General features: G+C 36.1%; 2 protein-coding genes across 20 annotated transcripts; one reads left to right on the top strand and one right to left on the bottom strand.

Moving 5' to 3' along the window:
• Window positions 1–23,723: 23,723 nt before the first annotated feature.
• PPIP5K2 (diphosphoinositol pentakisphosphate kinase 2) lies at window positions 23,724–103,060 on the bottom strand. 17 transcript variants are annotated; one of them, XM_064274542.1, is made up of 32 exons: window positions 102,569–103,060; window positions 94,863–95,268; window positions 93,183–93,378; window positions 89,686–89,776; window positions 88,417–88,502; window positions 86,891–87,045; window positions 86,214–86,315; window positions 84,762–84,923; window positions 82,769–82,890; window positions 81,136–81,237; window positions 80,038–80,124; window positions 79,016–79,091; window positions 78,823–78,932; window positions 78,015–78,100; window positions 75,388–75,513; window positions 75,124–75,242; window positions 74,468–74,650; window positions 70,354–70,495; window positions 68,621–68,844; window positions 63,887–64,014; window positions 62,977–63,091; window positions 55,573–55,680; window positions 55,368–55,484; window positions 45,268–45,438; window positions 43,759–43,879; window positions 42,904–43,073; window positions 41,548–41,617; window positions 39,801–39,920; window positions 38,852–38,914; window positions 35,294–35,434; window positions 31,704–31,829; window positions 23,724–26,009 (listed from the first exon to the last, which is right to left on the bottom strand). In XM_064274542.1, exons 2-32 carry the CDS (start codon window positions 94,992–94,994, stop codon window positions 25,897–25,899), a joined length of 3,864 nt encoding a protein of 1,287 aa, XP_064130612.1. In that variant the 5' UTR covers window positions 94,995–95,268; window positions 102,569–103,060; the 3' UTR covers window positions 23,724–25,896. The 17 variants fall into 17 exon arrangements, with proteins under 17 accessions (XP_064130612.1, XP_064130606.1, XP_064130610.1 ...); XM_064274536.1 differs by having other exon boundaries at window positions 23,726–26,009; window positions 75,124–75,245; window positions 102,569–103,059; XM_064274540.1 differs by having other exon boundaries at window positions 23,726–26,009; window positions 75,124–75,245; window positions 94,863–95,196; window positions 102,569–103,059.
• GIN1 (gypsy retrotransposon integrase 1) lies at window positions 102,752–128,830 on the top strand. Of its 3 annotated transcripts, XM_003405001.4 has the most exons (8): window positions 102,752–102,992; window positions 106,433–106,578; window positions 108,374–108,567; window positions 110,080–110,385; window positions 119,780–119,971; window positions 120,063–120,239; window positions 120,792–121,077; window positions 125,771–128,830. In XM_003405001.4, the coding sequence occupies exons 2-8, from the start codon at window positions 106,440–106,442 to the stop codon at window positions 126,043–126,045; spliced, it is 1,569 nt and encodes a 522-aa protein (XP_003405049.1). In that variant the 5' UTR covers window positions 102,752–102,992; window positions 106,433–106,439; the 3' UTR covers window positions 126,046–128,830. The 3 variants fall into 3 exon arrangements, with proteins under 3 accessions (XP_003405049.1, XP_023403718.1, XP_023403722.1); XM_023547950.2 differs by lacking the exon at window positions 120,063–120,239; XM_023547954.2 differs by lacking the exons at window positions 102,752–102,992; window positions 106,433–106,578 and having other exon boundaries at window positions 108,452–108,563.
• The last annotated feature ends 15,349 nt before the right edge of the window (window positions 128,831–144,179 follow it).

Below are 144,179 nucleotides of genomic sequence, written 5' to 3'. Positions count from 1 at the left end.
TCAAAATGGACAATACCAGTTCATTTCAGCTCACTAATGTCTAGGATATCAATGTTTATGTGTTCCTTTTCATTTTTAATGATTTCCAATTTTCCTATATTCATACTTTGTACTGAAAACCCTGGTGGCATACTGGTTAAGAGCTATGGCTGCTAACCAAAAGGTTGGCAGTTCAAATCTACCGGGCACTCCTTGGAAACTCTATGGGGCAGTTCTACTCTGTCCTTTAGGGTTGGTATGAGTAGGAATTGACTCAACAGCAACAGGTTTGGTTTGGTTTTTCGTTTTATACTTCGTACATTCCACTTTCCAATTATTAATGAATGTTTGCAGCTGTTTCTTCTCATTTTGAGTCATGCCACATCAGCAAATGAAGGTCCCTAAAGCTTGACTCCATCCACGTCATTAAGGTCAACTCTACTTTGATGATGTATCCCTTCCCCAGTAGTATTCTGCATGCTTTCCAACATGAGAGGTCACCTTCCAGTACTATATCAGACAATGTTCGGCTGCTATTCGTAAGGTTTCTGCTGGCTAATTTTTTTTCAGAAATAGACTGCTAGATCCTTCTTCCTAGTCTGTATTAGTCTGGAAGCTCAGCTGAAATGTGTCCACCATTGGTGACCCCATTAGTATTTGAATATCTGTGGCATAGCTTCCAGCATCACGGCAACACACAAGCCACCACAGTATGACAAACTGACAAATAGGCAGCAACAGACTATGCTGGTCAAATTCATTGCTTTTACTTCATACCCCATGTCCCAGAAACAGATGGTCTAATAGAAAATAAACAATCTACAAGATCATTTGTACTCAAAGAGTGTAATTCTGTCTTACTTAATACAAAACATATTTTGAATTGGTAAAAAATAGATGGTGCTATTTCTCCTAAATCAAGAACACATGGGTTCTGAAATCAACAGGTAGAAGTGGGACTGGATCTTCTCATTATCAGACCTAATATCCCACAAGAAGGATTTTTGCTTCCTGTCCCTACATACCCCCACATGTCTGTTAGTTTGTCATACTATGGGGGCTTCGGTGTTGCTGTGATTCTGGAAGCTATGTCAACAGTATTCAAATACTGGCAGGGTCACCCATGGTGGACAGGTTTCAGTTTAGCTTCCAGACCAAGACTAGGAAGAAGTATCTAGTGCTCTACTTCTGAAAACAAACGAACAAAAAATTATCTAGTGAAAACCTTATGAATAGCAGTGGAACACTGTCTAATGTAGTGCCCAACAAGGGACCTCCCTCAGATTAGAAGGCCAGCAAAATATGACTGAGGAAGAGCTGCTTCCTCAAAGTAGAGTTGACCTTAATGACATGGTTGGAGTGAAGCTTTGGGGACCTTCATTTGCTGATGTGGCATGACTCAAAATGAAAGAAACAGCTGCAAAAGTCCATTAATAATCAGAACATGGAGTGTAGGAAGTATGAATCTAGGAAAATTAGCAATCATCAAAAATGAAATGAAATTCACAAATATTGATATCCTAGGCATTAGTGAGCTGAAATGGGCTGGTATTGGCCATTTTGAATCAGAAAATCACATGGTCTGTGTGATGGTTAAGATTGTGTGTCAACTTGGCTGGACCATGATTGTCAGTGTTTTGGCAGTCATATAATGTTGTGATCACTTCCCTGTTAAGATTTGATATGTGATTACCCCATGATGGGATCTTCTGTGAGTAGCCAGTCAGTTGAAAGGGAGTTTCCTTGGGCATGTGGCCTGCAACTGAATATAAGTGGTTGCTCTGGCAAGGCTCAGGGACTTTTGCTCATTCTGGGTCCTGCAGCTGGCTCCTGTTTGTCTGACCTCCAGTTCTTGGAACTTGAGCTAGCAGCTTACCTATGGCCTTGCCTGCCAAACTTGGGATTCATTGGTCTTCACAGCCTATGAGCAAGAGCTCTGATCTCCAGCTTGCTGGTCATGGGTTCGTCACCCCCTTCAGCTACATGAATCAGGAGAAGCCTCTATCCTGATCTATGGACTTAGGACATTCCAGCCTTCACAACTACATGAGTCATTTCCTTCAAACAAATCTCTCTCTCTATGTATATATTTATATGCATTACTGGTTTTGCTTTTCTAGAGAACCCAGCCAAAAACAGTCTAATATGCCAGACACAACAAATTGAAGAGGAATGGCATTGCATTCATCATCAAAAAGAACATTTCAAGATCTATCCTGAAGTATGCTGTCAATGATAGGATAATATCCATACGCCTACAAGAAAGACCAGTCAATATGACTATTATTGAAATTTACATAGCAGCCATTAAGGCCAAGAAGAAGAAATTGAAGATTTTTACCAACTTCTGCAGTCTGAAATTTATCAAACATGCAATCAAGGTGCATTGATAATCACTGGTAATTGAAATGAGAAAGTTGGAAACAAATAAGAATTGCTAGTTGGAAAATATGGCCTTGGTGATAGAAATGATGCTGGAGATCACATCACAGACTTTTGTAGGACCAATGATTTCTTCATTGCAAATGCTTTTTTTCAACAACATAAATGGTGGCTATATGCATGGACTTCACCAGATGGAGTACAAAGGAATCAAATTGACTACATCTGTGGGAAGAGATGATGAAAAAGCTCAATATCATCAGTCAGAACAAGGCCAGGGAACAACTGTGAAACAGACCATCCGTTGCTCATATTCAAGTTCAAGTTGAAGAAAATTAGAACAATCCCACCTGAATTTACAGACCATCTCAAGAATAGATTTGACACATTGAACGCTAATAACAAAAGACCAGAGGAGTTGTGAAATGATATCAAGGATGTCATACATGAAGAAAGCAAAAGGTAATTAAAAAAGATAGGAAAGAAAGAAAAGACAAAAATGGATGTCAGAAGAGACTCTGAAAGTTCCTCTTGAACACAAAAAAGCTAAACCAAACAGAAGAAATGATGAAGTAAAAGAGCTAAACTGAAGATTTCAAAGGGCAGCTCAAAAAGACAAAGTAAAGTACTATAATAATATGTGCAAAGATCTGGCATTAGAAAACCAAAAGGAAGAACACAGCATTTCTTAAGCTGAAAGAACTGAATAAAAAATTTAAGCCTGGAGTCACAATACTGAAGGATCCTATGGGCAAAAATTTGAATGGCACAGGAAACATCAAAAGAAGATGGAAGGAATACAGAGAGTCACTGTACCAAAAAGAATTGGTTGACATTCGACCATTTCAGGAGGTATCATACGGTCAAGAACCAGTAGTACTAAAGGAAGAAATACAAGTTGCACTGTACCACTGGTATGAAAACAAGGTTCCAGGAATTGACGGAATACCACTTAAGAAGATTCAACAAATGGATGCAGCACTGGAAGCACTCAACCATCTATGCCCAGAAATTTGGAAGACAGCTACCTGGCCAAAAGATTGAAAGACATCCACATTTATGCCTATTCCCAAGAAAGGTGATCCAACAGAATGTGGAAATTATCCAACAGTATCATTAATATCACAGGTAAGTAAAATTTTGCTGAGAAACATTCAAAAGCAGTTGCAGTAGTACATCAGCAGAGAACTGCCAGAAATTCAAGCTGGATTCAGAAGAGCACGTGGAATGAGGGATATCATTGCTGGTGTGAGATGGATCTTGGATGAAAGCAGAGAACAACAGAAAGATGTTTACCTGTGTTTTATTGACTATGCAAAGGCATTCAACAGTGTGAATGGTAACAAATTATGGATAACATTGCGAATGGGAGCCCGAAAACACTTAATTGTGCTCATGAGAAACCTGTACACAGGATAAGAAGCGTACATTCGAAAAGAACTTGGGGTTATTGCATGGCTTAAAGTCTGGAAAGATGTAAGTCAGGGTTGTATCTTTTCATCATACCTATTCAATCTGTATGCTGAGCAAATAATCTGAGAAGCTGGACTATATGAAGAAGAATTGGACATCAGGAGTGGAGGAATACTCGTTAACAACCTGCGATGTACAGATGACACAAATTTGCTTGCTGAAAGTTAAGAGGACTTGAAGCACTTACTGATGAAGATCAAAGACTATAGCCTTCAGTATGGATTACACCTCAACATAAAGAAAAATCTCTCACGACTGGATCAATAAGTAACAGCGTGATAAATGGAGAAAAGACTGCAGTTGTCAAGGATTTCATTTTACTTGGATCCACAATCACACCCATGGAAGCATCAGTCAAGTAATCAAAAGACACATTGCATTGGGCAAATCTGCTACAAAAGTCCTCATTAAAGTGTTGAAAAGCAGTGATGTCACCTTGAAGACTAAGGTGCACCTGACGCAAGCCATGGTATTTTCAGTTGCCTCATATGCATGTGAAAGCAGGACAATGAATAAGGAAGAATGAAGAATAATTGACGCCTTTGAATTGTGGTGTTGGTGAAGAATATTGAATATACCATGGACTGCCAAAAGAAAGAACAAATCTGTCTTAGAAGTACAACCAGAATGCTCCTTAGAAGCAAGGATAGCAAGACTACGTCTCACATACTTTGGACACATTATCAGGAGGGCTCAGTCCCTGGAGAAGGACATCATGCTTGGTAAAGTACAGGGTCAGCAAAAGAGGAAGACCCTCAATGAGATGGATTGACACAGTAGCTGCAACGATGGACTCAAGCATAACAATGATTGTTAGGATGGAACAGGATTGGGTAGTGTTTCGTTCTGTTGTACACAGCGTTGCTATGAGTCAGAACTGACTTGACAGCACCTAACAACAACAACATGGACTACTGGAAGAACAAACAAATCTGTCTTGCTCCTGAGAAGTGAAGATGGTGAGACTTTTCACATACTTTGTATGAGGTTGTCAGGTGGAACCAGGCTATGGAGAAGGACATTATGCTTGGTAAAGTAGATGGTCAGCGAAAAAGAGGAAGACCCTCAATGAGGTGGATTAACACAGTGACTGAACAATGGGCTCAAACATAGCAATGATGTAAGGATGGCACAGGACCTGGCAGTGCTTTGTTTTGTTGTACGTGGTGTCGCTATGAGTCAGAACCGACCAGAGGGCACCTAATAACAACAGCAATTGATTTATTTTAACCCTTTCATGACTCAATTATTTTTTCCTTTTTATTTTGTTGATACTTTGTGTTTTCAGTAATGGAGGGCATGCTGAATACTGAGTGTCTGAATTTTTGGTAAGTAATACGGTTTTCGTTTTATGCCTCATTCCACATAGAGTTGCTATGAGTTGGAAATGACTCAACAGCACCTAATAACAGCAAAAACAGTGATCATTCAAACACGTCAGTTTGATTTATGTTTCCAGATAATGAACCTCAACCAGCTGAAGACAAAGTAAACATGAAATGGTAGTGGGAAAAGGAAGTTGAAACTATTTACTAAAGCTCTGTCATCAGTTACTTAAACAACACTGGCTATGTCTATATCATCTATGTCTATACCTTAATCTTTAAATACCTCTATATCTCTCCATCTATTATCTATCTATCTAGTATGTAATATTTAACTTTCTCTTTCTCCTCCTTTTCCCTTATTATTTTATATAAGAGCAGTTGGTGGTTAACTTTATAATTTAGTCTTTAGGTTACAAAATATTCATTGGGATTGTGCCTGAATCTCAGGGGCAATTACCATCATATACAAATTGATACTGTGGCTGTTAGCTAGAAACAGATAAAATCACAAATTAGACTTTATCTTTCCTTTTTGGGGGTAGTGAAAGCATCTCTATTTTTATGAAGGATAATTGCACCTTGTTAGGTGAAAGCATAAAGTTATTGTTGTGCATAGATATTCAAATATATAGTGTATATGGATGCTGAGTAGACTTAGGTGTAGACTGGACTAGTTATTAGCTATTGTCCCTCAGCTCCAAACCAACCCTTCTATAGTTTTCTTTGTTATGATGGGCTAGAATTCTGAAAACTACATTTCCCAGACTCTTGCCAACTGGCTGCCTGTTAGGTTATGCCAATGGGGCACACTAAAGGAATATTTCAAAACCAAAACCAAAAAAAAAAAGTGCTAGTTGCTGTTGAGCTGATTCTGACTCATGGTGACCCCAGGGGTACAAAGTAGAACTGTTCCATAAGAGGCTGTGGAGAGATCAGAACACAAAATGATACAACCATTTTGGAAAACAATATGGCACTTCCTTAGAAAGCTAGAAGTAGAAATACCATATGATCCAGCAATCCAACTCCTAGGAATATATCCTAGAGAAATGAGTCGTCACATAAATAGACATATGCATACCCACGTTCATTGCAGCATTGTTCACAAAAGCAAAAAGACGGAAACAATGTAGATGCCCATTAACAGATGAATGGATAAACAAACTGTGGTACATACACACAATGAAGTATTACACAACAAAGAACAACAATGATGAATCTGTGAAACATCTCATAACATGGGTGAATCTGGAGGGCATTATGCTGAGTGAAATAAGTCAATCACAAAAGGACAAATACTGTATGAGACCACTACTGCAAAAACTCATGAAAAGGGTTACATATAAAAAGAAACAATCTTTGATGGCTACAAAGAGGGAGGGGTGGGGATGGAAAAACACTAAAGAGGCAATAGATAAGTGGTAACTTTAGTGAGGGATAAGACATTACACAGTACTGGGGAAGCCAGCACAACTTGTACAAGGCAAGGTCATGGAAGCTCCATAGACACATCCAAACACCCTGAGGGACCAAATCTCTGGGCTGAGGGCTGTGGGGACCATGGCATCAGGGAACATCTAGCTCAACTGGCATAACATAGTTTATAAAGAAAATGTTCTACTTTCTACTTTGGTGAGTAGCATCTGGGGTCTTAAAAGACTGTGAGCAGCCATCTAGCATACTCCACTGGTCTCACTCCTTTGGAAGCAAGGAATAATGAAGAAAACTAAAGATACAAGGGAAAGATTAGTCCAAAGGACTAATGGACCACATCTACCATGGCTTCCATCAGACTGAGTCCAGTACAACTAGATGGTGCCCAGCTACCACCACTGACTGCTCTGACAGGGATCACAATAGAGGGTCCTGGAGAGAGCTGGAGAACCAATGTAGAACAAAATTCTAACTCAAAAAGAAAGACCAGACTTGCTGACCTGACAGACTGGAGAAACCCTGAGAATATGCCCCCGGACACCCTATGGGCTCAGTAATGGAGCCAATCCTGAGGTTCACCCTTCAGCCAAAGATTGGACAGGCCCAAAAAACAAAATGAGACTAAAGGTGCACAACTGCCCTGGGGCAAGGACTAGATGGCTGGAGGGGACAGGAAAGCTGGTAATGAGGAGCCCAAAGTTGAGAACAAAGAGTGTTGACATGTCACGGGGTTGTTAACCAATGTCACAAAACGACATGAGTACTAACTGTTTAATGAGAGACTAGTTTGTTCTATAAACCTCATCTAAAGTAAAACTAAAAAAAACAAAAAAAGGAACTGCTTCATAAGGTTTTCAAGGCTGTGTCCTTTTGGAAGCAGATCACCAGGCCTTTCTTCTGAGGCACTTCTGGCTAGGTTGAACTGTCAGCCTTTCAGTTAGTAGTCAAGCCCTTAACCGTTTGTGCCACATATAGAGGTGAGAAAAAAGAAGGGACTTGATCCTTTTCATTTGCTTGCTGTTTCTGTCAACGTCACCCTAGCAACCTCTCTTTATCTCAGCAGTATCAACCAGTTTGTCTTTTTTTTTTTTTTTTTTAACTCTAATCTAGCACTCTCAAAGCCAGCACTAACCATGTACCATCAAAAATAGCAATGCCAGGCCCCTCTTCAAAGAGCTGGGTCTTCCATGAGTTGAGCTCCTTCCTCTAAGCTCCTGTGGTTCAAGTAACAACCAGGAAGCACAAGCTTCTCAGAGGTTTAGGTCCCAATTCTGGGAAACCTCCTTCTCTAAGCTTCTAGATGCTGATTAACTCCAGCCTCTTCCTTTGTTCCTCCGGCCTCAGCAGTGATCTCTGCGTCCTGAACTTATCTCTATGGTAACTTCAGTGTGCCCTTTTTGACTTTAACCACAATCCCTTAAATTGAATCACTTAGTGCGGTTTGCTCTCCTGACTGACTGATATTCTATCTCAAGGCAGTTCAAGTTTCAACTCAACCAACAACTTCTCCTGCTTCTCTGACACCTAATTATTTTCCAGATTCTCATAGGAGAAATGTTCTGACCCATACACATCTATACAAAAGTTTGCTTCTATGTTACACAATAGTAATGCATGCTTTTTGTAAAAGATTAAAAAAATATAGAGAAGTTTCTCTTGAATTGGATCCTTTTCATCACCCCCAATGTCCTATATTTCCTCAGATGTCAGGGGCCACTTTGCACCTTAATGCCTAAATAATAGTAGTTCATACCTGGTCGTGACTTCAAGAAGTCTATTCTTTTCCAGTCCTCCTCTTTCAGTTATTTCCAGGGCTACTCAGGTAATGCTTACAGGTCACACAAATCCATCCTGGTTATAGACTGCTGGTTTAACCTGACATCTGGCTTCAAACTTCCATCTTGCCTACTTCTGTGCGAAAATCAGCTCTAATGCCATTTCCCCATATGGTGTTGCCTCAAGGCTGAATACAGTTGAGTAGTAGGCATTTGTCATTCTTTCTGGGCATTTTCCTTTATTCAAAGGAATTCTGCAGCTTATGAGACAGAACCTATCTATCTCCATATGAAAAACCCATTGCCATCGAGTTGATTCCAACTCGTAGATACCCTAGAGAATAGAGTAGAACTGCCTCCGCAGGGTTTCCAAGCCTGTAATCTTTATGGAAGCAGACTGCCACATCTTTCTCCCATCGAGCGGCTGGTGGGTTCAAACTGCTGACATTTTGTTTGTAGCTAAGTGCTTAACCCACTGCACCAACAGGGCTCATTATCTCCAAGGAAGCTAAATTAATTTTTCTCACTTTCCTAGCTCTGTTGCAGTCAAGGCTTGGGTACACGACCTAGAATCTGCCAACCAGACACAGTCACTCTAAACATTGAATATAAAGATAGGAATTCAAATTAGGGGCTGAATGGAATCCATTCAAGGAAGTGGAGGTGGTTTTATCCAGTTTCTAGCGGATGTCTCCAGTGTCCGTGGTACTGACAGCACAAAATGCAGTATTTTACTGAATCAGCTCTGTGACATTTTTAGCCTTATTGGTTGCTGCATAAATTCCAAACCTGGTACTCCATTTCCTGGAGATTTGTGGCTACCTAATATCCTCTCGAAACCCTGGTGGCACTCCTTGGAAACTCTATGGGGCAGTTTTACTCTGACCTATAGGGTCGCTATGAGTCGGAATTGACTCAACAGCAATGGTTTTTTTTGTCTTAATATCCTCTTGGAGCCCTGGTGGTGCAGTGGTTAAGTGTTTGGCTGCTAGCCAAAAGGTCTGCAGTTCGAATCCACCAGCTGCTCCTTGGAAACCCTGTGGGGCAGTTCTGTAGGGTTGCTATGAGTTGGAATTAACTCGATGGCAAAGAGTTTGTTTGTTTGTTTGGTTTGAATATCCTCTAATAAATCCTTTTTAACCAGAACTGGTTTTTAGTGCTTGAAACCCTAACACAAGTTGTGTTATTCTATTCTTCTTGAGACTCTGAGATCATTTTAACAAAATTTAACTCAGTGTTTGGAGATAAAGGAGTTTCCACTGTCCATCACATCAGTTCCAACTCATGGAGACCCCATGTGTGTCAGAGTAAAACAGTGCTACACATGGTTTTCAGTGGCTGATTTCTTTTTTAAGTAGCAGGCCTTTCTTCCAAGGCACCTCTGGGTGGAAACAAACCTTCAACATGTTGATGAACAATCAACTATATTAACTATTTGCACCATGAAGGCTCTCCAAAGAGTTACAAAGCAGAAAATGCAAGCAACCTGCAGGGATTCTCTTCTTCTCTTTCTCTTAATTTCATTTCCTGGATCTAACTCAAAATTTCTAAACAGGAGCAGTTTAGGAGAACAATGTAGTAGGAAAGGAGCGCTAGGAGACTTGATGCTTTATTTAACTAGCCAACTGTCTATTTCCACATGTTGTATATTAATGAATCTAGTAAAATATCACTTGCAAAATGTACTATTTAATGTACCAAACCAAGAAGAGAAAAAATAAACTATGACATGCAATGATTTTAATATATGCCCCAACTTCAAGAATGTTAAAATACGAAAAAAAAAAATTCTAGAATTGATGAAATAGCTTGGTGGGTATTTTTACATAAGTTGGCTGCAGATTTAAGAAACTTAGCTTGAATATACAATTGCATGCCACAGTTTTTATATAGACTATAAGTTTATGTACAATAGTGGTGATGGAAATTATGGCTTAGGGAAACAAAACACATGCCTTCACCGCATACCTCCTGTGGCACTGATTATCACCTGAGAATTCTAATACCCATTTAATTATACTTCCTTTGTTGATGACCTGCTTTATTTCTCTTGAAGCTTCATGTTCCTTTTCCTTGGAGTTTAGAAATTCACTAGGAAATTGCATTTTTAATATATTCCTGCCTAGCACATTGAGATGTTTTCGATCTAAAGAAAATTTTCTTCATGTTATTGATGTTTATTTGGTTATTGCATTTCTTATATCCACTCTGTTCTTTGCCTTGGAAATTCCTATGTGGCAAATGGGTCTCTTCTTCCATTTAACTTTTCTCTCATAATTGCTGTCTCTTGCCCTTTTGCTCCATATACTAAGCAGACCGCCACATATTCTCTGTCACCTTACTGCCTCACCTCTGCCTCCATCTTCCGCTCGGAGGCAGCATAAGCTAAGGTGTTCAATCCACTTTTCTCCTCAACCCAAGATTGGTACGTTGTTGTTAAGTGCTGTTGAGTTGGTTCTGACTCACAGCCATCCTATATACAACAGAACGAAACACTGCCCTGTCCTGTGCCATCTTCATAATCGTTGTTATGCTTGAGTCCATTGTTGCAACCACCGTGCCAATCCACCTTGTTGAGCATTTTTCTCTTTTTCGCTGACCCTCTACATTACCAAGAATGATATCCTTCTCCAGGGACTGATCCCTCTTGATAACAAGTCCAAGATATGTGAGACGTAGTCTTACCATCCTTGCTTCTATGGAGCATTCTGATTGTACTTCTTCCAAGACAGATTTATTCGCTCTTTTGGCAGTCCGCAGTATATTCAATATTCTTTGTCAACGCCACAATTCGAAGGCGGCAATTCTTCAGTCTTCCTTATTCATTGTCTAGCTTTCCATACACATATGAGGCAACTGAAAACACCATCACTTGGGTCAGGCACACCTTAGTCTTCAGGGTGACATTTTTGGTTTTTTAACACTTTGAAGAGGGCTTTTGCAGCAGATTTGCCCAATGAAAGGCACCGTTTGATTTCTTAACTGCTGCTCCCATGGGCATTGATTGTGGAATCCAAATAAAATGAAATCCTTGCAGAACTTCAGTCTTTTCTTGGTCAATCATGATGTTGCCTATTGATCAAGTCGTGAGGATTTTTGTTTTCTTTACGTTGAGGTGTAACCTATACTGAAGGCTGTGGTCTTTGATCTTCATCAGTAAGTGTTTCAAGCCCTCTTCACTTTCAGCAAACAAGGTTGTTTGTCATCTGCATAACACAGATGCCTTTGCATAGTCAATAAAACACATGTAAACATCTTTCTGGTATTCTCTGCTTTCAGCCAGGATCCATCTGACATCAGCAAGGATATGTCTGGTTCTACTTCCTCTTCTGAATCTGGCCTGAATTTCTGACAGTTCCCTGTTGATATACTGCTGCAGCCACTTTTGAATGATCTTCAGCAAAATTTTACTTGTGTATGATATTTTTTTTACTTTGTGTATGATATCGTGTATGATTTTTTTTATGATATTAATGATATTGTTTGATAATTTCTGCATCCTGTTGGAACACCTTTCTTAGGAATAGGCATAGATATGGATCTCTTCTAGTCGGTTGGCTAGGTAGCTGTCTTCCAAATTTCTTGGCATAGATGATTAAGCACTTCCAAAGCTGCATCCCTTTGTTGAAACATCTCAATTGGTATTTCATCAGTTCCTGGAGCCTTGTTTTTTGCGAATGCCTTCAGTGCAGATTGGACTTCTTCCATCAGTACCATCAGCTCCCTATCATATGCTACCTCCTGAGACGGTTGAACATTGATCAATTCTTTTTGGTATAATGATTCTGTGTATTCCTTCCATATTTTGATGCTTCCTGTCTTGCTTAATATTTTTCCCGTAGAATCCTACAATACTGCAGCTCAAGGCTTGAATTTTTTCTTCAGCTCTTTCAGCTTGAGAAATGCTGAGTGTGTTCCTGGTATTGGTATAATACTCCGAAAATATTTGCCAGAAGTTGAGAATGGACTATGTAACTCACTAGAACCAGTGCAGCTGAATCTGCCAGCACTAGACTTCAAGGGCAAAGTTAGGTCTGTGCTTAGCTATAGGCACTTTAAGGGTGAAGAAACTGAATAATGCACTATAAAGACTAACAAGTCAGGGTGGCTGCACAGTTTCTCAAGCTGGATTTTCTCATTTCTTTGCTAGTTGGAGCATTAGTATACAAAAAGTATCTTCTAGTATTCAAAACAACAACAAAACCCATGCTTTCCAGGGAAAAGAATCAAGTGAAAAACATCTACTACATATAGACAATTATAATCTCTTGCTCTGATATAAAAGGCTTTTTAAAATTTTATTGAGTTTCAGGTGAAAGTTACAGTGCAAATTAGTTTTTCCTTCAAAAATTTTATACAGAAATTGTTTTGTGGTATTAGTTGCAATCCCTGCAACACATCAGCACTCTCCCCCTTCTCTCTGCCATGGGTTCTCAGCGCCCATTCATTCAGTTTTCCTGTCCCTTCAGGTCTTCTTATCTTACCTTTTGGGGAGATGTTGCCCACTTGGTCTCCTATACGTGATTGAACTAAGAAGCACGTCCTTCACGTGTGTTATTATTATTTTACAGGCCTGTCTAATCTTTGGCTCAAAGGTGGACTTCGGGAGTAGCTTCAGTTGAGTTAGCAGGGTGTACAGAGGCCATAGTCTTGGGGGTTCCTCCATCACCGTCAGTAAGTCTGGTCTTTTTTGTGAATTTTAATTATATTCTACATTTTTCTCCTGCTCTGCCCTGTTTTGATTTTGATCTCTATTTTGATTCCCGTCAGAGTGGTGGTAGTAGCCAGGCACCATCTATTTCATCCGGGCTCAGGCTGTTGGAGGCTGTGGTTCATGAGGTTCGTTAGTACTTTGGACTAATATTTTCCTGTGTCCTTGCTATTCTTCATTCTTCTTTGCTCCGAACATGCTGGGACCAATAGTTGTATCTTAGATGGCTGCTTGTAAGCTTTTATGACCCCAGATGCTACTCACCAGTGGGATGTAAAACATTTTCTTTAGGAACTATGTTATGCCAATTGACCAGTATTGGATGGGTCTAGGAAGCTTGTATAACTTTGCCTTGGTCAAGTTGTGCTGACTTCCCCTATTTTGCATGTTGTCTTTCCCTCCACCAAAGTTAACACTTGTCTACTATCTAGTGATTTTCCCTCCTTCATAACCATCAAAGATTTTTTCTGTGTGTAAACCTTTTCCTGAGTTTTTATAATAGTGGTCTCATACAATATTTGTACTTTTGTGAGTGACTTATTTCATTCAGCATAATGCCCTCCAGAATCATCCATGTTGTGAGAAAGATGTTGTGAGGATTCATCATAGCTCTATAGTTGATGAGTACTTCATTGAGTATAATCCCCAGTGTCGTCGATTCCAACTCATAGTGACCCTATAGGACAGAGTAGATCTACCCCATAGAGTTTCCAAGGAGCGCCTGGAGGATTTGAACTGCCGACCCTTTGGTTAGCAGCCGTAGCACTTAACCACTATGCCATCAGGGTTTCCTCATTGAGTATATGTACCATAATTTGTTTATACATTCATCTGTTGATGAGCACTTAGGTTGGTCTACCATGTTGCTATTGTGAATAAGGCTGCAATGAACATGGGTGTGCATGTGTCTACTCATGTGACAGCTCTTAGTTCTCTAGGATATATTCCTAGGAGTGGGATTGTTGGATTGTGTGGAATTTCTATTTGTAGCTTTTTAAGGAGGCACCATATTGTTTTCCATAGTGGCTGTACCATTTTACATTCCTACCAGCAGTGCATAAGAGTTCCAATCTCTTCAACATTTGTTATTTTCTGTGTTTTTTTTTTTTTTTAATTAATGCCAGTAACGTTGGGGTGAGATGGCATCTCTTGATTTGCATTTCTCTAATGGCTAATGATAGCAAGCACCTCTTCATGTGCCTGCTAGCCACCTGAATATCTTCTCTGGTGAAATGTCTGTTCATATTCTTTGCCCATTTTTTAATTGGATTATTTGTCTTTTTGTTATTGAGGTGTTGAAGTATTCTGTAGATTTTAGAGACTACACCCTTGTCAGATATGTCATAGCCAAAATTTTTTTCCCAGTCCGTAGGTTCTCTTTTTCTTCTTTTAGTGAAGTCTTTTGATGAACCTAAGTGTTTAATTTTTAGGAGTTCCCAGTTATCTCTCTTCTGGTGTTTGTGCATTGTTAGTTAGAGTTTGTACTATATTTATGCCATGCATTAGGGCCCCTAGTATTATCCCTATTTTTTCTTCCATGGCCTTTACCATTTATGTTTTATATTTAAGTCTTTGATTCAGTTTAAGTTAGTTTTTATGTATGGTGTGAGGTATGGATCTTTTTTTTTTAATTGTATTTTAGATGAAAGTTTACCGAACAATCCAGTTTCTCATCAGTTAGTACACACATTGTTTTATGACATTGGTTAACAATCCCACGACGTGTCAATACTCACCCTTCTCAACCTTAGGTTTCCTATTCCGGCTTTCCTGTTCCCTCCTGCCTTCCAGTCCCTGCCCTGGAGCTGGTGCGTCCCTTTAGTCTTGTTTTGTTCCATGGGCCTGTTTAATCTTTGGCTGAAGGGTGAACCTCAGGAGTGACCTCATTACTGAGCTGAAAGGGTGTTGAGGGGGGCATATTCTCAGGGTTTCTCCAGTTTCTGTCAGGTCAGCAAGTCTGGTCTTTCTTCTTGAGTTAGAATTTTGTTCTACATTTTTTTCCAGCTTTGTCCCGGACCCTGTACTGAGGTCCTTGTCAGAGCAGTCAGTGGTGGTAGCCTGGCACCATCTAGTTGTACTGGACTCAGTCTGGTGAAGTCCTTTGGATTAATCTTTCCCTTGTTATCCTTAGCTTTCTTCATTTTTCCTTGCTTCCAAAGGGGTGAGGCCAGTGGAGTATCCTAGATGGCTGCTCACAGGTTTTTTAAGATCCCAGACACGACTCACCAAAGTAGAATGTAGAACATATTCTTTATAAGCTATGTTATGTCAGTTGAGCTAGATATTCCCTGAAATCATGGTCCCCACAGCCATCAGCCCAGCAATCTGGTCCGTCAGGGAGTTTGGATGTGTCTATGGAGTTACCATGGCCTTGCCTTGTACAGGCTGTGCTGGCTTCCCCAGTATTATGTACTGTTTTACCCTTCACCAAAGTTTCCACTTATTTATTGTCTGTTAAGGGTTTTTCCATCCCCATCCCTTCCTCCCTTGTAACCATCAAAAATTGTTTCTGTATGTAAACTTTTCATGAGTTTTTACAGTAGTGCTCTCATACAATATTTCTCCTTTTGTGATTGACTTATTTCACTCACCATAATGCCCTCCAGATTCATCCATGTTATGAGATGCTTCACAGATTCATCAGTTTTATCATTGTGTGATACTCCATTTTGTGTATGTACCACAGTTTGTTTATCCATTCATCCAACATAGGAAAAACTACGTTGTTTCTGCCTTTTTGCTATTGTGAACAATGCTGCAATGAACATGGGTGTGCATATGTTTATTCATGTGACGACTCTTATTTCTCTAGGGTATATTTCTAGGAGTGGGATTTCTGGATCATATGGTATTTCTACATCTAGCTTTCTAAGGAAGTGCCATAACGTTTTCCAAAATGGTTGTATCATTTTGCATTCTCAGAAGCAGTGCATATGAGTTCCGATCTCCCTGCAGCCTCTTCGACATTTGCTATTTCCCGTTTTATTGATTGGTGCCAGTAATGCCAGGTGAGATGGTATCTCATTGTGGTTTTGATTTGCACGTCTCCAATGGCTAGAGATCGTGAGCATTTCCTCATATGTCTGTTGGCTGCTTGAATGTCTTCTTTGGTGAGGTGTCTGTTCATTTCCTTTGCCCATTTTTTAATTGGATTATTTGTCTTTTTGTTGTAGAGGTGTTGGATTTTCTTGTAGATTTTAGAGATTAGACCTTTGTCTGATTTATAATACCCCAAATTTTTTTCCCAGTCTGTAGATTCTCTTTCTACTCTTCTGGTGAGGTCTTTGATGAGCGTAAGTATTTAATTTTTAGAAGATCCCAGTTATCTAGTTTATCCTCTGGAGCTTGTGTGCTGTTGGTTTTGGTTTGTATCCCACTAATGCCATGTATTAGGGCCTCTAGTGTTGATCCTATTTTTTTCTTCTATGAACTTCATGGTTTTTGGCTTTACATTTAGGTCTTTGATCCATTTTGAGTTAGTTTTTGTATATGGTGTGAGGTGTGGGTTGTTTCATTTTTTTGCAGATGGACATTCAGTTTTGCGAGCACCATTTATTAAAAAGACTGTCTTTTCCCCATGTGATGAATTTTGGGCCCTTGTTGAAGATCAGGTGACCATAGGTGGATAGATTTACATCTGCGTTCTCAATTCTGTTCCATTGGTCAGTGTATGTGTCGTTGTACCAGTACCAGGCAGTTCTGACTGCCGTAGATATACAGTAGGTTCTAAGGTCAGGTAGTGGGAGTCCTCCTACTTTATTCATCTTCTTCAATAGTGCTTACTTATCCAAGGCTTCTTTCCTCTCCATATAAAGTTAATGATAAGTTTTTCCAACTCTTTAAAGGATGTTGGTATTTGGATCGGTACTGCATTGTATTTATAAATCACTTTGGGTAGAATTGTCATTTTCACAATGTTGAGTCTACCTATCCATAAGCATGGTATGTTTTTCCATTTATGTAGATCTCTTTTGGTTTCTTGCAGTAGTGTTTTGTAGTTTCTTTGTATAGGTCTTTTACATCTCTGGTTAGATTTATTCCCAAGTATTTTATTTTTTTAGGGGCTATTATAAATGGTATTGTTTTCCTGATTTCCTTTTCATTGTTCTCTTTATTAGTGTATAGGAATCCAACTGCTTTTTGTTTGGCTATCTTGTATCCTGAAATTCTGCTGAATCTATTAATTCCAGTAGTTTTCTCGTGGAGTCTTTTGGATTTTCTATGTATAGTATCATATCATCCGCAAATAGGTACAGTTCAACTTCTTCATTACCAATTTGGTTGCCCTTTATTTCTTTCTCTTGCTTTATTGCTCTAGCTAGGACTTCCAACATAATGTTAGATAGGAATAGTGATAAAGGGCATCCTTGTCTTTTTCCTGTTCTCAAGGGGAATGTTTTCAGCCTCTCTCAATTAAGAATGATGTTGCTCATTGGTTTTGCATATATGCCCTTTATTATGTTGAGAAATTTTCCTTCTGTACTTATTTTATTAAGAGTTTTTATCAGGAATGGGTGTTGGACTTTGCTGAATGCTTTTCTGTGTTGATTGAGATGATCATGTGATTCTTTTCTTTCTTTTTATTTATGTGGTGGATTACGTTGATTTTGTAATGTTGAACCATCCTTGCATACCTGGTATGAATCCCACTTGGTCATGGTGTATTTTTTTTTAAATATAATGGTGTATTGGTTAGAATTTTGTTGAGAATTTTTGCATCTATATTCATGAGAGATTTTGGTCTGTAATTTTCTTTTTTTTTTTTTGTGGTGTCTTTGCCTGGTTTTGGTATCAGGGTTATGCCGGTTCATAGAATGAATTCAGAAGTATCGCTTCCTTTTCTACGTTCTGAAATAGTTTGAGTACTACTGGTGTAAGCTCTTCTCTGAATGTTTGGTAGAATTCTTCAGTAAAGCCATCTGGGCTAGGGCTTTTTTTTTGGTTGGGAGTTTTTTATTTTTTATTCTCAATCTCTTCTCTTGTTATGGGTTTGTTCAGATTTTCAACATCAGTTTGTGTTAGTTTGGGTAGGTGGCGTGTTTCTAGAAATTTGTCCGTTTCTTCTAGGTTTTCAAATCTGTTGGAGTATAGTTTATATAATACTCTGTTATGATCCTTCTTATGTCAGTTGGGTCTGTTGTAATGTCCCCCTTTCATTTCGTATTTGGGTTGTGTTCTCTCCTGTTTTTCTTTTGTCAATTTAGCCAGTGGTCTGTCGATTTTGTTGATCTGTTCAAAGAAACAACTTTTGGTTTTGTTGATTTTATTTTCTTTTCTCTATTTCTGCTCTGATCCTTATTATTTCCTTTCTTCTGGTTGCTGTGGGGTTCTTTTGCTGTTCTCTCTTTGTCCCAGTTGCATAGCTAATGTTTTGATTTCATCCCTTTCTTTTTTAATGTGTCCATCTATTGATAGAAATTGACCTCTGAGGACTGCCCTTGTTGTGTCCCAAAGGTTTTGGTATGGTGTGCTTTCATTTGTGTTTGATTCTAGGAATTTTTTGATTCTGTCTCTGATTTCTTCTATTACCCAGTGGTTTTTAAGCAGGGTGTTATTCCGTTTCCATGTAATTGATTTTTTTTTTTTACTTACTCTTATGTTGTTAATTTCTACTTTGGTGGCATTGTGGTCAGAGAAGATACTTGGTATTATCTCAGTGTTCTGGATTTTGTTGAGGGTTGCTCTGTGACCTAAGATGTGGTCTACTCTGGAGAATATTCCATGTGTGTTGGAAAAGAACGTGTATTTTGTAACCGTTGGGTGGCATGTTCTATATATGTCTATGAGGTCAAGTTGGCTGATTGTGCTCTGTAGCTCTTCTGTATCTTTAAGTTTCTTTCTAGTTCTGTCCTTTACCAAGAGTGGTGTGTTGAAGTCTCCTACTGTAATTGTGGACCTGTCGATTTCTCTTTTCAGTGCTGTTAGAATTTATGTATTTTGGAGCCCTGTCATTGGGCGCATAGATGTTTATTGCAGTTAAGTCTTCATGATGGATTGTCCCTTTAATCATAATATAGTGCCCTTTTTTGTCTTTTACGGTGGCTTTGTTTTAAAGTCTTTATCTGAGATTAGTATTGTCATTCCTGTTTTTTTTTTTTTTTTGGTAGTTACTTGCTTGATACATGTTTTTCCATTGTTTGATTTTTAGTCAATGTACATCTTTGTTTCTAAGGTGTGTCTCTTGTAGACAACATGTTGATGGATTTTTTTTTTTTTAAATCAGTTGTCACTCTGTGTCTCTTTATGGGTGCATTTAGGCCATTTACATTCAGTGCAATTATTGATAGGTGTGAGCTCATTGCTATCATTTTGTAGAGCTTTTTTTGTGGTGCTAAGGTTTTCTTTGTTCCTCTTACTCTCCTCTGCTGAGTTCCTTTTGTTTGTGCATTTCTTTTGTTTTTGTAGATTTTATTTTTATTAAGACTTTGGTTTTCTTCTTTATTTTGATGAATAGGTTTGTTAACTTTCTTTGTGGTTACCTTGAAATTTACCCTTATGTTCCCAGATTTGAACCAGTCTATTATTACTTCATATCACCATGCCTTCCTCTCCAATAAAAAGTTCTATACCTATACCATTTATTCCCTCTTTTATTGTTTTGACGTTATTGTCATTTACAGACTAACCTCTTTGGTTCCCTGTTGCAATTGTTTTGGTTTTCGATAGTCCTTGAGAGTTCATTTCCTAGGTTGGTATCTGGCTGGTACAATCTTGCATCCTAGATTCAGGCTGTGGTCTGATGTTGCTTGTTCTCAGACCAAAGGACTCCCTTTAATAATTCTTGTAGGTTTGATTTTTACATATTCCCTTAATATATGTTTATCTGGAAATGTCCTAATTTCACCATCGTATTTGAACGAAAGTTTTTCAGGATATATTATTCGTGGTTGGGAATGTTTTTCTTTCAAGGTTTTATATATATCATCCCATTGCCTTCTTTCCTGCACGGCTTCTGCTGAATAATCAGAGCTTAGTCTTATTATTTCTCCCACGTGACTTTTTGTTTTTCTTGAGCTGCTCTGAGGATTTTTTTGTCTCTGGTTTCAGCAAGTATGATTATGATATGCCTTGGTGTTTTCTTTGGGGTCTAGCCTATATGGGGTTTGTTGAGCTTTTTGGATGGTCAGCTTTTCATCATTCACTATATTAGGGAAGGTTTCTGTCAGTAGTTCTTCAATGATCCTCTCTATTCTCTCCCTGTTCTGGAACTCCAATCACTAGCAAATTTTTGCTTTTGATTGTATCCCACATAATTCTCAGGGTTTCCTCATTCTTTTTTTTGATTTTTCCTCAGACTTATAACCAAGTGTTTATCTTCAATTTCACCCATCCTGTCTTCCATTGTTTCCAATCTATTTCTCAGCCCTTCGATGACACTGTTCGTTTCTGAAATCTTGGTATCTTTTGGATTTCTAATTGTTTTTGTATGATGTCTACTTGTGAATTTATTTTGGCATTTTGTTCCTGTATTATTTTCCTGAATTCTTCCATTTTTTGGTCTGTTGTATGGCATTTTCCATGAATCTGTCTGCCCTTTCCATAAATTTGGGTTTTTTTGCCCTCATTTTTGTCTGCTTTTTGCTTCAGCTCTTGGATAGCTCTGAATATTAGAGATTTGAATTCCCTGTCAGGTAGTTCTAGTGCCTTTTCTTCTACTGGAAGTCATCTGGTGTTTTATTTTGGACATCTATTGGAACCATCCTCTCCTGTTGGTTTTTTTTTTTGTTTTGTTTTGATATTGTCTGCTGTCTTTGGGACATTCAGTAGTTATTTCCTTTGTTTCTTGATTGTAGATTCGTTTCATCCTGGTTGTTTTATTTGGTTATGTCTGAGCAGGTGGGCTGTGAGTTGTTTGTTTGCTCGTCTGTGGTTGTGTTACTTTTCACCTCCTTGTCCAATAGGCGAGGCCAGTCACTTAGCTATGGTGCAGCAGGGCAGGTCCAGCTGAAGGGGAGAGGCTGGGACAAGTTGTTTGTAGTACATAGTAGGGCTGACAGGACAGGCCAGGAATCAGGGCCAGGCAGGTTCCGGTAGGCTGTGCCTGTGCTGCTTGGATGTGTGATGTTCAGTGCACAGTGAAGGTAGGCAGGAAAGAGGGGAGAGGTTGTGATGTTCGGAGCTAGTATGGGTATGGGAAAGAGGAGAGAGAAAAAAGAGCCAAAAACAATGGAAATCAAAATAACCAAAAAAAGAGTGCAAAAGGAACTTTCCATTGGAGTGGAGAGATAAGAACCCAAGAAATGGAGAAAAGCCAAAAAAAAAAAAAAAAAAGGGAAAAGAAAAAATAGCTAAAAATTTGGGGGGGGGGGAGGAGACAAGCCCCCAGGGGTCCCATCAGCGCAGCTGTGAAGACTAGGAGGTCTCCCAGGTTGCATAGTATAGCCTGGCTAGAAGGGGTATAGATGTTACACAGTACCAGGTATTCAGGAGACAGGAAAAGAAGGTAAGTATAGACAGACGAGAACTAAGAAATGAAGAAAGGCAGAAACGGAAAAATGAGAGAAGGAAAAAAAATGGCCCCAGGGATGCCACTTACGCAGCTGCGCTGATTGGGAGAGTGGCTCTGAGGCCGTGCAGTGCAGCCCGGCTAGAAGGGGCTCCCAGGTATGTAAATAGAAAACAAACAAAACAAAACAGAAAAAGGCAAAGCAAAACAAACCAAAAAAATTAAAAAAAAAGAGCCCCAGGGATCCCACTAGCCTGGTGTCGTGGGCTGGAGAGTGTATCCCCAGTCAAGCAGGGCTTCACAGCCTTTCAAGAAGAAGCAAAGATGGCACATGGAGCCAGGTGTTCAAGAGAAAGAAGGGAGAGGTTATGGGAGGCATGGAAGAAACCAAAAGAGATGGAAAGATGGCATGAGCTCAGAGATCTGGCCACTGTGAACAGGGCAAATCCAAGCCACCCTGGGCAGAAGCAGTTTGCCTCCTGGCCAAGAGGTAGGAAGCAGAGGAGGCCAAAGGGGGTGGGAAAAAATGGTGGGAGTTAGGAAAGCACATATCACTGGTTACTGGGTGTTCTGCCTCCTGCTGGGAACTTCGTGAAGCTGCTTTCCCATACTCCTTGTCTGCAGCTCTGTGATGTGGGTGGGGCAAACGCAAGCAGCACAGACGCTGCACTTCCCAGCTGGCTGAGCCACCGCAGCCAGCCAGGAATCTTGAAGGTAGATCAGCAGGGAGAGGATGTGGGGTGGGAAAGTGTATATCGCTGGTTACTGGGTGCTCTGTCTCCTGCTGGGAGCTCCGTGAATCTGCTTTACTGTACTCCCTGTCAGTCAATCTCTGACAGGAGACCAAGATGGCGAATCTGTGCTGCGTTAGCTGATAAGGAACCTTGGCATGTCTCTCTCCTTGCTCTCAGTCCTCTGTCAGTTTCTTACTCCATTCGGTGTTTGGCCGAGTTCTTTATCTCTTCATTTGACGCTTCGGTTTCTAGGAATAACGTTTTTCTCTGTTTTATAGTTTTTCGGGTCTTTGCTGTGGAGGGATGGCGTGGTGCTTCTGTCTATGGCACCGTGTTGGTCGGAAGTCCTCCTTTTACTTTTTTTACAGACGGACTTGCTGTTTTGTCAGCTCAATTTGTTAAAAAGACTGTCTGTTCCCCTTTAATGGACTTTGTTCCTTTGTTGAAGATCCGCTGACCATAGGTGAATTACTTCTGGGTTCTTGATTCTGTTCCACTGGTCTATGTGTCTGTCGTTGTACCAGTACCAGGATGTTTTTGCTACCATGGCTATATAGTAGGTTCTGAGATCAGGTAGTGTGAGGTCTCCTACTTTGTTCTTTTTCTTCAAATAACACTTTGCTGTATTCAGAGCTTCTTTCCTTTCCATATAAAGTTTATGAGTTTTTCCATCTTGTTAAAGAATGCTGTTGGTATTTGGATTAAGATTGCATTATATCTGTACATCGCTTTGGGTAGGACTGACATTTTCACAATCTTGAGTCTTCCTATCCATAAGCATGATATGTTTTTCCATTTATGTAGGTCTCTTTTGGTTTCTTGCAATAGTATTCTGTAGTTTTCTTTCTATATGTCTTTCATGTCTCTGGTTAGATTTATTCCTAAGTATTTTATTTTTTTTCAGAGGCTATTATAAGTGGTATTGTTTTCCCGATTTCCTCTTTGTTGGTGTATAGGAATCCAACTGACTTTTGTATGTTGATCTTGTATCCTGCTACTCTGCTGAATCTATTAGTTCCAGTAGTTTTCTTGTGGAATCTTTGGGGTTCTCTATGTATAGAATCATATCATCTGTGAATAGGGATATTTTTACTGCTTCCTTTCCAAATTGGATGCCTTTCTTTTTCTTTTCATAGTTAGGATTTCCAGCACAATGTTAAATATGAGTGGTGATAAAAGGCATCCTTGTCTTGTTCCCTTTCTCCAGGGGAATGCTTTCAGCCTCTCTCCATTGAGAATAATATTGGCTGTTGGTTTTGTATAGGTGCCCTTTATTATGTTGAAGAATTTCCCTTCTATTTTTATTTTATTGAGAGTTTTTATCCAGAATGGGTGTTGGGCCTTATCAAATGCCTTTTCTGTACTGAGATGATCATGTGACTCTTTTCTTTTGTTCTATTTATAATCATTACAATGATTGATTTTATAATGTTGAACCATTCTTAAATACCTGGCATGAATCTCACTTGGTTGTGGTACATTATTTTTTTGATATGATGCTGAACTCTGTTGGCGAGAATTTTGTTGAGCATTTTTGCATCTATATTCATGAGAGATATTGGTCTGTAATTTTTATCATGATGTCTTTGCCTGGCTTTGGTTTCAGGTTATGGTAGCTTTATAGAATGAATTTAGGAGTATTTCTTCCTTCTCTATGCACTGAAATAGTTTGAGTAGTACTGGTGAAGACTTTGTTTTTGAAAATAATTCTAAGATTCTTGCAAATAAGACTTTTTAGTCTTCAACACAATGCTATGGAGCTTAGTGAGTGTTGTGAGGTCATAGTCTTGGTAACAATGGAAAAAGTGAGTATATTAAACTTTCTAGTAGCCTGTAGCTAATTGCTGTGCAAAGTAATATGATGCTATGTGTATGGCCAATAATAAATGTGATTTAATGCCTAAGGTAAGTATTGTTTAATATTAAAATTATTTTCCTCATTCTTTCTACTAAAGAGCTGAAAGGAAAGAGGTAATCAAAGAACAGAAATAATAATTCATGATTTAAGTCACTCTGATACAGAAACAAACTGATATTTTAATTCAGCTCCACTTAAAAAATAAAAGTAGTTTCCTCATCCCCACGATAAACACATTTACCACATTTTTACATACAGAAAACTTTGGTACATTCAATTTTTTACAAGACATGTCTCCATATAATACATTTACATTCATTTGAAGTATGATGAAGTATAAGAACATATATAATTATGTACACTTGTGACTTAAATCTGGTACATAAAATAACACGTAATGTGATTATTTTCTAAAAGTCAGTTCAGATGTGACGATTTAAGGTTAGTAGAGTCTCTTCTGAAGAATTACAATTGTATTCATACTAAGAATTCAAAACATTTCTTTTTCTAAATATAAGCTTGAAGCTAAAACCTTAGCAATTTAACATTCTAATGCATGGAATTCTTATCAGGTTGAACTGTTTGGTTTATAATTTAAGTCATCTCAAGTAGTTCATAATTATTTGTGCATCAGAAGAAAAAAGCACCAAGGATAATAAATTTTTTTTTCACATTATAGATGAAATCACAACATACTGATCTCAATATCCCTTCAAAAATCTAATCAGTTGTAAAGAACATTCATTTCAAATGCTCAATCTTAAAGCGTCAGATTCTCAGTGAGACTGATACATTAGACATAAGAACGGAAATGTGTAAAAAACAGATGATATACACAATACCCACTAACTTTACAGAATTCAGATATTCTTCTAACATTGATGATTTCCATTTTTGAACTCAGTTCCTTAGAGCTATAAAGGACTCTAAAGTGTAACATTTATAAATTTTGTCAACTACATCTCTTAAAAAAAAAAAAGCTCAAAAGGTGCTACTCTTGCCAATATGTGAAGCAAACTTTTCCTGATGAATGAAAGCACCTCTTATGGTAAGGAAATATATAAAGAAAATACTTCCTACGAATTAATATATAAATTGATGTGCATAAAGGTGTAATTATCCCAAATGTAAATGTAATATTTTAAATAATACACAATAAAAAAATTCAAGCATAGATTGAAAAAAAATCCCATACATCAGTACTCCAGTTATTAAATATTGCAGCATATATGTTACTTTAACAATTGGGAAAAAGCTTCTAAACGGTCAATGAAATCTCTTTGGAAATGTACTTAAAATAAAAAAAATCCCTAATATGAAATTCTGGCAAATTTCAATTTACGTCAAAGGTTTTTACAGCCAAGATGCAATCCAGAGAAAACAGAGCTGTCTGCAAAGGCCACCACATCAGACCCGTTAGTAAGTAATATCACTGGTGTGACACTGGTACAGGCCAGCAGGCATTTGTTTCTTTTCCTTATCACAGGTCCATGGTAAACATGATATTAAGAACAGTAGCGCTTTATCACCAAAGTTTTGCTACACAAAATGCTAATAAACATTGTTTTAAACGTTTCTAGACATAAGTTCCTTACCTGAATATATACAATGAATCCTCTAGATTTAAAAACATTTTTACAATGAATACAGACATGTGTAAAGAGAACAAAAATTACTTGCTTTAACAGTTTTCAGTCAAGGCTTATTACTTATCTTTTTCTATTTAACATGTGATTTTCATTGGTATAAGAAGTTCTAGCTTCTACTAAGAAGATTTTATTTTTTCTTCCCAGTGTTTTTTTTGTGTTCATGCACTTCTGTTTTGCTAGATATACTTTTTTTCCGAGATGAGGTACTAGTAGCAACTGCACTAGAAGGTCCACTGGTAGCTACACAAAAAAAAGAAAAGAAAAACCACTGCTTAGATTTTCACAAGCAATCTATGTTCGAATAATATTGCTGGGTGACAAAATAATACCTGCTACATTATGATATATATGAAACATGACAGGCATTTAACATATTTAACCTTTACTTTTTAGAATTCAACACCAATACAGAAAAGTAATGTCAATGGGCTGTGTGCACAACACAAATTTCTCTTTTCACTCTATAGTCTTCCTGGGAAACCAATTCATTCCCATGTTTTTAAACTACCTCTTATTGTATGATGACCTTCAAATTTACACTTCTGGCCCAGGCCTTTTTCCTTAGCTCAAACTGTCTACTGGAAACTGCTATACAGATACCGGACAGGAAACATAACCACAACATGTTTAAAACTGAATTCATCATTTTCTCTGCAAACATCTACTTCCTCCTGTATCTTCTATTTCATCACTATCTAAAAAGCTAAGAAGTTGGAAAACTCAAAACCATTCTTGACTTGGGCTCATCCTTCCATATCCACACCAACATTAAGGCCTACTGAATTATCAAAAAGCTATTCTAAGTGGAGTTACATTTCTGGTATGAATGGGTAAGCTCCTATCAAACTCTCATAGGAACAAGTCTAAACTCTAGAAAAAATATGAAAACAACTACCTGAAGACACCAAGGAGTAAACAAAAGCAGGCAGATACCGGAGAAGAATAGTTCCCCTCTCCCCTCACCTTCTTAAAATTTTTTTTTAACAGCTTTTAGCCTGAGGAAAGGCCGAGTTTGTATCATGTTAAATGGCTAAAGTTCCAATATAAAACCCAGTATTACTGGCTTGAGGAGCCCTTGTGGCATGGTGGTTAAGCACTCAGCCACTAACCGAAAGGTCAGTGGTTTGAACCCACAAGAGAAAAAAGTGGCAGTCTGCTTCCGTAAAGATTTACAGCCTTGGAAATCCTGTGGGGCCATTCTACTCTGTCCTATAGGGTTGCTATGAGTCAGAAGCAACTCGATGGCAATAGATTTGGTTTTAACAGGATTACTGGCTTGAAGAATCAGAAGCCAAGGATTGTAGTGACTACGGTTGCTGGGAAGTGAGGCAGGAAATCCCAGAAAGGGACAGTCCCTAATTATATATATAACTTCTGATCAAATTTTTGGTATGAATAGAGCAAGGTCCAGGTAGTCTAAAACCCATTGCCACTGAGCCAATTCTGACTCATGGAGATCCCATGTACTATAGAGCAGGACTGTTCCATAAGGTTTTCTTGGCTGTAATCTTTATGGGAGCAAATTACCAGGTCTTTCTTCTGGGGCACCATTAGGTGGGTTCTAACCGTCAGTCTTTAGGTTAGTCACCCAAACCCGCTGCTGTTGAGTTGATTCCAACTCATAGTGACCCTACAGATAGAGTAGGACTGCCCCATAGGGATTCCAAAGAGCAGCTGTGGATTCGAACTGCTGACCTTTTGGTTAGTAGTCGATTTCTTAACCACTGCACCACTAGAGCTCCAAGTTTAGGTTAGTAGTAGACTGCAAATGGTTTGTGCCACCTAAGAACTTTCCAAGCAGTCCTAAGAGATCTTAGTCTCTACAAGGCTGCAAAGTTTCTACATTTTACATAAAAGTGATAAAAAGTATACTGAAAAGTTAGGAATGTACATTTAGAGTAATCACTAAAACAAAACAAAGAAATATAGCTAAAAAGCCAATAGATAAATCACAACATAATTCTAAAAATGATTGAATTAATAAAAGGTTAAGAAAAAAAAAGACAGAATAATAACCAGAGAGAACAAATAGAAAATATAATACAATAGATAATACAACAGTAAACCTAGCTCAACCGTATTAAAAAATTACATTTAATGTTAATGGACTAAATACTGCAAATGTAACACAAATAAGGCTAAAACAAAACAAAAACCTAAATATATGCTGTCTACAAGAAAATTCACTTTAAATATAAAGACACAGATTGGTTGAAATTAAATGGAAGGGAAAAAGTATACTGTGCATACCGAAAAAAGCATAAGAAAGCTGGATTAGCTATATTCATATTAGATGAAATAAAATTTAAAACAAAGCATTACTAGAGATGAGGAGGGAAATTTCATGATGATAAATGGGTCAATCTTTTAAGAAGACCTAACAATCAAGAATGTATGCACCTAATAAAAAACTTCAAAACACACAAACCAAAAATTGAATTAAAGGGAGAAAAAGCCAATTCCACAGCTGTAAAAAGAAATTAGTGGCACTGGCATTTCATGGCAGAATTCTTGCCTTCATGCAGGAGACCAGGTTCCATTTTCAGTCAATGCATCTCCTACACAGCTACCGCCTGTTTGTCAACGGAGGCTTGTGTGTTGCTATGATACTGAACAGGTTTCAGTGAAACTTGTAGACTAAGACAGACTAGGAAGAAAGGCCTCGTGATCTGCTTCAAAAATCAACCAGTGAAAACCCTGTGGATCACAACAGTCCCAATCTGCAACCAATCATGAGGATGTAGGACCAGGCAGCATTTTGTTCACCATAAGTCAGGGCCGACTCTATAGCAGCTAATGACAACAATAACAAATGGAAACTGCTCTCTAAGTAATTGATAGAACAATCAAACCCCTACCTCCCACGAAAGAAAAAAAAAAAAAAACAACAGTAAAGACACAGATTGATCAACTTTGTCAACCACTTTGACCTAATGGATACTGACAAAACACTACAGGTATGAACTATAGAACAACTATTATTTCCTACTGCACACAGCACATTCAAGATAGACCAAACGTTAAGCTATAAAACATCTCAAATTTAAAAGGATTAAAATCATACTGCATATGTTTTGTAATCATAATGGAATTAAACAGGAAACTGGCAGTAAGCTATCCTAAATATCTGAAAATTAACCACTATGTTTCCAAGTACTTCATGAACCAAAGAAAATAACACAAGGTAAGTTAGGAAAAAAAAAAAAATTTAATTGAATGATACTGAAAATATAACATAAATTTTCTGAGATGCAGCTAAAGAAGCACTTAGAGGGAAATTTATACTTAAGAATGTTGCTATATGAAAAGAAGAAATGTCTAACAGTCAATGATTTAAGAAAGTAGAAAAAGAAAGTAAAAGTAAACCCCAAGTAAGAAGACGGAAGAAAACAATAATGAAATCAATAAAATATAAAACAGAAAAAACTTATTAACAAAAGTCAAAAATTGGTTCTTTGAAAGACCAACAAAAATGGATAAATTTTTAGTGAGAATGGTCAAGAAAAAAGAGAACACAAATTACCAATATCATGAGTTGACAATTTAAAGTAAGCAAATTACTTGAAAAATTAAATTTACCAAAGCTGACACAAGAATGAAGCAGAAAATCTGATTAGCCCTATATTTACTTAAAAAGTAGATTAATTCATTAACAAGAATCTTCCCATTAAGAAAACTCCAGGCCTAGATGGCTTCACTAGTTAATTCTATGAAGCATTTAAGGGAGAACTAAAAACAATCTTACAATCATTCAGAAAAAAGAAGACAGAATATTTTCCAAATCATTTTTTGAGGCCAGCATTACCCTGGTATCAAACTTAAAAAAGATACTACACAAAAAAAGAGAGAACTCAGAAAAATACTCATCATGGATGTGGATGTAAATTTTCTTAAAATCAAACTGAGTTCAACATTAAAGAAAAAGAAAAAAAAAGATGGTACATCATGACCAAGTAGGGTTTATCCCAGGAATGCAAGGTTGGTTTAAGGTTTGAAAAGTCAAATACTATTTCAACTTTATTATTAAAAAGGTACATGAAATAATGGATTTATTACATGTCTAAAATGTAGAGAACAATAATATACTCTGATTCAAAAAGCATTAAAATCCTGGGTTGACTGATTACTAGCCTTTCTGCTACTTTCTTCATCTGTAATTGGCATACAATGGTATTAACAAATGAAGGCAATGGTGAGAACTATGAGAATTAACAGGGAAATGTGTAGTATGAAGAACTATACAAATGTTAGCTTTGAGTTGTACGTAAAATACACCACAACTTACATTTATTTAAGGTGCTTATTCAGTTGTCTGTAGTTTCATACACTGATTATTTAGGAAGTACAAGGTTCAGATCTATTTAACATATCATCCCTGACTTACAAGGCTTAGTAATCTGACAGAGCTATAATCAGGTATAATAGATCAAATTAGTAGTACAGAGTGTCACAGGAATTTTTGTTTTGACAATCATATAAATGAACCATCATGGATGAAGAAAAAGAGGAGGACCTTCTTTTTTTTTTTTTTTTCTTCAATGAGACACATTGGCACAGTGGCTGCAACAATAGGCTCAAACATAACAACAACAGGGTCCCTGTAAGTCGGAACTGACTTGACAGCAACTAACAACAACAACAACATGGAGTACGGAAGAACAGAAGGTGAGAAGGGGAACATTATAAGAGAAAAAAAGTGGCGGGAGTGTTAAAGTAATTTATTTGGGAAAAAGTGAAGAGAACATTTAGTGAGTGTTTACTGTGTGTGCCAAGTTATATGTTATTGCGTTCATCTCTAACAACCCTACAAAGGAAGCGCTATCGCCCTGATTGTATGATTATGAAAGTGAGGTTCTGAGAGTTTAAGTAACTTGCCCAAGGTCATATAGCTAATAAGTAGGCAAAGGTGAGATTTTAGTTTAGGTCTCTCTGACTCGTAAGCACAAACCCTAAACCAAAAGAACATGTGAGAGCACTAAAACGAGAAAAAGAAAACACACTGCCAATGAAGTTGGTCAAAGCCTTGGAGTAATATGAAATCTTCTACGGAAAAAAGGTATACAGAAAGAAAAAAAGAACAGAGAAGAATGTCCCTGTCTGGGGTAGGAAAGGAGAAGGAAGGAGGATCATCAAACAAATAGAAGAATCAGAGAAATGGAAAGAAGACAAGACAGAGTAACAGCCCACAAGCCAGGGTCAGAAAGCATTTCAGGAAGGATCAACAACACAATCAAATGTACTAAGAAGTCAAAATAGGAAAATGCCAATAAAAGACAGTTGAATTTGGTAGTCATATCAACAGACTAAGTGTGAAAAGATTAAAAAACTGTAAGCACAGAGACAAAATATTTTCACATAAATGATTAAAATGACTCCTCAGCCTCAACAGAAAAGCAAAAGAGAACACTTTGCAAATTAGTTTGAGGAAAAGTATGAGAATGAAATATGTTTTATTAACGGTAAGCAATTAATACAGAAAACACACATATACGCACAAACGTATATATCAATAGGCTACAAAAATAAATTTTTAATCCTTTTAGGATCATTATAATTTAACGATCCTACCCTTCCCGTACTCCCACCTGCTAAAACAAACAAACAAATAAAAACTAAACCTGTTCCTTCAAGTCGATTCCGACTCAAAGCAACCCGGTAGGACAGAGTAGAACTGCCCCATAGTGTTTCCAAAGCTGTAAATTTTTATGAAAATAGACTGCCACAACTTTTTCCCATGCAGTGGTTGGTGGGTTAGCAGCCAAGGGCTTAATCACTGTGTCACCCGGTCTCCACCCACTAAAATAAAAGGCTATAGTTAGAAACATGCTTTGGATATAAAAACACTGATTTAAAAGCAGATTTTGCATTTTAACACCAAGCTATTATTATTCCTTTAATTGCTGTAGAATCCACAAGCCCCCACACTCCCCTAACCTGGTTTGCTGCTTGTTTTAGTATTCTTTAAGGTAGCTGATGGTGTTGGGAGGATCTTTGCAGGTGTGTATGTATTTAGAGATATTTTTCTTCTTACTACTGGACTGGAACGTGAAGCTGTCGAGGCTGAAAGAAAATAAACGAACATGGTAATTCAATCATTTTCTTCTAATTCTATATATTTTAGAAAATTTCGTATGACATATTATGACATATTTAAGGACCCTAAAAATATGCATAGTAACAGTAGAGAAGAAAAGGTTTGCAGAGTAAATTCAGCAAAACCATCTTTCCTATAAAAAGTCAGTTCTCTTATTTCCTCAGCCAAATAGATGTTCTGTCTATATTTTAAACAACAAACACTTTAACAGTATATACCAAAAACTGCCAACAAGAATAGAGCAACAGACTTAATTTTACCCTGCCCTGTTAGAAACTCAGATCCTTAAGGTATGGCAGACAGCCGATGAGTTTTATTGCCTGGTAGCAGAGTTAGTAATCTTTAAGACAAAGAGCCCCAAATTGTCCTTTTCTCAAAAGTATTAAGTAGAGATTTATGGATGGTTCATCTACAAATACAACAGTCTTCCAAACTATCATATTTAAGAATAAACTAACTAGATTACAAGTAATTCAACAAATCAGATTGTCTTCCTATATTACTCAGCTGTGATTTATCTTCATGAAAGAGAATTTTAAATGATTTTTTCTTCTAAACAAGGTAGAGAGACCGAAGAGGTGAGAAAAAGAAAAATTGGGATAATTCTTATGTATGAAGTCCTCCAGCAGAGAACAGGTCTGCCACTTCAATCATAACTGGCACCCTATTTTAATATTTAAAAGAATGAAAAAACCACAGGCTTCAGAAGTCCTCGGTTTTAGTCACAGGTGGCCACTAACTAGTTGATTTCCTCAACTGTATCTTTCCAGGTTTTTCTCTTTAAACAGTAACCTTTTCTCAAATGAAATCTTCAATAAAACGGATCAAAGGAGAGATATTCTGGCTGAAACGGTCATTCACAGAAGACACATGCCCTAACTATTCAGTGTCTTTCTCTTCCTTGTAGAACTTCTGAAGGCTTTCAGGAACATAATTTGAAGACCAATGAACTAGTTTATCTCTAAAGTTTATCTAATTCTAGAAACTGTATTAACTACATTTACTTTCTCATCTAATTCCCTTAAAAACTAATGGCATGAAATTTTAAGAAAGCTAGAGGGATTGAGTACAATTTGTATCTATGATATACAGAAAAGCTAATTAGAACAACTGGAAAGGGAATCTAATATCCTTGGCCTCATTAATACAGTCTGATGAACTGAACTCACTAACCACAGGAATTAAGCTGTCATAAACAATGGCCTCACAGAATAAGCCTTAAAATTACTATTTTTTGTATGGTTTGTAATTGTTTTTAAAAAAATATTCCAATATAATTCTCTTTTCAAAACAAATAGATGTCATTAATGTTGCTATACTTTCAAGGCATATACCACAAATCTTTTAAATAATATTGATATCTACCCAAGTTCTTGGAAACCCTATGGGGCAGCTCTACTCTGTCCTGTAGGGTCACTATGAGTCAGAACCCACTCGACGGCACCTACCACCACCACCCAAGTTCTCACTTAATAGCTAGACTCTTCCTTTAATCTACTTTAAGATTTGAAATCTCTGCCCCAAAGAAGCTCTGAAGCAGCAGTTATAAAGAAGGGTAAACCAGAATTTATTCAGGTCTTCTACTACTTTCTAAGGAGTACCGTCTATTTTATCAGTTTACAGAGAACATAAAAGGAGGTGTACACCCTTCGACTTACTGACTTTGACTTTACAGCTTAGAGAAGTTATTTTATTTGGAGTATTATCAATTATAAAGAGATGGGTAAACCAGAATTACAAACAGGGGCAAATCAGACACATTCATGTGCAAATTTTGAAATCATACTTCCCAGTCATTCCCAAAGTGAAGTATTTGAGAACATTCACACCAAGATACCTCTCCACTAATCATTGCCATTAATGACTGAAAGCTGACTTCTAATACCAGAAACGGAAAGGCCACTATACTGCAAATATTCAGGGGGTATCATTTGTACCAAATATAATGTGAATAGAGATTTCTAGAGTTAGACAGCCTTCAGTATGGATTACATCTCAACATAAAGAAAAGAAAAATCCTCACAACTGGACCAATAAGCAACATCATGATAAATGGAAAAAAGACTGAAGTTGTCATGGATTTCAAGTAGAGCCGGAATGTTTCTAAGATGCTAAGATGGCGAGGCTTTGTCTCATGTACTTTGGACACGTAATCAGGAGAGACCAGTCCCTGGAGAAGGGCATCATGCTTGGTAAAATACAGGATCAGCAAATGAGATGGATTGACACAGTGGCTGCAACAATGGGCCAAGCATAGCCACAATTGTGAGGACGGCACAGGACTAGGCAGTGTTTCACTGTTATACATACAGTCGCTATGACTCAGAACCAACTTGACAGCACTGAACAACAATGACAAGAGTTAAACAATACTGTGGCCCAAGCAAGGGAAGAGAATACCCAAGAAGGCACAAAAGTGCCTGTCATTCCAATAATTCCAATATCTCATTTTGTTCTTGGTAGAAACCTATTTATAGCACCTTACAAAATCAAGAGTGGTATTCAAAGAAAGTTGGTAGCTTTTCTAACATATGGCTGCAACTAGAGAGATTCTTAAGTCTCAGGAGAGCACTCTCTCCCAAATTTAAGGCTTCTTCCCAAACTAGAAATCCCAATGTGATGACAGATCTTCTAGAACTGAAAATGACTATTGGCAGCTGACTTCTCACAACTAAAAATGAAGTCGCGGGCATTTACCAAAACGGTGTTCCTTAGAATAATGCCACCTGTTTAAATATATTATAGAAAAGGTGTTTGTCAAAAAAAATTAGTTCTGGAAAATCTAGGTTATACAGGTTTCTTTACAGAAGAACTTCACTCTTTTATATGTTAATATTACTATAACTTCCCAAAGGGAGGTGAGATATAATATATGGTTTCCAAAACTTATTTAGCCATGAATCTTTCTTCACAACATGAACTAACTTCTTGAGCTCATTTTCCAAGGAACACAATTTGAAAAGATGACATACTAATGTGCTCTCTTCAGGCAAGAGTTCCTTCTAAACCCGTATGACTACTCACCAAAAGTAGTGAGGGGATGGGCATGTGTGTGAGTTAATGTGGGGTGACATTTTGTGGCTTTTAAAGTGTTATTGGAAAATGATATACAAGCAATGTGAGAGTTCCAGCAAATATAGTTTTAAAAAAGGCCATGACTGTATGTTATGTTGTTAACTTTTGTTGTTCAGTTCAAGATTTTTTTCTTTTTTGGGGAAAAAAAAAAAATGATTTTTGAGGGCAGTCAAGAGAAGTGGTACATTGCACATTACACCAAAGAATTCCTAACAATGTCCCTTTACACCCCTTTCGCTCCTAAAATTCTATTCATTACCACTACTTGTGTTTAAAATTTTATAATTCTTGTTATATTCAGATAATATCTACTGTCCAACAATTAAATAATAATAACGAAGGTAACTTTTCCTACAAATTTCAGGGGTCTTCCGTGGAACTTCACTTGATGGAGAAGCAATGGAAGCAAGAAATTCATCCACCTGCTTTAAAGACAGGGCATTGTGAAGAGTTTCTAGAGGACAAATAGATGGCACCATGGAATATAATTCAAAGCCTGGAAAAAAAACAAAAACAAAAATAACAAAAGAAGTTGGATATTTTTTAAAAAGTCATTACTTAAAAAGGAAGACCGTTGCTCAAACTTGGACAGTTTAGGTCTTTTCAATAACATGCAAACACACGAGATATCTGAAGTCATGACACCAGATGCTATGCAATATGGACTTGGAACAAGATGGGACAAAGATTTCATTTTGAATGTAATCACACAGTACAGCATGCACACAATTTTATTCTCTATCTTGGTAAAAAGCTTAGAATAATACTTGAAGGAAAAACCTGAGGAAAGAAAACAGAAAAAATACAATTTTAAAGTTTTTATTTTTTTAAGTTAGGTCTATTCAGTAGGTGACATAAGCTGATGCCATAATGTGTCCCTTATGTCAGAATGCTAATGGTAACTTCTTTTTGAAAAGCAATTATGTAATTACTTGTGAAGGGTGATTTTAAATATATTTCTAGGCATGCCAAGGCTAAAAATACTCACTGATGTGATCCCAAAACAACATTCACTCACTGATGCTGGAATTAAAATTCCAAAACATATTTCACCTACCTTTACTGAATTAACACAATAATTCTATTATTGGAAATCATTGGCCAAGTAAAGTTAAGCCAAGTAAAAAGCATTACAAATACATTCATATCCAACAATGACACAGAAATACAAAAATTTCATCAACACCCATGCAGATATGTATTAATATCATCAATGAAACAAAAGCACCTAAAAACATAGATTACTTATTCAAAACAAATAGAACGTGGGTTATTTGCCTTAAAAAAAAAAATTACCAGCTTATTTAAAGTTAATTCAACTGAATGGCTTTTAAAATTGCTTTCACATACTGTTAAAAATAACAAGTTCTTCTGCATCTGCTCTTTCAAAAATTCAAAATAATTGTCCTCCAAAGGAATACTTAAGGTTTTATATGAAGTCCAGTATCACTAATTAAAAAATAAAAATTAACACAGACAGCAAAACTCTGTTTCAAAAGATATGTGTTCCTTCTAAAGTTGACTGATACTTGAGTTATTTAATTTTGGGAGGAAACACTGACCCAAGAACTTCCTAGTTTTCAGCTGAAATAGGGAAACTCTTTAATCTAGTTTTCCTATGAAAGTTGCCAAAGGACTTATAAAGCTGATGTTTGATTTTCAGGTGCAAACAAGGCATGACAGGAACATTACAAATACTTAAAAAAAATAAAATAAAAACAAAAGTATAATACCATAACAGCAGCTAAAGCACCTAAGTTAAGCACTAAAGAAATTAGGCTTGGCACACTATAACATTTTTTAAAAATATGAGATTCATGCAAATAAGCGCAAACCCTTTCTTTGCATTAAACTAAACTTAACAATGCATTTTTTCTCTTTCCCCAGAATATTTATTTCTTTTGTAATGACTGTTTTTCTTGTATTTGCCGGTTAGATTTTATAATAGGCAAATGACAAAACAATCAAGTTCTTCTGCGCTATATTTTTCCATTTATCTTTAGTAAACTTAGTTTTTAATGCACAATGAAAGGGTTAGCGCGACAATTTAAAAAGCCAACCTGCTGTCATGTTTAGAAGCTATAAAAACATACCACTGGAGCCTAGAAATTCCAGAGGAAACGGACCAGCACCTATAGAGGTGTAGGTGTTCTGCACAGAGGCCCAGAAAATAAGGTAAAGCACTGTCAGAAGATACTTGTCTCACCATGTTCTTGAACTAAAGATGAAGGGAGGGGTAAGTCCATGATATATATTAAAGATGGAAGTAACAAGAAAGTTAGAGGAAATAAAAAGTGAAAGAAAGAGTCAAATGACAATTCATAGGACAGATAAGACAACACAGCATCAAAAAAAAAAAAAAAAAAGAACAAAGAAACAGTTTGAAATCTGGAAAACCCAAACGAAATATTTCTAGAGTTGAAAGGAATGCATTTTACATGCATTAAAGTTGCATGAGGAGTAGAAAATCCAATTTTTTTTGAAAAGTCTAAATCCTAGTAACATAAAATTATATTTAACTGAAGTATCTCTTTTTAAAAATTTCTGTTAAAAACAGATTTCTCCTAGATAAAACCTGCAATACTGGCTATAAACACATAAGCATTCTGTATAAACAATACAGTCTTAAGATTGCAATGTTTCTTATAATTTTGTGGCTTCTGTTTTTCTCATGACTTCTGTTTTTCTTCTAAGAGGTTCTTATACATCTGTTTTCTTTTAGAAGCTGCAGCTGTATCAAATAAGAAACTTTTTCTTCAAAAAAGTAGCATTTAAATAGCTACAATAAAGGAAAAGCACATTAAGCTCTAAGGCTAGATTTTCTCTTGTTGAGGATGAGATCTTCTTACTTCGCCTTCAGTAAGTATTAGTGCACTGTTATTTAGATGCATCGTTAAAGGATGGATCCATAAGGGGGATAATGACCATAAACTTGGGTTTAATCCTTTAGCTTCACAGAAGTTTTTGAAAAGACCTGCCTTAAGTTTTTGAAAGACTTACTTCCAGTTAAAAAAAAAGAAAAAGTTCCAGGAATAAAATACCTCCATTCCAAACAAAAGACAGACACCTTTTCTTTGATCCTGGATTATTTAAAAGTGATTGATAAAAACTCCCTCTTGGCCCACAAGCTCAATCTCTCTATAAGCAGCTATGGTAGTGCAACAATTCAGTTTATAAATAATGGCTTTGAAACACTTTCTTGTTCAGCCTTAAAAATTTAATTTAACTGAATTGGGTTTCTAGGAGTTCTAAAAAAAATTTTTTTAAAGCAGTGGTAACAAAAGGAAGTGGTTGCTCAACAACAGCAAACCACATTGCCATACCATGACAAAGTGAAGGCTGGATGAAGTTTTCAGACTGCTCCAGACCAATTCAGGTTTTGCTTTAGACAAAGAGTGAGGGGTAAATGATGTTACACAGCGCAATCTGCATCCCTTGGTTGCCAAGAACTTTTCAGAGACACATCTCATTTGGCTATTTGTCATGGATAGCTCTGTATTTTCATTAAAAATTTCAATAAAAACAACCACGTGATCAGAAAAGGAATTAGAAAAAAAAAATGATTAAGAATTAAGAACAAATTAAAGAATACTAATTGCATTTTTAAAGTTTGTGTAGACTGATCACTTGAGAAATCAGAAGGACTTTTCAGGAGTTATTTTGGTATTAAGGCTCATCATCATTGTCGTAATTTAAAAGTTTGATGAGTAATTTAAAATTATTGTGTAAATTATAGCTGAAAAAGGGAGCTAGACAGTATCAATAATTTAGGTGAATAAGTTGGAATTGTATGCCAACTGAAATTAAGGACCGAGAAACAAATGATACTGTATACCCCACATTTTGAAATAAATGAAAAATAAAAAAAAGGGTGAAGCAGGGGAGTATCTTTTAAAATAAAAACAAAACGTACCATTGGTTGGGTGTCGAGCAAATGAGATAGAAAACCTTTTAACAGCAGAACCCCGTGTGGCGTCTGAGAAAGAGAAAAACAGGTACCTGAAATTCGTAACAGCTACCAAAAGAGGGACATGTAAAAAAAAGAGGGAAAAAACAAATATATGAGGAGGTTAGAATTAGGTGACATGCAGAAGGCACAATGAGAAAGAGTAATAAGCCAAATACTGGTTAAAAGAAGGAAACTGGCTTGATGACACAGGCAAAGTGTTTAATGAAATATACAAAAGAAAGAAAAGCAGGTTGAGCTGGCAATTCTGGGAAATCCATGTGGTACTGACTGAAGTGTATTTCTGGAATACATGATAACAAGGTTTTAAATAAAGCCTACCCCGAAAGGGCTAATAAACACTCCTATTAACAAAAGGGACAAGCTTCCATGAGCCTAAGAAGACATCTTGAATATTAAACTTAAGTTATAAAAATAAATAAATAAATAAATTTTTATTTTTTTTATATTAACAATAGTGAGATGATCTCCTGCTTATTTTTATAAAAAATATTCCCAATATATTTCCTTCCACTTATAAACATTCCACTCAAATTTATGTTATTTAGATCAATATCAGTAAGTAAAATAAGAGTTAACAATGAACAAAAGTTTAAAAGATCAAAGAAAGATTTATTCTTCATAATATAGCTTATCAACTATCTAAAAGAATACACATGATGCAGTTCTAAATTTTACATTGTACAAGTACTGTAAGTCTAACTACAATTAAATGGTTGACGAAACATGGGTCCAAGCTGTAGATAACAGAGAACACTGATAGTCATTTAGGCAAAGGATGCTAGGACTCCACTTGAACCACTCAGTGGCCTTAGGCTTGCCTCTGAGAAATATGTATGCTCATGAGTCTGTGCATGGTACAGGTACAAATCTGTGTGTGCATGTGTGCACATACCATCTATGCAGCCAGAAGAGGTCAGCTTTTTACGATGAGTACGAGCATAATCCTGTAGGTTAGGTGCGCTTGAAGAACCCCCGAGCACCGAGGTGCTAAACAGGCCCGCACAGTGAGACCCTGATGGGAGTTAGAGAAAATACATACAACAACGGGTGTTCTTCCATTCACATTGGGAATTCATGCATCATGCAATTAACATGGCTCTTACCACACACAAGGCAGCCTTTGGGCAGTGCCTTCAACAGGCTTACAATATGCTTGTAATGTCCTAATGATGTCACAATTTTAGTACAATGCTCCTAGTCATGTAATGATTATCACCATTTATCAAATGCACAAATGGGGAAATTTAACAGTGGACAAAATATCTTTGAGAAAAAGTAATATGCCCACAAAATATCCTAAAAGTATTAAAAATACCACCATAAAAATTAATATAGGATGGGATGGGTTTCTGTCAATCAATTTGCAAGAGCAGACTGTATGTGGGGGGTGGGGAGGAAAAAACCCCAAGCACAAATTAAGTCACATTAAATCAATATTTTTAAATGTGTCTGTAAATAAAGAATATTTTCTGATGTCCTTGAATTAAGAATTATCAATATTTCACTAAAGCAAATCAAAGCCTGATTTGCGAGGTCAGGTAAAAACAATTCCCTTTAGGCTTAAATCACTTTAAATCTCTAATACTTAACAAATGACTTAAGATCTTAATTAATAAAACCTCACCTGGGAGGGGGGAAGAAAAGAAAAAGGAAACCCCCACTGAAACACTATTAGCAAATGAAACACAGCCGTAATAAAGCGATGCTTAATTTGTAGCAAGTCTTTACACCCAAGCAAAACTTTCACAACTGGGTAAAGATTAAATAAATTTCTACCAAATATATTACGCTACATCTATAAAAGAAGGGGGAATATATAAATTTCAGGAAAGATACTGTGAGAATATTAAAAACTACCAACATAATTTATACTTAATTAAAGAAAGGTCTTCAAGTATGTAGGCATCAACAGTTTATAAAATTAGTAGAGATTGCAATATATACATGGCATAAAACTTGCAGTGATCTATTTATGCTTTTATGAAATTTATTTAGACAACTATTTACAAAAACTAACACATGCCATTAATTCACAGTTTGTTTATTAACTAAGAGCTTAAAACTAAATGAGTTTAGAATGGTCTTTTCCAATGCTGCTTTGAGTGTTAACAAAGAAGCAATTATGTTCTATAACTCGATGAAGAGTAACACTGCCATTGTTCATTAGTTTGCTTTAGTTTTCCTTAAGAGCTGCTCAAAAGGAAAACAAATATATGCAAATAGGGTATGAAACACTTCCCACTTAAAAAAGGTTTTTTTTTTTTTTAAATTAGAAAGTAAAAAATCATTTTTTGCATACAATAGCATCTTTTCAACTTTATTAACTTGGAAAAAGGTTTCCGTCTTAAATTAAAACATGCTGAAATTTTCATTTATAAATTCCAAGGTTAAAAACCAGCATTGACAACTGGACTATATCTTTTGAGTGCTTTATACAGTGGGCATTATTTTTTATTTATTTTATTGAAATTTTATTGTGCATTTTGAGTTGTACAACTGAAGATTTCTGAATTAGTACACATTAAGTAAAAACTAAAGCATAGCATTTGGTCATGCTTTCAACACTAAAGAATTTTACATTTGTGCACAACAGTGAGTATAAGTAGGATATGGAATAAAATTTTCATTGGACCACATACCTACAGGATTCTGCTTCTGTTCCACTAGATTTCTTGGTGTGCGCAGGTAATTTGCATTTTCAGATACAACCTGCACAATGAAAGCAAAATAAATGGAGTAACAACAGTACAATTAATTCAAAAGCCCATACTTCATATGCAGCCTGTTCCAGACAGACAAAGGTTAATAAGCTGTATGATAAATATTAGTAGAAATACACCAAACATGAAAGATCATGCAAGATCCCCTTCTGAAGGGAGTCCATTTCATATGAGGTCCTTGCAATGAAGTGGTGCGAAGCAGGCATTCAGAATGAAACATCATGTATGAAACAAGACAGATGAAAAGAAACAATTAATAACAGATTGATATAACTTCACTCTCTCTTAAATAGAAGCCAAATGCTCACTCTTAAACAGCTCCTGTATTTGAAGGGGGAAAAAACAACCACAAATAAAAGAAAAGACAGACAGAGACTGTTGAGGTCACCATACAATTACTGATCCATGCACGGGCTTTATCAGAGTAACCTTTAAATATTCACAGCCTTAATGGATACCGTAATCCCTTTTCCTATAATAGAGTACAATATATTTCCAAAAGGAAATTGCTGAAATTCTCAGAAAAGTCAGGTGTAACAGCAGACCTTCCATTGTAACAAAAACCACAGTATTTTAAGTTTCCAAATGTCATCACAGAAAGTCCTTCTGAAGTCATATTCTTTTTTTAACTCAAATTGTTGATGGGCACATATATACTTGCCCCCTCTTATTTTAAAGAAGTATTAAAATATTGTACAGCTCAAAGGAAGACATACTGTTAACGTATTCCTTAAATTAGATAATTCTAGATAATGGAAGAGCAAGGAAGAGAATGACCAATACTAGACATATCCTGCTAGTCAGTACTGGGACACTGAAATTTTGGTATTTTTAAAAATGTTAACATTCTCAGCAAATTCCAAATGGAATCTAATTCTTCAATTATGGAGGAAAAGAAAAATCATTAAATTTTCCTAATATAAAATTAAGTAATTTTGTTTCTGAAAGTTTGGGCAGACAACTAAGCCAAAGAGAGAATTTTCTTTCTCATTAAAAAAAATTCATTAACCAAGCTAAAGTTCCAGGAATGTAAAATGTATGATTTTTTTTTAATTCTGGATTTAAAACTCTCCCAGTAAAAATGCTAAACACATGCAATGCAAGTGGTTTCTGTGCCTCAAATACTGTCAGATATCACCAGCATTTTCAAATAAACTCCAAAACAGAAGGATTTACTCTGATGTAAAATACAAGGGATTAGATGTCCTCAAAGAGAGCTGTTTGTTGCTCTGAATGCAGGGAGGAAAAATGTTTAATGAAGTAAAGTTTAAAAACCTGTTGCCATGAGCCAAAAATACTGGATGTGAAAGCCAATGATTTGGGGGAGACAGGGGAAGAAGTGATTTGTTCCCCTGATCTGCGTCTTCGACGCCCAGTACCCACACCACTGGTATAATGCAGCCAGGTACCAGTACCCTCTGGGCTAGACACACTCAGGGGGCTCTCTTCCTGGAAGTGAGAAAGGGGGCAAAAAAAAAAAAAAAAAAAAAAAAAAGCAGAGCATGCAAAGTTAGATACAACAAAGCCAAATGATCAGAAAGAAAAAAAAATACAGTTTGTTTGCATTTGCTTATTAATTTTTCTAAAACTATTAAACAATAACTTGGGAGCCAAATATTTCAATATTTGAGAATTTCATAATGACTTATAAATCTAACTATATTGATAACAATTATAAGAAATACCTTATTATCTTAAATATATAAAATATTTATACTGCTTAATAGATAGTTGTTCTTTTACTCTCAAAGCTAAACAAATTTTAACCATTTTCTATTTTAATAAATTTTCTTAAATATAAAAGTTTTCTGCTTAATTTTAAATGTTCAGGAGGTTTTGTGCTATATCAGATGCACTTTTCAATTCAAAGCAAAAACTGCAAAGAATTTAAGAGATTTCAAAGTATAAACCCTGTGGGGGTTTAAAAAAAAATCTAGCAGGCATGAAAAAAAAATTCAGAGAGCATAAAATGGATTCAAACTGCACTTGTTTATACTTTCAGGCTATCTATCTGTTTAACCCCTCCAAAGATTATCTGTAGAGTTCAGTAGGCAAAACATGCAGCAAACATTCACATTTTACATGTTTGCGTGTTTAGATTTCAGATAGGGAGGACAGAGTAAAATCTACTTGCACAAAATGAAGAGAATAGTCTTTTTCTCTGTGTGTCTTTTGGAAGTACAAACGTCTGATATCCATGGAGATGGTGGGCGCTGGAAAAAGTCTTCAAGGTTTTACTTGAATAATTTACCTTATGAAAGTAAAAGTTTTAGCATGGCATAGACATAATCTCTTGAAAGCAACTATTTAACTATTTATGAGAAAAAGATTTTTAAATGTGTTCTGCATTTTACGAATTAATAAGGGCAGTGATTTTGGTGAAGATTTTTCAAATATAGATGAGTTACAAACCACGAATACATTTGCTGTGTTCATGTAATAGGCTTTTTGGAGGTCAAAAGAGAGTGTTTAATGGGGAAATTCTGAACAATGTGATTAGCTACAGATTGTTTTGTTCAACAACACATCAAAATCACTGCCCTCATATAAGTGGTAGTTTAGGCTTATATTAATATATGTCATTTCTTTGTTTTCTGAAATTAAGGATACCTGAACATAACCCAGCATTTCTGGTTTTTCAATTAGGCTATAATAGAACAAATAATTCCACAATTGTTAACCGCCTTCTTTTATATTTACCTTAAAATATCATATTCAAGGGAACCTTAAGTAGGATACAATTTACATTATTTCTACCCATCAAATGCTGGATAATGTTATACCTAATTCCTCAGACTTGGCATATTTAAATATCAACAAAAAGTATTTTTCTAACTTAAAAGTTGACAGTTCTTTCTAACTTAAAGCTAATTTCTTGCTTTATACTTTTACTAGAGCATTTAGAAAACATTTATAAGCATTAACTTCAATCAGTAATAGGAGAATCATCCTACAGAGTACAAATAATCCCTAATAAAGGTATTGAAAGTATAAAAATGTACAGATGTCAAAGATTTACTCAACAAGCTCCATTCCAACTAATCAACTTTCCTTTTATGTGTCATTTTAGTAGCTATTTAAGTGTTATTCTATTAGTGAGAATAAGAATTAGCCTAACCTATTTACTTGTAGATCTTAATATAAAGACAAAATTTTAAACTATATCATCAAATTCCATACTACTATATTGATTTCTGTAATCGGGCTAACAATGGGACTTGTGTATCTTAACCTGTAGTGTTGCTGGAAACAGTTGCTGCTAAAGCATCTTTATTATTAACTAAAAATTATTCCTGATCAATTAAATCAAATTAAAAAAAAAAAGTCTTTATCTAAAAATAGCCTAAGTGACAAGTAAAATAAGTGAATCAGTTTATCACATTAGGAAAGCTTTATTTTAATATTTCTATGTATTCATGTTATATAAACTATATATAAAGCTCCAAGTTCTACAACTAATTTCTATATTTCCTAATTGCCTTTATACTTTTTGAAATTTATTTGAAAAATAGTTGAAGTTGACAATTAAAAATTCTGTTACATTTCTAAACTCCATAATTAAAGCTGTATTTTCTTTTCTGTTTTATTAAAATATAGTTAGTTTACTCTATGAAAAACATGTTATAACATTATACTTACTTCATTTGCAGCCATCTTCTTAGATCTTGGAAGTGGAGATTTTCTATGTATATGAATTGGCTCCGATACCATAGGTTTGAATAATATCACAGCTCGGTCAACCTCATCTTTTTTAGAAGTATGTGGTTCATCATCACTATCAATTTTAAGAGAACATCTCTTGCCTTCATTCTGCGGTCAGAAATACGACACTTTTTAAATTCAGGTAAGAAATAATCTCCTTTGATGAACAAAATCAACAACCAATGGTTATGGTCACTAGAAGTACATATAAAAGTCTGTTTATTTAAGTCAATTAATTTTAACTGAACACTTACAACAGCCTAGTTTTGTTGGATACCATGAGAAAGATGACATTGTCTCTGATTTCTGGAACTATATACACTCTATGGAAAAATTAAATAGTAAAATAACAACAAAACAAAGTGCTTAATTAAATTCCATCATATGTCCAAATAATAACAATAAAAATGACAGTAAGAAATTGAACAACCAGAATGGAAATAATGAGTATGTTCATGCATTGTGAAGAATGTAACCAATGTCACTGAACCACCTGCATAGAAATTGTTGAATGGGAACCTAAACTGCTGTGTAAACCTTCACCAAAAACACAATAAAATATTATTTAAAAAAAAAATAAAAAGGACAGTAAAAAAGGATACAGATTAGTGTTGTTATACAGAAATGCCATCAAGCCAAGTGTAAAATAAAACAATATCTGAATTTATACATTTTAGAATTTTAAATTCTATTCCATATATTTCTAAAAAATCTGAGGATTGCATTAAAAATAACAACCACTCAGTGATCCACTAAATATTTACTAACTGCTTATGATGTGCTAGCAATTGTACTAGGAGACAGATGAGCAAGATAAAGTTACACACCGAAAGAATCTCGTAGTATAGCATAAGTGACAGACAAGTTAAACTTCATATCAAATATCCATCTACAATAGAATGAATAAACTGAGGCATAGTAATATAATACAATGTACACTATAAAAGCAATAAGAATATACAAATTAAAGCTAAACACTACCACTACATGGATGAATTTCACAAACATAATGTCGACCAAAAGAAGCTAAACAGAACTATATAAAAATCTTCATCAAACTGAGAATAAAAGGGAGCATCTTTAACCAAATAAGGGGTATCTAAAAACCTGAAGCAATCATCACAGTTAATAATAAAACATTAAAAGACGAAGAGTGCCCACCATCACTAAACCTAATCAGTATCTTACAGGACATATGTCACCATTCAAGTTGATATGGTTATATGTATAGAAAATCCAGATGAATCTATGGATTAATTATCAGAATGAATAACAACATTTTAAAGAGTTACTATACAAAAAAGAGGCAAAATTCAATACGGCAGAAAAAACAAAATGAAATCTAAATAAACCATTTATAATGGCATCAAAAAAATGTATATCTAAAGAACCTAGGATTTACTCTGTCAAAGAAGGAACAAGATTTATGAAGAAAATCATAATTTCATCTAAAAGACACAAAGAATAAAGCCCAATGCTGTCGAGTTGATTCCAACTCATAGGGACCCTATAAGACAGAGCAGAACTGCCCCATAGGGTTTCCAAGGAACACTGGTGGATTCGAACTGCCCACCTTTTGGACAGCAGCCAAAAGCTTAACCACTACGACACTTGGGCTCCATACAAAGAATACTGAAATACACTCAGAAATATAACAAGCTTTGGATTAGATGACCTAATACTATAAAAGTATTATTTCTCCCCAAACGGATCTGCAGAGTTAATGTAATTCCATTCAAAATTTCAAACATTTCTCTTTAGAACATTACAAGATCATTATAAAATTTACATAGGAATATAAGAGCCTTGGTATATCCAAGATAATTGTGAATAACAACAAAGCTGGAGGGAGTTTACTACCAGGCATCAACATTTATTATAAAGTTACAACAATTAAGACTGTGGTACTGGGCCAGAGAGAGACAAACAGACCAATGGAACCACACTAAGAATCCCAGAAACCAACCTACCAATACATGGACACAATACATGTCTGCAGTATCAGAAGTGGCACAGCAGATAGTAGTGAAAAGATGAGTTATTCAATAAATGATGACAAGCTTAATTATCTATATAGGGGAAAAATAAAACTGAGCTGTACACCTCACACACCATGTCCAAAAAAGTCAATTTTAGTGGATTAACAAGAGAGGAAAATGATGTCAGAAGGAAGAGCTGAAGGAAGGAATAAAGAACAACAGGAATGGTAAATATGTAGATAGATTTAAATTGACTTAGAATATATAAGATAAAAGAAAGTATTTGGAAAAGAATAAGATGTATATAATTTTGCAACAACACCAACAGCAACCAAAGGGGAAAAAAATGTGTGTGGTTACATATCTATTTATATATGCACATGTGTATAAAAACCAAAAAAAAAAAAAAAAAAAACCCTGTTGCCATCGAGCCAATCCCGACTCATAGCAACCCTATAGGACAGAGTAGAACTTCCCCATGGGTCTCCAAGGAGCGCATGGTGGATTCGAACCGCTGACCTTTTGGTTAGCAGCCGTAGCTCTTAGCCACTATCCCACCAGGGTCTCCTTATATGAGTATATATATATGTGTGTATACATACATTTACACATAGAGATGTCTGTATATGCAGGTATGTGTGTGCATGCATATATATTCACATACACAATAAAACACAGAGGACACAGTTACAGAAAATTCTCAGACATAACCAATGAAAAATCAAACCAAATACATTTGACATAGAGTTGATTTTGACTCATAGCAAGCCTATAGAACAGAGTAAAACTGCAAAATAGAGTTTCCAAGGCTGTAATCTTTATGGAAGCAGACTGCCACATCTTTCTCCTGCAGAGTAGCTGGTGGGTTCAAACCACTGACCACCTGGTTAGCAGCCAATCACTTAACCACTGTACCAGCAGGGCTCCTCGAAATAACCAAACACCTTGTGAATTTGGTTGTCTGGTTTGAAGGCTAAGGACTATAGTCTCATGGGACAACTTGGTTAATTGGCATAATATAGCTCACAAAGTTTATGTTCTACATCGTAGCTTGGTGAGTAGTGTTTGGGGTCTTAAAAGCTTGTAAGTGGCCATCTAAGATACAACTATAGGTCTCTACTCGTCCAGTGCAAAAAGAAAGAAGGAAAACAAGGCTCGAGAAGAAACTAGTCTACAGGTCTAAAAGACTACATGAACCACGGACTCATCTACCCTAAGGCCAGGAGAGCTAGATGGTGCCCAGCTACGACTACCAACTGTTCTGATCAGGGCCACAGCAGAAGGTTCCTAACTGAATGGGAGAAAAATGTGAAACAGAACTCAAATTCTTAAAAAGTCCAGACTTAATGGACCAGTTGAGACCAGAGGACTCCCTGAGACTACCACCCAGAGAAACCCTGTAAATATGAACCAAAACTATCCTGAGATTACCTTTTAGCTAGATAACAGATTAGCTCATAAAATAAAGAGTATAACCTGTGAATACTGCGCTCCTTTAAAAAAAATCATCTACATGAGACAAAATGGTCAACAATCCCTCTAAAGTAAACATGAGAAGGTAAGGGGGCAGGGAAACTAGATTACTGAAAATGGAACAACCAGAATGGAATTGATGAGACTGTTGACATATTGTGAATAATGTAACTAAGGCCACTAAATAATTACTGTAGAAACTGTTAAATAGTAAAGTAATTTGCTGTGTAATCTCTCACTGAAAACAATAAAATGTAATTAAAAAAAAAATTCTGTATACATGCTTAGAATAGACTCAGCCACTATTCTAACACCACTGATATTCTAAAAATTCTAATATCCCCAAACTAAATGAATATTGACTATAAATAATAATCATATTATCTATGAACTCTAACTAAAATACAATCTTGCTAGGCTGGATAAAAAAATAAAACCTAAGTATATGCTGTTTAAAGGAGACTGTCATGGATTGAACTGTGTCCCCCTAAAACATCTATCAACTTGACTTGTCAATCTGTCAGTGATTCCCAGTATTGTGATTGTTTACCATTTTGTCATCTGATGTGATTTCCCTATGTGTTGTAAATCCTATCACTATGATGTAATGAGACAGATTGTTGTTGTCGTTAGGTGCCGTCGAATTGGTTCCAACTCATAGCGTCCCTACGCACAACAGAACGAAACACTGCCTGGTCCTGCGCCATCCTTACAATCGTTGTTATGCTTGAGCTCATTGTTGCAGCCACTGTGTCAATCTACCTTGTTGAGGGTCTTCCTCTTTTCCACTGACCCTGTACTCTGCCAAGCATGATGTCCGTTTCCAGGGACTGATCCCCCCTGACAACATGTCTAAAGTATGTAAGACGCAGTTTCGCCATCCTCGCCTCTAAGGAGCATTCTGGTCGCACCTCTTCCAAGACAGATTTGTTCGTTCTTTTGGCAGCCCATGGTATATTCAATATTCTTCATCAACACCACAATTCAAAAGCATCAACTCTTCTTCTGTCTTCCTCATTCATTGTCCAGCTTTCACATGCACGTGATGTGATTGAAAATACCATGGCTTGGGTCAGGCGCACCTTAGTCTTCAGGGTGACATCTTTGCTCTTCAACACTTTCAAGAGGTCCTTTGCAGCAGATTTGCCCAATGCAATGCGTCTTTTGATTTCTTGACTGCTGCTTCCATAGCTGTTGATTGTGGATCCAAGTAAAATGAAATCCTTGACAACTTCAATCTTTTCTCCATTTATCATGATGTTGTTCATTGGTCCAGTTGTGAGGATTTTTGTTTTCTTTATGTTGAGGTGTAATCCATACTGAAGGATGTGGTCTTTGATCTTCATTAGTAACAGCTACAGGTCCTCTTCACTTTCAGCAAGCAAGGTTGTGTCATCTGCATAACACATTAGTGGCAGTTATACTGATAAGATCTACAAGACCAGATAGTATCATAAGCCAATCTCTTTTGAGATATAAAAGACAGAAGGAAGCAGAGAGACATGGGGACCTCATACCATCGAGAAAGCAGTGCAGGGAGCAGAGCACATCCCTTAGACCTGAGGTTCCTGCACTGAGATGGTCCCACACCAAAGGAAGATTGATGACAATGATCTTCCTCCGGAGCCAAAAGAGAGTGAAAGCGTTCCCCTGGAGGTGGCAACCTGAATTTGGACTTCTCTAGCCTATTGGACTGTGAGAGAATACACTCTTTGTTAAAGCCATCCACTTGTGGTATTTCTGTTATAGAAGCATTAGATGACTAAAAGAGACACACCATAAATACATAAATCCATAAATGTTGACAGTAAAAGTACAGAAACAGATGCATCGCTTAATCTTTCTCACTGAGATTCCTAATACACTAGCAGCCATTGTATGGAATTAACTTCTTTACTATGCATCTGAAATTTCAGAACACTTAATTGTGCTCTTGTGGAACCTATACATATATCAAGAGGTGTGAACAAAACAAGAGGATACTGAGTGGTTCAAAACTGGAAAAGGTGTGCAGCAGGGTTGTATCCTTTCACCTTATTCAATCTGTATGGTGAATAAACAATTCAAGAAACCAGACTATATGAAGAAGAATGTGGCATCAGGACTAAAGGAAGAAAACCTGTGACAGGCAAATGACATAACCTTATTTGTTGAAACTGAACGTGAGCTAATGCATTTAATAACAAAAGTCGAAGACTACAGCCTTCAGTATGGATTACATCTCAATATAAAGAAAAGAAAAATCCCCACAACTGGACTGATAAATAACATCATGATAAATGCGGAAGAAACCGAAATTGTCAATGATTTCAATCTACTTGGATTAACAATCAACGTCCATGGAAGCAGCAATGAAGAAATCAAACGACATACTGCATTGCGAAAATCTGCTGCAAAAGACCTCTTTAAAGTTTTAAAAAGCAAAGATGTCACTTTGATGACTAAGGTGCATCTGCTCCAAGCCATGGTCTCTTCAATCACCTCATATTTTTGTGAAACTGGATAATGCAAAAGGAAGACAGAAGAATTGATTCATTTGAATTGTTGTGCTGATGAAGAATGCTGAATATAATGTGGACTGTCGGAAGAACAAACAAATCAGTCTTAGGAGGAATACAGCCAGAATGTGCCTTAGAAGCAAGGATGGCAAGTCTTTTAATTTGATTATTTTGCACACATCAACAAGAAAAACTAACTGCAGAAAAGAATATCATATTTGGTAAAATAGATGGTTAACTAAAACAAGAGAAACCCTCAATTAGCTGGACTGACACAGTAGCTGCAATAATGGACTCAAACATACTAATGATCATAAAGGACCTATATGTTCAAGCCAAAACCATAAAGTTCTTGGAAGAAAACATAGGGACAAAACTATGGAACCTGTTATTTTTTTTTAATGACATATTATCAAATACTACTACAAATGCAAGAGTAGTAGAAGATAAAATAGATAACTGGAACCTGATAAAAATTAAACACACTGATCGAAGGCTTTTATCAAAGGAATGAAAAGACAACCTACGGACTGGAAAAAATCTTCAGGAATGACACATCTGATAAGGGTCTAATCTATACAATACACAGAAAACTTCAATAGCTCAACAACAAAAAGACAACCCAATTAAAAAAAGGGCAAAAGACATGAATAGACACTTGAACAAAGAGGACATTCAGCAACCAGCCAACACATGAAAAGATGTTAGCAATCTTAAGTCATTAAACCAAACCAAACTCGCTGCCGTTGAGTCAATTCCAACTCACGGAAACCCTAAAGGACACAGTAGAACTGCCCTATAAGGTTTCTAAGGAGCGCCTGGTGGATTTGAACTGCCAACCTTTTGGTTAGGAGCTGTAGCTCTTAACCACTACACAACCAGGGTTTCCCTTAAACCATTAGAGAGATGCACATCAAAACAACAATGAGATACCATCTTACCCATGATGAAATGGCAGTGATCTCAGAAATAGAAAACAACAAATGCTGGTGAGGAAGTGGGGAGACTGAACCCTTATGCACTGCTGGTAGAATGGTAAAATGGTCCAATCATTATGGAAAATGCTAATGCTTCCTCAAAAAACTAGAAATACAGGAGGCAGGGCCAAGATGGCGAAGTAGTCAGACACTTCCTGTGGTCCCTCTTACAACAAAGACCTGAAAAAACGAGTGAATTGATTATATATGACAGTCTGGGAGTCCTGAACATCAAGAGCAAAGTTGAGGAGTTGGACTGAGCAGCAGGGGGAGGGAGAGACGGTTCAGAAGCAGCAAGAAGCTGCCAGACCTAACCTGGTAGGAACTGGCACCCCGCAGGCTGGATCAACTGTTGTGAACACGATGAGGCGAGCCGTGGTGTTCAGGACGTGTTTTCCACATTGGGAGAGACCGAGCAGCGAAGAGTCCACTCATGCCTCCAGAGACAGCAAAAGGCAATGCTCAATTGGTAAAAGATAAGTACGTGTGTCTAAGCTATCGTGTACATCAGAAAACACCCCTTTGGGAAATAACTCTCTCCCATTTACCTGACCTGTCCCTGCTCGACACTGGGTCCTGAGCTGGCGACAGCTGGTTTCCCTGGGTCGGAAGTAGGACCTGTCCCGAACCCTGAGCCATTCTCCTGGCCTTGGAGACAGAACAAATTAATAAACAGGGAAAAAATAATATGCCAACTCCCCTAATCTGGGAACTCAGGGCAGAAACAGCTCCCTTCCCTAGACACAGGCATAGGGGGTTCATAGACTTTGAAAGCCTTTTGCCCCATAGACCTGTGTGGGCCTATTTCAACAGCATGGGTGCTCATTAGCACAGTACAACAGGGTATATACCTGAAGTCTAACTTCAACTGCTTCAACTATATGTTGGAGAAGCAATTTCATGATGTTTGATGTTGCCCTGCCTATTAAGCAGGGTCCTCACCTACCCACATCAGGGGTCTAAGGACTGGTGGCTCCACCCATATCACCTAGCCACCCACAACAGAGGTCCAAGAATAAGTGGTGTCTGCCAGCCCTTACAACCAACAGCACTGGGTGCCCATAGTCCGGATGCGAAACTCACCTACCTATGTGCTCTAGGGAACAGGGACACGCTTTCCTCACAGACACTCAGTGGCAGTTGTCAGCCCCCTGCCTTGCTCAGCATGTGACCCCCTACTGCAGCCAGATACCTGTACCTATACCAATCACCCCTGTTCATCTAAGACTGTAGGTGAGTGCCTATACCACACACTTGGACACCTGAGCTAAATCCATACAAGAAAAGTAAACAGACTCCTGGGCTCATACACATAGTAACAGCTCTAACTACCTGGTGCCAGGATGTTAGAGCTTCAAAGGAGCCAATAATCAAACTACCTCAGTCAAGCAGCCTATTTGGGCATATCAAAACAAAAAAAGAAGCTACGACATAGTAAGCAAACATAAAATAAATAAATACAATAACTTATTGATGGCTCAGAGACAACCAAACCTACTGCCATTGAGTCGATTCCAACTTAGAGCAACACTATAGGACAGAGTAGAACTGCCCCATAGAGTTTCCAAGGAGCACCTGGCGGATTCAAACTGCCGACCTCTTGGTTAGCAGCCGTAGTACTTAACCGCTACACCACCAGGGTTTCCTCAGAGACAACAGTCAATATCAAATCATGTAAAGAGACAGACCATGATGGCTTCAGCAAGCTCCCAAAACAATGAATCAAGAAATCTTCCAGATGAAGAGAACTTCCTGGAACTACCAGATATAGAACACAAAAGATTAATATACAGAACTCTTCAAGAAATCAGGAAGGAGATCCGGCAAAATGTAGAACAAGCCAAGGACCTTAAGTAGAGAAGAATCCATAGAGACACCAAACAGAAATCCAGAGGTTTAACAATAAAATTTCAGAATTAGAAAACTCAATAGAAAATTACTGGAGCAGAACTGAGGAAATGGAAGTCAGAATTGATGAGATTGAAGATAAAGCACTTGGCACCAATATATTTGAAGAAAAATCAGGTAACAGAATTAAAAAAAATGAAGAAACCCTAAGAGTTATGTGGGACTCTATCAAGAGGAATAAACTACGAGTGACTGGAGTACTGGAGCGGGGGTGGGGGTGGGGATAACAGAAAACACAGAGAGAATTGCTGAAAATTCATTGGCAAGTCTTCCCTGATACTGTGAAAAATGAGAAGATACCTATCCAAGATGTTCATCGAACCCCACACAAGGTAGATCCCAAAAGTCACCAAGGCATATTATAAGCAAACTTGGCAAAATCAAAGATAGAGAATTCTAAGAGCGGCTAGGGATAAACGAAAAGTCACCTACAAAGTAGAGTCAATAAGACTAAGCTGGGAATACTCAGCAGGAACCATGTAGGCAAGAAGGCAATGGATGACATACATAAAGCCTTCAAGGAAAAAAAACTGCCAGCCAAGAATTATGTATCCAGCAAAACTGTCTCTCAAATATGATGTTGAAATTAAGGCATTTCCAGATGACTTGGTTGGTTGTTTCACAACTGTGTTCATTTGGTGATACTTTATTAAGCTAGATACTTATGATGTAGGTACTTTTATCAATATGTATTATACTTTACCAAGAAAGTTTTAAAAATGAGTATAAATCTAATTTCATAAGGTTAGTGTAAGGATTAAAAGACATTAATTCATACCCAAAGACTTAGCACATAATAGTCCTCAAGTAAAACAACAACAAAAAACCAAAAACTATAGCTACCCATTATAAGGAAACCCCGGTGGTGCAGTGGCTAAGTGCTACAGCTGCTAATCAAAGGGTCTGCAGTTCAAATCTTCCAGGTGCTTTTCTTTGAAACTCTATGATGCAGTTCTACTCTGTCCTATACGGTTGCTATTGTAAACTTGGTCTTGAAATCCAAAACACACTAAATAAAAGATAAAGTTCATAAGCATCCTAATATGCATAAGGATGTTATATATCCGAATCATACTTAAAAAGTTTAAACCATCTTGCTTTTTAGTAGAGGTAAGAATTACATTATATAACAGAAAACTATAAAAACCTCACAAAAATATAGAATTGTAATAACCAAGCACTGAGAGGTACATCTTCATTACCTCTCTGGAAGCTGGCCTATATCCATAGCCAGATGGCAAATTTTTATCTTCTTCACATCCTTTGGCTCCTGGACTAAAATGTAATTCAACATGAAAGCGTTCCTCTGAGGAAAGATCCTAAAAAATATGACAAAACATTTTTAAAATGAGGAACTTTAAGCTATTCATTTACCTGTGGTAACTAATGTAAATCAAGGACTGTTACCTTGTTAGGATCCTCATAAAGCATGATAACAATCTGAGTCATGTAGTTGAGTTCATTGACAACATTTAAATAATCCATAGCTCGTTTCCACTGTTCATCCTTTGATTCCTGAGCAAAAGGTATAGATAAGTATTTTCTTGTATCGCATTACCTGAAAGTCATTCTATTTTCATTATGGTAGTTTGTTTAATTGAGTGATGCCATACAAATAAGGTGAATACTTATCACCTCATACTCATGATATTTCAAAACAAATGCTCCATATTTAAAAGTCTCAATAAGTTAGTTAGGTTTATTTAAGTAAATTATTTAAAAAATCTCTTACCAGTATTAGTGACTCCAGGGGTAACTTCTTTTTAAAACTGCTTTCAGGTAAATTAAAATAATCTCTTGGAATATAACACACACTATTGAGTTCTGAGGTAAAAGGCAGTTTTTAGACTCCTAAGTCCCAAAGTACCTAGTGTAGTACCATGCTTCATAAATTCAAAACAATATCTTGTAAGAGTGTGCTATTTTTTTCCCCATCAACAGTTTGTATATCCAATAGATGCCTACTCAATAAATACCCCTCATTACAATGCAGTATTATTAAAAATCAGCAAAACGAGTATGTAGACTCTACCGATCTCACTACCTTCTCCATTTCTCCACCTTCATTTGGAGAATCGGTCTTTAAATACATAATCATAAAGCATCAGAACTGAAAGGAATCTTAAAGAACACACATCACAAGCATTCAAAGCACAAAGTTCTATCTGGGGAGATAAAACTATTTAAGGTGCAAACAGTCAATAGGGTCTACTAACACATAATCACAGATAGCTTTTTTTAATCTTCCATGTGTCATAAGCATAACAAGCATATAAAAGCACCCAACAATTTCTCTATATAATATTTTGGACTTTAGTATACAACGTGCCTTGTCTTACACGTAAAATTTGATATGCAAAAGCCCAAACTTCTAAGACTACATGTTAATTACTTGTTAAAAAAAATTCAGTAGAGATTTCTATTTTAAATTTAGATGTACCTTCCTGAAGCATTCTCCTCTTGAAGTTTTTAGAAGAATAAAGTTAAATGAACATCATGTAATTACATGCATTCTTAGCTTCATTTCAACAAATGGCTATTTACACAGCTAAATGCTCTGACCAAGCCATCAGAGCAACTACTCCTGACTAAGCAACGTTTCAGAGTAAAAACTGCAGCTATGTGGGTGTGCATGTGTGTATATATATGTTCACGTGTGCAATTATCCATATTTTTTTCCAAAATTGAGAAAGGAAAATATAAATTAGCATACCATTACTAAGCTTCACTAAATATAAATTATTTTAAATGACTAAGTTTAAATAATAAAAATTTCCATTAGGTAACCAGATCTATTAAAACTTTATGAACCAGATTATAAACAAGAATGCCATCTAATATAATTCAGTGTTGCAATCATAGAGTAGATAAAGGTATCACATTTATTACTTTTAGATTTTTAAAAAGAATAATATCAGTTAGATACTGAATTATGGTTAAAGAATTTTTTTTTTTTTAATTAGACAAAAGAGATTCTAGTATAGATTTTAATTTTCGCTTAAATAATTACATTTTTTTTTCCCTGGAATAACAGATTTTTAAAAGAATCAAGTTAAACAATTTTTGTTTTAGAAATGGAGCCTGACTTCAATAGATGCCCCAAAAACTCTAGCTCTACTGCCACCATTCTAGTCCAAACTATAGCACCTCTCCTTCAGATCACTGTAATACCTTCCTAACTGCTTTCCTCATATCCACTCACATCCCTCTATTCTCCACACAGCCTCCAAAGCCACTTATTCCCCTTCTTAACACCTTTCAATGGCTCGCAACCCCCTTAGAATACAAGGTCCTGGCTCTCCAACACTGTTTGTTGCCACTTTATCACCTACTACTATGCTCTAGCCACAGGCCTTCTATTGGTTCCTGCATTCTTCATGCTCTTTCTACTTCCTAAATATGTGCAAGGTGGTAAAAAGAGGTTCGTGAGACAGAATATACCCCTCCTCCCCCAAAAATAATTTCATAATTACCATTGGTATATAAACTTTTGCCTTGCTAATTAGGAGTCATTTCTTTTTTTCATTCACAGTATCTTTCATTAAAGTTCCACTAATTCCCATATGTATGCAAGAGATGTCATTTTGCTATTTAATAGGACAAAGAAGAAACCAAATCAAGAGGAAAACAAACATATTGATTGGAAAAATTCGATGGGAACGAAACAGTGAAAAAGCATTCTGGTAACTTTGATAATATTTATTCAACAAGGCCTAATAATAATAATTAGGAATCAAGAGATATCTATCAAATCTTCATTACAAATTTTATTGCCCTTTATTTAAAAAATACTTAAGAAAACAAAGTAGAAATTTTCTTTTAAAGATCACTTTGTACATAGATGTGTATAGAGGTATACATCATTACACACAAAGAAAAATAAAGGAAAATTCTTATCTTTTTGCAAGTTGAGAGATGGCTGAAAAGATATTTTTGATATGTAGTAGCAGAAGTGACAGTGTATTCCAAGGACTCCATGGTTTGAATATAATAAGAAAGGGGGTATTAAAAATTCTCAGTCTATTTTGACATCCTAAATCCAATCCCTAAAATGCCAGTTTCTTCATCTTTTAAGCATAAACTCTCTAGGAATCTAATCACTGCCTCAGCTGTCTTTTATATCCTGACTTCCTATTGCTATATCTCTAACCCAAACCTCTATCCTCACATATGAAACTATATATTGATCATCTACAGTTTACTGGCCTACACACCCTTCACCTTGTCTAAAAGTAAACTCACTGCTTCCCTCGTTACACCTTTTCTTCCCCAAGTGTCACTTATCGCAGTGAATATGATCATTTACCAAATTATCCAAGATAGAAATATAGGAATCTTTCTTCTTTTTTCCTTCCTTATCTTTTGTATCAGTAGCACTGTAAGGGCCTGGAGGAGAGTGTTGATGAAAGCCTAAAAAGTCTAAATGTAAGACCATTAATGAAAGCCTTAAGGCCCTTAAGGAGGTTGTTGGTGAGGTAAGAAAAATGTCATTGGGAGCTAGAGGAAAAAGAACCCTTACAATGTAGTGGCAGAAAACGTAGAAACACTGTAGCCTGTAGACAAAGAGAAAATAGGATGCATAACTAATGAACTCAATAAGATAGCTATGTAGATTTCCAAGAATACTAGAAGTGTTACAAGCTTCTTCTGTCTGTGATAAAATATGTGAGAAGAGATAAACTAAAGGACAAAGTGTTAATTATAAAGGAGCCAGGACTGGCTGGATTCAAAAATAAACTTGTTTCTCATTCCCAGCCTCTCCAGAGGACAAACAATGCTATAATTAAAAAAGTGACTTCCAGGCAGAGAACAAATACAGGGTTCTGTCAGGAAAACATGGCTTCATCTTTACACCAAGGATATGGATGTAAAACCCTTTATTAAGACGTCAGGACCTCTGGAAAGATGGTGGCAAGAGCAGGTCTAAAATCTTGAGCCTCCCACACAAGCACCAAGAAAAGCAACTAGAAATCTATACTCAACCCTCTAAGAACTCTGAAAAAGGAGGCTAATGATAGAAGCAACAAGCTGCAAATTGAAGCAAAATAAGGGCAAATTTTAAATAGTAAGAAAATCTCTTTTTCCACTGTACCCATCCCTGCCTGTTCTGGCAGCCATCTGACTGCTGTGTAGCCCTAGCCACAGGTACACTTGACCCACAGCTCTCTTTGTACATAAAAAGGGCCCTAATCTCTAGCTCCAAAATAAATAGAACAGATCCTGCTGTCAGGCTGTTTAATGTGTATGGGAGCAGTCTGAGGAACTAAAACCTCAGTCTGGTCTAAATCAGGGCTCTCACAGGGTGTAGGAGGCAACAATGAGCAAAGCTTGAAGTCTGTGCCTGCTTAAGAGTTTCTTGAGGAAATTAGTGTTTTCAAAAGTACTGTGTATGGGGAAATTGAGAAAGCTAACACACTACAATATACTAATGTCTGAGATTCAATTAAAAATCACAAGGCACACAAAGAAACTGGAAATGACCACCCATTCAAAAGAATAAGGTGAAGAAAAAGAAACTACCTCTATGGAATCCCTAAAAATGGACAGATTAGAAAAATTAAAATAGCAGTATTAAGCATGCTCAAAGAACTACAGGAAAACAGACAAACTAAAAAGAATCAGGAAAACATGCATAAACAAAATGAGAATAGAAAGAAAGAGATAGATACTATAAAAAGAAACCAAACAGAAATACAGGAGATGAAAGATACCATAACTGAAATGAAAAACTCACTGGAGAAGACTGGCAGCAGATTTGAGCTGGCAGAAAAAAGAATCAGCAAATTAGAAGATAAAGTGATCAAAATTATTAAGGCTGAACAGCAAAGAGGAAGGATCAAGACTGCTGAACATAGTTTAATAGAAACGTGAAACACCATAACGCAAACCACCAAATACATCATGGAAATGCCAGAAGGAGAAAAAAAAAAAGGGACAGAAAGAATAGTAGAAAATGTTCCAAAGACATAAGTCTACAAATTCAAGAAGCTCCATGAACTCCACATAGCATGAATCCAAAAAAGGTTCACACCAAGGTACATTATCATCCTGCTCTCAAAAATTAAAGACAGAATCATGAAAGCAGCAAAACAAGCAAATTGTCAGATATAAAAATTCCTAATGAGATTAAGTGTCAATTTCTCCTCAGAAATCTTGGAGGCCAGAAGCACTGGAATGGCATATTTAAAGCGCTGAAAGAAAATAAGCAAGAATATTATATCCATCAAAACTGTCCTTCATGAATGAGAGGAAAATTAAGAGAGTCTCAGATAAACAAAAGCTGAGGGAATTTGTTACCACTATGCCTACTCTACAACAAACACTAAAGAGAGTCCTTCAGATGGAAAAGAGTGGGCACTAGACAGTAACTCAAAGCCATACATAGAAAAAAAGGTCTCCATTGAAGATAATTTCATGGGAAAGTATAAGGATCAGGTTTAAAATACTTTTGGTTGGTCATTCTAATTGTTATGTCCTCTGTGCTTAATAATGACAAATGCATTTTAAAAACTATAAATTTATGTTACAGGGCATATGATATCTAAAGATGTAATTGGTGATAACAACATAAATACAGGGGATAGAATAGGGACAGAGTTTTTGCATGTTACTGAATTTAAGTTGGTTTCAATTTAAATCAGGTTGTTATGTTTAGTAAGATGTTAAAGGTAACACTCGTAAGGATATTTTCTTTATGAAATATCTAAAAAAAAAATCTAAAAAACATACACAAAAGGAAAGGAGAAGGGAATCAAAATAATTCACTACAAAATACCAACTAAACACAAATGCTTGCAGTATTAGAGGAAATGAGAGACAAAGACAGTATAAGATACGTAAAAAACAAGAAAGAAAATGGCAGAACAAGTCCTTCCAGAAATGTAAATAGATTAAACCCTCCAACCAAAAGACAAAGAATGGCAGGATGAATTTAAAAAAAAAAAACAAAAAAAACAGTTACGTACTGTCTACAAGAAACGTATCATCTCAGGCCCCCAAATACAAATAGGTTGAAAGTGAAAGATGGAAAAAATATTCCATGCAAATAGAAACCAAAAGAGCAGGGGTGGATATTTTAGTATCATACAAAATTGACTTTAAGACCTCAGAAAGATTTAAGGAGGTGCCTCACAAATCCTTTCAAAGAGAAAAAAAGATTTTCTAAACATCTTTTGAGCAAGTCTTCCAGACCAGGATAGAAAAGGCTTATCCTTAAGAGACTTATGGGTGTGACTTTGTTCAATGGAGTAAATTATAAATTGATACACAAGAAGTCCACAAGGTTTTTTTTTTTAAATTGCATCATCTTAAATTGAAAAACAAACAAACAAAAAAAAAACAGACTTTTGGATTCACAAACTTCTTTGAGGAAGAAGGAGGTTGAGAAAACTACTCAGCTGCAAATATGGGCTATATTCATGGAAAAAGAAGGATGACCCAGAAGAAGCAACCAAAACCTCAAACTATGAAGCCAAGAGTCATTGTAAACAACTCCCTAGTATGACAGAGCCCTAATTAAGGAACTGGCAGCATGTACCTAGGTAGATTTTAAAACTGCTATGGACCTTTTTTTTTTTATGGACCAGTCACTGTTGTGTAACTTCTGTTTTCTCCTTCTTTGAGCAGGCTTTCGTATGCCTGTTTCATCACTGTACATTGCATGTGTGAGGAGCAGATAACTGGTTTCTTTAGTTCGCAGGTCTTTTGATTGAGATTTAGTACTCTGAGCACTTCACATTGAGTGTCTTGTATAGCACTCAAGGAGATTTACCCAAGAAAGCTCACCCACATCTGGACCTGATTTAGAAGATGAGCTCCTGGATTCTGGGCTGATGCTATAATAGGATAAGATCAGGGAAGCAAGGAGGTTTAGGGGTGGAATTAAGTGAATTTTGCATGTGGGAGGAATATGCATTGTTGTGGTAAACTATACTTTCCAAAGATGGCTGCCACAATATATCCAATCCCATGTACTCTTTTAAAAGTGTGATGCTGACACTCTATCCATCTAGTGGTTATGGGCATATTTCCCCTCCTGGATGGAACTCTGTAACTGTCTCAATCAATAGAGCTCAGCAGAAATGACACTATTGTGACTAGAGAAGCAAGGTTATAAAAATGTCATGCACTTGTGTATTTTTCTCTTAGGAAACTCATTCTTGGAACACGGCTGCCAGGTGCCTATGTAGAAGCAGGTCACATGAAGAGGTCATATGTGGATATTCTCATCAACAACCCAGCTGAGGTACCAGCTGACAGCTCGTATCAAGCATCAGACATGAGAAAAAACCTCTGAAATGATTAGAGCCCCAACCACTATCTGACTACAAGTTCATGAGAACCCTAAGTGAAAATTGCCTAACCAGTCAACCCTCTGAACTATGAGAGATAAAAACAGAATGACTGGGGTTGTTTTAAGACAGTTAAGTTTTGGTATGATTTATCTTATAACAGTAGATAACACACACTATGCTCAGTCATACACCAAGTCCTATCAATTCTACCACCTAAATAACTCAAATTCATCAGCTTCCCTTTATCTGACTACCACCAGCATATAACAGCACCTAAAATACTTTGTATTATTATTTGTTTAAATGAGTTTTCTCTGAAGGGAAGAGAACATGTCTTTATCCCCAACATCTAGCACAGTGCTTGGGATACAGCAGACACTTGAAAAATTATGTTCAATTATGAAAATTAATAATAAATTATAAAAATTTCACATTAACAACAGCAGGGCTAGTGATGTGATCACAAATTCAAGGCAATATATTTGTTCATTATATCAGAATAACTTATTCTACTTACATTGCATAAGGCACCATAGCGAAGAATAGAGAGTAAAGAGTGAACATGACTTTCACTGGTGAAATATAATCTAGTACGAACATGACGATCAGGGGACAGAACACCTCTGGAATACCTAAAGTCACAAGCAGATAGTGTTAGAACATAACTATAAAGTTAGTTAAGTATTGAAATCATTTTGTAACATAAAATCTATTCCTATTAGAAGTAAAAGACCATAATAAGTAAATCTATCAGTCTTCTAACTACAACTGACGAACTATCTTAGTAGTTATTCCTCTAATATGAAGCTAACTGAAACTAGCTGGGACTTCTGAGATTAGTCAAAGAACAGATTTACCAGTAATGTTAATCAAGTTCACTGTAAATAGGTCATTTAAGCTTCCCTATTTTTATTAGCAATGACAGAGGTCACAGCCCTGAAGAAGCTCAAAGATGTTTACGCTGCTGAATGGCATACAGCTTAGCTGATGACACATAGCCTTTTTTCCCCTTTCTCCTCAGTTTTTCTCCAGTTTGGAGCCAAAAAGTGTTCGGAAGCTAACTAATAGGAATGCCTGTTGTTATTATTGTTAGTTGCTGTTGAGTTGATTCTGAGTCATGGCAACTCCATGTGTACAGAACAGAACTGCTTCATAGGGTTTTCAATGCTGTGACTTTTTGGAAGCAGATCGCCAGGTCTGTTGTCTTCCCAGGTGCCGCTGGGTGGGTTTGAGCTGCCAATCTTTCAGCTAGTAGTTGAGGGCTTAACTGTTTATGCCACCCTAGCTGATTCTTACTTCTCCAGTGTGCCATATTGTCAAACTCCTGACATACCAACTCCTTCACAGGAACATTAAAGAGCTAATTTAGATTTGAAGTATGCAAAAGCACATGCCCACAGATGTAAATAACCAGTACAGTTTCTTACACGGGATGGAGTTTATTTACAGTGTCATCATCTTGTGTCCTCTGAAGGTCAGAACGAATTTTTCTAACTAGAGGAGTACAATAGCCTTTGGCAATCTCCAGTTTTTCAGCTTTAGTTATGCCATATTCCTGAGCAGAAAAATACATATTAGAAATAGGGTATAATGACAAAAATCTCCAACAAATGCACCCTTGACTTACAAAATTATAGCATGAAAAAAAAAAATGTATGTATACACACACACACACACACCATTCCCAAAAATACTAAGTATAACTGGAAGGATTTTTGTGGTGGAACTGAAAAAGCAAGTAATTTCTGAAGAGAAGAGGATGAATACAGTCTTTGTGAATATTAGTTCAACCCAAACCAGAGGTTTTAAGTGCAAAAACAACCCTACAAGAAAGATGGACTAAGCCCACAAACACTAAGGTACAGAATATATTCATATATTTCATCAATAAATATATAAAAATATTTATATAAATAGTTAATAAATATATTTTTAAATATGAATTAAAGCCACGAGATTTTTGTCTACACAAATGTCAAAGATTAAAAAGGCTAATAAATTCTTCGAAAGTCTTTGGCCAATACATTTAAAAGTTTTAACTAGTGGTGTGCAAAAATGCTGTAAAATTAGGTGCCGTCGAGTCGATTTCAACTTACAGTGATCCCATGTGAGAGAGCAGAACTGCCCCCACAGGGTTTTCTAGGCTGTAATCTCTACGGGAGTAGATTGCCAAGTCTTTCTCCCCTGGAGCCACTGGATAGGTCTGAATCGCCAACCTTTCTCTTAGGCAGTTGCTAACCATTGCACCATGAGGTAAAGTTCCTTACAGGATACTTGAAATAAAGACTACCTCCCGATATCAGGTATCTCCATAAAGATTCAGATGGCAAAACGTCAGTATGGATAACAGATCTCAAATCTGCCTAATAAAGAAAATGTTGTTTGATTACAGATTGATCTCGTAGAAGACCCTTTGAAAATGAAACTTCTTGGGGCCATTTAATTTAAACTAAAGCTTACTTTCCCAATCAGAGCAAGTTGTTCCAATAGTCTTACCAATGTCAGACAACTGCTAAGTGTGCAAAAAGGATATATATGTTATTATGGATGTATGTGTAAACGGAAGAAAAATGTTGGGATTAAAAAAATCATCAGGGAATTACGCGAAGTGAAATAAACCAGACACAAAAGGACAAACATCATATGTTTCTACATACACGAAATATCTAGAATAAGCAAATTCATAGAGACTATAAAGAAGATTAAGGTTTTCAGGGGTTGGGGGAGGAAAGGGAATAGGGAATTATTGCTTAGCGGGTATAGAATTTCTGTTTGGGGTGCTGCAAAGTTTTGGAAGTAAACAGTGGTGAAGGTTGTACAACATTGTGAATGTAATCAACATTAATGAATTGTACATTTAAAAATAGTTAAAATGGCAAACTTTATTTCATATATATTTTACCACATCAAAAAAAAAAACAAAACATAGAAGTAGTTACCTGGGGCCACAAGTGAGGAGATTTAAAGAAAGGGGTCAAAAGGGCCGTTTTGGAGCTATGAAAATGTTCTTTATTTTACTTTTACTTGTATTTATATGGGTACATATGCTTATCAGAGTTCAATGAAGGAAAAAAAAAAAACTCCTTGAAACATACATTTAAAACTGGTGGATACTGCTACATGCTGATTATGCCTCAGTAAGTTAAAAAATAATCAGGGGAAAAAAATCTTAACAAATCTGTTATTAACAATCTGGTGAGAGGAAATAAGAATTGGCATACACTGCTGGTCTGGATGAAAACTGGTAAAAATTTCCTGAAGCTACAGAAATAGTCTAGAGTACATGCAAAGATGTAAGTGCAAAAACAGTTTAAAAAAAAAAACAAAGAAAAGAATCCGGGTTTCTAAATCCCAGAAATTTGCTAAATAAATTATTATACATTCGCACCATTCAGTCCTTAGGAATAACGATGTACACATAGTTTTAGTAATGTGGAAAGATGCTCTTGATGCTAAATGAAGGAAGAAAACCAGGCTGTAAAATACTATGTTTTCCTTATTACATTTTTGTAAAGAATAAAATCAACCAGGTTTATCCCTAGTTAGTACTATAGTAATGTTTTCTTTTGCTATGTCCACATTATCCTGTTTCACAACAAAGATACATTACTTCTGTAAGAAACTTTTCCCTTCAACCCAGTGATATATTTCGCTCATCTGCCACCACTAACTAGCTCTAAATCATTGTTAGATATCAAAGTTCTCATATGTAGTTACAATATTTCTGTGATAAACAGAACTAATTAAAATAGATGAGGCTATTTAAAGGTTTTCTACGTGGTGATATTTAATGAATTGTGTTAACAGACTTTATATGGCAAATGCTATTATAAAGAAACCTCAGAGTTTCATAATTTATAGATAACCAAAGAAATTATCTTCAAACTTCAATAAACATGTGTCGCCTCAAAAGAAAATTTTAATACCAAATTCAGTCTTCGGATGTTCGTCTATCTACCACAATACAATGATGACTATTTTAAAGCATCATTTTGAACCCTGGCCACAATTTTCTGAGGATTGAAAAAGGTTAAAAAGTGAAATGCTGACTCTATTGCAGCGTAAAACATGTCATAGCTTAACTATTAAAATAACAAGCATAGACCATGGTTATCATACTTAAACTTAGATATGACTGGTATTACTTAATTCATATAAGCATAGATATAAAAATTTATTGATTTAATGGTAAAAGTGGAAACAGATTTTTTAGAAGCATATCAACACTCTGAAGTACACCAGAACATATATACATTTTTCTCACACAGATCCAGCAATTCCTGTTAATCTAAATTATATTCTAAACAAGTTAAAAATATACATTATTTGACTGAGTCATCAAGTCTTTAAGCTTGGAATATCCTCTTTTACTTAACAATGACGTATACAAAATTTTCATTTTTTTCTGTTACAAACCATATTACAATTACTTTAAACATGTTTATAAATTTTAGTGATTTTTTTCAATCATTAAAAATGTCTCCATTTTATCTAGGACCTTTGGATTTATGAAAATGAAAGTAACAAAATAATATATTTATTGAACTGAATTCAATACCGTATCACAAGAAGAAATTCCAAGTTTCTGTCATAATAAGAACTGTCAACTTAAATAGGGAGGTAATCCTCAAGTTGTCCTCTTCTCAACTTATAAAATAATCTCAGAACACCAGGAAAGCTTACATAAAGACCTCAGCTTTTAAAGTTAGTTATGGTTTTATGATTCCTGGAAGACTGGGCATAATTTTGTCTAAAGAGTCCTAAGATCTTAAAGATAAATTATTTAACTCAGGAAAATAATTCTAAAGGAGTCTTCAAATAACTTCTCAAACTGTTGTGAAAAATCTTACCTAACTACATCAAAAGAGAATCACTGTAATAGATATTGAGAACAGCTAATTATAAAGACTTGCTTTAAAAGATACAAATGATGGGTCAAATCTTGCCTGACAATACTAATCTTTGGTGTTCTTCTTAGTTACAACACTTTTATAAAGGTCCTTGTTTTTTCAGTCAGTGCTTCTTAAAGTGAGGCGCAGGCATATTACTAAGTTTGAGATATTTTTATCCTCCCCTTTAAAAAGGATTCATGTTTGTAAATCACCGATTCTTACATCATACCTGTCTTGTATTATATACCTGATCAAATAAATATACAGTTACTCTTTCGGGCTGAAGGAATAAGCTTATCTTTAACACGTACACAAATGCTTGTAGGTTGGTTTCCCACTGTCTAAATTCTTAGTTTTTCAAAGTTGGTAGGCACTCCTGGACTTTCTGTAAATATCTGGACATTGACATATTTTAACCATTTTTTTAGATGGCATTTATAAGGGTACAAAAAGCTATTTTAGTTCATAATCTTCATCTTCCACATACATATCATTTTTTCCTGATTTTTTTATTTTGGTTCACAGTTGGAATGTCTGATTCACTCTGATTTTCCTTTTACAATAACCAAATCATCTTTTTGTAATTCAGCTGAAAGAAGGTTCCAATATGACATCAGGAAATTTTTTCTTTTAACATATCCCTGATCTTACGTTGTTTCATTACTGTCTCCTTTATTATCAATCGGATTCTGTGCATAATTGCATTTCGGTTATCTGAATTCCAGTTTCATATTTATTTTTCTTCTTCTGTAATGGAAAAAGCCAGTGTGCCCCCTCTCCAACAACTATTGATATCTTGACCTCCAAAGATCATTTCCCAAATACTTTCACATAATGTAGCTAGACTCATGAAATTTTTTATATAGGGCCACAACTACCTTTATCTCCTCCTCCCGCACACATTTCCACAGCATAGAGTAAAAAAAATTAAAAAATATTTTTAGAGTAGGTAGAGTAGGTAGGTGCAAAACAGGTGCCAACATATACTTAAGTGATTTATGCTATGCTGTTTTCAGTTGTTTTGTTTGTTAGTATGTTATTGGTCTTTAGGAACATGAATTCTTTCATTTAAAAAAAAAGTTTCTACAATCAAACTGTTAGCAAACTAAATAATTTAATGTAACAAAAAGTTTAAAATATCTATTTATGATTACTTGCTTTCCTTTTTAAAGTTATGAGGACATAAAAACCAACTATCTTTCGTCCAGTGATAGACACTTAAAAAGGATCTACTTATACAACACTGAAAGAAAATTAAGAATTACTTACCTGAGGGATAACAATATCTGCTAATGCCTTTGAAAGTCTATATAATTCCATTGTGTTTTCTAATTTCAAGGAACCATTATGCTGGACATCATATTTTATACAGTCATATATGTCAGGGATTTTACTAATGTCATATCTTCCATTCTTTGTTTTAAAGTCTTTTTCCAACTTGGACCATCGGCGTAGCATAAGCTCTAATGTCTCACTATGGTAAAGCTGAATATCTAAAATAACAACATTTTTAATACATTCAACTTAAAAATCTGATTCATATAAATTTTTGATGATTAAAAATCTTTTAAAATGCTAGTCAAAATTATATCATATTAGGAAATGCTACTGTAGTATGTACATATACTATTGCTGTGTTGTTGTGTGCCGTCGAGTCAATTCCCACTCATAGAGACCCCATATGACAGAGTAGAACTGTCCCATAAATTTTCCTAGGCTATAATCTTTATTGGTGCAGATTGCCAGGTCCTTTCTCCTGGGGAACTGCTGATGGGTTCAAACCACCAACCCTTCAGTTAGAATCTGAGCACTTAACCACTATGCCACCAGGGCTCCTACATATATTATTACAACAAAAAATATTATTAGCAACCACATATTTTATAAACTTGGGCAAAGGTATAAATACTTGGGTTAAAGACTTAAGTAATATTAAAAATATTAAATAGATAATATTAAAAAGAAAAGTACATTTATAACAAAATCCCTTAAAGCTAATATATTTTAGATTCTAATTTTTATTATTATTGTTGAAAATATACAGAGCAAAGCGTACACAATTCAACAATTTCTACATGCACATTCAGCAACACTGATTACATTCTTCAAATTGTACAACCATTCTCACCCTCATACTCTGAACTATTCCTCCCTCATTGATGTAAACTCACTGCCACCTAAGCTTCCTATGTAAACTTTTGAGTTGTCATTGTCAACATCATCCCATATAGATAGCTCTTCTGTTCATGGCAGACATTCTACACTAATTAAGCTAAACTGTTATTTGGTTTAAAGAAGACTTCAGGAAGTGTTTTTGGTTTAAGGTTTAAACGGATAATCTCTGCGCAATAATTCTGGGGGTTTATCCAGCCTCAGTAGCTCAAGAAGATCTGGATTACATGCAAATCTGAAGTTCTGGTCCAGTGCGCCCCACCCCCCAACCTTTTGATCAGGATTACTCTATAGATAGATTGTGATTTTTTAAATGCCTTCATTTTTATAAGATTCTCATTACTAACAGATAAGGCAAACTACTGTAACTGAACCCATTGCTGATGAGTCGATTCTGACTCATAGCAACCCTATAACTGAAAGGAACCTTAAAAATTAAACAACTCAAATGTTCCACTCTTGAAGGCAAGAAACATAAGATGCTAAAGTTGCCTGGTTATTAACCAAGCTACTCTTAGAGTCAGAGCCCAAATCACCTTCTTATTGCTTAGTCCTTATTATCTATTTACTGTTTAACTATATGGCAATGCTATATAAGTAAAGATTCAAATGAAAACCTTTTATTGTCACCTACATGCGGTCATGGATAAAAGCAACTATAGCTTATTGTTCTTTTGCTGGATACATATTAACTTACACTATACTTAGATTTTAAGAGAGAGGGTGGATTTCTTAAAAGAAGAAGACTGGTGTATTTTATTTAAAAATGCTTATAAGTAACCAGGTAGTAATTTTTATATGTTTTAGGCTCTAAAAAACATAATATTTACCTGAAGACTTCGGATCTTCCATTCGATGTCTGATTTGAGAAGTCAAACTTTGAATCAAGGAATAAACTTTGTCACAGGTCTTCACAGGATTTTTAATTAAATGCATTGATTTGATAAGAGAAATGCTTCCAGATGGAGTAAGCTACAAATGAGTAAAGCATATACTTTATATCCGGTTATGGCTACATGCCCAAGAGAATAATAAATATACTACCACATAAAATTTTTTAGTAGCTGGGGAATAATTCCATACCACATTAAGAGAAGCCCTAAAATACAGTAATATAATCAAGCAGGAAGTAAAAACCTCTGAATTTCATGATAAAAAATAGTAAACTTTAGCTATGATTAGATCATCTATACAGAAATTTAGCAAAATACTCTAACTTACAATGAGATTTGATGACAATTTGCTGACTTGATTAACACATGTAAAGAAGTAAATATGGTTTTACTCCTTTCACATGATATGTAGTACATTACATATAATGTAGTAATCCAGAGACTCTATTATAATCAATCTTTTCTAGATGACATTGCTTAACTGAGGTTAAGCAACTTGCCTAAAATCAAACCATGCTAAGTGAAGGAAAAAATCAGGTTGTAAAACAGTATGCTTTTCCTGGTACCATTTTTGTAAAGAATGCATTTGTATTCTTTACACACGAGTATGTGAAGGAATGGGATTCAAACACAGGTAGCCTGGCTGCAGGGTTGGTGCTCTTAACCACTATGGCATTCTGCCTCTGTGATGAGCACAAGCTGCATTTCCAAGTGAACAAAAGCCATCAATAAACTTGCACAAGACAAGGAAGAAAGACTAAAAGGTTCTGCATTTCAGTTCTAATGCTTAGCTGGGCAAGTTTATTTACCACCACCATGTAAGTTTCTACAAATATAAAAAATAGAAAGTGAAGTTCCACTTCTGGTTATGGTGAATTAGGTGGTTTGGATCAACAATACTAGTGAAGTTAAGTAGAACTCCCTGAAAAACAACTTCTATACTTCTGCTTTAAGACATCTGACAGCTAACGAAGTAGTAAAGAATTCTGGAACCAAAACTTATATAGGTCAGTGATTCACAGTGAGCCTGACATTTGAAGCTATTCTGCACTGGGGACATCTAATGACTGTGAAGAGACAGCTGAGAAACTGAGTTGAGCTTTAGCAGCCTTTCCTGGCTAAAGGAACAAAACTGGAGTCCAGGGTACCCCAAAGGAGTGCTGTGGTAATTTCAAAAAAGTGATGGTGAGTCAGAAGCAAATCAACCCACCAAGAAACTGCAAGCCAGGTTAAAGTCATCTGGTTGGCCCAGAAAAACTTCAGTTTCTGAAACTGGATTAAGGTAATCTCAGATTGCTATGTCCACAGCTCACTATAACCAGAAGTTCCTATAACAGGTAAAAACAAAATCCATACTGCAAAAACAAAATCTAAAGCTGAAATCATTACTACAAATAAAACATTCAGAAACAAACATATTCAGGTACACGAGAAGACATCATGAATGCCAATCAGCAGAACAGACAAAAGAAACACAACCAAAGGAACTCTAGATATTAGAATTATCAGGGAAAAATTCAAAATAAGGAGACTTACTATGTTTAAGGTAAAACATTAAAAATTAGCAAAGAACTACAAACTAAGAAAATGACAGTTTTTTTTAAGTAAACAGAAATTCTACTATTGAAAAAAGCTAAATTTAAAACAGATTAGATACGGTCAAAGATAATTTAGTGAACTGGAATACAGGTTAGAATACCCAGAATAAGGCACAGAGATAAAAGGATGAAAAAAATCAAAGAAAGGATAAGACAAGAGAAAGTGATGGACTCTAACATACATATATTTGGAGTTCCAGAAGAATAGAACAGAGGAAATATTTAAATCCACATCTGGACACAGAATAGAAAAACAGCAGAAAACTGAAGACAAATGTTAAAAGTAGCCAGAAGGAGTAAAAATGAAAACAAAAAAAAAAACAGACTTATCTTCAAAGACACAACAATAAGACTAACAGCTGACTTCTCAAAGAAAACAACAAGGAGGCCAGAAGATAAAAAAAAACATGACACCTTCCAAAACTTTTGGAAAACGATAAAATTCAGTGACTTTTCACAATAAAAATTCTTAGCAAAATAGAAACAAAATGCAATTTCCTTATTCTGAGAGATTAAAGAATATAAATGATGGGCTATACTATATTCACAGATTGAAAGACTAGGTAAAATGATGTAAATTCTTGCAAACCAATCTATAGATTTAATGCAATCTAAATCAAAATCCCAACAGTTTGCAAGTAGCTCATATCCAGAATAGACAAAGAGCTTTCTACCCATCAAAAAGAAAGACATACACCACTAGTAGAAAAAAAAAAAAAAGACAAGAGACTTGAAGAGATGCCTCATGAAAGAGGATGTCTAAATGGTCAATAAATATTAAAACCCCAAGTGAGGTACCACTGTACATCCATCAGAATGGCCAAAACTGAATAGTTTTAGATATACCAAGAATGGAGACTGTGTGGAGCAATAAGAATTACAGACTTCTAGTGGGAGTGTAAACTGGTTCAATTAATTTGGAAGGCAATTTAGTATTATATACTAATATTGAACATAAGCATACACATGATCATATATACCAGGAGGCATACAAGGGTATCCATAGCAGCATTACTCATAAAAGTAGAAATACTACTCATAATAGTAGAAAGCATAAACTGTAGTATATTCTTCGTTAAATAGAACGTGGCTCAAAGGAAAAAAACTGAAGATACAAGGGTAAGATTGGTCCAAAGGACTAATGGACCACATCTACCACAGCCTCCACCAGACTGAGTCTAGTACAACTAGATAGTACCTGGCTACCACCACTGACTGCTCAGGCAGGGATCACAATAGAGGGTCGCAGACAGAGCTAGAGAAAAATGTAAAACAAAACTCTAACTCAAAAAGAAAAGACCAGACTTGTTGGCCTCACAGAGACTGGAGAAACCCTGATAATATGGCCCCCCGACACACTTTCAGCTCAGTAATGAGGTCATTCTTGAGGCTCACCCTTCAGCCAAAGATTGAACAGGCCCATGGAACAAAACAAGACTAAATGGGCGCAGCAGCCCTGGGGCAGGGACTGGAAGGCAGGAGGAAACAGGAAAGTTGGTAATAGGGAACCCAGGGCTGAGAAGGGAGAGCGTTGACATGTCGTGGGGTTGTTAACCGATGTCACAGAACAATGTGTGTACTAACTGTTTCATGAGAAACTAGTTTGTTCTGTAAACCTTCATCTAAAACACAATAAAAAAAAAAATAATAATAAATAGAACGTGGCTCAACAAACTACAGCCTGCAGGCCAAATGTGACCTGCAGCACTGCCTTAGCTCAGAATGACTTTTCTTTTTTTAAAGGGTGGTTAAAAAAAAAAATGCAATAGAGGTCCTATGTTAGGCAAAGCATAAAATATTTACTATCTGGTCTTTCACAGAAAAAGTTTGCCAACCCTTGAAGTAGACTACAACTACACAGGAATGAAAATTAATTAACAACGGCAATACTCAACAATACTGATGAAATTTACAAACATAATGTTGAACAAAGGCAACTAGACATGAAAGAAAACACTGTATCATTCTATTATACTAAAACTTGCAAAAACACAAACCTGTGTAAGAGAAGGAAAACTCGAATATTGTCCAGTAATAGAGAATGATAGAAAAATGGTAAAAAAAAAAAAAAAGTGGCAAAAAATTTGTGAGACCCGGAGAAAGAAGACACTTTCCTGAGTAAAGGCTCTCACAGGTTTCACTGGATATAAAGTTTTAAAAAACTGCCAAAAATAAGACTATGGTGTTTAGGGACACATATTTATCCAAATAAGTATTCTGGATAAAAGACTGAAATAAAGAACAACATAAAAAGTCACAGAACTATTTTTTTTTATGAAAGGAGTTGCAATTGGGAAGGGCATGTAGGGCCATCAGGGTTGCTCTAATGTTCTCGCTAGGTGGTGTTTATATGAGTGTTTGCTTTATAAAACAAAAAAGCTTGACAATTATGTTTTATGCACATAGTACACGTAGTAATGCACAATGTAGAAGGAGAGTTTGACAAGACCTACCTTTTCATAATCTTCAGCAGTAAAATCTCTGTCTTTCTGCAGTATTTCATGAAGTCTTGCTTTCACACGTTGCTGACAACTGCTCAAAGAGTCACTATCACTATCCAAGAGACCATTCATATTTGCACTTTTTACCATCTGAACCAGAATAGGTGTAAGCTCTCCTTCTAAAGCTAATAGCCCCTAAACATTAAATAAATCCAACAGATAAAAAAATTAATATGTAAAATAATAGAAAGTATCATCATACTAATAATAATTTGGAAGCCCTGGTGGCACAGTGGTTAAGAACTATGGCTGCTAACCAAAAGGTCAGCAGTTCGAATCCACCAGGCGTTCCTTAGAAACCCTATCGGGCAGTTCTACTCTGTCCTATAGAGTTGCTATGAGTCGGCATTGACTCGACAGCAACAGGTTCGGTTCTGGTTTCTGGTATCATAGTAATCATTTTGTTACATGCGGAGTTTTATAAGTAAACTTTGTTAATAATTAATAATGATAATATAGTTTATCACTGCCATTTGAGTGCTTTAGTTGGAATTTCCAAATTTGGAATTTTTAAATATTTGGAATTTTTTAATTAATACTGCCTTAGCAAAAATCTTTAAAAGGCAACTTTAAACAAAAATTCTAGTAAATCTAAAAAATATTTATACCTTTGCAAAAGCAGCTGCAGTCATCTGGACTCGTCCCTCATCAGATGCATATATTTTAAGGTCATGTCGGTAGGTACTATGTAATCTAAGTAAACCACAACCAGGGAATCCTGCATAATCTCCTGAAAATAAATCCTCAAATCACTTAAGCTATATTTTTTTCTCATCGTACTTCTGTAAATATTTAATAACATTGCCAAGTAAATGAGAATTTGAAAATACAAGGTATAAATTTAACCAAATTAAAGAAATTCCAAGATTTACCTTGACCTCCAGGATACATGCACCTGAAAGCTCTTCCAAGTTCTTCGGCCTGAACCCTGCCTGCAGGGGTTAGTTCTCCTCCCCATTTTAGAACCAAAAGTAAGGATGGCTCTTCTCTTCGGCTGTCTAGGATACATATTAATGGATAAAACATATGTCAAGTTTGTTTTTTTTTTAAACCCATGTTTCAAGATTTTCTTTCCGTACTCTCTTCTGCAGTGGAATATGGACCATATGTAAATTATTTTGTTATTTAAATACACCTATCTTTGTAGGCTGCTGCTTCTGACAGGAATACCTCTCGTTCCATCTGTTAAAGTCCTGCTAAAATTTCAAAATCTCTTTCAAACTTTTGGGAGAAGGTGTGCTCCCAATTTTCCGAAGAAAAGATTGCTTTTCCCTTCCCTGTTCTCACATCGGCTTGTTCAGTGTATTTAATTAATTGAGCTACATACACTATGACAGATGAAGGATCCAGGTCTTCTGTCTTTATCCTAAGGGCCTTCTACAGTGCTATCACATAAAAGGTATTATGTTAGCTGAGGTGAAGATTCATGTGTTTTTATGAATGGGAATCAGTGATTTGCATGATTTTTAGGAAAATGTGCGAAGAGAGAGCCTAATACATATTTTGATTTAAATTTTCCGGGTGATAAGTAGAGGAAATATAGAACAGTTTTTAAATCTGGAATTGTAGAATCACTGTGTTCTAAACCAGAGTATTTTTGAAGACGTGGAAAAGACATCATAAGTGAATGGGTTTCTGTACTTAATTTTGACCTTTGATCATGTCCTCAAGATCTCTGTTGGGTTATGGAAAGAAAGGCAATTAAAGAAGCAGCATTATAAATGCCAAAAGAACTTAAGGAAAATTTATTAAAACTGACAGAAAAATCACCCTTTCCCCTGGTGTTACTTAATGGTTTTATGAGCTTTACCATGAATGTCAGTATTAATTTATGTTAGGACCATTAATTTGCTGGCTTTTTATTTTATTTATTTATTTATAGAATGCTTCTGCTCATAATCATTAAATATAGGAAATTAATCACCAAGTATAACAACAGAGCAACATGTCAAATTTTAAAATAAAGATTAACACATTGGAATTGTGTTTGCCTTTAAGATAATCATTACTTCATTTCTGCTACTATAGATAATGCTATTGGCAATATCCTTATCAATCAATCCTTCCCTGAATATCTGATTACTTCTTAGAAGTAGAATTAAGGTAAAAGCATATGAACATTTTTTAAGTTTTTGACAAATTACTTTCCAAAAAGTTGTGTCAACTTATACTATCAGTAAACGTATCAGGAAAATCCTGTCATACTGAATTTTCATCAGCATTTTGTACTACCAGTTTTTTTAAAAAGAAAACACTTTGCCAGTGTGATAGGCAAAAGATTGATATTTCGTTATTACTGGCCATCTGCATTTCTCCAAAAAATGGTCTCATGAGATTCTTGCCCATTTTTCTTTTGAAATGTAAATGAATTTATGCACTTTGGTGCTGACTGCTCTTAGGAGATCAATCATATTTAAATTCTTATTCTGGTATATTGGGTGGAGGAAAATATCAATTTATTTTTGTAACATGCTGATTATATGTTTTTTTAAACAGTTTTTTTATACTTCTCGAGCTTTCCTGTTTACTCTGTCCTCATTTATCCAAAGAGGAAGAAAGAGGGACATTAAATAATATTGAGAAATAAATAAGCTTTCTGAAACGACCCAGAGTGAAAAGGAAGTCCTAAGCAGCTCTTGAAATAATAAAATCTATCCCTTACTTCCACTGCTATTCATGAGATTTTTACTGGCCAAATTCTTTTAGAAGTAGATCACCAGGTACTTTTTCCTAGTCTATCTTAGTCTGTAAGCTCCACAGTCAACGCCCATGAAAGCGATGGTCAAGAAATCAAATGATACATTGCACTGGGCAGATCTGCTGCCAAATACCTCTGAAAAGTGTTAAAAAGCAAAGACACCACTCTGAGGACTAAGGTGTGCCTCACACAAGCCATGGTATTTTCAATCACCTCAAATGCATGCGAAACCTGGACAATGAATAAGAAAGGTGGAAGAAGAATTGATGCCTTTGAATCATGGTATCAACAAAGAATACTGAATATACCATGTACTCCCAGAAGAACGAACAAACTTGTCTTGGAAGAAGTATAGCCAGAATGCTCCTTCGAAGCAAGGATGGTGAGACTTCATTTCACGTACTTTGGACATGTTATCAGGCAGGACTAATCCCTGCAGAAGGACATCATATTTGGTAAAGTAGAGGGTCAATGAAAAAGAGGAAGATCCTCAATGAGAAGGAACAACACAGAGGATACAACAATGGGCTCAAATATAGGAATGACTGTGAAGATGGTGCAGGACTGGGCAGTGTGCTTTGTTCTGTGTGCATAGGGTTGCAATGAGTCAAAACTAACTCGATGGCACCTAACAACAAATCCTTTACTTAAAGGACAGAATTCACAAAACTACACATTATTTTTCCTTTATTCAGTATGCCAATCCCTAAACAATTAGGCAGAAGATGGTCCAAAGGTAATGGACAATGAGTAGTAAGTTGCTATAAAAAAAAAATACAATAGGAATTAATAACAACATACCTTCTTCTTCACTAGATGTTTTAGGACACCCATGAGGAAGATAGGTCAATTGGACCTTACGATTTATTCCAGAGAAATGGCCATACCTGAAAAATAAAGTGGTGAGCAGAATGGGCAATATTCAATAAATGTTGATGTCACTTCCTAAAGAAAGAATCCAGCTACAGAAAAACTAAATCTTACATATTAATGTCCCCTTTTATTTGTAACTGCCTTGCTGATTTCTTCAAATTATCCTAGCAGAAAATTTGTACCATAGGTAGTCATTTTAACCACCTTAAAAACAAAAAAGGGAACAAAAAGGTTTTCTACAAAAGTTAGACAATTGTGAAAACAAAGTATAGAAGTATGTAAAAACATAAACGTATGTGTCTTTAAAAACTAAAGGATATAAGATTGTAAGTGATCAAGCATGTAAAGCTTATGCAGAAACACTGGTGGCACCAATCTTAGTGATTAAAGCATAGTTCAAACTGTTTTGATTTAAACAGCACTAAATAAATATATATATAGTCAAATTAGCCTTCATTCTAAGGAGTTCTTCATAGGAAATACAAACCAGATGTTCTCTTTGTTTCTTTTCATCAAAATTTAAAGTGGAACTAAAACAATAACCTTCAATACAACAATTTATTTTCTCAGTGGTGTAAATAAAAATCCTATCAGATTTTCATTAATTTGTCCTTATCTACAGTGATAAAGAACAGAAAAATCAAACTGAGAAAGGAATTAAAATAGAGAGGAACACATGTAAAAAAGGTGCACCTCAAACAGTTATCACAACTAAGGGTTTCAAAAAGATACTCACATCTCTAATACAGTCTTAAGTTGCTCAAGTTTTGACTTGTTTTCTTCAATTTCAGAATCATTATTTTGCCCAAGCTCCATAAGAAGTTGTCGTGCAATATCTAGCACTTCCTATAAAATAAAAAGAAAGAATTAATTTTTTATATAATTTCACCATTAAAAATTTAAAGCAAAAAGAAATCAAATAAACTTACTTGTAATTGTTTTGGCTTTTTGAGTTTTAATTTCCCAGATTTATATCCATCACACTTTTCAAAAAGATCAAAAAATCTTAAAAAAAATGAAGACAACACTGTTAGTAATCTGCATATAATATTACCATCATATACTTACATAAATCAATAATAATAACAAATATGTGACTAGAACTTGTGGTCTATGCATTTCAAGTACTATGTTTTCTTTCACCATATCACACTGCTCCCTCTGCTTTAACTGGTAAAACTTAGTACCGTCCTAAACCATGTCAAACTGTTAATCACGACATTATTTCTAAAATAGGTTTTTTCATGATGAAAACTAAACACGATTATAATACAAAATATTATATATTCTCTCTTGCCACTGCACACACATTAAAAAAATACCAATCTCAATACATATTTAATGGCTCAGGCTTTTAAATTTTATCAACTCCAAATCAAACACTGAATAGAAATAACTTTGATTCTACTTATTTTCTTCTAGAAGGTTGAGAGGTTAATGACTCTCAAAAAGCAATGCAAGAGTGTGATAAACTAAGGGTAAATAAAAATAGAACACCTTTATGACAATAAATAAAAGTCAGGTTAGACTGATCATCAGTTACAGGTACTACCACATTTTTTTGTTCAAATTCTGACACAATTACTTTAATTTTGTATACATCCAGTGGGCTTAAATATTGTTGTTGTTGGTAGTTGCTGTCGAGTCTATTCCAACTCATGGTGACCCCACGTGTGCAGACTAGAACTGCTCCATGAGGTTTTCATGGCCTTTGGAAGCAGAACACCAGGACTATCTTTCAAGGCACCCCTGGGTGAGTTCAAACTGTCAACCTTCTAGTAGTCAAGTGCTTAATCTTTTGTGCCACCCAGGGACTTGTTTAAATATTAATGGCCAAGAAACAACAGGTAAACGACATTTTTCTATATAACATATTAATCAAAAGAGTTTATTATGTATCAGAAATTTTAAATTATCTCATAAGTGTTAAACCGTTCCTCTTAAAACATACTTTTGATGCCTCACTTCCATTTTCATTTTCTGTTTTGGTGTTCGATCCCCATGACGTATGACAGCTATAACACATCTAAGTTCCATCCTAAGATAAAAAAAAATAAAAAATATGCTCCATGGAAAATTATACTTATAACAATCCATCTTAATTTTATGTAGTCGAATCTTGAAAAAATAGAAGAAGCTGGAGGAGACAATACTAAGTTACATAATATGATATCTGCTTCCTCTCTAGAGATGATTCTGTTAATTCTAGAAAAACAAAAATAGGTTCTATTCCCTATAATTTTCTAAATATCTGCCCTAATAGCATAGATCGTTATAGACTAAGATTTCATCAAATCAAAACAAACTAAAGTTTTAGTGGATGGTTGCTGAATTTATTTACCCATGGAAGAACAAATATTTCAAACTCACATTATCAGAAGATAAAATGGTCTTAGAAGCATGATAGATTTAGGAAGTATAATTCAGTGCTTGCCAAAGTGTAAATCATATAACACTACTATACTGCAGGATATTAATAAGTTATGTGCATAAATTTTGTGCTATGTAAGTTTGGAAAATGCTGGTTTAAAAAACAGAGTAGTTTTCTCCCCAATAAGGACCTCTGAGAATATTAAACATGTTATCACAAATCTCTAAGATGTGAAGATGAAGCATTTATCTCACTTGACTTTTCAAGTAGTTTTCACTAGTAGAATGTATGGATCACTTTGGAAATACTGCTCTAACTAATTTATCTCAGTATAACTATACATTTTTTCATCATATTCTGAGAGAGCCAAAGTTGTATGACCACTGACCATGAACCCTTAAGTAACATATCTCCTTGTATCCCTTTTATTTTTATGGCTTAATTCAACAGTTTTATAATTATCCAAGCATTTTTCAGGTTTTTACTCATAACAATATAAAAGATTTTTAGTCTAGATAGACCTTTGTAAAAGCATATAATTTATTTCTCCATCTTTAAATTGAATCATATGAAAACATACACAGTAAAGTATCCTATAATCATTGAGAAATTTAATTTTTATTGTAATAGCACATGGAAAAATTCAAGAGATTTCTAAATTAAAATATTCCAACTTACATAGTTCCAGATGTAGTTGGTACAATTGGGATATCTTCAGCTTCTAAGGGTATTGACCAGGGGATATGAAATTGTGGGGCAAGCTCTCGCATTACAATATTGCTTTGGAAGGAAGGAAAGAAAAAAAACAAAGAAAAAAATTAATTCCTTTTAAGACAAAACTGGGTACATAACGACACAATAATAATAGACCATAAGTAGTTAAAGTCAAACTACCTAGGGATTATATCATACAAAAAGTTACTCAAAAAATAAATCCTGGTCAAGAAAAATTAAATAAGCAGTTTTAAATTGATGTATCAGAAAACACTAATGGGATGCTACAAATTTGGAATTATTTACTTAAGTTTTAAAAATATAAATTATAGTGGATCAAAGAAATCATCATAATCACAACATATCTAATTACATACATTCTGAAATCTAAGATTGTCTCTTCTGTGTAACCACTGATCATTTCATTGGTTTGTTGAACACAAATAAAGCTATACTAGACACCATGCCCGTTTATAACAAATCTCCATTATATTTTGCTAATGGGAAAACAATGCATACTTATTTAAGTAACTATAATGTTTTTTGTTGTCTGGAAGAAGTACAACCAGAATGCTCCTTAGAAGCAAGGATGGTGAGACTACATCTCACATACTTTGGACATGTTAACAGGAGGGATCAGTTCCTGGAGAAGGACATCATGCTTTGTAAAGTAGAGGGTCAGTGAAAAAGAGGAAGACCCTCAATGAGACAGACTGACACAGTGGCTGCAACAATGGGCTCAAGCATAGCAATAACTGTGAGGATGGCGCAAGACCAGGCAGCATTTCGTTCTGTTGTGCACAGCGTTGCCATGAGTCAGAACCGACTCGACGGCACCTAACGACAACAACAAAATTTTTTGTATTATTAAAATTTAGCATTTATTAATGCTAAAATCTAGTAAACTCCTCAAAATTTCGCTTTAAGAGCAAGTTCACTAATCTTAGAAATGGTAATTACAATTATTAAACATTTTAAAGCATAAGTTTCCTATGGCTTTGTCATAAATACTCTGAAATTATTTAAAAATAGTTCTTGTCTTGCTAGTTTTCTGAGTGAAGGTATAAAAATAGCATCTCTATAGGCAATAAACCTTTTATATTTACTTGATAATCTCATTAGATTATCAACAATTAATATGTGCTTATAGAAAGAAATATTATTCAAAAGAATCCTGAATTCCAAGTACTTTTATTTTATTCTGGTTACTTATTTCATGAATAGTTCATTTTGCACCATTAAGTAAGACAATTAAAACTTTTTAATTCTAATTATATAGCAAAATCTACAGGAACATGGTATTCTAAATCAATTAGCTGTTTCGATTAGTAATCACCACGTTACAGCATTTCTAAATGTACGAAGTTAAAATACTTTTATCCCTTCATCTATACTGATATAAATTAATCCGTCTTTGATAACCCCGGGTATAATTCAGGATCTGGAATGGCTTTTGGGGTGTCACTTTATGAACACTGATTTTTACTCTAGATTACCTGAAAAATCCTAATCATTTGACCTTTATAACTATATGGTTGCTAAATAACTAGTATGCGTTAGCTGTAACAAAGGTAAAGGGAAAGAAAAAAACTCTTACCCAAGTATTTTTGCGCAATCATCATAATACTTCATGGAATTTTTCACGAAACTGAAGCCATTAACATCACAGACATAAGACTGTCCATTGGCCCGTAACAAATCAAAGCCACAAACTGTTTGCTATTAAAAATAAATTATAAACTCTAAGATTCTGCTTGTATTATTAAGATTAACAGTTTTCCAGTCTATTAGTATATATCAAATTTAGCAGTACCAAAATGTATATTAAAATCTACAGATTTTCTTCACAGTAAATAAAAAATGATAGAAATTACTTCTTTGCAACTTGATTGCTTTGAAGATACATTATACATGCCGTATGATTACTTAAGTTCTTTACCATCAAGCAGATGTAGAATAATAATATTTAAGAGACTACAGAAGACAGAAGAAACACTGCACCAAAAAGTCCTGATTTTAACATTTCGTTAAAAAAAAATAAGCAAATATTTTTAAACAGTATGATAAAATAAATGTTGCACTAGTAGAAATTACATTACTTTACAACAATGAAAGAAAGAAGAAAGGAAGGAAGAAGGGAAAGAAAGAGAGAGGGAGGAAGGAAGGAGAGAAAAAGAGAAATAGTTTTGAAGACATATTTGAGAGGAAAACATCCAATTACCCTTATGAAGCATTTAAGCCCTGATAACTGCACACTTGTGAGCACCTGAAATCAATTCACTTTGTTTTGGAGAAGAAAGTAGCTTAAAGGTATGAATTTCTTGCCTAGACTCCAGAAATCTTCTGATCTGCTATGCTTTATGCTCAAATCATTATATATCAGCATAATGCTATTTTAAGTCATGACTTTTGGAATTCTGGCATTAAATAATTGAAACTGTTCATATAAAGCTATTCAAATATATTCACAGAATAATAGGCTACGATTCCTTTCATGAAAAAGAATTCAAATATCGTTAAGACACAGGTTACTTCTTTATTATTTAACAACCAGTAATATACACTGGCCTTTAAGTTATAGATCTCAATGTAAAGTTTCAAAAAGGTAAAATTTATCCTTTATTAAATGTAAGTTGTACTACTTTTTAAATTTTTACCATAGAGTAGCAAAATAAAAATCTTACAATATAGATTAATTGAAGGAACTCATAAAAAATCAGAATTATAAATTGACATGGTTCCTTTATATATAATACAGAAAATACAGAGAAACAGAGACTTTTCATTTACTACATAATTTTATTATTAGCATTACAAATATCCCTTGAAAAACACATGAACCATTTAGATGTATTAATTTCTCAGCTTAAACCAGTAAAGGAGTTGCCACAGAGTCGATTCCAACTCATGACAACCCTACCTGTTTCAGAGTAAAATTGTACTCCACAGTATTTTCAATGGCTGTGACCTTTCCAAAGTAGATTGCCAGGCCATTCTTCTGAGGTGCTTTGGGGTGGATTCGAACCTACAACCTTTCGGTTAGTACCTTAGCACTTAACCATTTGTGCCACCCAGGGACTCCTTTCTTGTCTTACGTCTCCAATTATAAGCCCAAATAACTTTTCCTTTACTCAAAAGAGAAAACTGGAATTCCATTTACAAGGGTCTATACAGCCTGTATGGAGCTCTGGTGGCACACTATTTAAGAGCTTGGCTGCTAACCAAAAGGTCAGCAGTTCGAATTCATCAGCCACTCCTTGGAAACCCCATGGGGCAGTTCTACTCTGTCCTATAAGGTCACTGTACATTGGAATGGACTCGACACCAACTGGTTTGGTTTTTGGTTTTTATATAGCCTGTGTAGAGGAGCCCTAGTTGCACAATGGTTAAGTATTTGGCTGCTAACCGAAAGGCTGGTGATTCAAACTCACCAGCTACTCTGTGGGAGAAAGATGTGGCAATCTGCTTCCATAAAAATTACCACCATGGAAACCCTATGGGGCAGTTCTACTCTGTCCTACACGGTCACTACGAGCTGGAAATGACTCAAGAGCAGTGAGGTTTTCATTTAGCCTGTATAATATCTTTACCTTAAAAGCAAGGCAGACTTTCCAAGCAATTAATTTTTCTCGTGCATTGAGAATAACAGGGTATCTTACTTCTTTTCCTTCACTATCTCGTTCCACCTTGCCATCAAGTGCTGGAGATTTTCGAGCTTCCGCATGGGCATAATCAGGACCCACCGTATAAACCTTTCATGAATGTATTAAAAAAAAATTAACACCATCAGATGACAAATTTAAAACAAAATCTATAAAAAATATAGTTCAGACTCCAGACTACTGAATAGACATATCTTTCTATTTTACATATTAAATATTTCAAGACATTGGAAAAGGTTACAAATAACTGATTATATTGCAAAGTGGGGTTCATTCTCTATAGAAAGCTACTGTACTGAGCATTACGGGGGAATACTAGAACACATAAGATGTGAACCTTCTCCTCAAATTGTTTAACAAAGGAAAAACATAAAATATTATGGAAGCAATAACTTCCATAAGAAAAAAAATATTAAAAAGGGGAGGGGATAAAGCACAAACTCCAAGGCAGACAAGATAGGCAAATCTACTCCAATTAGAGGTAATAAACACAAAGGACAAAGGCATGAAACACAATGTACTCAGGTAATGTCAACTTAGTTATCTGATACATTTTATGCTGTAAGAAATAGGGTTTGTAATACAGACAGAGGATGGACTGCGAAATATCTTGTATGCCAGGCTTATGCATTTGGTTATAATGATGTTGATAAGGGCCCACGGGAGAATTTTTACAGGAGAGGTTCATGATCAGATCTACTTTACAAAGAAGTCTGGTTAGCGAGCAACTGATCGAAGGTAAAGCAATTCAGACTATTTGTCTCCAATAAAAACCTCAGATATTTTTATATCACATTACAGTTGTTGCAGATTGCAATATACTAATCACTGCTTGGAAACTGTGGTGGCTAACAGACCCTCGTCAAACATTTTTTATTATTTAATGCCCTCTTAAAGAAGCATATATGTTACTGTATGGTAAATTCAATTTTTATATATGTTGATCACACTTGAATAAAGTTTGTTTTCTTTGCAATCCTGTGTTTTATGTTAAGCATTTGAGAACCCTAAAAAAGAAAAAAAAAAAGGTCTATAGGCTTCAGCCTGCGAAAGACATTGATGGCACAAAATAGATTAAAAATTCCTAGTCAAAAAGAGATACAGAACAAAGGTTAGACCTAGGTAGTTAAAGGGTTACCTCTTTGTAAGATCACTGAAAACCAAAACCAAACCCAGCACCATCGAGTCAATTCCGACTCATAGCAACCCTATAGGACAGAGTAGAACTGCCCCATATAGTTTCCAAGGAGCGCCTGGCGGATTTAAACTGCTGACCCTTTGGTTAGCAGCCGTAGCACTTAACCACTACACCACCAGGGTTTCCAAGATCACTGGCAAATTGTAAATACAAAACTAACATACACTTTTACTGACTCCTACCTTAACATCGGTACCATCTGTGGGCATAAACTCTTCATAGATATATGAGCCTGTTTTTCGTACATTGCTTTCTGGGGAATAAACACTACTTCTACTGCCAATCTGAAAGCAAAAGATGTCCATCAAATACAACATATTTTCCTCAGTTTTATAATATAACCCTTTTGCTATCTATTTTCATCTTTAAAAAGCCAAAATCAAAACCAAACCAGTTGTTGTTGACTCAATTCTGACTCACGGCAACCCCGTGTGTTTCAAAGTAAACTGTGTTCCACAGGGCGGTATTACAATCTCTGCTGTAATTACAACATATGTGTAAGCTAAATAGCATAAAAATACACCAAATGCTTAGAATAATGTTTCTAAGATTCATCCATATTGCTGCAAGTTTGTTCATTTCTATTACTATAGAGTTTTCCACCATGTAACTACACCATAGAAGCAAGTGACTTTCTCAGTGTTCTGTAGGGAGAAATTCTGTATAAATGTTAAATAATTAAAATAATGCCTTGCTTTTTTGAAAAAGCATGATATCAGTTTTATAAATTTATCTCTAAATGATATATTTTCAAGAGTCCAATATCTAATAAGTTTTATTTAGTACTTGACTGCTTTTTAATTAAATTTATACAACAGAAAAACCAAGAAAAGTATTTACTAGGATTATAAAGGTTTACCTTTCGAAAGAGTCTTTGACTTCCACCACCTGCAGAAGTTGGATAATAAATGTAAACATTGTGATCTTCTGCACTTACTGGCTTTTCTACAAACGGCTTTTGGAAAACTTCTCCATTTACTTCAACATGATCTTCCCCTTCAATCAGACTGCATTCTATAAATCAAATATAACAGCAAAACAAATTACATACTGTATAATATGTAGATAACCAAAAACAAGTGCCATCAAGTTGATTCTGACTCATGGCAACCCGATGTGTGTCAGAGTAGAACTATGCTCCACAGGATTTCGGTGGCTGAGTTTTTGGAAGTAGATCGCCAGGCCTTTCTTCCAAGGCACTTAGGTAAACCTGAACTTCTAACCTTTTGGTTAGCAGCCAAGTACATTAACTGTTTGCGACATACGGTATTATTACTTAGGACTGTTTTTTAAAACTAGAATAGAGATTGCAAAGAAATGTAATCTTGGATAATGTACTGATTTGATCTTAATTAGAAATATTTTTGCAAACAACATATACCAACATTTACGACATACAGGCATTAGGAAAAAGATTTGTTCTTTAAATCTCATGAATTTGCCATCTCACCATACTACGCCACAGAATTCGAAGTTAAAAAAAGTAAATTAGGAGATGACATCAACAAAAAAGACTGAGATATAACTCTAGAATGTCACCATCTTCTGAAAAATACATGGATCACTTGTATCACAGATATCATATAACATAAAATTATTTCAGTTAGAAAAATGGCCTACATGCAGAGTATGTGAGTAAGCAAGCAATCTAATTAGAAAGTTAATTTTTTACCTCTAGATCAATGGGAAAAGTTCCCTGTTTCAAATAATAAATGCTCTATCTGGATTTTTTTAAAAGTTGTTTTAATGTACAACAAAGTCATCAAAAGTCCCCATAACATTAAGTGCTATCAGCATATTAAATCTTGAAACAGATAAACACTTATTTTGCCCTTTTAGAATCTACTCTGTTCTGCAACGTTGCTATGAGTCAGAATGGACTTGACGGCAGGGGGTTTGGTTTTAGTTATGTATAGGCTAGCTTACACACTATGTTTAAATATTCAGGAAAAAGAAATAAAGGTTGCTTAAAATATTAAGTAGTAATATCTCAAAATTACTACTTATTATTATCAGAAATTTTAACTGTGGTACCTTAAAGTGAAGTTTTGAATACTTACTTTAACAGTCAGATGGATCACTTGTTTATCCCTAATCAACACCAATTTATTAACTGTGAAATTTTAAAATTCTTCATGATTCTCAGAGATACGTCCAATGTAGGCCAAAGAAAAGTAGGACTGATAACTCCTAAATTATTTAGACATTATTTCACTCATAGTGTCACATTTTAATTAAATATAATGCTTATTTGTTTAGATAGAAGAAAAAACAACTGAATAGAATACTATAAATTGTTAAAATTCATTCCACTTAATGTGAGAAAGAAAGTGTTCTAAAAGCATGTTCAGTGGCAGAAGACAGCTTGGTTAAAATCTCTCTTACCTTTGGGATTATTTGGGTCACGGTTCAAAATTGCGTAACGAGGAAGTAAAATACCTTCAGCTTGAAGAATACTATACACTTCTCTCCTAAAAAAAGGAAAACATACTTATTGTTTTTGCTCTAGTTCACAGTGAATATATTATTGAACGGTTCTTAAAGTACATCATTACTGTTCCACTACTAAAAAGGATATGTATGTTGAGTCTTTTTATTTTTTAAAATAAACATGTCAACTATAATACTGAAAAATGTATCCTAAGGAAATATTCAGCAATAAGAACAAAAATTTATACACAAAAATATTTTGTGTAGCATATTAAAATACTAATTTTTAAAACTGGAAATGTAAATTTATAATAACTTAGTTAAATAAAGCTGATACAGGTCAATGACAGAATATTACCTATTGAAAGCCTTATACTCAAAATTTAATGACATAGAGAGAGAGTCACAATATTCTAAAAGAAAAGTAATCCCAATTTTGTAAAGTGCATGTATTTACATGTTGCTTTCTAAAGGAAAACAATATGGTAGATATAGTGGCAGGATTAAATAATTTCATGCTTTTATTTTTAAAACTTCTTAAAATTAACATACACACACATACACATATATACATGTGTTACTATATAAACATACTTTACTATATAAAGCCTAAGGGAAATATTTTACATTTTTAAATATTAATAGTGTTACTAACTGGAAGAAAAAGTTTAAAAATAGAAAAACAAGGCCTTATATTTTATAGAGTTTTCTGATATTCATATTGTAATGCTAACAAAGGAAAATAGAATGCCAATGAAATTAAAAGGGTAGCCATCAGAGTGAAACATCAATTAAATAAAATACGTACATATACTCACATTTTACAATTTCTCTTAAAATTCATGGTTTTTGCCTGCTAAGATGCATAGTGGAAACTTTTTCAAATGAATATACTTGACCACGTAAAAAAAATACAGTTATAATGAGTAAAAATTGTTCATAATTTTTAATGGTTTAAAAGGCTCTGGAAATTAAACAAATCTGGTTTAAGACTTTGTTCTACTACATGGAGAACTACTCGTGGCACTGGACAAATTAACTGATCTCCATGATTCTCAAATTTCTTCTTCTGTAAAAATGGGTGTAAATACCTATTTCTGAGTATTATTTTGAAGACACAAGGAATTAATGTATATGAAAACATCCGATGCCATGTTAACATACAGTAGGTACTAAATAAATGTTAATTTTCCTTCTCTTAATTCAGCCAATTGCACGACTCACCTATCTTGTATGAGATACTGCATATTCAAGTCATTGATTACAAATGGATTCCTGAGTTTTGCATAGGCAACTGCTTTGTCCAGTGGAAACCCTAAGAATACATATTATTAACATATCAAGATAAACTGACAGCTATAAATTTATCAACTTACACTGACACCTCTCCATAAAATAATTTCATTATGCATATAACTTTTAAAATGAAATAATACATAAAACTTGATTGAACTTATAATATTAAACCTATCTTATTTTTTACTAGTTATTTTGATTGAAAAGTCATAGCAAGTCAGTGGTTATATAACTAAATTTAGAGCACTGACATGTTAGTCAATGCCTGATTATTCGGTCACCTGATAGAGGGTAAGAGTACCTTGTATACACTAAACATAAAAAGCTTAAATCTATCACAATTACCTGATATCTTTTTAAATATATAGAACTGCTCTTCTCACTTAGAAATTTTACTATCTATACGTATGTATTAGCTGATAATTCAAAGAACTTATGTACCTTTAAAAATAGCAGCAAAAACAAAAATGAATTCACATATAAGAGATATGCTCAAAATATAAAATATATGAGCAGGATCACACTGCTGTTACATCAATGTTAAGATATCAGAAATTAATGACCTAATAAAAAACACTAATTACAATGAAATGAAATCAAATAGCAGATATGGCAAGAAACCAAAAAAAAAAAAAAAACTAAAAATTTTAATTATTATACTTTACAATTCACTCCTTGTAGTAACACTAAAAGTCTCTAATTTTATCTATCAATACACATTATTAAGAGAGGCAGTATACCGCAGATGTTAAGAATATAAACCTGAGTTCAAATCCTGGCCCCACCTTTCACTAGCTATGCAAATGTATTTAGTATCTCTAAACTCTGATTCTTGGCTGTAAATGGATATTTTACTAGTACTATTTAGTAGAATTTTTGGAGGATTAAATGACATAGTGCATATAAAGCACTTAGCACAGTACCTGACATACAAAGTGTTCAATAACCTTTACCTATTACTATTCTTTAAATAACAATATTTCAACAAGTATGTCATCTACGGACAAGGGTAAAAAAATCAGCAAATATGCATAATTTTCAGATTTAACTTCAGTATACCTGTGAATACACTGTTATTTTGTAGCATTATCAGAACAGTTGCAAGAGGGAAAACATATCAAAGCATAATGAAGTTTAAAAAATGAAACACAACAGCTATGATCAGTTAAACAAGATTTATCCCTAAATTCTTGTTATTTTTAAAGTTTAAATAGAAATATACTATACCAAAAATCACTTGGCCACAAACAAACTAGAAATCCCTCAAGTTTTATAAAGACTCTTAGAACTTAACATTTGTTGTAAAAATGTCCCCAAGTCTATAGTTTGAAGCCTCCTAGCAGAACTCAAAAGTCAGGAAAGGTGTGCGTCAGGGTTGTATTCTCTCACCGTACCTATTTAATCTGTATGCTGAACAAATAATCCGAGAAGCTGGACTACATATGAAGAAGAATGGGGCATCAAGATTGCAGGAAGACTCATTAACAACCTGCGTTATGCAGATGACACAACCTTGCTTGCTGAAAGTGAAGAGGACTTGAAGCACCTACTAATGAAGATCAAAGACCACAGCTTTCAGTATGGATTACGCCTCAACATAAAGAAAACAGAAATCCTCACAAGTGGACCAATAAGCAACATCATGATAAACAGAGAAAAGACTGAAGTTGTCAAGGATTTCATTTTACTTGGATCCGCAATCAACACCCATTGAAGCAGCAGTCAAGAAACCAAAAGATGCTTTGCACTGGGCAAATCTGCTGCAAACGACCTCTTCAAAGTATTGAAGAGCATAGATGTCACCCTGAAGACTAAGGTGCGCCTGATCCAAGCCATGGTATTTTCAATCACATCATATGCATGTGGAAGCTGGACAATGAATGAGGAAGACCGAAGAAGAGTTGATGCCTTTGAATTGTGGTGTTGGCGGAGAATATTGAATATACCATGGACTGCCAAAAGAATGAACAAATCTGTCTTAGAAGTAAAATCAGAATGTTCCTTAGAAGCAAGGATGGCGAGACTGCATCTTACATACTTTGGACCTGTTGTCAGGAGGGATCAGTCCCTGGAGAAGGACATCATGCTTGGCAGAGTACAGGGTCAGCGGAAAAGAGGAAAACCCTCAACGAGGTGGACTGACACAGTGGCTGCAACAATGAGCTCAAGCATAACAACGATTTTAAGGATGGTGCAGGACCGGGCAGTGTTTCGTTCTGTTGTGCATAGGGTTGCTATGAGTCGGAACCGACTCGATGGCACCTAACAACAGCAGAATTCAATAAATAGGAAAATATTCAGTTCCTTGCTTTTTTAAGAATATTTTCCTTACCCAGAAACAATATATGAGATATGACCTTAGACAGGCCTACTTTTTATAGGTAAATAGCTTTTGCAGAAGAACCACCTTATACTCAGGATAAGCAAAATGTAAGGTTCTCTGAAATGAGGGACTTCAGTATGCAAAGATCAAGGCCTTGGCTTCTCTATGAAATAAGGACAAACAACTGAAGCAATGAGAACACAAAAAGCTTCAACCATGCTCTATCCTCTTCTTATTGAAGGAGATCTTCTTGAACATTTAACTAAAATGAAGACTTTTGCACAGCTCAGGGCTAGATATTTTGGTAATAAGTGACGGTTAAATACTAAAACATTTATAAATAAGAGCACATCTTTCAAATTTTAATTGTTAGTGTGAAATTCACTTAATTTACAAATTCTTATGTTATAAATTTTCAGATACACACTTAGTTATAATCTATACTATTTTATATGTTGAAACTCCCTGAAATAATAATTAAGCTAAACTTATTTTTCAGTTTATTAAAAGATACCAAGATCTAAAATCTCAAATATTAAATTCTTCAGAAATAAAGTATAAATATGTATAAGCATATGAAAAATAATAGATCATCTTCTACACAGCTAAATCATAAAGGCTTACAAATACTCAATCATTCAAAGAATTCATCCTAAGAAATTTAGAGATGTGAACAAAGATATACATTCAAAGCGTTCATCACAAGGTTATTTTAATAGTGAAAACCTGGAAACCATGTAAATATTAGGAGATTGGTTACATACATTATAGGACATCTACATGATGATGTATTACGCAGTCATTAAAAATCAGGTTTTCGAAGAATGATACGGAGGGAAAAAAAAAACTCTTGATGTACTTAAGTGAAAAGAGCTAAACGTAAAATTACATATATACTATAACACCAAATTTGTTTTTAAAAAATATACACACAGACACACACACATACAAAAAGACTGGAAAGATACATCAAAATGTTAGTATCACCCATTTGTTAGAGTGGCATTACGGATAATTTTCTGTTTTTTCAAATTTTCTACAATTAATATGTATTAGTTTTATAAGCAGAGAGGAGAAAGGGGCTTCCTCTCTTCTTCAATACCTTTAGAATGGAATGAAATAAGACAATCACATAAAGGCCAATTTTCCACTGGTTCATTCAAAATAACATCCTCTTCAAATACTACTACTGTGATATATTTAAATAAGGAGATCCGTTCAAGAATTTCTTTCATTGGTTTAGATTTGGATTTCTTTGCCATGGAACATATTCCAACCACAATCTGCCTTTCCGGTGGCTAAAACAGAAAGGAAACAAAAAATCAGGACTTAATACAGACTCCAAAGTACAGCTATCTTAATCTTCTCCAGAATTAAATGAGACATGCACTGAATCAATATAAGTGACACGTTAATCAACAAAGCATTTATCAAAATTATGTTATAATAATAATAGTTTCCTACAAAGGTGAGAAAATTTTTGAAAACCAGAAATACTTTCAGAATATAGTTGCTATTTTTAATCAGATCTGAAACCTATGCAAATACTTCTCCTTTCACTGTCTCTTGCATTTACTTGTCCTCCTCACACCAGAAAATGGCCCAAATTCGGTCTAATTTAAGTAAACAGGCAAACAGGAGTGAGATAAAGATTCTCTTGCCTAAAGTAAGTGCTATTCCTGACTACAAAGCTGTACAGTATTGAACTATTTTCACAGGCTGAGCCTGAATATTATCTGGTCACCACTGACAACCTGGATGGAAACTGTGGAATAAGCCAAGCCATTAACAGAGGTGTCGGCAGATGCATGATAACCACCCTGCACTGAAAGCTTCCAAAAACTGATAGTCCGGTTTGCATTTCAGATACCTGTGACTATACTGTGAAAGGTGTTAAATAACCATGAAAAAAAAATTAAAGAATTATTTATAGCTATTTTTGGCTTGTTTTTACTACTTTTAACAAGTACAATATGTATTTCTTTTAAAATAAAATCATCTTTCCAATTGAAAATATAAGAAACACAAAGACATATTCTAAGTCTCTATTTGAAAATGAGTTCTCGGTAAAACAACTCCTATTTAAAAAAAAAATGAGTTAGAAAAATGCGGTGCTAATGTAACTATATCTAAATGAACATAATAAATGAGTGTCAGTTTTAAAGGTACGGTATGGATATAAATTCAGTATGTCAGAAAGAGATTTAGACTGACTAGCTGACTTATACATATACACACATACAACTGCGGATAGTTGAGGTAGCATCTACTTGTAGCCAACCCATTTGCAGATTTGTGAATGCTTAATAAGTACAGATATCTTCAGGTCAACCTGCACTTGCACTGACAACCTGATAAACTTAATGAAGCTGGTTAAATAACTTCCTTCTTTAGTACCTTTAAAATTATTTCCTTCTAGTTCTTTAAGTATTTGTTATATACTTTATATACAAGAAGCCCTTTTGATTTATGGACCTGATTATTCCATGTTTCTCCTTGTCATTTTTTCTACCCAACTCTTTGTTATGCTAGGCATATCATTGAAAGAAACTAAAATAGACAACCTTAAACAACTTAAAATCTGACCCTAATTTCTTGATGCATAACAGGTTCAGCAATGTCACTCATGAACCAAAATATACTCTTGCAGTTCACAACATTTCCAGCAAATTCTTATGTAAAAAAAAAAAGTTAACAACTTAAAATAATAGTTTTAATTCACATTAATAGTGAGTAGTAAAAAGTCTATACTATATTGGTCTTCTCTCACCAAACAACTTACAGACTCATCTTCGTCATCATCATCTTCATCTGCATGGTGGAAGAAGTGTCGGTAAGTTCCAGGATTTACTTCAGTATCTTCAGGCCCAACAAAGAATCTGGGGGCTTCACTCATTTTGATTTCATTTGACATATATATAACGTAAATGATCTATACTAAAACTCGTAAGTAAACGGCGTCAGAAGAAAGCATTCTCTCTGCAGCTGGCTGAGACATAGCTCTGTTGCAGCTTGTCTGTGCTTATACAATCACTTGAAATTCTGATGACAGTTAGTTGGAAAATGTTCTTTTGTTCTCAGATATCATTGCTTCATTGTTGATATTTAAGTTCTTGCTGCAGTTTAAAAAACAGACAGTAAGGCTACTGTTTCCCAGAGTTGATACAGCAATTTTTTTTTTTTTTTACCTAAAATGCAATAAAAAAATTAATTTTGGAGAGTATACTTCGAAAATACTCAATTCAAAATAATTTTAATGGCACATATAAATTTCACAAAATAAATTCATAAATACCTTCAAAATGAAAATTCTTTCCTTCCATAAAATTAAGAAATTAAAATTCTGATCTTTACTAATATACATCTTAACAATATGACAAACTGATACAAAAAATAAGAAACTACCCATCCAAAAATATCAAGTAAATCACTCAAATTTTAAGAAAATTACTTTAAAGCCTAATCCCCTCAGCATATATTTGAATGGAATGGAATGGAAAAGGATAGACAAAATGTAATATGAATTTAATAATAATTTACAACTGAACATCAATCTGGAATTACATTAAATCAATTTTTTAAAGGCCTCAATTTATGCAAGATCAGCTTGCAAAGGAGTCTTTCAGGGAACATAACCACCATATAACAGTGATATAACCTCAAAATATTTGTTACGAAAGCTGCTTATATGTATTTGTTAATTGGCCATATTAAAACTATCTACCAAGAATGAATGGAGCCCTGGTGGTCCAGTGGTTGAGAACTCAGCTGCTGACCAAAAAGTCTGAGGCTTGAATCTATCATCTGCTCCTTGGAAACCCTATTGGGCAGTTCTACTCTGTCCTATAGGGTCACTATGAGTTGGAATGGACTCGATGGCAAAGGGTTTGGTTTTTGGTTTACCAAGATGAAGCTACATATCAAATATTTTCTTTGATTAGTTGTAATATAAGAAATTACTTGGTCAAATATTCTCAAGACATACTGAAGGATTTGCTAGATAATACTGGAAAGCGTAACTTCAAGAATCCTATTCCTAAAATTCTGATACCACTTTAATTAGCAGTTCCCCATGAAACATAAGGAGCCTCGGTGGGTGACACAGTGGTTAAGAGTTCAGCTGCTAACCAAAAGGTTGGCAGTTCAAATGCACCAGTGGCTCCTTGGAAACCCTATGGGGCAGTTCTACTTTGTCCTATAGGGTCACTAAGATAAACATAAAACTATTTTACCCATCCAGTCTTAAGTTTTTTCTTTTTTGTCTTAAGTTTACCCATCTTTAGAATAACCTTGCTCACGGAGTGTTATGAAATTTAAAATAATTTATGATTAAAGAATAAAAGCAGAGGTAATTCATTTTATAAATCAATGCCTTTTGTTCCTACTCCCTGTGCTCTGTTTTATATGTAAAAGATGTTAGCTGAAATACAAGTAAATAAGTTGATCTCAATTCTTCTGTTTTACATTAAATGGCAAACATCTATAAGACAGAGTAGAACTGCCTCACAGGGGTTGCAAGGAGCAGCTGGTGGATTTGAACTGCCAAACTTTTGGATAGTAGCCGAGCTATTAACCACTGTGCCACCAGCATTAAAATGTTTAATAAATTCTGGGGAAACTAAAGATACGGAATAAATATTTTTTTGACCACACCCCCTCCCTGCACCAAAAAGTACATATATTGTGGTACAAGATGAAATCTTATGGCAATTATAGGAGATCCAGAACATTCTAAATGGTTTGCTATTTTACTTAATCCCCTGACAATTAAAGCAAATGCAGTTTATGCATATGGCATTTCCACATTATTCAGCATTTTGATCAAACTACATCCTTGGTTATGAATTCCAAAATGCATAATTGTCTGACCTTAAGATATTACAGTATTCAAATAGGTTCAAAATTTCATTTTTAATATTTCTTCTATAGCAGTGGATTCCAAATGGACTGGCTATATCAGAATCAATGGCTTATATGCAGGTTCAAATTGAAGTTGAAGAAAATTAAAACAAGTCCACGAGAGCCAAAATACAAACTTCTGTATATCCCACCTGAATTTAAAGACCACCTCAAGAATTGATTGACACATTGAACACTAATGACCGAAGGCCAGATAAACTGTAGGAGGGCATCAAGGACATCATACACAAAGAAAGCAAAAGGTCATTAAAAAGACCTGAAAGAAAGAAAAGATCAAAATGCATGTCCAAAAATACTCTGAAACTTGCTCTTGAAAGTTGAGTAGCTAGAGCAAATGGAAGAAACAATAAAGTAAAAAAGCTGAAGAGAAGCTTTCAAAGGGCAGCTCAAAAAGACAAAGTAAAATATAATGAAATGTGCAAATATCTGAAGTTAGAAAACAAAAAGGGAAGAACATGCTTGACATTACTCAAACTGAAAGAACTGAAAAAAAAATTCAAGCCTCAAGTTGCAATATTGAGGGATTCTATGGGAAAAATGCTGAAGGATGCAGGAAGCATCAAAAGAAGATGGAAGGAATGCACAGAGTCACTGTACCAAAAAGAATTGGTTGACGTTCAACCATTTCTGGCGGTGGCTTATGATCAAGAACCAATGGTACTGAAGGAAGAAGTCCACGTTGCACTGAAGGCACTGGCAAAAAACAAGACTCCAGGAATTGGCGGAATACCAATTGAGATGTTTCAACAAACGAATGCAGTGCTGGAAGCGCTCACTCATCTATGCCAAGAAATGTCGAAGACAGCTACCTAACCAACTGACTCAAAGAGATCCATATTTGTGCCTGTTCCAAAGAAAGGTGATCCAAGAGAATGCAGAAATTATTGAATAATATCAATAAAATCACACACAAGTAAAATTTTGCCGAAGATCATTCAAAAGCAGTTGCCGCGGTACAGCGCCAGGAAATTGCCAGAAACTCAACCAGATTCAGAAGAGGACATGGAAAGAGGGATAACACTGCTGATGTCAGATGGATCTTGGATGAAAGCAGAGAATACCAGAAAGATGTTTTATTGACTATGCAAAGGCATTCGACTGTGTGGATCATAACAAAATTAAGGATAACAATGCAAAGAATGGGAATTCCAGAACACTTAATTGTGCTCATGTGGAACCTGTACATAGGCCAAGAGGCAGTCGTTTGAACAGAACAAGGGGGTGCTACATAGTTTAAAATCAGGAAAAGTGTGTGTCAGGGCTGTATCCTTTCATCATACTTATTCAATCTGTATGCTGAGCAAATAATCCAAGAAGATGGACTATATGAAGAAGAACGGGGCGTGAGGATTGGTGTAAGACTCATTAACAACCTGTGATATGCAGATAACACAACCTTGCTTGCTGAAAGATGACTTGAAGCACTCATTGAAGAAGATCAAAGACTACATACAGCCTTTAGTATGGATTACACCTTAACATAAAGAAAATAAAAATCCTCACAACTAGACCAATAAGCAACATCATGATAAAAAGAGAAAAGACTGCAATTGTCAAGGATTTCATTTTACTTGGCTCCACAGTCAACACCCATGGAAGCAGCAATTAAGAAATCAAAAGACGTGCACTGCATTGGGCAAATCTGCTGCAAAAGACCTCTTTCAAGTGTTAAAAAGCAAAGATGTCACTTAAAGGACTAAGGTGCGCCTGACCCAAGCTATGGTGTTTTCAATCGCCTCATATGCATGGGGAAGCTGGACAATGAATAAGGAAGACCAAAGAAAAACCAATGCATTTGAATTATGGTGCTGGTGAAGAATACTGAATATACTATGGACTGTCAGAAGAACAAACATCTGTCTAGGAAGAAGTACAGCCAGAATGCTCCTTAGAAGCAAGGATGGCAAGACTTCATGCCACATACTTTGGACGTGTTATTAGGAGGGACCAGTCCCTGGAGAAGGACATCAGGCTTGGTAAATTGCCAGTGAAAAAGAGGAAGACCCTCAATGAGATGGCTTGACACAGTGGCTGTAACAATGGGCTCCAGCATAATGATTATGGGGACTGTGCAGGACCGGGCAGTGTTTTGTTCTGTTGTACACACAGTCTCTATGAGCTGGAACTGACTCGACAGCATCTAACAACAACAACAAATCACAATTATCTAGGGTGCTTGTAAGAAAACAAATTTCTGGACCTACTACACATTTTCTGAATCATCATTTTTTAACTAGGGAATCTGTATTTTAAATTGATGCCAAAAAAAAAAAAACATTTTGATTCTGATTTCTAAATTTGAAATTAGTACTATGCTACTAAAGTGCTCACACTCCAAAGCAGTGGTTCTCAAACTTCCTCAGGCATCAGAACCACCCGGAGGGATAGTTAAACTACCAAACTAGAAAATCGGGGGGTGAGGGCTAACACCTAGCATTTCTAAAAGTTCCAAGTTGATGCTGATACTGATGGTCTGGGAATCATACTCTAAGAAACAAAACTGGGTTTGGTTGTTGCTCAGATTTGTGTCCTTAACCAAGTTACTGAAACTCCCTAGCCACCATCTGTAAAATGGTATCACAAATATCATTGATTGTTTTGAAGATTAAAAGACAAAACAGGTAACATAGCAACTAGCACTTGGTAAACACTCAGTAAACGTTAGCTGTTTATACTTTAGCTGTTATAATTAAGACAGATTTCTGATCTAAACTTAACTGGCAACGAGCAAATATACCTATTTACTGCTCATCTAATGAAGACACGGAAACTCCTCTTTACCACTGCTGTTGCTGGAAGCTTAATCATATCTTTTCCAATTTTCCCATGCTGCTTGAAACTAGCTATCGTGAACACTAAAGGCTGGGACAAAAAAATCATATCCTTTGCACCTTTACTGGCCTTGTCCAAAGCTACCTAGTCCTCAAAACGATACCTTGGATCATCCATCGGTCTCATATACTATTTGGAGTCCCTTTTACCTGAATTTAGAAGTCGCTGGGTGGTGTAAATTGTTAACGAACCAAAGGTTCACGTCCACCTAGAGGTGCCTTGGAAGAAAGGCCTGGCAATCTACTTCTAAAAAGTCAGCCATGGAAGACCCTGTGGAGCACAGTTCTACATTGACACACATGGAGTCGCCATGAGTCAGACTCAAAGACAAATGCTGAACTGGTTTTACCTGAACTTAAAATCTTTCCAAACCATCACTGCAGTCCTTTCTACAGGTTCCCTCAGGAGTCCAACTATGAACCATAAAATCTCTACTTCCAACATCTGAGGAAACTGGAGACACAGCCTTAACACAGAGCATTACCAGTTTTACGTCCAACGGAAACATTGTTATAAATGTTGGTTCAGTTTCAGGCCACTAGTAGGACAGCTACGTAACAGGTTATTAAACAGGCTCCTACAGGCTCTCATAAAATCATTTACATAGAAAAGTACATTCCAAGTTCCACACAACCTTCACCTTGATTCTTCTCCTTCTTCACATGTTTACAGGATATCTTTTTGCTGAGCCTGACCTTCCTTCTGTCTGGAATTCACTACTGTCCTTGAATGTATCTATTCTTCCTTCAATAACCAACTGTAAGGTCTGCAGTGACTCCTTTCTGATAACTGTCCTTTGCCAGCTCCTAAATACACAGCAACACTCTCTTTCATCCTCAGTGCTCAGCAGCATTTTGGATCTATCGTCGCAATTATATGTTTCCATCAGAGTTATTTTTTTTCTCAATTTTTTACCATGAAAATTTTCAAACATTCAGAAAAATTTAAAGAACAGCTCACTGAACACTCACATACCCACCACTAGACTCAACAATTGCCAACATTTTGCCATATTTAGTATATATCTTCCATGCTATTTGAAAGTAAGATGTAGGTATCAACATTCACCTCTAAAAAAAAGTATCTCCCAAATAAAAACATTCATAATATTATTTACACCTAAGAAAATTAATAGCTCCATGATATTATATATATTATATATATTCAGTTACATGGGAGCTTTTTGGAGTGCAAGGACATCATCTGTAAATCCCAGTTACTTAACTTGGTGCATGGCACTTATTTGGGCAATCAGTGAATATTGAACAAATTGTTTGGTTTAATACCCTTGCAATAACCACCTTGAAAATTATATGAATTTATAACTTAAATTATACAATCCTGAACCTTCTGCACATCATTTAATCATTTGCTTTAAACAACCCAATGCTGCAGTTAGTATTTTGGATTCTGAACTACTTAATTCTGCATCATAATACTGACGCTCTCTGAAGACAAGGATCAGGTCTATGCCTGTCTTGTGTTGAACACATAAGTTGGAACACAAACGCTTTTTAATGAGTGAATCTTTCAGCCACTGAACACGTTACTGAGAAAATGGGGAAGCACGACGGCAGTATAATAGTTAAGCATACAGGTTGAGTCAGATCTGGTTTCTAATACAGTCTCCAAGGTTTACTAGTAGCTGGTTAACTTGGGCGAGATAACCTAAGCCTGTTTCTACCTCCGTAAAATGCTGATAATCTTAAAAAACTCAGGGAACTGTTGAGAGGACTGAAGGAAAAAATTTGTAAAGCACTTGGTACATGCAAGGGCTCAGTTAACATCAGCTATCATTTTACCTGCCTGAGACAAAAGCGCGGTATTTCACTGAACAATTTTCAGTTACTGGTTGCAGTCGAGCCGATTTCGACTCATAGCGATCCTATAGAACAGAAGAGAACTGCCCTATAGGGTTTCCAAGTAGCGGCTGGTGGATTTGAACTGCCAGCCTTTTGGTTAGCAGCCGGGCTCTTAATCATTGCGCCAATAGGGCTCCAGAATTTTCAGTAGCAAAACAAAATTCCGTTCTAGTGTAGAGCAAGAATACTAGGTGCTCAAGTCAACCATGCTTCCTACTTCCACCAGCTAAGCCTTCCAGCATGCTAAAGCAAGGCAGCTATTACCCACAAACTCCCAAATGATCGTCAGGAACCTAGTAAATGAAATCCAGTTGTCACCATCCTTGCCCCTTCTCCCTCAAAACGCGCGAGGATGCAACATCCTTCAACCGATGAGGTGCGACAGTGACCTGCAGCCTCCATCCATACTATGGGAAACCGCACCGTATGGGGCTTTCTGTTCTTTTAAAGTGAGAATGGCGGTGACAACCAGTAGTAGGATAAAGACTACAAAAAGAAAGTAAAAATAGCCATCCCTACCCACAGCAATTCACAAACTCGAGGTTGCCCGCTTCGATAAAGCGAGACAGCAGGCTAGAGTAACAAGAGCTTGGCAGTTGCCTTCTGGCAGGACTGAAATCTTCCGTGTCACAAACCCAAGAAATGAAAAAGGGAGACAATGGAGCAGAAGGAGAAATGGAAATCAAGAAGCTAAAGGGACCCTCAGAACTGTGCAGTCACTCTTCCCCGACCACGCTGCCATTCACTTCCGCACATGTCCCTCGTAGGAGCGCGCGTCTAGGCTCAACAGAGTGCAGCAAGAGACAAAGAAACCACCCAGCGGCGGCCGCAACCCTCCAGCGACCAGGTTGTCCTCTGGTCTTGGGGCTCTCACCTGCCACGACCGCGGTTGTCACGCGAGCTACTGGAGATGGCCGAGCCCATTCAGGTCTCGGCTTCCCCTTTAATCCCGGGGGCAGGTGGAGGCAAAAGGTGTTCGTTACGAGACCGTCAATGCGGGCGAGTCCTCCTTACAGCAGTAGCTGTTCAGCCTCATAGAAGTACCTCAAGGAACTACTTCACTCCACGACTCTTGGTCACGCCTCTTCTCCGCCAGCTCGGGTCTCTCTCAGAAACCTCACCGGGCAGAACGATTTCCGGCAAGAGACTAACGATCCGCCCTAACCTTTCCTCATCAAGGCGCCGCAGTCCGCAGAGGCACGCTTCCCTTAACAATCCGGGTAGTTCCGTTTCCGGCAGCACCAGATAAGTCGCGAGAGGAAGCTTAAATCCTGTCGTTTGCGTAAAGGACCACCTTGGTGAGTGGTCGTTCTAATGTGCTGTCATACCTACTGATTTTTAACGTGAAGCGTGACTTGATAATAATTTCGAAACCGTTCGCTTCGACTGGCCTAAAAAAAATGGGTTTAATTGACTCAGGAGGTTGCGCAGGCGCGCTTGGAGCGGGAGGGCCTTGGGCGTTGCGACGTCCCACCTGAGCTGAGCAGAAAAGGGCAAGTTTTATTGTTAAGCCTAGGAGGTGCTGTTTGGTTCAATTGAGTTTTACTTAATGATCTTTTTCATGCTTATGCTTAGTTGGACTTTGTCTTCAAGAACGCGTTAACCATCCGCTCAGGAAATAGTCCCTCACATCTAAAGTAGCGTCTGAGACTCCGAGCACTGGAGCAAATTGAAAAATTTAGCGTGGTGTTTGACCGACCTTATAGAATTCTCCCCGTTGTAGTTGCCATTTAAAATGGAATATTAGCCTTTGTCCAAATGGAAACTCAAAGGGTGTCTTGTCACGTATTTTTAAACGGAAAGTATACTTTTATCAGCAGTGTGGGTTTTCCTTAAACGGACTTTTTTGAGCCAAAGTGGAAAAGTAATTTACAAAATGGAAATTTATTTATCCCACGTGGCTTTATGTGTGTGCGTAATGGTAGACAAGTCATTTTTATTGCACAAATTGTACGCTGAAATGAAGCAGATTTTAGGAATGTGTCTAGTGTAGATTTCCCCCAGGCTTTGGTTACACGAAATTGTGCAGTTCGTTTCTCAGAGATTGCCAGACCAAAACCAAACCTATTGCCATCCAATCCATTCCGACTCATTAGTGACTCTCCAGGGCAGAGTGGAACTGCCCTATAGTGTTTCCAAGGGTCTAAAGCTGTCGGAAGCGACTGTCACATCTTTTCTCCTACGGAGCTGCTGGTTGGTTCCAACCCCAACCTTCCGGTTAGCGGCCGAGCACTTTAACCATTGGCCACCAGGGCTCCTTTTTCAGAATTTAAGATAGAAGAATTTAAATGTCAAAATTTGATCCCAAGTTAACGTGTGTGTTAAAAGATTACAGTTTTATGTTTTAAGTTGAAACACATGCATACTGTAACTTTTTCGAGGCTTAAATTAGTAACCTTGACGGTTTTTGCTTTTGGTGAAACATCCTAATTTCACCTAAAATACTGAACTCCCTTATTTTATTGTACACAAAAATAAAATAATGAGAGAAATTAGGCAGTAAGTATTTATGCAGGTATCTGCTGATTTTATTTGGTGTTATGCAAGGGACATAGTGTAAAAAGTTCAAATATGACCCTTACATACCCATTGCAAAACTAGAAGTTATAATCAGGTATCTCCACTTTTACATGTTTTAATACACGAATAGTTACTTTAACAAATATTCTGGAAAAATGAGGATGTCCAATGTTTGAGTATAGGAAGCTTTAAAAAATTTTACCTTTGTTCCTGAATATTACAGCTTAAAGCCATTTTCTCATATTAACTACTCAAATAGATGGTTTCTAGGGACCAACTTGCAAATATACTTTGAAAAGAAAAAAGCTGCTGGTTCTTTAAGCTCTTCCTGTATGTAAATCGCAAATATTAGCAGCAAATTTTTGTTGATTAAACGACTTGTGCTTTGTGTGAACTGATTTTTCTTTCTGATTCATTTTCTATTTCTCTCATTTTCTCTACTGTCATTTCTCTCTACTGGCAGGGCCAGCAGTTCGTGAATTGCACAGAACTATAAACTCATTATAAAGTATACAACTTAAGTCATCTGGGCTTTAGTGTTAGCAGTAAAACATTGTGAATAAACATGAGTATAAAACATTAACCACAGTCAATGAAAGGATAGAGATCTCAAAATTGTTATCTACAAGGAAATCTTTGTAGATAAACCTTTTGAGAAAAGAAAGTGTTCTTTGACACATAGGTGTTCAATATTATTTGTTAGATCAGTAATGAATCCACAGCTTTCTCTAGCAGCTGTGCTGTAGCTCCTTGCCTTCACAGCTAAGCTAAATTTACTAAATCTGCTTTCTCAATGCCTGTTCATGCAGATCCCATTGCAATCTGGTTTCTACCTGCCCTGCTGTACTGCAACTACTGTCGAAACCACCTGAGACATTTTAGTTCTTATATTATTAACCTTTCCTTACTTCTAAGAACTCTTTATTACTTATGCTTCTATGCCAGAACCTTTATTGCTTTTTTTTTTTCTTCCTATTTCTCTATTCCCATACCCTTGAGGGATTTATAGTATATTTGGAAAACACATATAAACTAGTAAGTCAATAAAGTGTTGCAGATTTTATGGTAAAAGTCAGTACATGTTACTGTAGTATACCAAGGAAGACATGCACAGTGACCTGAGAGGGAAGGAGATGTGGTTAGAAAAGATTAGTAGATGAGTGAATTCATTAATGTGAATGTTGAAGGACAAGACTGTGGCCGCTTCTCTTCTTACTCTACGCTTTCCATGTGATCCTTCTTCCACTGCCTTAACTTCCTCTTCCATCTATGTACTGAGTTCATCAGTGAGCTGAACCAGTGTGTTCAGTACTGGCTTCTTCACCCAAAGGTAGAACTCCAGAAGTAATCCCAGACTCTTCATTCACTCCATAAGTCCAGTGGACTAGTCACAATTCTTTCAAAATTTATCCATTTCCATTGACACTCCTTTGACTTAGATTTTATCGTTTCTTCCCTTAATTATACAGTAGTCCTCTAGCTGGTCTGAACTGACTTTCCCACCTCTCCACCCCAATCTATCTTGCAGAACGGACTTTGTAGAATAAAAACCTGCAGCCAGATTGTGCTTTATAACGGGGAAAGTATTCACAGGACCAAAAAACATTCCTGTTCAAGAAAGAACAGCTCATCTGTAGTTAAGAAGAGTATATGAAATCTGGCAGAGCTAGACGTCTTTTCTGTTATTTGCCATTTGAACATTTCCAAAGTATATATTTCTCATATATGATTTGAATAGTTGTTATTATTTTATTTTTTTTGTTTTGTTTTTGCATTTTGCAGTAACCATGAATATGGTTGGTAGTGATTTAAAATTATATTTTCTTGCCTTATCATTTATTGTCATTTATGTAAGTGTCACATAACAGGACCATCCTATGTAAGTGACATTGCAGTTGATGGCAATAGGAGAGACTTTAACAAGATTTTTCAAAGTGTACTACTTGTTCATTTCCTTTTTTTCTCCCTGATATGTGGAAAATTTTCAGCATTTCTTTTCACATGGAAAGAGACAAGATAATTTGTCATGCTGTATCTCAAAAATAGCATTTGAATATTTTAGCTCATATGCATCACTCTATTCCTTTTCTGTACTGCAATTAACCAACCCCCTCAGATAATATTCTGGGAAAGCTAATGTCATATGTAAGTGGAAGCCTGAACTGAAATAGCAATGAATTAGCTAATTCAAATTCTATTTTTAAATACCGTTACCTAGGTTAACAATGGTCCGTAGTGGAAAAAATGGTGACCTTCATCTTAAGCAGATTGCATATTATAAACGAACTGGTGAATATCATCCAACTACACTGCCAAGTGAGAGAAGTGGCATAAGAAGAGCAGCAAAAAAATTTGTCTTTAAAGGTAAAATTAATGTGCACAACCTTGGGTACAGAATTAATATAGATGTGTCTCCAAATGTGTTCTTTGTGAAATCCTGAGAATCTGTATTGTTGGATTGGTTATTGCTTAACATTTAATGGTAAAATTGATGATGCCACTCAGTCAAAAGCAAAATAAAAATTACACTGAAGCTAAGTGAAGGCCAGAAGTATGGAAAGGGCAGTTTAAATTACAAAAACTGGTACCATGAAAGGAAACAAAACAGCTAAGTTAACTTCTCATGCTTTTACAACCTGACGTGGTTCCTACTCTAATGGTGCAGTTTCATGCACTGAGACTGCTATTAATGAGAAACGGATTTGGTGGTTAATATGAAAATGTTGAAAAGTTAACTAATTTGTTTACCGAAGTTAAAATAGAAGGAATGATTATATTTATGTGTATGATCTGTCTTCCCACTGCCATTAAATATTCTTAGAATTGTATTTATTTTTGGACCCTAAGTCCCCCTGAATGGAATGTTTGAAAGGTGGTAGAATGCGTATCTTGAAAGGTTATGATAATAGTTTATCCTTCTTATCCCTCCTTCAAAGGAGAAGAAAAGTTTGGGGTGAGATGAGCAGCAAGTACAATCATAGATAACTAAAGGAATGTTGGTGCTATTATTGGGAGTTTTGCCTGTAGGTTCAGAATGAAGATTTCTCCAAAGGAGGTCAAGAAAATTGTAAGATGAGAAATGCCTATTCATTTCTCCCTGTGTACACTTGTCCCTATAACTTCCTTTTGCCAAAGAATTAGCATTTATTACCTCTTAGACTAAAGTGAGGAGTCATTCATTCATTTATTTACTCATTTATGCAACATATGTTTACCGAGTCCCTACTATGTGCCAATCACATTCTAGGCCTCAGGGATGCGTTGATGAGTAAAATAGGTAAGATTGAAGTAAACACTATTCCACTACACATGTGTTTAGGCACTCTAGTAGCTTGGTAGTATATTCTGAAGTTTGAATAGCTGCCCCATCTACATTGGAGGGGTGGTGGTTCTTTCCATTTCCTAGTTGCCTCCCAGCTATAGATTCTTCTCGGTGTCCTCCCAAAAAGGAAAGCAAAAAATTATCGTGAAGATTAAGGCTCTCCCACTTTCCCACTCTTCCTTCCACACCTCCATCTCAGATCCAGAAGAACCTGAGAAAGATGGTTGCTTTAAAAAAATGTAACTATGATGAAACTATTTGGGAAAATTCTGTTCCAAGGTGTTGCTTATCTCTACGTAATTCATTTACTAATTCATACCATTTTTAGGAGGTACCTTCAAATATTACTTCTAATTCAAGTGCTCAACAAAGGTGATTTCATACTCCCATAGTTATTTCAGGGGCCCTGGTGGTGCAGTGGTTAAGAGCTACGGCATGCTATGGCTGCTAACCAAAAGATCGGTAGTTCAAATCCACCAGCCATCCGTTGGAAACCCTATGGAGCAGTTCTGCTCTGTCCTGTGGGGTCACTATAAGTCAGCATCAACTCGACGGCAAAAGGTTTTAATGAATGTAGTTATTGCATGCTTTGGTGAACAACCCAGCTCTACTTGTATTCATAACTAGTAAAATTATAGCAGCTAGATATCTAGTACTTATAACAGCTGAGAACCTTTCAGATTGTGAAAGGTCATTACAAATAGATATTCTGTCTTAGGGGAAGAAAAGCTTTATTAAAGAACAAATGACATGGTTAGAAGATAAGGGGATGATTATCTTAAAACTTTATCGATAGCTAAAAATTCCAATTCTATCTTTTTGGTATCATTGTTCCAGAAAAAAAGCTATTTTATGTTGGAAAAGACAGAAAACAAAATCGTTTGGTAATTGTTTCAGAAGAGGAAAAAAAGAAAGTCCTGAGAGAATGCCATGAAAATGACACTGGAAGCCATCATGGCATATCCAGAACTCTCACTCTAGTGGAATCCAGCTACTATTGGACTTCTGTGACCAATGATGTCAAACAGTGGGTATGGCTTATGTATTTAGAATATTTTGAATAATGTCTTTGTAATAGATATCCAAAACTCATTTTTGCTACAGATTACTCAGGCTATAACTTCTCATTAAGTACTTTTTGTATGGGTATTTTTTATACAAAAACCTTGAGAGGTAGTTTTATTTCACTTCACAATTTTTCATTAATATCTCTAATGCATAATTTGAACTAGAAAGAAGTATTATTTAAATATTTTAAAGTACCAGATTTAGATAGGAAATTATTTAGAACTAGCTTTTCATTGTTGAACTCTTTTGGTGTAGGTAGAATTTGAATGAAGTTCAAATTCATTTGACTAAATCCTTATGTCTTTGATTGCAGTCCAAGTCAGGCCTATTGTGTGCTCTCATCTTTGCGTCAACTCTATCTTGTGGTAGAAAATGTCAGATATGTAGAAATGCAAAACTAACTAAATAAAAATCAAGTTGTAATGACAAAGGAATTAGCCTGATTTTTGTAACTTTATAATCTATTTGAGCCTTCAATCTCTCCTAATAGAAAATTCACCTAGGGTTTTGCAGGTCAGCTGATCCCCACTCTTTCTGGTGTACTTTCTTTGCCAAATCGTAGACATCCCTTGGTATGTACATGTAATAGGGCATCACAAAGACTGATATTTTAGCCGTAAAGGATTAAACCAACATTTAACCAAGTATCATTTGTGAGTTATCCATTTGTGAGTTATTCCAAATACCTGTATATTTGAATTTGCCTTCAGAACCCGCCACACATTCAGTGAAAATTTTACCAGATGTTTATCATTTGAAAATGGATATGATTTTTGGAAATAATCAGAAGTTATTTGTGTTGAAAACTAGTGAATGATTTTGAAAGTAAAAATTTTGATAAAAAGCAACTGTGGCTGTAATGTAATAAGATGGTTTTAAAAATTTTATACAGAAGTTGGTTTGAGAGTAGTTTCCAAAGATTCCAGAAATATATTGAGCAGTGGCACACCATCAATAAGTTGGTCAATGGGTGACTTCTCCCCTTACTCAAATGAAAGCTCCATGACTGTTTTTGTTCACTCTTTTTTCCCAGGACCTAGAGCAATTTCTGGCATCTATAAATATTGTTGGAATAAAATTATATTTTAATAAATATTATTGGAATAGATGGATGAGTAAACTTCTTCGGGTGATAACTTGGAAAGAAAAAATCTCTTACATATAGTAATTTTTGTATTTTTACATACCAATTCAAAAATTATAGCAAACTTATTTCAAGATCTATTTATTTAATATGTATTGAACGTGAACCAGAATTATATTCCATGTGAATAAGACCCTTAAAGTGGTTATTTAATAGTAGTAGCAACTAGTATTTGCAGCCTAACTATAATGATCTATTTTCAGTCCAGAAGCTCTGGTTCTAAACAGAGTACCTGTGAGCCATTTTAAAATTCAGATTTATAATATTGCTTTATTATGTTGACTATATTAACATTTATGTATTTTATTTTTATTATGTGCCTATTTTGCAGGTGTATGCTTGTCAGCATTGCCAAGTGGCAAAAAATACAGTTACTCTAGCACCTAAACAGCACCTTCTCAAGGTGGAAAATCCATGGAGTATAGTTACTGTTGATCTGATGGGACCTTTTCACACAAGCAACAGAAGTCATGTATATGCCATAATCATGACAGATTTGTTCACAAAATGGGTTGTGATTTTGCCTCTTTGTGATGTTTCAGCATCTGAAATTTCTAAAGCTATTATCAATATATTTTTCTTATATGGACCTCCTCAGAAAATAATAATGGACCAAAGAGATGAGTTCATTAATCAGGTAAGAAAGCTGTTCAGATCTTACTTATCTTTCTTTGCCCATCGCCAAGTGCCCTACACGTTATAGGATGCTTAATGAGTACAGATGTATTGCATTGGGTAAATCTGCTGCAAAAGACCTCTTTCAAGTGTTAAAAAGCAAAGATGTCACCTTGAGGACTAAGGTGCACCTGACTCAACTCATGGTATTTCAGTCACCTCATAGGCATGTGAAAACTGGAGAATGAATAAGGAGGACCAAAGAAGAGTTGATGCCTTTGAATTATGGTGTTGGTGAAAAATATTGAATATGCCATAGACTGCCAGAAGAATGAACAAATCTGTCTTGGAAAAAGTACAGCCAGAATGCTCCTTAGAAGCGAGGATGGCGAGACTTTGTCTCGCTTACTTTGGACATATTATAGAGGAACCAGTCCCTGGAGAAGGACATCATGCTTGGTAAAGCAGAGGGTCAGCAAAAAAGAGGAAGGCCCGTAAGAGACGGATTGACACAGTGGCTGCAACAGTGGGCTCAAACATAGAAACAGTTGTGAGGATGGCGCAGGACTGAGCAGTGATTCTGTTGTGCATGGGGTTGCTGTGAGTCAGAACCAACTCAATGGCACCTGACAACAACAACTATAGTTAAATTGCTACAGATATAGAGGTATAACATATATTACAAAGGTGGTTGGACTAAAAATTAGGAAACCAGAATATTAGTACTTATTGTGCCACTAAAAAATTGTAAAATTATCTTCAATTATCCTCAAATTAAAATGAGGAGATTGGGCCAATTTTTTTTTTTTTTTTTTTTTTTACTTCTAGTTTAAAAATTCTATGATTGACATATAAAGAGGGACTTGACTAAATGGAGAAATACATTATGTTGATGAATGAGAATACTTTATTGAAAGATGCTGATTCATCCCAAATCAAAATTAATTTATATTATTAATGCATTTTAATTCAGCATTAAAAAGGAGGAAGCTTTTTCTTTGCTCAAGTCTTTTTCCAGATTACCCTGAAAGAACAAGCAGGGATGGATGTATTTACAAATTCTGAAAAAGAAATGTAAAGGTTACTAGACTTAAGGTGTATTTAAAATTTTGTATAATTAATAAAGCACTGGTAATAATCAGAGATAGCCAGACTATTGGTTCACAGCACACTTAGTATCTCATTTCAAAAGAAATATCTGAAGTTTATTAAGTAGTTAGGTCCTGTGTCTCTGGTCCCCAGTACCACCCCAGGTTCAATGATTCACTAGGAGTACTTGGCATATTGTCATACTCATGGCTAAAATGTATTATACCAAAAGTATACAAAGCAAAATCAGCAAAGGGAAAAGGTGCATGGGAAAAAATCTGGGAAAATCAGATGCAAACTTGCAAGAGTCTTTTACCAGTAGAGACACACAGAGTGTACTTAATTCTTTTAGCAATGAATTTTGACAGCACACATGAAATGTTGTCTACCACGAAGTTCATTAGAGACTCAATGCTCAAGGTTTTTCTTGGGAGCTGGTCACATAAGCAGTCTCTGCCTAACAGGTACCGAAATTCTGCACTCCCAGAAGGAAAGCAGGTGTTCTGCATAAACTACATGGTTTATACAAACAGTTTAGGTGCAGCAAGCCACCCTTATCCATTAGGGAATGTTGGTAGTGTTGTTATTAGGTGCCATCAAGTCAGCTCTAACTCATAGCAACAGAACGAAACACTGCCTGGTCTTCCACCATCCTCGCAATCATCGCTGTTTGAGCTCACTGTTGGCATCCACTGTGTCAATCCATCTCATCGAGGGTCTTCATCTTTTTTGCTGACCCTCTACCAAGAGTGATGTCCCTCTCTAGGGACTGGTCCTCCCTGATAACATGTCCAAAGTACCCAAAATAAAGTTTCACCATCCTTCTAAGGAACATTCTGGCTGTACTTCTTCCAAGACGGATTTGTTTATTCTTCTGGCAATCCATGGCATATTCAGTATTCTTCACAACATCATAATTTAGAGGCATCAGTCTTCTTCATTATTCATTGTCCAGTGGTGGTTAAGGTTGTGTTTCAACGTAGCTGGGCCACAATTCTCAGTGGTTTGGCAGTTATGATATAGTTTGGCAGTTGTGTGATGTGATTACTTCCATGACAAGATTGGATATAATGTGATCACCTCCATGATGGGATCTGCTGTGAGCAGCCAGTCAGTTGAAAAGGAGTTTACTTGAACCTGTGGCCTCGAATATAAGTGGACATTCTGGCAAGGCTTGGGGGCGTTTGCTTGCTCTGGATCCTGCAGCTGGCTCTTGTTGGTCCGATCTCTGGTTCTTGGGACTTGATCTAGCAGCTTACCTGCAGTCTTGTCTGCCAACCCATCTTCAAAACCTGTGAGCAAGAGACCTGCTCTCTGACCTGCCAATCTTCGGTTCACCCGCCCCTGTGGCTACATGAATCAGGAGAAGCTTCTATCATGACCCATAGACTTGGGATATTCAAGCCTCTGCTACTGCATGGGCCATTTCTTTGATATAAATCTCTTTCTACATATATTTTTATGCTTTTCTGATTTTGCTTCTCTAAAGAACCCAGCCTAAGACACCTTCTGAAGTCTCAGTTCCTAGATACCAGCACATGGCCAGCCTTGTAACCAGGCCTTTCAAAGGGTGACAGTAACAGTCAAATAATTTAATAAGTGTTTATGTCCTAATCACTTAGTAGCCATTTAAAAAATAACTACAGTTACTTACTAATGGGATGTGTGTACCTGTTGAACATTGTTCAGCTTGTCAAACCGTGGAATGAGATTGAATACTGCCACCTTCATTTCTTGTTCCACATTGATTTTTACACAGTAGTTACTTTTTATCACAGTGTCTGCCAAAAAAAACCTGTTCTGCAAAGATATTATATCGTCAAAAGGAATGCAACTGGCTCTAATGTTGAAACTGAACTACCTCAAGTTAGTAGTTTTTATGGTGTCCAACAGACATTAAGGGGGCCCCTTGGCACAGAGTTTGGTAACTGTGGTTAAAATGATAAAACTGGCATCACAAAGGAGTTGAATAGAGAAGAATTATTTAATTAACTTCATTAAGCATTAACAGGTAACAATCAGAAATAATATTTTGGGATCGTATACCATATACTAAAATTACTTTGAGGCCAATTATGACTTATTTTTAGTAATCAAAATATAAAATTAGTTTTAAAAAATGTAGTTGCCTTTTTAAAAAAATCTCTAGCAATGCAGATTACATTCTAAGCTTATTAACAGTGTTAAAAATTTCTAAAGAAAGACATCACCAATTTTGGCTGTGTAAAAATTAGAAACTTATCTATAGTAAAATAACCAAAACATAAAGGCAGGTAACAGACCAAGAAAAATACATAAAACAGATCCATGAGGAAAAGGGATTTTTTAAACTACGAAATTTAGTTCGTATCAAAAGTAATTCGCAAGGGGGGAATAAAAAAATAAATTGGAAAAAAATGTTCAAACTCAGTAGTAATCAGAGTAATGCAAATTAAGACACCAGTTTTTGCTTATGTAATCAGCAGAAGTAATAACAAATGCACTACAGATAGAATGACATAGCCTTACATTACTGGTGGCATTGCAGTGTGGAGCTAATCATTTTGTAGACCAATTTGTCAGAGATTCATGAAGAGCCTTACATTTTTGTCTTTCAGTTAGCAATCCTAATTCAAACTTATTCTAAGAAAATTATCCAATGTAAAGAAATAGTCTTTTGTGACAAAACTTACCACAATTCTGTTTACATTCCTGAGAGATGAGAAACAACCTAAATATTAAAGAAAAAAAAAAAAAAAAGCTTCAGAAAATATGTCCAGCCACATAATGGAATGTCTTGTAGCCGTTAAAAATGCTGTTTAAGTAAATGGAAAGGTGTTCCAAGTTCATGGATTGGGAGACTTAATATTGTTAAGACGTCAGTACTACCAAAAGCAATGTAGAGATTCAGCCCATTCTGGTCAAAACTCCAACAGCTTTCTTTACAGAAAGAGACTCTCAACTTTATATGGAATGGCAAGAGACCCTGAATAGCTAAAACAGTGTTGAAAGAGAAGAAAGTAGGAGGACCCACACTGGCTAGTTTTAAAACATACTGTATAGCTACTGTAATCAAAACAGTCTGGTAATAGTATAACAATAGACACATATAGATCAATAGAATAGAATTGAGAGTCTAGAAATAAACCCATACATCTATCTGTGTCAACTGATTTTTGACTAGGGTGCTAAGTCCATTCAATGGGGAAAGAAGAGTCTCTTCAATAAATGGTGCTGGGAAATTTAGATTTCTACATGCAGAAAAATGAAGCAGGATTCATGCCTCACACCATACATAAAAACAAATTCAAAATAGATTAAGGACCTGAATGTGAAAACTAAAACCATAAAATTCTTAAAAGAACAAGCAGGGGCAATGCTGTCAGGCTTAGCTTTCAACAGTGGATTAATAAAAGCACAAACAGCAAAGGACAAAATAAATAAATGGTACCTCATAAAAATTAAGAACTTCTGTTCATCAAAAGACTTTACCAAAAAAAGTGAAAAGACAAGCTACCAGTTGGGAGAATATCTTCAGAAACCATACGTCTGACAAGAATCTAATAACCAAAATACATATAAGGTTCCAACAGCTTAACAACAAAAAAGACAACCCAATCATAAAATGGGCAGAGGACTTGAATAGACATTTCACCAAAGAAGACATTCAGGTAGCAACCAAACACATGAAAAGATGCTCAGCATTATTAGCCATCAGAGATGAAAATCAAAACCATACTGAGATACTGCTTCACTCCCACTAGGATGGCTTAAAAAAAAAAAAAAAAGGCAGAAAATAACAAATGGTGATGAAGATGTAGGAAAATTAGAACCTTTGTCCATTGCTGGTGGGAATGCAAAATGGTACAGCCATTGTGGAAAACTGTGACAGTGCCTCAAAAAACTAAAACTACCATAAAACCTGAAAAAAACAAACCTGTTGCCATTGAGTCGATTCCTACTTGTAGTGACCCTATAGCACAGAGTAGAACTGCCCCATAGACTTTCCAAGGAGTGGCTGATGGATTCAAATTGCTGACCTTTTTGTTAGCAGCCAGGCTCTTAATCACTGTGCCACCAGGGCTCCAGAACTACCATATGGCCCAGCAAATCCACTCCTAGGTATATACCCAAAAGACTTGAAAGTAGAGACTCAAAAAGAGACTTGTACACCAATGTTCATTGCAGCACTGTTCACAATAGCGAAAAGGTGAAGACAACCTAAATGCCCATGAACAGATGAATGGATAAACAAAATGTGGTACATACATACAATGGGATACTGCTCGCCAGTAGGAGAAATGAAGTCTTGATGTAGACTACAGTATGGATGGAGCTTGAAGACATTATGCTGAGCAAAATAAGCCAACTACAAAAGAACAAATACTGTATGACCTCACTTACATAAAAAGACAAGAAAAGGCAAATGTATAGAGACCAAAGTTTATTAATGGTTACCAGGAGGAGTAGGGAGGGGGAAAAGAGGGGTTAACAGAGATGGAAAAATTGCATTGATTAAGGCTAGGGTTGCACAGCTGATTATTGTAATTGTAGTTAATAAGTTGTTCACTTTAAAAAGTTGAGTTGGCATCTGCAGACATGTATTGGACTGGACAATGGGTTGGAGAGAGATGCTGGTGAGGAGTGAGCTTCTTGGATCAGGTGGACACTTGAGACTCTGTTGGCGTCTCCTGCCTGGAGGGGAGATGAGAGGGTGGAGGGAGTTAGAAGCTGGCGAAGTGGACGTGAAAAGAGCGGGTGGAGGGAGAGAGCGGGCTGTCTCATTAGGGGGAGAGTAATTGGGAGTGTGTAGCAAAGTGTATATGGGTTTTTGTGTGAGAGACTGACTTGATTTGTCGTCTTTCACTTAAAGCACAATAAAAATTATAAAAAAAAAAAAAAACGAGTTGGCAAAAGTTGTGAGATAGATGTATTTAAAAATGATGACAAAAAAAACAGTAGGTGCTTATGTAGAACCAAAGACTTCATGAGATTTGGTTCCTTGATTTGGAGGTTTAGGGTCCTGGTTTCATGGACATCCCTGTTAACTGGCCTAATAACATGTTTACTGCTTCTGGTTTATCTTCTAGTTCATTGTGTAGTGCCAGGGGTCTTAAAAGCTAGAAAGCAGCCATCCAAAGCACAGCAATTGGGTCTCTCTGCCTGGAGCAACAGAGAAAGGAGGAGAGTTAGAAATAGGAGGATATGAAATGTGTGGTTAATTGCCTCTGTGAACTACTGCCTCCCTTGCCATGAGAGAAGAAGAACTGGATGGTGCCCAGCTAGCCTTACTGAACATTTTGGTCAAAGATTTTATAGAAGAATTCTTATCAATAGCAGGAAATTCAGAATTTCAAATTCTCATGGACTCCAGGCTTCCTGGAGCCATGGAGGCTGAATTAACCCCTGAAACTATTGCTCTGAGATAATCTTTAAACCTTAAACTAAAAATATCCCACGAAGTCTTCTTAAAACTATAGTTTAGCTTAACTAGTTAAAAAGGTCTGCCTTGAGCATTACACTCATTTAAAAGTGATGAAATTATAGATTTTTTCTTAATTTTCCAGTTTGTATGTGTTGTTGTGTTACATTTATTATTTTGAGTGATTAAAATATCTGTTGCATTTGTGGTACAAATTACTAGTGGTTAGCAGTATCTAGTTCTAGCCTTCCAAACCTGGAATACTGTACTTCTAGCCTTTTGTGTGTAATTTTCAGCCTGAGGCAATGAAAAGCTCATGCTCAATTTTTCAGTCTCTCAGTCTTAATCTTTCTCTGGGTAATTCAGTATTCCAGATTAAAAAAAAAAAGTAACCTGTTGCAGTCAAGTTGATTCCCACTCCAAGGATTCCATTTCCAAGGAGCAGCTGGTAGATTCCAGCTGCTGACCTTTGGATTAGCAGCTGAGCTCTTAACCGCTGCACCACCAGGGGTCCCACAACACTGTGAAGTGGTAGAACCTGTCTAACCCAGCATTGCTGAGCCAACTAGTGGAAGACAGTTGCGTTGGAGAGACATCCAGACCTGAAGCAGATTTTGCATGAGCAAGAAATAAAACTGTTGTGTTAAGTTGCCAAGACTTGGGGATATTTTGTAACTGCAACACGATTTAGCCTACCCTGACTGACACAGCAGTGGTCTATAAATTGGCGTGTGTAAGACAATCCAGTTCATCAGTTTGTGGCAATACAGTATTACAACTTCTGTTTATATTTCTTTTTTATCTAAGAATAAAAAAGAAGTGAAACTTTGCTAATGTGTACGGGTTGATATTAGCATCCTTAATCAACAAGCCAGATGATCAGTGTCACATGGTATGTGAGAGATCCTGAGAGAAAAGTGAGAGTCCACAACACTGTGGAAGTCTACAGTGGTTCCCTCACTGCATTCCTTTGCTTTCAGCTTTCAGTCGTTAATCAAATTTATGAATGATATTATCTGATTTTCACCACACTGCTCATAACAGAATGGCCAGGTAAGTAAAGGTTCTTGCAATAAAACAAGATAATACTAAAAATGTAAACACCCATCAACCATAAGAAAATGATAGAACTGAGACTTCTGCTTAACTCCTAGTACTAGCTCTGTGTTAGACGCATTAATGAGGTGACAACAAATATGAACTAATCAGATCTAATAGTAAATGGGCCACCAAAATTCAAAATTATCAGAAGACTGTTTGAAATATTGATTTATTTCAACTTTTACTAATGAAGAGCCTTACCCTAAGTGCATATAGTCTACAAGATATTAGCTAATGGTAGTATGATGTCATTATGATTAGCCAGCAACTTTTCCTAGTCATGTTTAAACTCATATGATACTCTATACAGGACTTTAGAAAATTTTGCTAAACTTAATAATATTTATAAGTCTCTTGTGAATTTTCTTAACAAAAAACAAAAAGTCACACGATTGGGGAAACTTGTTCTTTTTGCTGTGATTAAAATGGCTCAAATATTACATAGAAAGCATAATGGTGACAAAATACTTCCTTTTGTTAGCAAATAATAACATAGAAAGCTGCTAAAGTACTGACATACAATGTGGGAGGTTTATTATACAGTTGGATGAAAATATAGATGTTTCTAATATATCTCAGCTTAGGGTCTTTGCTAAATTCTTGAAATACACAACTTTTTGTAAAGCTCTGAAGAAAGGAGAATAAACATTTGCAATGGAAAATTACTTTAACTTAAAAAAAAAGTCTTATAAAAAACTACAGTTGTAACTACTGATAGAATGTCTGCTTTGATGGAGAAAAAAAAAGACTGGTGGGGTAACAGTATCAAGATAGCAACCTGCAAATGTATTCACTGCATCATTCCTAGGCCACCTCTTGAACACAGAAGATGAATCTCTTTCCAAAAGTCAGCCATTTAAAATCATTGATCAGGACCTCAGATTGAAGCTGACCCAAATGATACCTATTCCCTGGGATTGTTTTTAAATTATTTTTTAATTAAAAGGAGGCAGCCTGAATTAGTACATGTATTAGCTAGGAGTTATATTAAGCTGCAAGGAACAGAGAACTTCCCTCACCCAAAATATATGAACTCTATGAAGAGTTTATTTCGTATTTATGTAAAAGAAGTCTGGGTGGTCTAAGGTTGGAAGGATAGCTGTCTTTAGGAACCCATGTTGCTAATTTTCTGTTCCACCATCTTTGAGGTATCACCCTAAATCTTTTGCTCACAGTATGAGCCAGAGCCCCTTTTCTACATTTTAGGCAGAGAGAAGAGGAAGGGCCATGTACAAAAAAAAAAAAAGCATCAGCTGAGCCTGCCCAACAATTTTGAAGAGCCCCACAACTTCTACTTCCTTTTTTTACCGGAACTGTGCTGTATGACCACCCCTACCTTCAAACAAGCTTGGGAAATACAGTTTGGTTTGTTGTTTTCTCCTTATTTATTAGCTTTGCCTTTTTAGTTACCCTGATATTGTTTGCTTATAATTAAGCAACAAGAAATATAATATTCTTCTTTAAAAAATAGTATATCTTCCAATGGTTTACCTAATTAAAAAAACAAGGGATAAAGTAGAAAAAATAAGTTATTTTACACTTATCAGGCCTATTGTTAGAAGTTTTCTGAACTATGATTTCTTTTAGGCCCTGAACATAATATAACAATAATAATAGCAATTAAGAGTTGTAAAGTGCTTACTGCCTGCCAAGAACTGCTTTTCATGCTTTATGAATATTAACTCATTTAATTCTCAAAAGAGTCATGAAAAGGGTCAACGAAAAAGGCAAGATTCAAATTCTTTTGAAGCTTTTTTTTTTTTTTAACACGGTGGAAAAACTAACAGATTTTTAGAAGTCAACTTTGTTTTAATATGTTTTTTAGATCAATGTAGAACTGTATGGATTGTTTGGCACAAAGCAGATTGTAATTTCTCATGCCTCTCAAACTGTTGATCCTACTGTAAGTACACCTAGCACAATCAGAACGTTTCTCTCCAAACACTGTGCTGACCACCCGAACAACTGGGATGATCATCTGTCAGCTGTTTCGTTTGCCTTCAATATAGTTCACTTGGTATGTGCCTTTTTATAATGCTGTACTTTGAAGTTGTAACTGATTATTTCTTGGCTAGATAAATATTTGCTGTTTATTTTCCTTAAAATAGGAGCCTGCTAAAAATACACCATATTTTCAAATGTTTAATCGAAATCCTTACATGCCTGAGACTTCAGATAGTCTTCATGAAGTGGATGGTGATAATACAAGTATGTTTGCCAAAATTCTAGATGCAGTTAAAGAAGCTGATAAAATAATGGCAAATAAGACAACTTCAGCGGGCCAGGTGATTCTATTTAATAGAAAAAAACTCTATAATCAATATAGTGATCATTTATTTTTAAGATTTTGAGGATATACACACACGTTATATACTCTTAAGATAAAAATTTTCTACCAAATCTACTTGTCTTGATTAAACACTGTGTGTATTAGCTCTGAATTTGAGAGACAACAGTGGGAAAACAATGGATTTTGAAATCAGGTAGACACAGATTTAAATCCCTAGTCTTGCTGCTTTCTATTTGTTTGACTCAGACATTATTTAACCTATCTCTACCTCAGTTACCTTACATGTAAAGGCAGTAATAACAACTTCGAAATACTGTTTTAAGAATTAAATGGGATTCATGCCTACCTTTTACTAGCATTTCAGTAACTAATCATTTTGTTATAATATCTGCAGTCAAGAAATTACAGCTCTTTTATACCCTGCTCTTTTTTTTTTTTTTTCCGGTACATTTCAGTAACTAATCATTTTGTTACAATATCTGCAGTCAAGAAATTACAGCTCTTTTATACCCTGCTCTTTTTTTTTTTTTTTTTTTGGTACTTGTAGCTGGAGAACAACAATTTTGATGACGTAAATAAAAGCAAGATTGTTGTTAAAAAGAAACCAAAGCAGTTAAATCCATTTCATCTAAAAGTGGGTCATGAAGTTTTAAGACAAAGGAAAAATTGGTGGAAGGATGGTCGTTTCCAGTCCGAATGGGTTGGCCCTTGTGTCATAGACTATATTACAGAAAGTGGTTGTGCTGTCCTGAGAGACAACACTGGGGCTAGACTTAAAAGACCGATCAAAATGTCTCACCTTAAGCCCTACGTGAGAGAATCCACTGAACAAGGTAATTATCAATCACTTCTCTACATTTTTACTTTCTTTGAATGAGGAGAGAAGATTAAAATACAAGAGACTTTTTCTTTTCATTTTGGTTGGGTCTTCTTTTCCTCTCTTATATTTAGAGATTTTGGTATAGTTTTAGAAATCCCAGGTAGTCTGGTTTTTTTTTTTTGGAATGTGTGTTCTGGAACTGTCAGGCTTGTGAGAGGTTTTATTTTGATTTCTAATACACTTTCATAGTTCATATCGGAGGTGCTGAACCTGTGTCACAGAAGAATTATGTCTTCTCTGTTTTGCTTTCATAATGGTCTATTTAGTTACTTTGTGCCTCATTTTAGTAGCATGAAAAAAACAGCAACTAAGATATGTAATGCCAAGAATATACTGTGGAATTCAGTTTAGGAAACTTAAAAAACGTGATTAATTTTTAATGTAGTGTCACAGTCGGGCCACGGGTGGGCTCATTTGAGGGTGTGGGGTGGCTTATGTTCAGAATGTTATAAGGTGATACAAGGAGGTGATAGTTCCCTAAATGATGTTATTGTTAGGTGCTGCCAGATCAATTTTTGACTGATGGTGACCCCATGTGACAAAGTAGCACTGCCCATAGTATTTTCTAAGCTGTAATCTTTATGGGAGCAGATTGACAGGTCTTTCTCCTGCAGAGGTGCTGGGTGGGTTTGAACTGCCAAACTTTCTGTTAGCAGCCAAGCACTTAACCATTGTATCACGAGATCTCCTTAAAACGATGTTATACTTGCCCCCAAATGTGACTGATTCTGAACAGGCAAGATACCCTGATCTCTCTAATCGTTTCTGTCATCGACTAAAACTAAACATTTTTGCCATGGCTTTCAGATTAAGGCCTTCCTTACTGGGATTGTTTTATTTTGTCTTGTAAAAAAGAAAAATAAAGCATCAGTATTATTTAAATATGAGTAACATTTGATGTGGAGGGCCAGTGAAAACAACAGAAACGCTCAATGAGATGGTCTGACACAGTAGCTTCAACAGTGGACTCAAACATAAAAGATCATGGAGACGGTGTAGGACCAGGCAACGTTATGTTCTGTTATACATATGGTCACCATTGTCAGAGCCTAGTTGACGGCAACTAACAAAAACATTTGATGGAAAGTACCATATACTGTAATTTAAAACAATATAAACAACTAAGTTATTCAACAAATAACCTTCACTTAGCCTATGCCATTTTTTAGGGTATGATGACCTCAAGGGCACTAAGTGATAGTGCAACTCTGCTTTTGCTTGGGCTGCAGTTCTTGCGTTAAAAGCTCTTTGTACCTGTTCTTCTGCTTGTGACAGACCCAATTGCTCTAGCCAGAAAACATGTCTTGAACAGTGTTCTAATTCTTAAAACTCACAAGTACCTTCACTTTTTTTTTGTTAAAAGACGGGCTTTTTCATTCCTTGTACCTCTTCTCGATTCTGATCTACCCTTTATGGTCTCTCCCTTCTGCAACTTAAGTAGAAAAAAAAAATGTATATATATATATATGCATATTACACAAGTACATGTTGTTTTGTGTTTTTCAACATGATTTTCCTCGTAATCTTTGACAGTAGGACTTGCTTCTTTCCAATATGTTACCCTTCCTTAATTAATACAAATTTTACATTTAAAATGTTTCTGTATCATGATGTGTTTCAACATTTTGCAATTTGCTCTTGCCAAAAACTTGCTTAGAAAGGAGGTAATAACATTTTGCTTCTCCTGAATGTTTTAGAACCCAGTTGGATAGAACAGTTCCTAAACAGAGGCAGTATAATTTTTGCCCCATAGTTAAATTGGCAGCATTAGTACTGGTGTTCACATAAGAAATCTGAGATTAATAGGTGAAACAGTTCTCTTTTTTCTTGTTAACCAAAGGAGGTATGACCAGGCCATCCTAGAATCTGGTTCTTGATTACTATTTGGTTCTTTTGTGTGTGTGTTTTTCTCTGACTTGCAGAAATTCAAAATAAATACTATTTCTGCCACCTTTTCCCTCAGTATCACCTGCTTTCCTGAAAATCTTCACCTCAATTTTAAAGAGTCTGTGAGCTGAATTTACAGCGAACAAAATGTCTTTGAATAGTCATCCAACTTTTTATTTGGTGTAAATTTGGATGAGCTCTATCCAAAAGAACTATGAATTTGTCTGTCTGTACTTGTTGTGTCTGCTCTTACCAACCTTGAGATTTCATAACTGTGTTAAAGTCTCACAGTCTAAAGCAGATATGCTTCCGTTGCCAACTTCTTACCCATTCTTATCTAGGACATAAAGTAGAAGGAGCACATTCAGTACTAGGTCTACAGTGTTTTTCAGTACTATTTTAAGAAGGCTTCTTTGTCATTTTGTCTAATTCCATGTGCCAAGCACCTTTTCTGAGTATTTTTTATTAAAATAATGACAAGAAATCTTATGACATACCACAATCTCTTGGTAATCGTGATGGCCCTCTTTGAATGGGAAAATGATGTTATTGACCCACAATTCAAGTAGACATAGATTTTGAGTAGTTTGTTTTGTTTCATTTTTTGGATGAGGAATATTATGATAGGTTTGTGTCTGCCTCACCAAAAGGTTTTAGTCTGATTGTCCTTCACAGTTCAAAGTCCTCAATTGTAGAACAGTTTTTATTATTAGTTTCCTATTGCTGCCATAACAAATTGCCACAAATTCGATGGCTTAAAACAACATAGATTTATTATCTTATAGTTCTGTAGGTTAGAAGCCCAATACAGGTCCCACTGACCTAAAATCAAGCATTGGCAGAGCTGTGTTTCTTTTTAGTGGCTCTAGAGGAAAACCAGGTTCCTTGCCTTTTCCGGCTTCTAGAGGCCACCCACATTCTTTGACGCATGGCCCTGTTTCTCCACTTTCAAAGCCAGCAATGGTGGATTAAGTGCTTCTCACACTGCATCACTCTTGACTTCCTCTTCTGCCTGCCTCTTCCACATTTAAGGACCATTGTGATAACATTGGGCCCACTAGGATAAACCAGAATAATCTCCCTATTTTAAGGTCAGCTGATTAGCAACCTTAATTCCATCTGTTACCTTAACTCCCCTTTCCCTTATAAGGTAACATATTCACAGGTTCCGGGAATTAGTGCGTGGACGTCTTTGAGGGGCCATTGTACTGCCGACCACAAGTATAATCTACATTCATGAAATAAAGCAAAACTTAGTCCCTATGGCATCAAGCCCATGATCTTGACTTTATTATTAATATGGTCTATGCAAAAACCTTTCTTTTGGCCTCTTGGTTATATAATCCCTAAATTAAGACTCATCCAGTTCTCTCTGTTGTTCATTAGAATTGGTTTCTCTGTTGCAATGATAATAATACAGTATCAAATTTTAGTTATAAAATTGTCATTTTATCACAGGAAAGGATGTACTCGTATGGTGACACATTCTAATAGTTTTAGGATTATCAGGCCACTTATAGGATTAGTCTAGTTATCTCTCTTCAGAATAAGAAAATTAAGTATTTTGAAACCTTGTGCTTTTCTTTGTATGTGAAGAAAGAAATCAGATCACTAAGACTTTTGAGATACTTCGATTTTAATTTATTTTTCTCCTTTGGGAAATTTTAAATATTATCAGCTGCTAACCAAAAGGTCAGCAGTTGGAATCCACCAGCTGCTCGTTGGAAGGCCAATGGGGCAGTTCTACTCTGTCCTATAGGGTCACTATGAGTCAAAATCAAGTGGACGGCAGCGGGTTTGGTTTTCTGGTTTTTTAATCTAATTTTTTCTTCCTTAAAATTACATAAGGAAAAGTATGTCAAAGCTGCTGATAACGTCTTCCTGAAATATCTTGAAAATATCTCACTTTTAAAGAAACCAAAGACAATTTATTCTGTCTGTTCAAAACTGAAACGATGCTTTCATCAACAAATGTCCTAACTATAACAATTAGTACACATTAACCTTCCTATATAAAGATGTCCCTGCTTAGCCATCAGCGTAACATTCATGCTTCAACATTTTCTTTCCCTAATGGAGAAGATAAATTGCTGAAAATAAATTGCAGTGCTGGCAAGGATGATTCCTTGTGAGTACTTTGGTATGGATTTTTTAGTTAGACCTAAATTAAGTTCCTGAGAATTTTGGTATTAAGTCAGATTTACATGAGCTGAGCTTTGAAGCTACTTCATTACAGCCTCGCTATTTACACATTCCTATCACATAAACCTGATCACATAAGCCTGATTCTAGAAGCCTTATCTTTGTATTAGTTCATAACTTCATATTGTATCAATTCTGTTTGTTAAACTATCTTCCATGATCCCATTAATTCATCCAGAAATTCTTTATACATGCATATTAAGGATATTATCAACATTTTTCAAAGACAAATATAGTTTTACAATTTTTTAAAAATACATACCATAATTGTCTGACTTCCTTCCTTGGCCCCATCTACCAAAGACAGGTCAAGGAAACAGGAAAATCTAGCTGTTTTAAAATCCTTGGTCTTTCTTGCATTCACTGTGTAATAACTGTAAAAATTATATATTCATTCTTTCATATGTGTATTTAGTAGACAAGAGAACTTCCAAAAGTTAATCTTGATAGTTAATTTTTATTACTTGAAATTTTGTTCCTCAATTAACATTTTTTAGTTTTAAAATGATGTTTAATTATCATTCTAAAAAGCAAACTTATGATGTTTCTTCTTTCAGACAGTCTGTATCTCTTACAAGGTTCAGTAGTAGCAGATCATGACTACATCGGGTTGCCTGAAATTCCACTTGGAGCATACCAAGCAAATATTCTCGTAGAAGATGCAACTATTGCTGTAGTTGACAATGAATTACTAACATCAACCAAGGACCGTGAACTATTAGAATATAGAAATGCTAAAGTCTCTCCACTGATAGAAGATCGTGGTACTCTTGACAAACAGACTTTCAGTCTGTTGGATTCTTCAAATCAAGTCCTTGAGTACTTAAGTTAGTAAATACCAAAATTTATTTAAAATGTTTGTTTATAATGTGTAAACCGTTGAATCTTGATATCTCATCTATCAGAAAAAGTTGTGTAGAAGTGACTTGACACACTCTTGATAACTAAATCCTGATGTTTATTTTATAACTATTTATTTATCTAAAGTTGTGACCATGTTTGAATGTCAATGCATAGATATACAGGCAGAGGAAGCATAACATAAATAGAATTCAGTTCTTCTAAAAAGAGAATAGGCAAAGCGTACTTGCTTCTTAGGAAGTAAATTCTTGTTCAAAACTCCTAAATCTTTGATATCTGTATTGTGTTTCAGTTTTAATTTTTATGGAATGCCCGCCCTCTGCCCCAGTGGCATAGTGGTTAAGAGCTATGGCTGCTAACCAAAAGGTAGGCAGTTCGAATCTACCAGGCGCTTCTTGGAAATCGTATGGGGCAGTTCTACTCTGTCCTATAGGGTTGCTAAGAGTCGGAATTGACTTGACAGCAGTGGGCTTGTGTAAGTAAATTCCAGCTCCCTACAATGGGATTAATTTGAATCAGCCATAACAATGAATTAAATGAAACTCCCCTATGTGTCATTAAAGCTTGTAAAAATAATCTTGTAGGAAAAAATTCAGGGTTGTCTAAGGGAACCTTACAAGATATTGGTAATTTCACCTTTTTAGATAAGGATTAAGGTCTAAAAAGGTCTGGAGCTGTATTATTGGTTTGAAACAGGTGTTCATTTCCATAATATATACTAAAGCCAAAAGCATCAGTTAATGAGAATTTTCTCTGCAATCTTGAAAAAAGAAAGTAATGATAAAAAGCTGACATCAAAGATTTTAAATAATTTTTATGATATTCCTAACTTTGTTCAACAAATATTTCATGTAGAGTACTACGAAGAAGCACTGTGGGAAAATAAAAAGATGAGTCAAATGTGTACCTGAGCTGTGGGAGAAAGATGTGGCAGTCAGCTTCTGTAAAGATCACAGCCTCAGAAGCCCTAGGAATCAGTTCTACTCTGTCCTTTAGGGTTGCTATGAGTCAAAATAGACTTGATGGCAGTGGGATTTTTTAAGACATGTACAACACAAATTAGAAGTTAGAAAGTGCTAAATTCCATAAGAGAAGTACAGATAATGTACTTATAAACCAGCTGCCATCAAGTTGATTCCAACTACTGGCAACCCATGTGTTTCAGAGTAGAGCTGTGCTCCATAGGGTTTTCAAGGGTATGGACTTTCACAAGCAGATCACCAGGCCTGTCTTCTGAGGTACTTCTGAGTTGGTTCTAACCTAGTTACACATTGCTGATAGGTCTGAGGCTTCTTTTAGAGGTGACAACAATGTCCTAAAGTTAGATAGTGGTGATGGTTACACAGTCTGTGAATATACTGAAATCCACTGAATTACGTGCTTTAAAGGGCGAATCCTATGGTTTGTGACTTACATCCCAATAAATCTGTAATAAAAAGATTCTAAACCACAGTTAAAACAAAAGAACAACAGAACTGGCCACACAGCCACATCTGATTCCATGGGAGAGGTAAGTACGGTGTTAACCATATTCCTGGAAGGAAGAGAACCAGAATATTGGTGGAACTTGTAATAACTGGCACACTCATTAACAAGTTTAATATGTCATTTGATTTGCTCCATGGATGAAGCAGTAGAAAGGTCAGTGTAGAGATACTAAAGCCATATTCTTGGTATGGACCATGTTTAGAACCTTAGAACCTATTACTTTCCGTGTGTGAAAGATCGACTCCAGTCACATTTTATTCACTGTCCCCTCCAGTTCTTATTTGTTCCAGCCTGGATGCCTTTTGCACTAGGTCTGTCCATACCTTTGCCTAGAACGTGGTGCTCCTCTTTTTCAAAGTAGAGCTAAGGCACACTCTGTAAAGCCACCTGTGACCTGATGAGATTTCCATGCTTATTTGTGGCATCTTTTTAATAAATTCTATTAATGGCCATTTATGATAAAATTTATTTTTACTCCCTGATAAATTGTCAGTATAAGCTATTCAAACTAAATGTTGGTTTTATTACTGAAATCTCGGGATCCTAATGCAAAGATTTCGAATGAAGATTTTAAGTAAACAAATACACACAAAACAAAGTACCCACAGATTTTTAACCACATGCACACAAACACAGACACTTGTCTCTGATGTTTGCAGGGCCCTGTCAAGAGGGAAAATGGAGGTCCACATAACGTATCTAAATATTTAAAAGTTGTAAATCAAGCTAACAAACTCTCTAACTTGGCAAATATACCTTAAGGCTCCTATTTAGAATTCTTGGACTCCTCAGAGCCCTGCACTAGTGAGTGATTCTGCAGGGAGAGCTGGTCTCCTCAGACCCCGGCCCAGCCCTTTGCCTCACCCCGTCTACTCCTAGGGTTACCCAGCCACAGTCTACACAGATGCACCTCTTGAACCCGAGGTCTGGGCACTCCAGCTACCCGTCCCCCACTCCAGGGGACATACCAGGAAGGCCCTGGAAGAGTTGGAATGTGGGTCCAGGTAGGCACATCCCTGGGTCCTGAGTCTCTTCACCCCACCACGAGGTGGGTAGCTGGAGCAGGACAGAGTTCAGCCCTCAAGCAAGGGGCCCCTGTTTAAAGAGAGGTTTTTTATAAATGTGCTAAAAATTTGACTGAGAAAAATCTGGAAATGTCTTTATGATGTTTTGTATGCCCCCTTGTGGTATTTTTATAAGCACTTGAAAACACAATATACAAGTGGAGATGCTGTGCTAAAGGAAAAATATATTTTGAATGAGAATAATTTCTTGGTTTGAAAAATTTTTTAATAAAACTTTTAAGTTTCAGGTGTAGAATGTTTGTTACTCTCAAAAAAGGAGTAACTTACAAAGATTTATAAAAGAAAACTTCTGTTTTTAGCTATAGGATTCATACACTCAAGGACAGATATTAAAAGCTTACTCAGGTCTAGGCACTGTTCTGACACTGAGAACATACCAATGACAAAACAAACAGAACTCCAGCCCTCTTGGACGTCACATTCCAGTAGGGTAGTGATACAGTAAGGAGCCCTGGTGGTGAAGTGGTCAAGTGCTCAGCTGCTAACCAAAAGAGGTCAGCAGTTCGAACCCACCAGCTGCTCTGCGGGAGAAAGATGTGGCAGTCTGCTACTGTAGAGAATACAGCCTTGGAAACCCTATGGGGCAGTTCTACTCTGTCCTATAGGGTCTGTGAGTCTGAATCGACTCAGCAACACGTAACAACAGTGATGTAGTAATCAATAGTTTTTATGAATACGTTTCTTTACTTACGTTCAACCTTAACATCTCATTGATAGCCTTTTGCACAGACATCTTGTGGGAATCTCTCCTCAAAGCCCTGGAAAGCTAAAGTATTCCTTTCCGCTTACTTTTGACTGCAGAAATCTGTAACAATTTTTTTTTTCCCCCAGGGGCCTAAAAAAGATTAAGTCATTTCCAGTTTTGGCGTTTCTAACCATTAAAATAATTTTTTAAAACATTTAAAGAGCAATTTTTTCTAACTTTTGTTTCCTACAAATGCATTTATTATTGAGGGGAAAATTCTAGCTTTGTACGATGTTAAAATTGATATCAAGTAGCCAAAGATCAATTATCAAATTAAAAAAATATCTGAACTGGTAGCTTTCTCTGAGCTTGAGGCCGAGGCCAAATGGTTCTTCTGCTTCCTCTAATTCTTCAGTGTTCTTCTCACTCTTCCTCCTTACTTCCCCACTATTCTCCCTTGATGCCACTTCACCTACATTGTTGTTGTTAGGTGCTGTCGAGTCAGTTCCAATTCATAGCAACCCTATATACAACATTTTTCACTGACCATCTACTTTACCAAGCATAATGTCCTTCTCCAGGGACTGGTCCTTCCTGATCATGTGTCCAGAATACATGAGAGCATTCTGTCTGTACTTCTTCCAAGATATACTTCTTCTAGCAGTCTATACCTGTTACGGCTGAGTCGATTCTGACTCACAGCGACCCTGTAAAACAAACTGCTCCATAGAGTTTCCAAGGGGCACCTGGTGGATTTGAACTGCCAGCCTTTTGGTTAGCAGCCATAGCTCTTAAGCACTACACCACAAGGGTATATTCAATATTCTTTACCACCACCATAACTCAAATGCATTAATTCTTCTTCAGTCTTCCTTATTCTTTGTCCAGCTTTCTCATGCATATGAGGTGATTGAAAATACCATGGCTTGGATCAGGTGCACCTTAGTCCTCAAAGTGATATCTTTGATTTTTTAACGTTTTAAAGTGGTCTTTTGCAGCAGATTTGCCCAATGCAGTGTGTCTTTTGATTTCTTGACTGCTGCTTCCTTGGGTGTTGATTGTGAATCCAAGTAAAATGAAATCCTTGACAACTTCAGTAGTTTCTGTATTTATCAAGATACTGCTTATTGGTCCAGCTGTGAGGATTTTTGTTTTATGTTGTGATGTAATCCTTACTCAAGGCTGTAGTCCTCATCAGTAAGTACTTCAAGTTCTCTTTCAACAAGCAGGGTTGTGTCATTTGCAGTCATAAGTATGTAACTTATGATACCACCCACAACTTGTTCAGAAGGTAAGGAGTACTGAGCCAGGAGACTTATCTGACCGGGTCATTGTCCAAACTTTGAAGGGGCTTGTGAGGAGCAGACAGTAAGGAAGTCAATTCTTTGACTTGGTGGATGACTAGAGGAGACGAGATAGCAGGTAACAGCCTTACTCCTCACCCCCACATCCCCATTAAGCCTCTGTTAATTCTGAGAGAATAGGCTCCAGAAGCTGAAGTGGAGTCGGTAAGAGAGGCTGAAGGGAGCCTGCCTTCTCTTCATTTCTTCTCCTGCACATTAACATAGGTGATGAAGAGAAAATTCCTAAATGGGATGGCACTCTTCCTTTAATATCATGTTTTCCTATATCATGAGTATTATGTAACCTACAGCCTCTGGATGTCTGGGTGGTATGTTATTCTGGGTTTTTGCTTTTTTCATTTGTAATTCCATCCTTACAAATGTTGTTATTATTATTATGTGCTGTCGAGTCAGTTCCTACTCATAGTGGCCATATAGAACAGAGTAGAGTTGCCCCATAGGGTTTCCAAGGAGCGGCTGGTGAATTTGAACTGCCAGCCTTTTGGTTGGTAGCCCAGCTCTTAACCATTGTGTCACCAGGGCTCCAAACATAAGCACATTCATTTTTCAATTGTATATGATAAATAGTGATAAGATAACTGTATTGGCAGTTTATTTGATTCATTCATGTTGTGGTGTTGTTAGGTGCTGTTGAGTCAGTTTCAATTCATAGCAATCCTATGTACAGCAGAGTGAAACACTGCCTGGTCCTGCACCATCCTTGCAATTATTATGCTTGAGCCCATTGTTACAGCCACTGTGTCAATCCATCTCATTGAAGGTCTTCCTCTTTTTTTGCCAACCCTCTACCTTACCAAGCATGATGTCCTTCTCCAGGGACTGATCCCTCCTGAAAACATGTCCAAAATATGTGAGACAAAGTCTCACTATGCTTGCTTCTAAGGAGCATTCTGGTTGTACTTCTTCCAAGACAGTTTTGTTCATTCTTTTGGCAGTCCATGGTATATCCAATATTCTTCACCAACAATGCAATTCAAAGGCATCAATTCTTTGGTCTTCCTTATTCATTGCCCAGCTTTTGCATATATATGAGGCAATTGAAAACACCATGGCTTGGGTCAGGCTCAATTTAGCCTACAAGGTGACACCTTTGCCTTTTAACACTTTACGGGCCTTTTGCAGCAGATTTGCCCGATGCAACATGTCTTTTGATTTCTTGACTGCTGCTTCATGGGTGTTGATTGTGGATCCAAATAAGATGAAATCCTTGACAACTTCAATCTTCTCTCCGTTAATTATTATGTTGCTTATTGGTCAAATTGTGAGGATTTTTGTTTTCTTTATGTTGAGGTGTAATCCATACTGAAGGCTGTGGTCTCTGATCTTTCATCAGTAAGTACTTCAGATCCTCTTTACTTTCAGTAAGCAAGGTTGTCTCATCTGCATAATGTAGGTTATTAATGAGGCTTCCTCCAATCCTGAAGCTGCATTCTTCTTTGTATAGTCTACCTTGTTGTATTATTTGCTCAGGATACAGATTGAATAAGTGTGGTGAAGGGATACAACCCCGATGTACCTTACCTGAATTTAAACCACTCAGTATCCCATTGTTCTGTCCAAACAACTGCCTTTTGATCTACGTACAGGTTCCTCATGAGTACGATCAAGTGTTCTGGAATTCTCATTATTTGCAATGTTATCCATAATTTGTTATGATCTACACAGTTTCGTGCCTTTGCATAGTCAATAAAACATAAGTAAACATCTTTCTGGTATTCTGTGCCTTCAGCCAGAATCCGTCTGACATCAGCAATGATATCCCTGGTTCCATATCCTCTTCCAAATCCAACTTGAATTTCTGGCAGTTCCTGTTGGTATACTGCTGCAGCTGCTTTTGAATGATCTTAAGCAAAATTTTACTTGCACATAATATTAATGATATTGTCCAATAATTTCTAGGTTTGGTTGAATCACCTTTCTTGGGAGTAGGCATAAATATGAATCTCTTCCAGTCAGTTGGCCAGGTAGCTGTCTTCCAGAATTCTTGGCATAGACAAAATAGCAGCAGATTCATTCATAGCTAGAAGGAAATCAGTGGCAAAACTCCTTAGGCTTTAAGAATGGAACTTATAGTATACTGTTAACCCATACTGATCACAAACTAAAACATAGTTTTAATAATGTTTGATGATGGCTGATTTTACCTGACGTGGTTACAGTAGGGATGATACGTTCTTTTTATCTCATGTGAAAGGGCATATTATTCTGATGAGAGTAAGGTTATCCTGTGTTTAGTATGGCTGTTTTTTAACTAGCAAAGCTCTAATACACATCTCATCTTATATGAACCCCAAAGCAGCTTGGTGAAATTGGCAGGGTAGATATTAATACCTCCTTCAGAAAAGAAAATTGAGGCTCAGAGAATCCAGGGCCATGCCAGAGTTGCATGGAAGTTGAAAGAACTGGGACATTCAATGAGGTGTCTTGATCCTATTTAAATATTGTTCATCGTGTTGAATGGACCTTTTCTATATGCATTGGTCCTCAAACTTCCATGACATTACAGATCACCTAGGAGCTGATTAAATATGCAAAAACCTGAGCTCAACTGAATTGGGAATTCCATGGCTCGGGCCAGAGATGACCATTTTTAACTAGGCAGGTGACTAAGGGCTGTGACTCACGCTGTCTGCAACTAGAACCTCTGAGGAGCTTCTAGAAACTAATATGCACAGTCCCCACCCCCAGAGATTCTGATGTTTTTTGCCCGATGGCTCATGCTGATATTTTCTGAAACCTCCCCAGGTTTCTGCATTCAGGAATGGCTTACAGGATGTGTTACACTGCCTGATGCTTCTGACCTTGAGGGGGGTCACCGCCTTCTTAGTCTTTGCTACCTCGGTGAACCCCACATGGATCCTGAGAACGCACCCTAAGAGGAAGCTCATAATAAATACAATTCTAGCAAAATGTATCTTTTAAAAGATTTGATCCCCTTTCCACATGGGGCATTCTTTTAGTGATGCTCACCAAAGGAGAGGATTTGTATGCCCACAGTATTCTTTTTTTTTTTCCTTTAAAAAAAATTTTAAAATTTTTATTGTGTTTTAAGTGAAAGTTTACAAATAAGGTCAGTCTTCGATAAAAAATTTTATGTACACCTTGCTATATACTCCTAGTTGCTCTTCCCCTAATGAGACAGCACACTCCTTCTCTCCACCCTGTATTCCGTTTCCATCAGCCAGCTTCTGTCCTCTGCCCTCTCATCTCCCCTCCAGACAGAAGCTGCCCACATAGTCTTATGTGTTTACTTGAGCCAAGAAGCTCACTCCTCACCAGTATCATTTTCCCCAGAGTCTTCTTTAGTGCTTTACTTTTATTCTTTCTCAATATCAGTAAAAAAAAAAAAAAAATTGGTAATTGTCTGACAATTCAGTGGATTTAGGCACCCTAAATGATCCTCCTACAGTAAACAATTTAGAATGATGGATAAACAATTTTAAAAATCTACTTGAGTACAAAGGTGAGGTGTCAAATTTTGAGGGGAATATTAAGAAGCCATATACTATGGGAAACTGGGGACTTAGAGAGCTAAGTTGAGCACTAAAACCAGCTTTTCAAATAAAGGAGTGGTCTTGGCTGCACATTTGATGCAGCTGAAGAAGGTTGGAAATGAAAGCATTAGCAAGCAGGTAGAACAAACAATACAGTTATACATTATTGGTGAGAGAGTATAAATCAATACAACTATTTTGGGAAACTATTTAGCATTACACAATAAACCTGAAGATGTGCAAACCTATAATCCAACAATTTTGCACCAGGAAATATTTTCAAGAATGTTTTTAGTAGGATTTTTTTAATACCAGAATGTTGAAAACAACCCAGATATCCATGAACAATAACCAAAAAAAAAAAACCAGACCCACTGCCGTTGAGTCAATTCTCACTCATAGCAACCCTATAGGACAGAGTAGAACTGCCCCATAGAGTTTCCAAGGAGCACCTGGCGGATTCGAACTGCCAACCTCTTGGTTAGCAGCCATAGCACTTAACCACTGCGCTACCAGGGTTTCCCCATAGAATGGGTGAATAAATTGTGGTATATTCATACAATAGAGTACAACAGTGAAAATGAATACAGCTACAAAAAAAAATTATGGATGATTTCAGGAACATAAAGGGGAGCAGAAAAAGCAAGTACAGAAGAGGGTGACAGGTGGATAATGTTTTGAAGAAGGTGAGGAAGTGAACCATGATTTTACCTGGAGGAGTAGCATTCCAAAGAGAAGGAATAGCAAGTGCAAAAGCACTGAGGTATTCCCGGCTCTGGTGTTTTTGAGGAAGAGCAAGGAGGCAGAGTACTTAGAACAGAGTAAGAGAGAGTATATAGGAGATGAGGTCAGAGAGGTGAGAGGTGGGGTAAACTGTTTCATGCCTTGTAGGCCATTGTACAGACTGTATTTAGCCTGAGTAATTTGAGAACTCACTGAAGATATTTGAGAAGGTGGTGTGATCTCACGTATGCTTAAGGGAATCACTGGCAGCTTGGTTGATAATGGACTGAGAGAACAAGGGAGAACTGGTTGGGAAGTCATTGCAATAATTCAGATGAGAGATGATGGTGACGTTGGTAGCAATGGAAGCAGAAATGGTTAGTATCTGTTATGTTTTGAAGCTAGATTTAACGGAATTTGCTGACATACTGGATGCGACCACTGAGAGGAAGAGAGAGTCAATGATGGCTCCAAACTTCTTTTGCTTGCATAACAGGAAGAATGGAGTTGCCACTGAGATAAAGAAGACTATGGGAGAAGCAGGTTTGGGGAAGAAAGTTCAATTTTGAACATGTTGAGTTCGAGATGCTATTATGCATCCAGGTGGATCTGTTGCATAGACATTTAGCTATGAGTCTTGTGTTTGGGGTGAAGTAATTCAACATTCATTTACACACAGTTCTGAATTCTCCAAAATAAAACTTTAGTTAATATGTGTTCCTTTGGGGAGGACAAGACGTTCTCTTTGCTGCAGAGGTCTACACTTGCTGTTGACCTGCACGCTTTTTGTTAATCATTGCTGAGGCAGCAATCCGTGGTGATTGATTATACGTACTCCATGTCATTGTTTACCTGGCAGAGCAAACAGATGCTCAAGTAAGTCTCCTAGCTTTATGAATGATGGCAGCAGGGCATCCCACCTTCCCCCCCTCCGCCCCCGTTTTGATGGATAGAACTGATGCTAATACCACATTTAAGGGGCTAAAAATAAAGTAGGCAAGTTCTCAAGAATCTCATGCTTATCTGTGGGGACTGGATAAGGCAAAATATTAGTCTCTGCAATAACTTATTTTGCAATCGCATAGTACTTTGTTAAGGAATTTACAATCCAATGTAATTTATATGGAATTTCTGAGTTTGTTCCAAAGTCACATTCCTACTTTCACCTCAATTTACAATTTGCAAAACTGGAGAGAAGGCTTTTTTCTTTTTTTGAACAAAGATTGGAAATTCTTTGTAATATCTTTTATTCTACCTTAGAAACCTGAGGTCATTAGCCTTTAATTCTAAATTTGCCTTTGATTTCTTGTCAGAAAATAATAGAATTTAGGAAATCTTAGCTTTGTACATAATTCTTACTAAGATACCTAAATTATCAAGGTCACTGGGGTACAAGGCTTTGCTGAAGCAATATGACGTTTCAGTTCACTCAGAAGAGGAAGTGGTATTTGGTGCCAGCTGCAGAGCGTGCTACTCCAACTGTGATGAACGGGTGGAAGGGCGTGTGTAACTGGGCAACACGGAGTGGGCATTGAAGGCAGCAAGAAAGCAGAAAGCTGGATGTTTTCTGTTTTCACCATCACCAACACATACTCAGCTCTTTCCATAGCTAGCTTCACATCTCTCCCGTCTGAGAGGCCTTCTGTCCTTTAAGTTTTCAGTCCCACAGACTGAGGTTTCCTGAGCCAAGAAAGCTAAAGTATGGGGGTATCTGTCTTAGAAAGGGGGTTTATCCATGGCAGAAGGACAACACCAGGCAGGGAAATTCTGATGTGGGACACGGACTTCCACGCAGAGCAAAAGCTTTCCCATGTCTCCGGGTCTTTCCCTGCACTAGGTGGACAATGTTGAGGGGAGACCTTGGAGTAAGGTGCCTGCTTATTCAAAATCACAGAGCTGGCCTAAGCAGGACATGTACAGTGTGTTTTCACAAGGCTGTAGCTGGGGAATTATCTTAGTGAGGCTGTTGGTAGTAGTTGAATGATTTAGTGTTAAAAGGAATCATGATTCAGTTTTGGAAGCCATGAATGCATTTCTCTATGGCCAGCTGTGGCCATGCTCTCATGTGACCAGGGATTCTCAAGCCTTGGGGATGAGTAATGAATTACCTGGCTTACAGATAATTTCAATTTTTTTTTTTAAATATTATAGTTTTGGTGAAAGTTTACGCAGCAAATTAGTTCCTCATTTAACAATGTCTATACATAAAAAAATTTTTTTTAATACATATTGTTCAGTGACATTTTTTATTTGTTACATTTTTCACAATGTGTCAACATTCTCATTATTTCCATTCTGCTTGTTCTGTTTCCACTAATCTAACTTCCTTGCCCCTCCCTCTTACCATCTCATCTTTGCTTTAGAGTAAAATGTTGACCGTTTGGTCTCATATGGATCATTTTTTAAAGGAGCACAGTAGTCACATGTGATATTGTTTATTTTATGAGCCAATCTTTTATTTAGCTGAAAGGTGACCTCCAGGAGTGGTTTTAGTTCAAAGTTGAAAGGATAACTCAAGACAATAGTTGAAGGAGTTTTTTCTAGTCTCTACTAGCCCAGTAAGTCTGGACTTTTTTAAGTATTTGAGTTTTGTTCTACATTTTTCTCCCATTCTATCTGGGACCATCTGTTGTGTCCCTGGTCAGAATGGTTGGTAGTGGTATCCAGGCACCATCTAGTTCTTCTGGTCTCAGTATAGATGAGGCCATGGTTTGGGTAGGCTATTACCATATTTTTACACAAATAATGCACTCCTTCTATGTTTGTTTGCCAGCCGCTCCCTCCCTCCAGCGAGATATTTTCATAAGCACTGCTATGCCAATTTTTATTTCTTTTACATGTTGCTGTGAAAAAAAATTAGTATAGTGCACTTACAAAAATACCTTGAGGGGGGAGGGAATGGTTGGCAAACAAACATAGAAGGTATGTGCTATTTGCGTAAAAATACAGTAGTCCTATAAACTGTTTGCTTCTTTGAGTCTTCAGTTTCCTTCTTTCTCATTTGCTCCAGACCAATAGCTGTATCTTTACAGTTACAGTTTTTTTTGTTTGTTTTGTTTTTAAACAGCTTTATTGAGATGTAAAGGAGCCCTGATGGTGCTGTGGTTAAGATATGGAAACCTTGGTGGTGTAATGGTTAAGTGCTGCTAACCAAAGGGTCTGTAGTTCAAATCTGCCTGGTGTTCCTTGAAAACTCTATGGGGGCAGTTCTACTCTGTCACAATGTGTAGGAATCAACTTGATGGCAATGGGTTATGGATTTTAAGGTTTATTGCGATATATAATTCATGTGCTATAAAATTCACTCATTTAATGTATACAGTCCTGCAGTTTTTAGTATTCACAGAGTTATGCAACGATCATCACAATCTAATTTTAAGATATTTTCATCACTTCAAAAGGAAACGCCATACCCATTAGCAGTCACTTTCTAGTCTTCCCCTATCCTCTAGCCTTAAGCAACCACTAATATAATTTCTGTCTGTATAGATTTGCCTATTCTGGATTTCATATAAATTATACAATCCGTGGACTTTTGTGACTAGCTTCTTTCACTTAGTATTTAATGTTTTCAAGGTTCATCCCTGTTAGAGTATATATCCTTACTTCTTTCCTTTTTATTTCTGAATGATATTTCATTGTATGAATAGATCACATTTTATTTGTTCATCAGTTGATGGACATTTGGGTGGTTTTCACTTTTTTGTCTATTATGAGGAATGCTGCTATAAATACTTGTGAACAAATTTTTGCACTCATTTGTGTTTTTGTTTCTTTTGGATATATACCACAAGTAGAATTTCTGGATTATACAGTAACTTCATGTTTAACTTTTTGAGAAACTGCCAAAGAGCTATACCATTTCACATTCCCACCAGCAACATACAAGGGTTCCAATTTCTCCACATGCTTTCCAACATTTGTTATTGTCTGCCTTTTGATTATAGCCATCTCTTGGTTGTGAAGTGGTATCTCATGTGGTTTTGATTTGCGTTTCCCTAATGGCTGATGATATTGAGCATTTTTTAATATACTTTCATTTGTATATCTTCTTTGGGGAAATATCTATTCAAATCCTTTGCCTGTTTTTAAAATTGGGGTATTTATCTTTTTATTATTGAGTTATAAGAGTTTTATATAGAGATACGAACTTTATATCTAGATACAAACTTTTTATCAGATATATGATTTGCAAATATTTTCTCCCATTTTGTGGGTTGTCTTTTCATATATGGTACAGGAATTGATCAAATTTATTTTATATAGAGGTCATTTTTTAGTTACTAGTATTCATAGAAATGCAGAATTAGTATTTACGCATGTGTGGTATGGTACCGCATGTAACAGTTCACTTATTCTCCCTTCCCTACTCCACCTTCAGTTCCCCAATGTACTGTTACGGACCTCAAAGATTGGTTCTGCAGGACACAAACTCATTGAGAACATTTTGCCTTGGTCAGAGCACAACCACTTTCCATTTTTCATATGTCAGTCTACAAGTTAGAAGATCTTGGAATGCATCACAGTATTTTAGGCTTAGCTATCACATTTATGTTGATAATTCCCAAACCAGTGTGTCATTCACTCCCCTGGTGTTATGCTCTGTAGATCTAATTGTTCACTTGCTAATTATACCTAAATGTCTTAATATTACTTCTAAGTCAATGTATGCTAGTCTGCCCTCATCAGCTAACTTGTCAATGACTTGGAGTCATCTTTGACTCAGTTCTCTGGGTTACATTCCCTTACATCTAGACAATCTCCAAGTCCTGTCAGTATTTCCTTGGAAATATCTCATAGCCATCCTTTCCATTAAGTTCTCACTGCCACCCTCCTACATCATTTTACTTCATAAACTTACTCAGTGATGTTTCTGACTCATTCACCCCATACCCCTTCCAGTTAGGCTTCTGTCCACTGCCACATTCACCTCTTTAATCACAACTTTTATTGTATCACTACCAACTGAAAAATTTTCTAAGGCTCTCTATTTCTTGCCATATCAAATAGAAGTCTTATAAAGTCTCCTTACTCTGAAACTGCCGTATAGTGTTCCGCTATTTTCCAACATACCCCCTTTATCAAGACACCATTCCATGGGTTTGCTGTGTCCATTCTAATTGTCACTCATTGTATCCCCATCATCTGAAATCTCTTCTATATCCCTTTACCCTTTCACATTCTATACCACCTGTTTTTAGAAGCCCAGCTCAAATCCTATCTGCTTCAGTAAATCCTGCTTGACAAATCCAGTCTTCGTAGTTTCATTTTCTGAGCAAACTAAAGCAGTTACTCTATGTTATTCATAATAGTCCTGTTTTATAGGGTTCTCTGATTGTTTTCTTGTTTGTTAGTCATTTCTTTTCAATAAGGCTGTAATTTTTTTAAGGGCAGGAACCAGGTCCTACCTATAATTCTATGTAGTACCTTACATAGAGCTCAATGTTGGGTAGGTGCTCAATGAAGATGTGTTGGCTAATTGCTTGGTGTACTAATTTAAACAAGAGACAATCCAATGTAGGTCTGTATAAATGTAGCCAGGAATCTAATTAGACGGGACTGTACTGTAACCGTTCATCATTTAACCTCTTTGACAGTGACTGGGTATTTAAAATGAGCCTCCTGTTTTCAGTACCCAAGCCGAGCACACTTTAATCGTTTCAGTGTGTTAATAGTGACTTTCTTGGTAAAGAGGGTATGAATACCGCAAGTATCTATGTGACACCTGAAATTCCAGATATTTTCAGATGCCTGGATGCTTGACATGACGTAGATAAAACAAATGGGTGACTAGCAGCATTTTAAATTTTTCTTTTTGAAGACAGAACCATTATTCACCTAATTTATGAGTGCACAAATCCACATGAATTTTTTACTTAGTATTACCACCAGGTGTCAGTATTTACCACACTATAATAACTATCCTGAAGAAGCCCTTATTACAAACCTATATATGTGACTGTTCCCGCCTCTCTCTTCCCTCCCTTTTTTGTTCCTTCCTGCTACTTTTTTTATGGGGGGGGGGCTACAACTGTCAGCCTATCAATCAATCATCTATTGATCTATCATCTATTTGTCTATAATCTATGTATCTATTTTTAATCTAGCTAACTATCGAAAGATATACTATGGTAAAGGATATATTTTGAAGAAAATAACATGATAAAGAGTTTAAATACTTACATATACAGATGTGAAAATAACACTAAAATCTTCTATAAACTTTGGTCTGGAATTCAGTAGTTTTGGTACTGAAGCAATATTTTGCAGCTATTATTTCAGTGTATACTTTCAACTGTCAGCGTCTTGTTTTTTGGAACTTTTATTAAATTCTTGTTATTTCTGGAATTCTTATTGGAAGAGAATCAACAACATATTGAGATAATTATTCAATATTTGATTTTTAGAGAGATTCTAGGATGATTAAGAAGTGAATTAACTACTAGAGACCCATCCAAACAGAATTTTTTTTCCACGAACAGTTACCAATGAGTCTCATGCCTTCTTGACCGTTAATGCACACCTTCTCTGATCCTTCACTTCACACTTACTGCAGTGAATTTTCTTCTCTAAACATGACTGCAACCAGCCTTTGGTGAAATGTTGGTTCCCTACCCAGCAACCATTTTTCTTCTTCCTTCCTATCTGAATCCTGATTTTGATTAGGTGCCTACCACATCCCCAGCCTTAGATCATAGGGGAAACTGATCCCACTCAAGCTTTTTGCATGGGCCTGAGTGGTCTAAAAAAAATACCATTTCCTTTGCTAAAAATTAGCTCAGAAATAGCTATGCAGTGCCAGTGAGGGAACGTTTCTCAGAGGCTTCAAGGAAAAGTTTTCCTCACTCATGAGTGAGCTATAAGGAGAAATGCTGGATAGAGCTCTGCAAATCCATTGTAATTTCTGAAAAACAAAGGCAAAATATTTTTGTGATTCTGAATCCAGTTGAAGGGTTGATGTAGACATGGCAGAGTGGGGTAGGGGCAGGTCTTTCTACTTAAATTTTCATAGACATCTTCCAAAGGCAAATTTCAATCACATAGAAAGCACATTTTAGAGAACGAAATCAACATAGAGAAAAACAGGGCTCTGTGTGTGTGTGTGTGTGTGTGAGAGAGAGAGAGAGAGAAGGAGAGAGAGATTGAGAGGAGAGATTGGGAGAGAGAGAGCCCTGATCCATGATGTCATCCTTTGTGCCTTAGATCCACTTACCCTGGCATTTTTATAAACAAATGAGTCAATAAATTTCTCTTTCTTTCTTAAATAATTATAACCCAGTGAAATAGGAGCTTTGATGGGAGAAGCCTTCTTAGGCAGTTGGAAAAATGCCTAGAAACTTGGAAAGCAGCAAGGACACGGCCATTTGAAAAAGTTTAAAATGGCTCCTCTTGGAGTGAGGATTGTGGAAAGAGTGGGAGGAAGTGAGGCTGGAGAAGTAAGAATGCAACTGCCTCTGGGAATAGAAATTTCATTGTTATTCACCTCTTTTCTGGGTTGAAACACAAAATTCAGAGCCTCTGTGAAATTCTTAAAGATTTCTGTGAATCCTGCACTGCTGGGAAAAAAAAAATAAATTGGACTTCATAGAAATTAAAAACCTCCCTTCAAAAGACACCGTTGAGAGAATGAAAAGACAACCCACATACTGCAAGAAAATATTTGCAAATTATATATCTGATAAAGGACTTTTATCCAAGATACATAAAGAACAAAACCTCATTTCCTAAGAACTTGGACTAATTTGAGATTAGGTTACAAGTGTAATTTGTTTTTCCTTTTCCAGTTCAATAGAGAAAACTTTTTTTTTTTTTAACTTGTACTAGCAGACCCCAGTATATTAATACATAAAGTCACATGTCCGAATACAGTTAAATTCAAATTTCTCTTCAGGGTTTTGAAATCTTTCTTGTTGCACGAACCTGGCTTTCCAGCCCATCTACCACTGCTCTCCTAAATTGACCCTGAGCTCTAAAGAACCTAGCCCTACTACTAATCCCTTAATATAGCCAGCATTTTCCCCCTTAACTCTCCTCTCAGTACTCAACCATCATCTTCCTTCTGAAGCCTCAGTGCTCTTCGGTCAGATATCTGATACTGTTTTGCATGTGTTCCTCTTACATCTTATACTGCAATGGTTTAAGGGCTTATTTTAGCTCTCTTTTTTTTTTTTACTACTAGTACAAACCCTTGAGGACAAGAACTGTGCCTTTTTCATCTTTCTGTTTTGTGGATAATGAAGCTCAATCTGTTGAATGAATTGTTTGCCTTCCAATTTATTTAATATTTTATTAGGTGACCTTGGGCCTGGGCACATATTTTATCCAGATATGAAAACTGTGGTTGCATTTTTAAGAAGGGATTTCTTTATTTCAAATAGAGGTAAAAGAAGGCTCAGAACAGGGCTTTTGAAGCTTGAAATGCTTAAAGATTTCTGTGAATCTATTGACTTGTGGAAAATACTATATATTTTACAGAAAAGTAAACTCTAAAATTGAAGTGCCCAAAACTAAATCAACCAAAGAGACATTGGCGTTAGTATAACTACACTAGTCAATTTCTTTCTTTGGGTCTCAATTTCTTTATCTATTAATGTTTGTAATTGGATACTCAGTGAGTGATTACATTTCTGCGAGAGTTTTTAGTTTGTGAGACATTCAGAGATGTTTCCTGAATGGCAAATATTTGTCAGAAATCACTTCTGAATTATGGAGCGAAGTGTCCTTGGCTAGGTAGGGTTGGGATACTTAGGAATCACCAGGAAGTCTCCCTTAGCAAGAATACAGGGAGCAAACAGCCCCAGTCTCTGGGAAGCAAGGGATGATGGAATTCTGTGGTGTTTGAAGGTTTAAGAGGAACAGCTTTTGACCCCTAGTGTAGGTGTGTGGGAAACCCTGGTGGCGTGGTGGTTAAGTGCTACAGCTGCTAACCAAAGGGTTGGCAGTTCGAATCTGCCAGGTGCTCCTTGGAAACTCTCTGGGGCAGTCCTACTCTGTCCTATAGGGTTGCTATGAGTCGGAATCAACTCGACGGCACTGGGTTTTTTTTTTTTTTTTATTATTTTATAGGTGTGAGGGAGCCCTGGTGGTGCGGTCGTTAAGAGCTATGCCTGCTAACCAAAAGGATGGCAGTTTGAATCCACCAGCACTCCTTGGAGGCCCTATGGGCCAGTTCTACTGTGTCCTATAGGGTTGCTAGGAGTCAGAATTGATTCAAAGGCAATAGGTGCGTGAAGGAGCGCAGTGGTAAAGTGCTTGGCCTCTAACTG

The sequence above is a fragment of the Loxodonta africana genome, chromosome 2 (assembly GCF_030014295.1).
Source record: "Loxodonta africana isolate mLoxAfr1 chromosome 2, mLoxAfr1.hap2, whole genome shotgun sequence".
Lineage (NCBI taxonomy): Eukaryota > Metazoa > Chordata > Mammalia > Proboscidea > Elephantidae > Loxodonta > Loxodonta africana.
The sequence above is the reverse complement of the archived record's forward strand: the minus strand, read 5'-3'. Positions and strand labels throughout refer to the sequence as shown.

Bases quoted from the DNA above. Each gene is read 5' to 3' on its own strand.
- PPIP5K2 (XM_064274536.1), bottom strand. From the start codon at position 94,994: ATGTCAAATGAAATCAAAATGAGTGAAGCCCCCAGATTCTTTGTTGGG. The intron at 55,485-55,572 runs GTAACAGTCCTT...CATATTTTTTAG, and splicing joins TTTATGAGGATCCTAACAAG to GATCTTTCCTCAGAGGAACG. The intron at 38,915-39,800 runs GTATGTGCACAC...TCTCTTTCTCAG, and splicing joins CTCTTCTGGCTGCATAGATG to ACGCCACACGGGGTTCTGCT.
- GIN1 (XM_003405001.4), top strand. From the start codon at position 106,440: ATGGTCCGTAGTGGAAAAAATGGTGACCTTCATCTTAAGCAGATTGCA. The intron at 110,386-119,779 runs GTAAGAAAGCTG...TATGTTTTTTAG, and splicing joins GAGATGAGTTCATTAATCAG to ATCAATGTAGAACTGTATGG. The intron at 121,078-125,770 runs GTAATTATCAAT...TTCTTCTTTCAG, and splicing joins GAGAGAATCCACTGAACAAG to ACAGTCTGTATCTCTTACAA.